The 141,504-nt window shown below is 47.3% G+C and overlaps 18 protein-coding genes across 40 annotated transcripts in view; 17 read left to right on the top strand and 1 right to left on the bottom strand.

The window, feature by feature from the left end:
• MAPK8IP3 (mitogen-activated protein kinase 8 interacting protein 3) overlaps positions 1-47,452 on the top strand; it is a 55,680-nt gene extending 8,228 nt beyond the window's left edge. Inside the window, exons 2-33 of one of the 23 annotated variants that reach the window (XM_069734389.1) lie at positions 8,845-8,965; positions 10,752-10,822; positions 11,929-12,020; positions 15,334-15,357; positions 18,713-18,764; positions 20,672-20,906; positions 20,989-21,091; positions 21,191-21,309; positions 21,639-21,650; positions 22,150-22,167; positions 22,713-22,770; positions 23,465-23,617; positions 23,699-23,753; positions 23,831-23,982; positions 24,990-25,046; positions 26,467-26,637; positions 29,842-29,968; positions 31,996-32,091; positions 32,173-32,334; positions 33,159-33,324; positions 33,409-33,594; positions 34,249-34,432; positions 35,480-35,599; positions 35,703-35,783; positions 36,241-36,308; positions 36,946-37,094; positions 37,174-37,345; positions 37,881-37,994; positions 40,205-40,243; positions 43,783-43,968; positions 44,558-44,701; positions 45,414-47,452. In XM_069734389.1, the coding sequence (XP_069590490.1) occupies positions 8,845-8,965; positions 10,752-10,822; positions 11,929-12,020; positions 15,334-15,357; positions 18,713-18,764; positions 20,672-20,906; positions 20,989-21,091; positions 21,191-21,309; positions 21,639-21,650; positions 22,150-22,167; positions 22,713-22,770; positions 23,465-23,617; positions 23,699-23,753; positions 23,831-23,982; positions 24,990-25,046; positions 26,467-26,637; positions 29,842-29,968; positions 31,996-32,091; positions 32,173-32,334; positions 33,159-33,324; positions 33,409-33,594; positions 34,249-34,432; positions 35,480-35,599; positions 35,703-35,783; positions 36,241-36,308; positions 36,946-37,094; positions 37,174-37,345; positions 37,881-37,994; positions 40,205-40,243; positions 43,783-43,968; positions 44,558-44,701; positions 45,414-45,538 (3,612 nt within the window). In that variant the 3' untranslated portion in view covers positions 45,539-47,452. Of the gene's footprint in view, positions 1-8,844; positions 8,966-10,751; positions 10,823-11,928; positions 12,021-15,333; positions 15,358-18,712; positions 18,858-20,671; positions 20,907-20,988; positions 21,092-21,190; positions 21,331-21,638; positions 21,651-22,149; positions 22,168-22,712; positions 22,771-23,464; positions 23,618-23,698; positions 23,754-23,830; positions 23,983-24,989; positions 25,047-26,466; positions 26,638-29,808; positions 29,969-31,995; positions 32,092-32,172; positions 32,335-33,158; positions 33,325-33,408; positions 33,595-34,248; positions 34,433-35,479; positions 35,600-35,702; positions 35,784-36,240; positions 36,309-36,945; positions 37,095-37,173; positions 37,346-37,880; positions 37,995-40,204; positions 40,244-43,782; positions 43,969-44,557; positions 44,702-45,413 lie in introns of all 23 variants that reach the window. The other 22 variants (XM_069734383.1, XM_069734381.1, XM_069734373.1 and 19 more) reach the window with 22 other exon arrangements.
• A 1,555-nt stretch (positions 47,453-49,007) lies between these two features.
• On the bottom strand, positions 49,008-55,104 carry NME3 (NME/NM23 nucleoside diphosphate kinase 3). The gene is made up of 5 exons (XM_069734367.1): positions 54,975-55,104; positions 54,509-54,639; positions 52,601-52,702; positions 52,412-52,524; positions 49,008-52,137 (listed from the first exon to the last, which is right to left on the bottom strand). The coding sequence occupies exons 1-5, from the start codon at positions 55,018-55,020 to the stop codon at positions 52,020-52,022; spliced, it is 510 nt and encodes a 169-aa protein (XP_069590468.1). The 5' UTR covers positions 55,021-55,104; the 3' UTR covers positions 49,008-52,019.
• Positions 55,105-63,437: 8,333 nt separating this feature from the next.
• On the top strand, positions 63,438-63,818 carry LOC138646028 (histone H2B 1.1). Its single transcript, XM_069735504.1, has one exon. It carries the CDS (start codon positions 63,438-63,440, stop codon positions 63,816-63,818), a length of 381 nt encoding a protein of 126 aa, XP_069591605.1.
• Positions 63,819-65,725: 1,907 nt separating this feature from the next.
• Positions 65,726-66,118, top strand: LOC138646174 (histone H2A type 1). The gene has a single exon (XM_069735639.1). It carries the CDS (start codon positions 65,726-65,728, stop codon positions 66,116-66,118), a length of 393 nt encoding a protein of 130 aa, XP_069591740.1.
• A 7,146-nt stretch (positions 66,119-73,264) lies between these two features.
• Positions 73,265-73,951, top strand: LOC138646027 (histone H1C-like). The gene has a single exon (XM_069735503.1). It carries the CDS (start codon positions 73,299-73,301, stop codon positions 73,935-73,937), a length of 639 nt encoding a protein of 212 aa, XP_069591604.1. The 5' UTR covers positions 73,265-73,298; the 3' UTR covers positions 73,938-73,951.
• Positions 73,952-74,997: 1,046 nt separating this feature from the next.
• Positions 74,998-75,408, top strand: LOC138646173 (histone H3). Its single transcript, XM_069735638.1, has one exon. The coding sequence runs from the start codon at positions 74,998-75,000 to the stop codon at positions 75,406-75,408; it is 411 nt and encodes a 136-aa protein (XP_069591739.1).
• Positions 75,409-83,035: 7,627 nt separating this feature from the next.
• On the top strand, positions 83,036-83,445 carry LOC138646026 (histone H2B 1.1). Its single transcript, XM_069735502.1, has one exon. It carries the CDS (start codon positions 83,065-83,067, stop codon positions 83,443-83,445), a length of 381 nt encoding a protein of 126 aa, XP_069591603.1. The 5' UTR covers positions 83,036-83,064.
• A 1,861-nt stretch (positions 83,446-85,306) lies between these two features.
• On the top strand, positions 85,307-85,699 carry LOC138646172 (histone H2A type 1). The gene has a single exon (XM_069735636.1). It carries the CDS (start codon positions 85,307-85,309, stop codon positions 85,697-85,699), a length of 393 nt encoding a protein of 130 aa, XP_069591737.1.
• A 9,255-nt stretch (positions 85,700-94,954) lies between these two features.
• LOC138646025 (histone H2B 1.1) lies at positions 94,955-95,364 on the top strand. Its single transcript, XM_069735501.1, has one exon. The coding sequence runs from the start codon at positions 94,984-94,986 to the stop codon at positions 95,362-95,364; it is 381 nt and encodes a 126-aa protein (XP_069591602.1). The 5' UTR covers positions 94,955-94,983.
• A 1,855-nt stretch (positions 95,365-97,219) lies between these two features.
• Positions 97,220-97,612, top strand: LOC138646171 (histone H2A type 1). The gene has a single exon (XM_069735635.1). The coding sequence runs from the start codon at positions 97,220-97,222 to the stop codon at positions 97,610-97,612; it is 393 nt and encodes a 130-aa protein (XP_069591736.1).
• A 7,047-nt stretch (positions 97,613-104,659) lies between these two features.
• LOC138646024 (histone H1C-like) lies at positions 104,660-105,351 on the top strand. The gene has a single exon (XM_069735499.1). The coding sequence runs from the start codon at positions 104,694-104,696 to the stop codon at positions 105,330-105,332; it is 639 nt and encodes a 212-aa protein (XP_069591600.1). The 5' UTR covers positions 104,660-104,693; the 3' UTR covers positions 105,333-105,351.
• A 1,228-nt stretch (positions 105,352-106,579) lies between these two features.
• LOC138646023 (histone H3) lies at positions 106,580-107,018 on the top strand. The gene has a single exon (XM_069735498.1). It carries the CDS (start codon positions 106,608-106,610, stop codon positions 107,016-107,018), a length of 411 nt encoding a protein of 136 aa, XP_069591599.1. The 5' UTR covers positions 106,580-106,607.
• A 7,838-nt stretch (positions 107,019-114,856) lies between these two features.
• LOC138646022 (histone H2B 1.1) lies at positions 114,857-115,237 on the top strand. Its single transcript, XM_069735497.1, has one exon. The coding sequence runs from the start codon at positions 114,857-114,859 to the stop codon at positions 115,235-115,237; it is 381 nt and encodes a 126-aa protein (XP_069591598.1).
• A 1,861-nt stretch (positions 115,238-117,098) lies between these two features.
• On the top strand, positions 117,099-117,491 carry LOC138646170 (histone H2A type 1). Its single transcript, XM_069735634.1, has one exon. The coding sequence runs from the start codon at positions 117,099-117,101 to the stop codon at positions 117,489-117,491; it is 393 nt and encodes a 130-aa protein (XP_069591735.1).
• A 7,170-nt stretch (positions 117,492-124,661) lies between these two features.
• On the top strand, positions 124,662-125,352 carry LOC138646169 (histone H1C-like). Its single transcript, XM_069735633.1, has one exon. The coding sequence runs from the start codon at positions 124,696-124,698 to the stop codon at positions 125,350-125,352; it is 657 nt and encodes a 218-aa protein (XP_069591734.1). The 5' UTR covers positions 124,662-124,695.
• A 1,946-nt stretch (positions 125,353-127,298) lies between these two features.
• Positions 127,299-127,786, top strand: LOC138646020 (histone H3). Its single transcript, XM_069735496.1, has one exon. It carries the CDS (start codon positions 127,327-127,329, stop codon positions 127,735-127,737), a length of 411 nt encoding a protein of 136 aa, XP_069591597.1. The 5' UTR covers positions 127,299-127,326; the 3' UTR covers positions 127,738-127,786.
• A 7,787-nt stretch (positions 127,787-135,573) lies between these two features.
• LOC138646019 (histone H2B 1.1) lies at positions 135,574-135,954 on the top strand. The gene has a single exon (XM_069735495.1). The coding sequence runs from the start codon at positions 135,574-135,576 to the stop codon at positions 135,952-135,954; it is 381 nt and encodes a 126-aa protein (XP_069591596.1).
• Positions 135,955-137,791: 1,837 nt separating this feature from the next.
• LOC138646168 (histone H2A type 1) lies at positions 137,792-138,184 on the top strand. The gene has a single exon (XM_069735632.1). The coding sequence runs from the start codon at positions 137,792-137,794 to the stop codon at positions 138,182-138,184; it is 393 nt and encodes a 130-aa protein (XP_069591733.1).
• The last annotated feature ends 3,320 nt before the right edge of the window (positions 138,185-141,504 follow it).

Genomic DNA, 141,504 nt, shown 5'->3' with positions numbered 1-141,504 from the left:
ATGGTGGGGGGTAAGTGAGGAGTGGGTCATCATTCCAGGACTTAAGGGGTTAATGTGGGCGATGAGGTAATAGTGCAGGAAGGTCGGTGGATCTGTCTCCAGAGACCCTATGGGCCTGGCCTGTTCTTTCTTATATTAGTAATCCTATTAGCTCATCAGATATCGAGACAGATGCATCTCAATCTGAAAGAGATTTAATAAAAGCTGATTTTTTTTGTTTTTTTTTTGCTATTTTTAATCATTTGGTATAATAAATAGAAAATGACTCGAGTCCTTGACTTGTCCTCATCTGTCAAAGGGTTGATCAGTTTCATCTCTTCATATCTAACAGTGTGTATTTCATCTCTCACTGGTGTCAATTGAGTGACAACACCTTTGAGAATAGTAATGGTAAGCATAGGAAGTTTTTTTTTTTTACAGAAGGGTGGATGGGTGTCATTAAAAGGGAATGTCCAAATAATTATCTGCCTAAATAGGTTTAAAATAAGCGTTCATTTATATTCTATCTTTATAGCGGTAAGACTTTTTTTCTGTTTTTTTTTTTTTATAGAGCAGGAAATCCCCTTCAAATGATAAAATTATGTCTTCCTGCAATCACCACTAGAGGGCGCTCACTGCATACAGTTTATATGTGAAACACACTAGTTACAGTAATGCAGCTCTTGGGCTCCCCCTAGTGGCACATGTAGTGGACAGAATAGAGGGAAGAAGGAGGTTGGGTCTTAAAGAAGACCTGTCACCAGTTCAGTGGTGAGTGTGGCCGCTGATGTGATGTCTACAGAAATCTTCTGGCTGACATGTATGCATGTAGCCTACTCATTAGACTCTTCCTGGGACCAGAAGGTCCAGCAGACTCCTAAGCCCTAATTTACATATGACGGGCGATGGGAGCCGTGACCAAGTATTGAGTGCATTTAGTGATCATACATTTCAGGAGGCCAACATTTCAGATTTTAAAATCATTTTCAAGCTGGTGTTATAAAGTATTCTAATTTACTGAGATAATGACTTTTGGGTTTTCATTGGCTGTAAGCCATAATCATCAACATTAACAGAAACAAACACATGAAATAGATCACTCTGTCTGTAATGATTCTATATAATATATGAGATTCACTTTTTGCATTGAAGAACTGAAATAAATTCACTTTTTGATGATATTCTAATTTAGTAAGAAGAACCTGTATTATCTATCTATTATCTATCTATCTACCGTATATACTCGAGTATTAGCCGAGTATTTCAGCCAATTTTTTTAGGCTGAAATTGCCCTTCTCGGCTTATACTCGAGTCATTCCAAGGGGTCGGCAGGGAAGGGGGAGCGGCAGCTGTCTAATAATACTCACCTGCTCCTGGTGCGGTCCCTGCACGTCCCTGGTTCTCCGGCGCCGGCAGCTTCTTCCTGTATTGAGCGGTCACATGGTACCGCTCATTACAGTAATGAATATGGACCCGGCTCCACTCCCATAGGGGTGGAGCCGCATATTCATTACTGTAATGAGCGGTACCATGTGACCGCTCAATACAGGAAGAAGCTGCCGGCGCCGGAGAACCAGGGACTGCACCGCGCCAGGAGCAGGTGAGTATAACGCAGTGCGCGATATTCCCCTGTTCCCCGTTCCGCCGCTGCGTCTTCTGCGTCCTCTGCAGTGACGCTCAGGTCAGAGGGCGCGGTGACGCGATTAGTGTGCACGCCGCCCTCTGCCTCAGCGTCAGTGCGGACGACGGGGAAGACACAGCGATGGCCATCGGTGGAACGCAGACTGGTGTATATAGCAAGTGCTGGGGGCCTGAGAGGTGAGTATGTCATTTTTTTTTTCTTCAAATTGCAGCAACATCATATGGGGCAAATATCTCTATGGAGCATCTTATGGGGCCATAATCAGCATTTGTGGAGCATGATATGGGGCATATTTTAATATGGAGCATCTTATGGGTCCCATCATGAACTTTATGGAGGATTATATGGGGCTCCTGATTCAATATGGATATTCAAAAACACTTAACCTGCTGATGTCTCAATTTATTTTACTTTTATTGGTATCTATTTTTATTTTTGACATTTACCGGTAGCTGCTGCATTTTCCACCCTAGGCTTATACTCGAGTGATTGTTTTCCCAGTTTTTTTTGGTGGCAAAATTAGGGGTCTCGGCTTATACTCTAGTATATACGGTATCTATCTATCTATCTATCTATCTATCTATCTATCTATCTATCTATCTATCTATCTATTTATTAATCAATCAATCAATTTATTATCTATCTATCATCTATCTATCTATTAATCAATCAATCTATTTATTATATATCTATTATCTATCATCTATCTGTTTATTATCTATCTATTTATTATCTGTTAATTAATCAATCTATTTATTATCTATCTATCTATCTATCTATCATCTATCTATCTATCTATCTATCTATCTATCTATCTCTCTATCATGCAGTAATACATAACATATTATATTGATTTTGACCATTGCACCCTTCATAGAAATGAGTGATGAGTTATAACGAGTAGGGCAATAAGGCAGGTTATGGCAGAGGTGAGGTTATTGGGGGCAGCGGGTGGCTGTGGATATGAGTGCAGCCGCTCCTCTGCTTTTCATAAAGTCTCTGGGGAAGCAGCTGTGATGCATGTTCTCATTATGAATTATTAATGGCAGGTAATATTATCCCTCACACAGGAATCGTATATTCCGCCTCCTCGTATATTCCGCCTCAGTTCTACGTGTTTGCAGTGGCGGTCCACTGGAGTCTGCCGGTGAGGAGGCTGCAGACATCGAGTTAGTGCAGACGACTGTATTTCCGGTCTGGGTGGATCTGACCGCACATTAGATTGCACTCGGTCCAATGTTAGTCTATGGGGTCGTGCACACGTCACATTATCTCCTTGGATACAGTGCCAAGGAACATTAGTCTTTAGAAATACCCTGGTTTAGGGAAAGAGGGGAAAAAAAAAAAAAAGAGACAAGTGCGGCGCTTCCTCTGAGCGTAATACGTTTTTACCAACAAGTTAAAAACATTTCTTTTATTTGTAGTTATGCTCACCTTCTATCGGTAAGAAATGCACGTTGAGATTCTCAAGGAATCAATTCTTTAGGCAACTCTTCTTCGTATGTTGTATAATCCAATAAGGTGTGCAGCTCACTTTGGAGAACTATGTGTTGATCCTGCTTCAGATCCACATAGGTGGCAATTTCAAAGAGAAAAAAAACAAAACAAAAAAAAAAACTCCAAGTAAATGTGGCGCTAAGCACCTACGGATTTTTTTAATTAATTCATCCACTTCAAGTGAAAAATGTTAAAAAATTCATTTATTTTCTCAAAATAAAATATATTTGTAAATTTTTTTAAAAAACAGTACAACGCGTTTCGGCTGCTATTTTTACAGTGCAGCCTTCATCAGGTAGTAAAAAAACAAAAAGAACAAACAATACAATAAGCACTATAAAATGATGTTACAACCTCCAAGTTCTCTTATTTATGAGGGTTCCTAGAAGGGATTAGCAGGGCGGGACCGGGGATCAGGTTCTCCTTTCCTGATGACTAACTACATGGTAGCCTCTAAAGAGACACATTTATCCTATATATATATAAAAGAGCAGTTTAGTACTTCTATTCTATCCAAAATGAGCTTTTAGATACATGGTATTACACTGTTACGAACAAACACAACATTAAAAATATAGGTATATACACAATCATAAATATGATTCATTCCAATACCTCATCAATATATTTAAAAAAAATATATAAAAAAAAAAAAAAAAAAAAAAAAAGGGAATTCTCCCTTTTTTTTTTTTCTTTTTTTTTCCCTTCCCCTCTCTTTTTTTTTTTTTTTTTTTTTTTTTTTTTCTTTTCTTTTTCTTTTCCCTTTTTTTTTTTTTTTTTTTTTTTTTCCTTCCCCCTTCCTTTTTGTGTTGTTGTATTGACACATGCGCGAACGACTGAGCTATTTATGACAAACCCTTACACATTCTCTACTACATCATTAAGTCCATTTGGATAAAGGCTTTGTAACCTATATATCCAATATGACTCCTTGCGGTTTAATAATTTGTTCCTGTTATTAGCCCCTTTTGGTATATGCTCCAGCGGTGTGACCGTAATGCAGAAGCATTTATTGTGCTTCAGCAGGAGATGACGGGACAGACTATGTTTAATCTGCCCGTTCTTTGCATTATAGCGGTGATTATTCATCCGGGCACTCAATTCCTGGGAAGTTCGTCCCACGTATTGGAGCCCGCATTTGCAAGTCACTACGTAGATGACAAAATCCGTTCTACATGTGAGTCTCTGCTTAATCTTAATTGTTTCCCCAGTAGTATTAGATTGAATACTCCGAGCTCCATGGTTAATGATCTTACAACATTTACATTTGTTTGAAGAGCATCTATATACTCCTGTGTTCATCTTCCCTCCATTCACATTGGTATTGTTTCCTATCATGTTTTTTATTTTTGGAACCTCTCTTAATTTACTCTGAGCTACAATATTTTTCACTGTCGCCCCTCTCCTAAAGGTTACTCCCGGTTCCCTTGGAAGCATTTTCCCAAGAATCACATCTTTTTTTAAAATATACCAATATTTTTTTAAAATTCTCCTTATCAATACATTCCCTTTATTATAAGTTGTTATAAAATTAAACTTCCAAAGATTTCTCTTATTCTCCTCATTGCTTGCTGGCCGTTCTTTCCCTCTAGTTTCCTCTGCATTACAATCTTTTCTCTTCCTACTTGGGAGACAATCCTCCTGTACTTTGTCCAAATTCTTTCTGTATGCTGCAGGGAATGTATTGATAAGGAGAATAGCTCAGAGTAAATTAAGAGAGGTTCCAAAAATAAAAAACATGATAGGAAACAATACCAATGTGAATGGAGGGAAGATGAACACAGGAGTATATAGATGCTCTTCAAACAAATGTAAATGTTGTAAGATCATTAACCATGGAGCTCGGAGTATTCAATCTAATACTACTGGGGAAACAATTAAGATTAAGCAGAGACTCACATGTAGAACGGATTTTGTCATCTACGTAGTGACTTGCAAATGCGGGCTCCAATACGTGGGACGAACTTCCCAGGAATTGAGTGCCCGGATGAATAATCACCGCTATAATGCAAAGAACGGGCAGATTAAACATAGTCTGTCCCGTCATCTCCTGCTGAAGCACAATAAATGCTTCTGCATTACGGTCACACCGCTGGAGCATATACCAAAAGGGGCTAATAACAGGAACAAATTATTAAACCGCAAGGAGTCATATTGGATATATAGGTTACAAAGCCTTTATCCAAATGGACTTAATGATGTAGTAGAGAATGTGTAAGGGTTTGTCATAAATAGCTCAGTCGTTCGCGCATGTGTCAATACAACAACACAAAAAGGAAGGGGGAAGGAAAAAAAAAAAAAAAAAAAAAAAAGGGAAAAGAAAAAGAAAAGAAAAAAAAAAAAAAAAAAAAAAAAAAAGAGAGGGGAAGGGAAAAAAAAGAAAAAAAAAAGGGAGAATTCCCTTTTTTTTTTTTTTTTTTTTTTTTTTTTATATATTTTTTTTAAATATATTGATGAGGTATTGGAATGAATCATATTTATGATTGTGTATATACCTATATTTTAAATGTTGTGTTTGTTCGTAACAGTGTAATACCATGTATCTAAAAGCTCATTTTGGATAGAATAGAAGTACTAAACTGCTCTTTTATATATATATAGTATAAATGTGTCTCTTTAGAGGCTACCATGTAGTTAGTCATCAGGAAAGGAGAACCTGATCCCCGGTCCCGCCCTGCTAATCCCTTCTAGGAACCCTCATAAATAAGAGAACTTGGAGGTTGTAACATCATTTTATAGTGCTTATTGTATTGTTTGTTCTTTTTGTTTTTTTACTACCTGATGAAGGCTGCACTGTAAAAATAGCAGCCGAAACGCGTTGTACTGTTTTTTAAAAAAATTTACAAATATATTTTATTTTGAGAAAATAAATGAATTTTTTAACATTTTTCACTTGAAGTGGATGAATTAATTAAAAAAATCCGTAGGTGCTTAGCACCACATTTACTTGGAGTTTTTTTTTTTTTTTTTTTTTTTTGTTTTGTTTTTTTTCTCAAGGAACATTAGTTGCAGCCTGCACGATTTACATCTGATATTCAAAACGAACTCGGCCATGCAATTCACTGAGGCCTCTTTCACATTTCCGTCTTTTGCCATCCATCGCAATCCGTCGTTTTGGGCAAAAAAACAGATCCTGCAAATGTGCCCGCAGGATGCGTTTTTTGCCCATAGACTTGTATTAGCGACGGATCGCGACGGATGGCCACACGTCGCATCCGTCGTGCGACGGATCCGTCGTGCGACGGATCCGTCGTGTTTTGGCGGACCGTCGGCACAAAAAAGTTCAATGTAAGTTTTTTTTGTCCATCGGATCCGCCATTTACTCCGCCCTCTCCTCCCCGGACTGCAGAATGGGCAGCGGATGCGTCGGAAAACTGCATCCGCTGCCCGCATCGTGCAAAAAAATCACAACGTCCGTCGGTACGTCGGGCCGATGCATGACGACGGTCCCGTACCGACGGAAATGTGAAAGAGGCCTAAGTCCGTGGGGATGACATCTGAGGTTGATCCGATTTTTCACGGACTGACTGAATGGAGAATCTTTTTCCATCTTCTTCTCATCCGATTAAATCAGATCACACTCCGATCAGAGTGTGATTAGCATAATTGGACCGACTCTCTCGGATCAGAAAAAATGCATTTGTGCGACCCTAATCTTAACATGATGATTTGAGGCCATTCTTAGGTACTGAAGCTCAGCTCCTATTCACTGCAATACCAGACATGACCTGTGGTCAGGTGCGGCGCTGTTCTTGTTTCATCTTCCACAACCTGCTAAGACTATTAAGAAGTGTAACGGAGCGGATGACATGGGAATGAAGGATTTATTCAGATGGAAATTCACAAACTGTTGGGGCGTATAGAACGGGCTTCAGAGTAAATCAATGTTTTTGTATTTTCTCCCCCCAAAAAATCAATAAATTCAGGTTAATAGGTAAAGCAGGAATGTGCCGTGATATTAGCGGAAATGCTGATCGACAGGCGATCAATGCGAAACTGGTTACTGCTAATTAGTGGTTTATGAGTGAAATTGCAATGTGAGGCACTGATCACGAGGCCGTGTATTGATATGTGTCCCCCAGACATTATGACACCGGAGCCACTAACAGATTGTATTAGCTGGACTTTATGTACATCTATGTGCTGTTTTTTTCTCCAATCCTTTATACACTGTCATTGTGAATGCCTTCTTATCTAGGTTCTAGCAGCATAATATCATTTCCCCATAACCCACTGGTGATAATAAGGTAATAACTTTTAGTTTTACTACAAGCAGTAAAGAAAGATGATGTGTTTTTTTTTAAAACCAGTTTTTACAATATCCTGTGCTGACCTCTAGTGGTCAAAAAGAAAACTGCAATTTTTAAATCATATTTTTAGTTGCATTCATACGAGTCAAATAATTAGCAAAAATGTAAGCAAAATATGCCGCTATCTATATTTGGGTTGGTCTGACTAACCAAATTATCAGGGTATTCATAGCTGGGGCCAAGTTCAGGCCAAAAGATGAGCCTCTAGGAAAGTGAGGCCTCAAAGCAGCATCTATTACATATTTTACAGTTATGGACACAGTTCATAATTTGTGCCACTATTCTTTTTTTTGTCTTGTGGTGTCTGTTGATGTTTTTGTGCCAAATTTTTGAAAATGGCATCCACAGTTCACAAATTGGGTGGAAAAGAAAAAAATGCTCTGTGGGCCCAATTTATTATTGTATTTATGTCTTTTTGTGTATTTTTCACTTGCGCCATATTTTTTTAATTTGCCTCTTTTTAAAGTCTATTTTATATGGTTTCATTGTTTTTTTGTTTTTTTTTTAGGTTCGTCATATGGGCAAAGGTTTTTGGCATTTCCAGATGTGTTCGGTTGATTCATCAGTTGCGACTTTTTAAAAATTAGCAAAACTTTTGCGCATTTATATCCCGGTCTCTCTTCCCTGAAGTGATTTTTATATACGCTTGAATGTTGTTTTGCCCAAATTTTCCAACGTTAGCAGAACATGTGCTAAAAAGTCAATAAAGTTTAAAAATAAAAAAAATATAGTGCTTTGAAATTCATGAACCACGTGGGCACTTTTTTTGCAAATAAAATCAACAAATTCCACAAGAGAAAACAAAAAAGAAAAGTGACCTAAAACAGAAAAGCAAATGATCAATCAGGCCCTTTTTTTTGTGTGTCTTTCTGGAGCAAAATCAGGTGTACGTAAAATCACTCCCGGGGAAAACTGGCGCAAAAATTGTGCAACTTTTTTAAAAGTCGCAATTGATGAATGAGCCGAAAAAAATCTGGAAAACAAAAATTCCACCCGCGATGGCGAACGTAACAAGACCAATGAACATATATAAAACAGACTTTTAAAAAAGGAGCAAATAAAAATAAAGAGCAAATGAAGAACAGGTGGAAAACAAAAAATTGCCAAAAAAAGAGCAAATGCAATAGATGAGGCCTTTTGTGTAGATGATTGTTCCATGTGTTGGGACAGTATACCATCCAAATCCACTACGCTTAGATGAAGGATCCCGCTCACGCTGTATGCTGTGAACATTTTGGTTGCCTCCTATATTAATACAATAGCCCCCTGTCAATTGAACGGTTTGGAAAAGAGCGTGGAGCGGCAGTAGACTGATCAGATCAACTATTCTCCATTTGGATTATATATAGGCAATGACTTATTTGATCAGAAAATATGGATTAATATTGTGTATTTATTTTGTTTTTTCACTTTCAGAAATTTATTGAATTTGAAGATGCGCTGGAGCAGGAGAAGAAAGATCTGCAGTACCAAGTAGAAAGCCTTGAATTCCAGGCTCGGCAGCAGGAGCTAAAGACCAAAAACTATGCCGACCAGAGTATGTATTACTATACCAGCATGAATAAATCCATGTATTAGTGAGCAGGTATAATAGTATCACGATAATATAATATGACTAAAACCAAACACTTTAGATGGATATTGGGGGGGGGACACCCATCCGGCTCAATTATTCCTCCTGACTGTCTTACTTAGCTGGGTCGATTTTACATGTGGTCTCAATGTTGACGGGGAATATCCGCTATCAGCCATCTATGGCAGCGTCATATTTCCCTGAGAGCACAAGGATCGTGCATGTTGAAATCCAACCTCCCAATCTCTCTATTTCTTGACATCAGCCATCAGGGAACAGTCAGGACCCTTCCCACCACCTATTAATTAGCAAAGATTGTGCCACAAATTTGTGCCGACGTCTTGGCACTTTTTTTTGAGCACAGTGGTGCAATAAGATACAAGTCATAAAAAACAGAATTGTGGCACATTTATGTTAATACATCATCCCCATACAAACTGCCACTAGAAGACAAGCAGCATCGGACAAGTTGGTCCACCGCCTCTATTAGGGCTCATTAAGACGTCCATTTTTTTTTAAAATTATGGATAGAAGTAGACTATGGGGATGATTCCACGTCCGTGTATTCTTGCAGCCCAAGTGGTCCGCATCACAAAGTCATGTCCGCTTTTATTCCGAGTTTCGGATGAATCTCGGCAATGCAAGTCCGTGGACAAGTCAAAAAATCGGAACTGCACTTGGATGCCGTCCATCTGCTTTCCGTTTTCACTAACTGTTTGCTAAGAGAAGCTGGAGAAACCTTCCTAAGTTTTTTTTTTTTTTTCCATAAGAAAAAATCTGATGAAACTCTTGATGGTAAAAACGTACACACGTAACAAACACTGATGAGTCTCGGGACCATTTTTTTTCATACATGAAAAATCACTGACGTCTGAATGAGTCCTAACGAAACCAAATGTGTCTTATAAGGGGCTGTCTATAGTGAAAAGCCCAAATAACCATTAGATAAAAGTTGTCCGACTTGCCGACCATCTGATGTGTATGGACGTCTCCCAACTTTATATTGGGGAGATAACGATTGTAAGATGAACTTTCATACACCCATTCCTTTTATTTATCTGGGTGATAAGCCACTGCCCAATCTCTCTGACAGTGATTTTCTCTTTTTTACCCCATTGAAAGCACTTAAAGGGTTTGTCCATCACTTTAATATTGATGGCCTATCATTAGGATAGGTCATCAGTGTCTGATCAGCATGGGTGCGACATCCAGCACCCCTTGTCGATTAGCTGTTCTCGGTATAGGTCCGAACTGACCAGTTACAGAGCTGCAGAGCGCTGCTCCGTCTACTGTATAGTTTTCGCTGCAGGGGGCGGATGTGCAGTACCCGGAAGTGTCAATTATATAGTAGATGTAGCAGCACTGTGCAGCTCCGTAACTGAGCAGTTCTGGCCATCGACACTAATAACAGCTAATCGGCAGGGTGCGGGGTGTCGCACCCACACCAATCAGACATTGATGACCTATCCTAAGCATAGGCCATCAATATTAAAGTAATGGACAACCCCTTTAAACTTATGAGGGAGTGGCAGAGAGATTTACAGTTAAGACAGACAGGTTCCTAATATTCCCAATTTTCATGAACCATACTTAGATGACCGTAGCGACAGCCACCCCCCCCCCCCCCCCCCCACCGTGTGTAGACTGTAGTGATAACCCACGTGTCCTTGTACATGTATTTCTGTATATATATGTATAATCCTCATATAGGTAACATTCCTCAATCATTGTGCTGACAACTGTATTTCAGTTTCCAGGCTAGAAGAGCGAGAGTCAGAAATGAAAAAAGAATACAATGCCTTGCACCAGAGACACACTGAGGTAACACTGGGGAAAATGTTTTAATGTTTTTACCTTAAAAATGCCCTGTATCTTGCTCAAAAATGGTTTGTAGAAATCCTTCAACTCCCTTGATTCTGCCTCTCTTTTCCATTTTATACTGTGTCGTTCCATTACAGAGATATTCACATTTATTGCTTTTTGAGCACACTGTGAGAAATCTCTGCCTGTAGTGCAACTGAGCATATTATCAGAGTCTTCTCTGGAGGTGTGCACTTTTACCCCTCCCTGTCAGACATTGCCAACTGTGATTGGCAGCGTCTGGGTGGGAGGATTGTGGGTTCACACGCCCAGAGAAGACTCTGAAAAAAATGCCCAGTTGCACTACAGGCAGAGATTTCTCATACTGTGCTCCAAAAGCAACAAATGTGAATATCTCTGCAATGGAGCGACGCAGCACAAAACAGAAAAGAGCGTCTTAATCAGGGGATCTCAAGAAGCTTTTTTTTTTAACCAGATATTTAGCTTAACTAATTTGAGTAAGTGACAGGTCCTTCTTAAGGTTACAGCTACGCAGGATGGAAATTGATCATGACAGATTTTGTTTCAGGTTTGCCATGCTATGCATTGTAAATGGTTAGAGTCTAGAGCATTTCAATTTATGCTTGGATTCTTCGTATGTAATAAATACGGTACTCATTTACTTTGCTGGTATTGTAATCTGCTACAGATTTTCCACCCAGTAAATCTAAAGTGTATACACAACTTTGTGAACATATCATAAAGAATATGTCTAACATTTTACAGTGACGTTCATTGACATTGTCAAACCTCTAGTTACATGATATACTCCAGAGCTGCATTCACAATTCTTCTTGGTTACGGGAAACCGTACCCAAGTCCTAACAGCTTAGCAATAGAACCAATATTTGTATTTATTTTTTTATTTCCAGACTAAAATGAAAATCAACAATGCCTTGTGAAGATATTAAAGTTGTCAAGGAATGCTTAGAGATTTCAGCTCTGAGGCCTACAGAATTGTTAATGCAGCTCTGGCTATAACTTCAGTTTAGCATAAGATAAGTAATGTAGTTCAAGTACAGGAGCGTCTTGCAAAACCTCAAGCAAACGTTTTGTATATCTTGCAGATGATCCAGACATATATGGAACACATTGAACGATCCAAACTACAGCAAGTCGCTGGCAACAGCCAATCAGATGGTGGCGTCACGGGCCGAAGGTGCGAGTTTCCTGAAATGAGAAACCAAAACTTTTTTAAAACAATTTTTTTTTTCATTGTTGTAATTTTGTATTTTTTTTTTGCAATTTATAATCCAGAAATTCCCCTTCCACAAATATACACAGAGGAAGAAAACAGGGTGTCTAGTGCCACCTAACAGATGGAAGTCAGTATTGACCCATCAAAGCGCCTTGCCGCGTGACTTAACATATAAAGCCAAACCAGAATGTTTTTTAGGAAAAAAATCTCCTCTTGCAGACGGCTGTTTTGGGCTTCTTGGCCCTAGTCAGTGCAATGGAAAAGCCTGGTTGGCTGGGTGTGAGGCCGACCTTCTACTTAAGGTGTAAGGATAAAGTTTCTACTTAAAGGAGTTGTCTCAACTTCTTATATTGGTAAAATTGCAAAGTGCTTGTAAAATGAAGCAACTTTTCAATTTACTCCTTATTAAAACTGCTCAAGTTTTCAAAAAAGGAGGGATTTTTAACCCCTTCATGACCTTGCCCTTTTCCTTTTTTGCGTTCTCGTTTTTTGCTCCCCTCCTTCCCAGAGCCATAACTTTTTTTATTTTTCCGTCAATATGGCCATGTGAGGGCTTGTTTTTTGCGGGACAAGTTGCACTTTTCAACGACATAATTGGTTTTAGCATGTTGTGTACTAGAAAATGGGAAAAAATTCCAAGTGTGGTGAAATTGCAAAAAAAGTGCAATCCCACACTTGTTTTTTGTTTGGCTTTTTTGCTAGGTTCACTAAATGCTAAAACTGACCTGCCATTTGGATTCTCCAGGTCATTACGAGTTCATAGACACCAAATATGTCTAGGTTACGTTTTATCTAAGTGGTAAAAAAATATTCCAAACTTTGCTTTTTTTTTTTTAAAAAAAGCACCATTTTCCGATACCTGTAGCGTCTCCATTTTTCGTGATCTGGGGTTGGGTCAGGGCTTATTTTGTGTGTGCCGGGCTGGCGATTTTAATGATACCATTTTGTTGCAGATACGTTCTTTTGATCGCTCGTTATTACATTTTAATGCAATGTCGCGGCGACCAAAAAAAAGTAATTCTGGCGTTTCAAATTTTTTTCTCGCTACGCTGTTTAGTGATCAGGTTAATCCTTTTTTTTTTAATTGATAGATCGGCCGATTCTGAACACGGCGATACCAAATATGTGTATGTTTGATTTTTTTTTTATTATTGTTTTATTTTGAATTGGGCGATAGGGGGGTGATTTAAACTTTTATATTTTTTTATTTTTTTTCATATTTTTTAAAACATTTTTTTTTCTTTTGCCATGCTTCAATAGCCTCCATGGGAGGCTAGAAGCTGGCACAACTCGATGGGCTCAGCTACATAGCAGCGATCATCAGATCGCTGCTATGTAGCTGAAATGCAGGCTTGCTATGAGCCCCGACCACAGGGTGGCGCTCACAGCAGGCCGGCATCAGTAACCAATGCCATAGAGGTCTCAAGGACCTCTATGGTTACCATCCTGACACATCGCCGACACCGACGGGGGTCGGCGATGCGATAATTTCCGGCCGCGCGTCCGGAAGCGCCAGTTAAATGCCGCTGTCAGCGTTTGACAACGGCATTTAACTGGTTAATAGCGGCGGGTGAATCGTGATTTCACCCGCCGCTATTGCGGGCACATGTCAGCTGTTCTAAACAGCTGACATGTCCTGGCTTTTAGGTGGGCTGACCGCTGGAGTTATTTAATTAGTTTTTTTTTTTTTTTTTAAATATTAATTAATTTAATTAATTAAAATTTGTAAAGGTTTTTTAATTAGTTATTTACTTAATTAGTTTACTGCTAATTGTCTAAGTTACCGGCCATCTCCGCAGCCTGTCAGCGGTGGCTGGTTTCCTAGACAAAGAGCACAGTGCTTACAATCTGTTTGCTACACCGTTTGAAAGCGCGGCGCTGAAGTTGCACGTGTTACCAGATCCCTCCAGCTTCAGTGCCCCTTGTACTTCTCCAGTGCTGCAGAAGCAAAGCTGCCTCTACTTCACACAGTTCAGACCAGTGGTGCAACCTCGCTACTGGTCCAAACTGTCAATCATCAGGAGCGTAACCGCCCACTGGCTAGCAGGAAGTCGGGAGGTCAACTAACGGTCCTTTCCTTAGGATAGAAGATTAGACAAACCCTGGAATAGGGAGGAATATAGGTGATGCAATAAGATTGGTAGAGAGTGTCAGTTCTTTGGGTCCATGTGTATGGCATTGCCCAATGTACAGACTCTGGAAAGTGGCACACAGTCTTTATTGTTCTGTATTATCCACCCTCTGTCGAATGCCGATGTAATGATGCATACTACATAGCTTGCACTCTGTCATGGCATTAGTGATGAGTGAAAGTGCCGAGATAAAGTGTTATCTGAGCATGCTCAGGTGATAACCGAGTGAGAGAGCTCAAAGAACATGTTTGAGTCCCCGCGCCTGCATGTTTCGCGGCAGTTCGACAGCCGTAACACATGCAGGGATTGATTGTTTTTTAGGCAATGCATGTGTTGCGGCTGTCGAATAGCCGCGAAATATGCAGGTGCGGGGACTCAAACATGTTTTTTGAGCATGCTGAAGACCCTTGGTTAGCACCCAAGCATGCTCAGATAACATCTCATCCCAGCACGTTCGCTCATCACTACATGGCATCTGATGAATATGGGCTCAGAAGTTTATGGATGCAGTAATCTGGATCTGTACAATGAACAATACACCTTTGGATGGCCATACACACGAGACCACATTTAACCAAATGCATCCTTTTTGGCAGACTGACCCCCAAATAGGGTGGAGTCCCGTTTCTTACTTTGCTCCCTCCGTATTTGCCCAGTCTAATTTTCAGTATTTTATTTCTTTATCTGCACACATTGTTTTTCCTGTATGGACTGATGGCTGTTTGTAATACTGCGCTCAGTGTGCATGTTTGTCATTTGGGGGCGCTGTTTGTATAAAGTTAATTTTGTAGGAAAAGCTGCATCATGTGTCACAGAATACAATGTTGTAACACAGGATATTGTATTTTGTGTCTCGGACTACTATACTGTGCTTATAATACAAAGTTGTGTCTCCTGACAGTCGCCCTTAATCTCAGGATTGTACTGAATACAATCAGCGTCCTATAGTGGGCTGCGCTCAGCTCCTGATTACCGACACGCCGCCATGTCTGTGTGCCATACCGCCCTCGCGCTTGCCCATTCGATTCACTTTTTTTTCATATTTTTCTGCATGGACTGGGCATCTAACCGCTGTTTTCTTGTCTTGCTTCTCGTGCTGTGGCCGCTGTGTTTTGGGTGTTTTGTCTGTGAATTCACTGCAGTCACCGCCAGTCATGGAGGAAGAGGTAAATGTCACTGTAATTAGGACAAAGTGGTTACTTGCTTCCCGACGCAGCGTCGGGAAACGCTGCGGCGACCCATGCGTCATGCGCCCCTATATTTAACATGGGGGACGCATGGACATGCGTTGTGCTGCGTTGCGCGACGCATGCGTTTTTTTTGCCGCAAGCGTCGGGCGCAGAAAACGCAACAAGTTGCATTTTTCTTGCGTCCAAATTTCGGCAAAAAACGACGCATGCGTCGGAAAACGCAGCGTTTTTGCGTGCGTTTTGGTGCGTTTTTATATGCGTTGTACGTTGCGTCGCCGACGCAGCGGCGCACAACGCAAATGTGAACGTAGCCTTAATTGTCTTAGGTCGTGTTCCCTCGTGCTTTTTCTGCAGGTGTCTGCCACAAAATATGCAATAGGAATTTGCTGTGATCATTGCATTTTTGCCGCTTTTTTATTATTGCAATTTCACAATTTTTTAAAACTATTTTTGATGCAGATTTTATGCAGCATTTTTAAAATACTTTTTTTGTGCATAAAAGATTGGGGTTACATTAATTGTTTACTGTTGGCCTAAAAACTAACAGGCTGGTAGTTGCTAATTACCTGCCTGTTGTGCCCAGCGCCGATCTCTTCTAACACAGAGCGGTCAGAGACCGCTCCTGCCAGCGATTCTGCAGTTTACGCTGCCATTACGTTGACAGCCAACAGCTTCTCTTTGCTCTGTTGATAGGGCATGACTGCAGATGTCATGCTGATTGACAGCCAGCTCCCCGCTGCTTAACTGCAGGGAGCCGGATATCAATCAGCATGATGTTGGAGGTCACTTCCTGTTGAAAGAGCAGCTTGGAAGAAGAAGAGGTGCTCTGTTGATGTGGAGCATCAGAAACGCCGACAAGAGCAGACGGTGACCGCTCTGACCTGGCACCAGATAGAACAGGCAAGTAGTTTCTAACAGCCTCTTAGTTTTTTTTGGCTCATAGTAGAATGATAATTTACCTCTGGATAACCCTTTTAATTAAATTGCATTGTTTTTACATTTTTTTCTGGCTCCCCATAGAAGCCTATAGCGAATTTGTGCTCCAGAAAAGCACGTTTCCACCACATATACACACAATTTCATGCAAACTCCCCCCCCCCCCCCAAAAAAAAAAAGAACCGCAGTGAAAATGTAGTCAATAAGTTCAAGCAATGTGGATTTGATTTCATGAACACCCACACCGACTGGGAGTTTGCATACGCTGTGCAAATGTGCGCATTTTGGTGCATTTTTTTTCATAGGTCTCTTTCACACGTCCTGATATTTCCGGTACTGGAAAAGCCAGTACCGTTTACATACATGTGGCATCTATGTGCTCCATCAGTCTGACACACACCGGTGCCTGGGAAAAGCAGTACAGTTAGCGCTGTTCCCAGGCACCGGGTGCTGAATGCAGCTCTCATCATTGTCGTGTAGTCTCACTGCGGTCAGCGAGACCAGGCAACACCGAGGAGAGCTGCACTCTGCACCGCCATCTGTGAATCGCTCGTCTATACTAAATAATTAAATAACAAAAACACCATGGGGTCCCCTTCATTTTCCTAACCAGTGGAGGGTAAGCCGATGGTTGGGGGCTGATGTTAATATGCTGGGAAGGCGCCAATACCCATAAAGGTTCCCAGGCTATTAATATCAGCTCACGGCTGTTTGCTTAGCCTTTGCTGGCTATTAGAGGAGAAATTCCCTAAAAAAGGGTCCCCCTATATTTACTAACCAGCAAAGGCTAAACAGACAGCTGCAAGCTGATATTAATAGACTAGGAAGGGGCCATGAATACTGACCCCCTCCCAGACTAAGAACATCAGCCCTCAGTCGCCCCACAAATGGCGCATCCATTAGATGTGCCAATTCTGGCGCTTAGCCTCTGCTCTTTCCCCTTGTGCACCAGGGCAAGTGGGAAGAGTGGATGCTAATGGATGAGCCATTTCTTGGGTGGCTGAGGGCGGATGTTCTTAGTCTGGGAGGGGGCCAATATCCATGACTGGTTCTACGTGTGAAGTGTCTCAAGTATGTGTGAAAACTGTTACCACACGTACTGGACTCACTGACATGTGAAGGGGGCCTTATAGATATTTTTGAGGAAATTGAAAAAAAATGCATTTAAAAAATGCTGTTGCATTTCTTAGTGCAAAATCCCAGCGTTTCTGCGCTAAAAAAAACGTGAAAAAAAATCTTCAAATCTCAAGCAAAAACATTCAAAAAAGGGAAAATGCACAAAAAGAACACATCAAAATCGCATCAAAGGTCATTGCTATTGTATGTTTTGGTGCTGACTCCTGTAGGAAAAATACAGCTTTAACGCTACGTGGGAACATGGTCTTACACTCCTGAGCAGAGGTTATAGTGAATGTCATAGCTGTTGTCCTTAGCTCCATTTTCATGTTTCTTTTTATTGTTTCAATGCATCTACAGTGAAAAATAAAGCAAATAGTCAATTAAAAATCTCCTATCGCTTTGTGACTACAGCTCTGATGCAGTCCTGTGTGTATCTATGGCAACAGACTACCAACAAGCCCTGTGTAATATGGTCCTGCCAGCCCGTACTTTTGTCCTTTTCATCTTTCTAACATAAGTTCAGGAGGTCACTATAATGTACGGGGTGGGAAGAAGGAAGCATGATTGTAAAATCAGACGACGCAGGGTTTGTTTGTAGTCTGTTGCCATAGGAACACAAAATAACCATTCCAATATTTAATATTTTAAAGGGAATCTGTTGCTAGGTTTTTTGCTACGCCAACTGAAATCAGCATGATATAGGGGCAGAGACCTAGATTCTAGCGATGTGTCACTTTGTTTACCGGGTGCAGCAGTTGGGATAGAATCAGTTTTCTCTGCTGCAGATCTAAAAGAGCTCTGAATGCTGAGCTCAGTATAACCCCGCCCACACCTCTGATTGGCTGCTTACTTTGCATAAGCAGAAAGCTGCCAATCAGTGATGGTGGGGAGGAGTTACACAGAGCAGTTGACCAGGAGACTCCAACACCTTGTCCAGTAGTGATAATCTCCTGCTGATAAAACATTGATTTTGTTGAAATAACAGCACACAGCCTAGTAAGTGACATCATTGGAATCAGGGTCTCTGTCCCTACATCTTGCTGCTCTCTGATTACATAGCAAAGAGCTGCTGATAGATTACCATGAAGTCTTGACTCCATTCTACTCGGAATAACCTCCAGCATCCAGCTTCCGCAGAGGTGGAATAGGGTCCACATCAATTTTTTCTTGCGCACAAACCTAATCTCGCCTTGCTTAGATATAAATCTTTGCTCTACAAGATGTTCTACTTTCCTCATCTTCTAACATGTACCGTATTTTCTTCTCTATCCTTCAGCCGAAAGGAGCGCCCAAATTCTCTCAACGTCTTTTCACTGGCGGACGGAATGGTACGTGGGCAGGTGGGTGGCAAGATCACCCCGAGCTCGGACCACTGGCACCTGAGTGACCTCAGCCAGCTAAAGTCCAGCTTCATTTACAAGGTTGGCTCAGATATTCATGGGAACAACGTTTCCGTGTGTCTTCATCACCATCTCATCCATCGTTGCAATGGATATTGATAGCAGGGCATGTGGCTGTTTGATGTGAATCGCTTAGAGGGGGGATTTTGGGGTCCTGGGTCCTTGATCGGATTTGATTTCGTAGAAATTAGACCATGCCCAAATTTCGAAACCTCTCCCAAACCCAGAGTCCTTTATATTACGTCGCCTCCGCATGGTCATCCTGTTCACCGCATGTTTGTTCAGTGTTAGCCCACCTTTTGCTCATTGTGTATCTGCGGGTACATGACATCTATCGATCACTGGTGACGAGAGGGGCGGGATGAATTGGGGGTATCCTACGAATATAGCAGAGTCTGCTGCAATAGCTGATGACCTGTCACTATATTGTGCCTAAAACTGCGCAGCAAAGCGATGACAGATCCACCTTCAAATACAGCAGGAACAGGGACTCCTGGTGAGTTTTTAATTCTACGCCGTTTTTGGCCAAACCTCTTGACAATCTAATGTTTCTAGGAACCTATCACCCTCAAGCATATTAAATAGGTTGTCTCATCTTCTTAAATGGGTAAAACTGCAAAGTTCTTGTAAAAAAACAGCAAATTACAAATTAGAGAGGATTTTTAATTTAGTAGTTTTCTGCTCAATGCATAGGTGATTGGTCTCCTCTGCAGTGTATAATATGTCTACTAGGCAGGGAGCACAGCACTTGCAAGCTCTTTGCTATAGAGCTTGTAAGCGCTGTTCTGAAGTTGGCAAGAACTGGCTCCAGTGCCGCTGCGCTCCTCCAATGCTGCCGACACAAAACAGCTTTTGCTTGTAGCATCGGAGAGCGCACAGTTTATGCCAGCAGCACAGCCATGTTGCTGGTCCAAACTGTCAATCATCAGGGGATCACCACCCCCTGGCAAGTAGGAAGTCGGACACAGGGGAGCAGTGTTGTCCTAAAGATAGACGATGCGACAACACCTTTGATGGGAATGTATAATAATTTTTAATTTTTGGCTTTCACACTGGCCACCAAGGAGTCCAGCTGTGCCATTTACACTGGGACAATGTCAGCAGAGTCATCTCCTTTAGAAGACAGTGGATTGAGGCCACTGTCGGAGGTCTAGATAAGTTTAAAGTTGGGTTTGCAAAGGAAGATATATACGGTACCCCTTATGAGTATCGATCAAAGATATAGCATGTCTGTCAGCACCTGCTCAAGGCCCTTTATCAAGGGGCAAAGCAAACTGGATAGGAATGAACGATGTGATCGATCATTCCCCATACAGTTTGCTTTTTATCAGCACTCCCTCTTTACATGGGTAGATATGCTGATAATAACAATGATCTTTACGACACATAAAATATTCCATCGGTCGGAGAGCGGGCATTTTGGTCGTTTATTGGCTGATTGCAGCCATGTTTACATGGGCTACTGACTTTTACGAATGCTTGTTTGGCCATTTTTCTGTGGCTGACGAAAGAGGACCTTAGGGTTATACTAATCTAAAAGGCGATCAGTGCAGCTCCCCTGTCACTTCTTGGTCACGGGAGGTGGCTGTACATCATCACTTCCCAAGACCGGATTAATAAACTGATGCTTTTCTGTCCATATACTCCCATACATTGCAACTGTGTAGGCAATAAAGGAAGAGTGTGCCTCTAATATGACTACCTGCAGGGAAACTAAATGCATGAGACATTCCCTTTAAGAAGTAGCGTCCTTGCTTTCACCTATTCTACAGATATTACTATACATAATGAATTTCTGGAAAGCCTTGCTTAATACCTGTATAACCTTCTGCCAGGATGAAATGTCAGAATCTGGCCAGTCATCAGTGGCCGCCACCCCAAGCACCACTGGTACCAAATCTAACACCCCCACCTCATCCGTCCCGTCGGCAGCCGTAACGCCTCTACATGAGAGTCTCGGGCCCCTCCAGGACTATGGCATGACTAGCAAAAGTAAAAGGTCACGGGAAAAGCGGAACAGCCACAACATGGAGGTGCAAGTGACCCAAGAAATGAGAAACGTTAGCATAGGTAAGAACAATATAGTCAATTTATGTCCTACCCTACAAAATGCTTTATGGGCTGTATTGCAAATAATGAGGGCGTCACACAGGCATGGGAAGCAGCGATGAATGGTCTGACGTCCAGGACATCATCGACTCAACCCCAGAGTTGGACATGTGTCAGGACCCCCGCTTAGAGCGTTCAGGGACCAGGTATGAACTGTGATGTTCTATATTATAACCTACTTATTAACTCCTATTATTAACTCCTAACCCTAATGAGTAATATGTCCAATATAATTATTCCATCAGTCCCACTCAAGGCATTGTGAACAAAGCCTTCGGAATCAACACCGATTCTTTGTACCACGAGCTGTCCACGGCTGGGTCGGAAGTCATCGGGGACGTTGACGAAGGAGCCGATCTACTTGGTAAGGGTAGACGGAGCTGTGGTGTTCTGCATAGATTCTATTGCGGCGTCCATTAGGAGTCATTGATGGTCAATCGAAATCCAGACGGCTTGCATTGGCCAAGTGATAGTTTCTCGATACAGCATAAATTAACCAGTGTTTAGTCTCCATTTCCCATCCTGGGGATAGTTGTCGTTATGTTGTGGAAGTAACGTCCCCTTGCATGCTCTACTGTTACTAGGATTGTTCTCTTACCATGTTGGTTGTAGCTAGTCATTGACTGACCCGGTCTTTCCCTCTATTTCCCTTCTCACCCCCCCACTCATGTCACCGCTGGACGGTCTTCATAGGAGAATTCTCAGGTGTGTACTCTTTCTCGTCACCTATATGTTAATTCCTCAACTTTTCCCACATCTCCCATCTAACCCCTGAATGACTGGCGTTTTCTATTTTCTGGCTGGTATTTCTCCAATGGATTTGACTACTTAAATTGCAGGACTATAAATAAAGACAGGACGGGCGGATATTTTGTGGGATTTGTATTAGGATTGTTTAGAGGGTATTTATGTCTAAAAATACCGTGCATATTGTCATCTAATTCCCCATGTGACATTGCAAATCCTCGGATATGGTACCTATGTGCGCCTGGAGCACTGGGACACACTCTGGGCGTTGGGGCTCTGCATGGCTGGCGGTATAGTGCACCCGTCTAGAGCGCACGGGTGGCGAGTGCCCGCTGTAGGGCAGTGCATGGCGACAATCGCTGTATGGGCCCGTCTGCAATCACTTCTTAACTGCTGCTCTGTTTTTTTCTACCCTCTTTGCTTCCTCCCTCTTCCTCCCATGTGGCTGCGCTCCTAGTGAGGGATGATTTCTTTGGTAAGGCTGAGGTCTGCGCTCTCCTGTCAGTCCAGGCCTCACGATTGTTTGTGTCTTTTTTTTTTTTTTTTGCTGCACTAAAAGTTGTTTTTTTTTTGGTTGTTTGTTTCTTTTCTTTTTTAACTTGCAGGAAAATTAATTCTGGAGCAAAGGGGCCCTTAAATGCTAAATCTGTATCAGGGCTCCTATGTGCCGTTTATAATACTGGTGTCCTCAAATGGGACAGATGGGACTTTTAGTGTTCTTTAGATTCGGGGCCTGGGTGCGATTGTTACCTGTGCACTCCTATAGTTCATAAATCCTAGTGCCTATTGGGCTGGGGCAACACGGCAAACAGCACACTCAGTGCTGCCCTCTCCTGGAAGCAATCAGTAAAATCACACTTAAAATGCTATTTCTGGGGAAATCTTATTTTGTGCTTCTTTACTGTCTGTGTTATGTCCAATAAGAGGGAAACATAGCAGAATAATGAGACTGTATGGGGGGAAAGGGATCGGGGGCTTATCTATCATTGCACGGTGACTAATTTTCTGCTGTTCTTACAGGGATGGGCAAAGAAGTGGGCAATCTCCTGTTAGAAAACTCACAACTTCTCGAAACCAAGTAAGATGCTTGTTTATTTTCTTTAACCTAAGTAAACTGTTCTATAGTCATGTAAAATGTGACTCCTGTGTACATCTTTCTGATATTTGTTACACATATATTAGATGATAACACTGGAATCATTGACTAACATCAACTATTACCTATCCATTTATCTATTATCTATCTATCTATCTATCCATCTATTATCTATCTATCCATCTATTATCTATCCTATCTATCTATCTATCTATCTATCTATCTATCTATCTATCTATCTATCTATCTATCTATCCATTTATCTATTATCTATCTATCCATCTATTATCTATCTATCTATCTATCTATCTATCTATCTATCTATCTATCTATCTATCTATCTATCTATCTATCTATCTATCTATCTATCTATTATCCTATCTATCTATCTATCTATCTATCTATCTATCTATCTATCTATCTATCTATCTATCTATCTATCTATCTATCTATCTATCTATCCATCTATTATCTATCCTATCTATCTATCTATCTATCTATCTATCTATCTATCTATCTATCTATCTATCCATTTATCTATTATCTATCTATCCATCTATTATCTATCCTATCTATCTATCTATCCATCTATTATCTATCTATCTATCTATCTATCTATCTATCTATCTATCTATCATCTACCTATCCATGCTCTTACTATTATGTCATTTTTCAGGAATGCATTAAACATTGTTAAGAATGACTTGATAGCGAAGGTGGATCAGCTGTCAGGAGAGCAGGAGGTACTGAAGGGCGAACTAGAGGCCACTAAACAGGCCAAAAGCAAAATGGAGACCCGCGTGAAAGAGCTGGAAGACGAACTTAAAAGGTAACGAATAACAATGTTATATATCTATATAAATTCCTTGATTTATACTTTTCATAAATTACTTTTTTTTTCAACTTTAAGGGTGAGATCTGAAGCCATTGTCGCTATGCAAGAGCCTAAGGAGGAGGTGGATGAGGTAAGTGACCCTGATATTCTGTAATGGACACATGAATTACATTTATCTGATCCTATGTGGAATCTGTTATTTGTTAGCAGAGCTCCTCTCCCTTACAAGATAACATCCCGATTGCACAACGCAGGAGATTTACACGTGTGGAGATGGCTCGTGTCCTTATGGAGAGGAACCAGTACAAGGAGAGGCTTATGGAGCTACAGGAGGCAGTGAGGTGGACGGAGATGATCAGGTGATTGCGCTATTCCCAAATCGCAATATTGGTGTCATGAAGCTGCAGTGCAATACAGCGCAACCTTCACCAGGGGGAGTTTAATAGGGACGCAAGACTGCACACACTGAGCAGCTGAACAGATGCCACCTAGTGGCGAGAGAGTAGTCAGAAAAAGCCGAGTCAGGGCACAAGATAACACGTCAGTGCAAAAATTATTAAAACAGAAAGGATAGTCAGGACGTAGCAAGAGATCAGTAAACCAGGGAGAGCAAAATACGGTACAATAGGGACAAATCAAGACAGAGTCAATAGCCAAGCCAGGAGATCAGAATCAGAGAATCAATCAGAACAGACAAACGCAGGGAAAGGGCAGACAGAGGGGGATAACAGACACAGGACAAGTCAGGGTTCACAGCAGGACAAACCAAAGGTTTCCAGAGTCAGGTTCACAAGCTGAAGACAGAAGTATAACTGACACTGCCAGCAAGATTTATGGGAGCTAAATAGCAAACCCGAACCCAGAATCAGGCAGAGCAAAGTTAACCCTTGATCTGATCCGTCCAAAAAAGGGCAGACACTAATAAACCCTGGAACGGATCATGACAATTGGAGAAAGACCGCACTGAAAGGAAATTTTCATTTTTGTAGCTTTAACACATACACTATATCTATGGATGCACGTACACTAATGCTCTATTGAGCATCTATGGGACTGACAGAGACAAGACAGTCCTTAAATATCTGTCAGTCCCACAGACAATTAGTGGAGCAGTAGTGCGCTTGTGCGATATTCCTGCATTTAAGTTGGGGACATGGCATCTCCATTTTGGTGACTGGTGAGTCCAGTAGAGATCATACATTTATCATCTATCCTGTGGATGTATAATAAACCTCTGGTTTCTTGTTATGCATCATTGTTGGAGAATTATAGTACAACAAAACCAACCAACACAACAGACATATAATGAGAAGACTAACATTGAATATCTCCACCATGATACGTATTGCTGCTTATTTGATTGCAGGGCCTCGCGGGAACATCCGTCCGTCCAGGAGAAAAAGAAATCCACAATCTGGCAGTTGTAAGTATTAGTATGTGTCGTCCATGACTGTGTGAGGTTTCTGCACGGACAGAATCAAAGGAAAAAAGTATTTTGGCTGGAATAGTGAAACATGGCTGATATAACAAGGGCTTTGGTATGCTTCTATTTCCTAATATATGTCCTACTTCTTCTATATGAACATTATGGGCATCTGACACCTGTGGTCAGACCCGCCGCCGTAGATCCAAGTATATATATATATATATATATATATATATATATATATATATATATATATATATATATATATGTGTATATATATATATATATATACATATATATATACACATATATATACATGCCCCTATATACGTCAATATATACTGTATGCTACAATACATTCCCATCATTGTTGTCTACGATGAGTCTAAAAATTCTATTTCCTTGTTTTAGACAGAGGCACCCCCCCCCACCGATCAGCTGTTCCCCAAATCCCATGCAGTTCTAAAGTAGTGCAAAAATCCCACTATGTCCCACATCATCTCAAGTGTATGGAGCGCCGTGAAGACGCTCCATAGGCTGCTGCAGTCGCCACAGCCAAGCACGCTGCTCCGCGAGACTGGTGGCTATGAATTGATGTAACCTCAGCGGTCATCAGTGAGGTTACATCCGTTCACAACCGCCTGGGTCTCATGTTGCCCCATGACTGGCAGTCCGCGTGACCTGGTGGAATCACTGGAGTATGTTGGACTGCCGGTCTGCGCTGCCGCCGTATCACGTGGACGCCGAAAGTTGGGTGGGGAAGCAGTGAATATTCATTTTATCCTCGGCCTTCAGAGGTCAGTGGATCGAGCACCGGGTCCCTGTGTCTTAGATAGACCCGATGATGCTATGCGGCCGGCCAGTCACAGTAATGCCAGTAGCCAACATGGCTACTGTATTACTGTGTACGGCAGGCAATCCCCACATGTTGATTGGCTGTCTAACAGCCGCGAAACATGCTGAACAGGGACTCGAGCATTGCACTCCAGCACGCCAGATACTCTGCTAAGTAACGAGCTTGTGTGCATGAGTGCCCATTCGGATAAAGAGCAATGGTGAGCGCTCATCACTAACTGAGGCCACAGATACCCATAGTAGGGCTCATACTCACTTGCACGAAACTCGGATGAGTCTTGCAGTACCCGGCACTGCACCTGGCACAGAGGAGCGGAGCATGCGCCTGCATGTATTCCTATGCGGCCGCACGCTCCGATCTGAGTGCCGGCAGCAGCGGGTATTGCCGTGCGAGACTCATCCGAGTTTCGCGCAAGTGAGCATGAGCCGATAGACTGAGACTTTTGGTAGGTTTCCAGAGACTAATCTCACCCGTACAGCTCTTCAATGACTAGACAAACAATTTATGTGATCCTGCAATTTACTCCAAGTAACCACATTATCTGTCTGCTTCATATTCCAGCTTCAGCAGGCTGTTCAGCTCTTCCTCCAGCCCACCTCCTGCAAAGAGGAATTACCCCCCAGTCAACATCCACTACAAGTCACCCACTCCAGCTGGGTTCAGCCAGCGCCGCAGTCACACCATGTGTCAGATATCCACCGGGGGGCGCACAATCGAATTCTTCCCTGATGAGTAAGTCAAGCTATCGCATGGTCTGTACTATATCTGGATCTGTACAGGGCCCCCTTCCTACTGTGTGTGTAATCCTGCTGTACAATTGTGGGGTAGAGAGGCCTTTAGGACCCCTCATGCATCAGGTCCAGGGGTGAAAGCTACCTTAGTGCCTCTATAGCTCTGCGCCTCTTTCCTCTCATTCACTTTACTAGATATGGGGAAAAAAATTCTCCTTGGCTCCAGTCCCTGAGAGAGGATAGTATACTGACAACAATGTACATGGGTCTCTCAATAACTCCCCTTTAGGGCACCGAGACATATCACAGTAAATGGTGGCCGGTCATTGTCTCCCTGCAGGAAGTGGGGACAGATCTTATTATCCCTACAGGAAGTGGGGGTGGGTCGTATCGCTACAGGCAGTGGGGGTGGGTCTTATTATCTCTACAGGAAGTGGGGGCGGGTCTTATCTCTACAGGCAGTGGGGGTGGGTCTTATTATCTCTACAGGAAGTGCGGGCGGGTCTTATCTCTACAGGAAGTGGGGGCGGGTCTTATTATCTCTACAGGAAGTGGGGGCGGGTCTTATCTCTACAGGAAGTGGGGGCGAGTCTTATTATCTCTACAGGAAGTAGGGGAGGGTCTTATCTCTACAGGAAGTGGGGGTGGGTCTTATTATCTCTACAGGAAGTGGGGGCGGGTCTTATTATCTCTACAGGAAGTGGGGGTGGGTCTTATTATCTCTACAGGAAGTGGGGGTGGGTCTTATCTCTACAGGAAGTGGGGGTGGGTCTTATTATCTCTACAGGAAGTGGAGGCGGGTCTTATTATCTCTACAGGAAGTGGGGGCGGGTCTTATCTCTACAGGAAGTGGGGGCGGGTCTTATTATCTCTACAGGAAGTGGGGGCGGGTCTTATCTCTACAGGAAGTGGGGGCGGGTCTTATTATCTCTACAGGAAGTGGGGGAGGGTCTTATCTCTACAGGAAGTGGGGGTGGGTCTTATTATCTCTACAGGAAGTGGGGGCGGGTCTTATTATCTCTACAGGAAGTGGGGGTGGGTCTTATTATCTCTACAGGAAGTGGGGGTGGGTCTTATCTCTACAGGAAGTGGGACAGGTCTTATTATCTCTACAGGAAGTGGGGGAGGGTCTTATCGCTACAGGAAGTGGGGGTGGGTCTTATTATCTCTACAGGAAGTGGGGGCGGGTCTTATTATCTCTACAGGAAGTGGGTGAGGGTCTTATCTCTACAGGAAGTGGGGGAGGGTCTTATCTCTACAGGAAGTGGGGGTGGGTCTTATTATCTCTACAGGAAGTGGGGGCGGGTCTTATTATCTCTACAGGAAGTGGGGGCAGGTCTTATTATCTCTACAGGAAGTGGGTGAGGGTCTTATCTCTACAGGAAGTGGGGGCGGGTCTTATCTCTACAGGAAGTGGGGGCAGGTCTTATTATCTCTACAGGAAGTGGGGGAGGGTCTTATCTCTACAGGAAGTGGAGCAGGTCTTTGTCTCTCCAAAGGAGGTGGAGTTGGATTTTGTATCTCTTCAAAAAGTGGAGGCAGATCTTTGTCTTTCTGCTTCTGCTCTCCTGTCTTGTCAAATTTTATACAGACCTAACAGAGAGGCGAGCTTTCAGTTCAGGACAAACAGGTCATTTAAGAAAGGATGCGCAATGCATGCTCGGGATTTATAGAATGGCAGCTTTAGTACCAATAGTGCTGGCAGAATGTTGATGAAGAGGATCCATCCACTCAAAAATAAGTGGATGGCATGCTCCAGAGCAGGAGAACCATTAGACTGGTACGTGCACCAAAAGCAGTTTTACCTTGTTGTGGCAGATGAGGGCAGGAGGACCATGCTTTTACTCTTAGCTGGAAGAGCATGTGGTTAATAAATCATGTTTTACTGAATAATGTGTTTTCTTTTTCTAATGCTTTGTTGGTTAATATTAAAATCTTACTTCTGGGCCCTAATACGCTAATATAATATGCTGATTTGATTTCTTGACCTTTACTAACAACTAACTAACACAACTACATTTGAGGTTCCATCAAGTTTTTCAAAAGTGCCCGTTTATGTTTCTGAGGATGACTGTCCCCTGTAGAAAAGTTCATCTACGGCTATGTTATGTCTAGGACCACTATATACATGGACTTGGCTATTTAAGCACAGTCACGTCCCCGAGATCTAAAACAGAATTTGTATTACATATACATATCAATGTTAGATTTCTTAAAGGAACACTAAATCTAGAAATAAATGATAAGATTTAACAAGTCATAATCTTTCCTGAAATACTTCTCATTCTGCAGTATTTTCTGCATGTTCCTGAAATCTTCTAGAAAATAAATGTTGCAGAGAAAATAGTAGACATTTTCCTGCTGATCTCTTCCATTTTCGGCACAGGGTTAGGCTTAGCCAACAGCGCGGCTTAATGATCTTTGTGTCCTGCTGCGACTTTCATATTTGTCAACAGTCCTGATTTTGGTAGGAAAAAAAACGCAAGTCAATCATCAAGTCAATCATTGATCAAAAGTAGGCAGTTTTGTTGTTTTTGGAAGATACTTCTTCTGGGAATGTTCTGATTTTGCTTATAATAATGTTGGTAAATATGCAGACAGGACCGAGGGGGGAGGCTCCTGCTGCAGTCAGTTGTTTCATGGCCAGTCACAAGAAAGTGAGGAGAAAAGGTACACGATTGAGCTCTTAAAAAGAGAAATGATTACTCATGAAATAGTGAGAATGAGTCGTCTGTTTCCATTCTGAATCTTTCGGAATGCTGGGCAAACTGGACTGGTGATAGTAGGATGCTATGGCCTCCACATTTGCTTCCCATTGCTTGCCTATTGCTCATACATTCTGCTCCTTCTGAGTTAAGATATCTGGAAAAACAATCAGCCTGAATCAGATGGTTATATTTTGCATTATAGGCTGTACACACAGTCTTTTTGATGCGTTTTTTGTAGAAGAAAAAAAAGTTTTTGAGGATTTTCCAGATTTGGAGGAGGAATTTGAGAGCTTTGTCTCAGTTTCTGCTCAAAAACCTCTGTGTGCACAAAGCCTCTTTATTTCCAGATTGCTTTGCCCGGACGTGCGGTAATCTTACTAATACATTGCGGTTAACCCTCGCTGCTTTGCTTTCTGCTCTCCCCTGACGCCGGGCACCCTCTCTCCCTTTCTCTCTCCCTCTAGATTGAGAAGTAACACTGTGGCTTCTCTCCTCAGTGACTGCACCTCCACAGCTCGTCGCGAGCAGAAACGTGAGCAGTACCGCCAAGTGCGGGAACACGTGCGTAACGATGACGGTCGCCTACAAGCTTGTGGCTGGAGCCTGCCTGCTAAGTACAAGCAGGTTGGTGACTTTGGACGGGATACTAAGCCTTTGATTTCTGTGGACTCATTGCCTACACACAGTGGTAGATCCAATTTTATGATCCGAGCTATGTACAGTGGGGCAAAAAAGTATTTAGTCAGTCAGCAATAGTGCAAGTTCCACCACTTAAAAAGATGAGAGGCGTCTGTAATTTACATCATAGGTAGACCTCAACTATGGGAGACAAACTGAGAAAAAAAAATCCAGAAAATCACAGTCTATTTTTTTAACATTATATTTGCATATTATGGTGGAAAATAAGTATTTGGTCAGAAACAAAATTTCATCTCAATACTTTGTAATATATCCTTTGTTGGCAATGACAGAGGTCAAACGTTTTCTGTAAGTCTTCACAAGGTGGCCACACACTGTTGTTGGTATGTTGGCCCATTCCTCCATGCAGATCTCCTCTAGAGCAGTGATGTTTTTGGCTTTTCGCTTGGCAACACGGACTTTCAACTCCCTCCAAAGGTTTTCTATAGGGTTGAGATCTGGAGACTGGCTAGGCCACTCCAGGACCTTGAAATGCTTCTTACGAAGCCACTCCTTCGTTGCCCTGGCGGTGTGCTTTGGATCATTGTCATGTTGAAAGACCCATCCACGTTTCATCTTCAATGCCCTTGCTGATGGAAGGAGGTTTGCACTCAAAATCTCACGATACATGGCCCCATTCATTCTTTCATGTACCCGGATCAGTCGTCCTGGCCCCTTTGCAGAGAAACAGCCCCAAAGCATGATGTTTCCACCACCATGCTTTACAGTAGGTATGGTGTTTGATGGATGCAACTCAGTATTCTTTTTCCTCCAAACACGACAAGTTGTGTTTCTACCAAACAGTTCCAGTTTGGTTTCATCAGACCATAGGACATTCTCCCAAAACTCCTCTGGATCATCCAAATGCTCTCTAGCAAACTTCAGACGGGCCCGGACATGTACTGGCTTAAGCAGTGGGACACGTCTGGCACTGCAGGATCTGAGTCCATGGTGGCGTAGTGTGTTACTTATGGTAGGCCTTGTTACATTGGTCCCAGCTCTCTGCAGTTCATTCACTAGGTCCCCCCGCGTGGTTCTGGGATTTTTGCTCACCGTTCTTGTGATCATTCTGACCCCACGGGGTGGGATTTTGCGTGGAGCGCCAGATCGAGGGAGATTATCAGTGGTCTTGTATGTCTTCCATTTTCTAATTATTGCTCTCACTGTTGATTTCTTCACTCCAAGCTGGTTGGCTATTGCAGATTCAGTCTTCCCAGCCTGGTGCAGAGCTACAATTTTGTTTCTGGTGTCCTTTGACAGCTCTTTGGTCTTCACCATAGTGGAGTTTGGAGTCAGACTGTTTGAGGGTGTGCACAGGTGTCTTTTTATACTGATAACAAGTTTAAACAGGTGCCATTATTACAGGTAATGAGTGGAGGAAAGAGGAGACTCTTAAAGAAGAAGTTACAGGTCTGTGAGAGCCAGAAATCTTGATTGTTTGTTTCTGACCAAATACTTATTTTCCACCATAATATGCAAAAAAAATGTTAAAAAAACAGACATTGTGATTTTCTGGATTTTTTTTTCTCAGTTTGTCTCCCATAGTTGAGGTCTACCTATGATGTAAATTACAGACGCCTCTCATCTTTTTAAGTGGTGGAACTTGCACTATTGCTGACTGACTAAATACTTTTTTGCCCCACTGTATATAGCAGATAGTAGTAAACTGATGGATTATTCATCCCAGAATTTGGCGTCCATATTATCCAAAATTTACTATACTATATTCCCCAGGAGCAGCGCCGCACCTGTCAGTAGGTTATGTCTGGTATTGCACCCCATGATCATTCAACTGCAATTTCTGTTAATGTCCCAAAATAGATCAGCATTATTTTTGGGCATAAGGACAAGGAATTTTCTGAATAATTTACCCAGGTGGGACCTTAGGTTGCAGGCAATGGGGGAAGCCGATACCTTTATCCTTTCCATAAGTAATTGGTTTTGACAGAACCATTTTGTGTGTGTTTAATAAGCTAAGTCCAAATGGAGGTCAGGAGGACAACCGCATGAAGAATGTGCCAGTGCCCGTGTACTGCAGACCTCTCGTAGAGAAAGACCCCACTATGAAGGTACTGTCATACCGTTACCTATGACTCTATTATCCCCTATAGTGAAATGATCACTAAATGATCCTGCGCCCTTCTTCACAGTTGTGGTGCGCCGCCGGTGTGGATTTAACAGGCTGGAAGCCATTTGAGGAGGACATTATCACTGGGGTCAAAGCAACTACTGGTCGGGATCCATTAACGGCTGACCGTGAAGTGGAAGGAGAGAGCAAGAGCACCCACAACTCACCGGAGAAGAAGAAGAAGGTGAGGACACTGAGGCTGGCACCGGGGTCCCTGCTGCTCTGATCTTTGGCGATCAACTGATAGCTAAGCAAAAGTAACTAATTATCCTGCAGCGCCACCAATGGTGAAATGAAGTATTACATAGTTCTTAATGAAATCTGTGGTATGTCTGTGTAAGAAGTGGATGTGTTGGGTCAACCGGACTGAGAGACGCGCTTTCTAGCTATTCTCAACATCTCTCCAATAAAGGGGCCAAATTGGAGACCTCTTTACATTATTTACAAAAATACCCAATAACGGTAGCCATGTTGATCATCATCTAGTAATGGCGGAACAGAATTTTTAACAATTTTGGGATTAGTTGCAATTTTTTTTTATTATAACTTTTTGTTCCCCATGTCATCAATTTTGGTTTTCAATTTAAAGAGTAACTAATTATTATTATTATTATTATTATTATTATTATTATTTTTTAATATTGTATATAGTGGAGGTCCAGGTTCCGAGACCCTCACTGATCGCTCAACAGACAGCTGAGAAGTGTGGCGTCTATGACTATCTATTGAATCCGTACTCCTTCCAAGCTGCACATTTTAACGGCACATTTCTCAGCAAACTTTTGGGTAATGAGTAATAAGTTAGGGTCTCAGGAACTGTACCCCCACTTATTTATAGGCATTTAAAGTACAGACAAAACCAAACGTTTAGTTACTCTAAGCACCCAGGTACTCATATAGAGATTAATGATTTCTATGAACTGGCCGAGCCCATGTGTAATGCCAGTGGTGCCCAAATACAGCACATAAATCTGTATAAAGGGCGTTCATCTTCCTCCCTGTCTGCAGACCAAGGACATCTATGAGGCAGATGCCACCTCCAGTCGTGTATGGATATTAACCAGCACTCTATCAACTAGCAAGGTTGTGATTATAGATGCCAACCAACCTGGCACCCTGGTGGACCAGTTTACAGTTTGCAATGCCCATGTGCTCTGTATCTCCAGCATCCCAGGTAGGACAATGACCCATGGGTACCTATTGCCTTACTTTGATATTCCTCATCACCGGACTGTGTGTATTTCTCTGTCTCATGTAGCTGCCAGCGATAGCGATTACCCACCAGGGGAGATATTCTTAGAGGGAGAGGCTAATACAGAGGATGCAAGTGATACCGACGGAGTCCTAGCAGGAATCACCATTGTGGGATGTGCCACAAGGTGCAATGTGCCGCGCAGCAACTGCTCCTCCCGGGGCGATACCCCAGTACTGGACAAAAGCCAAGGTTTGTGTTACTACTGAATGCTATGTATACACTGCCCCAGTAACAACACAGTATATATTGAGCTCCAGAGCTCCCTCTAGTGGTGGCTGCAGGCAGTAGGCATATTGTCTTTTAAGTCTATGCAGAGTATTTGGAGCTCTGTTCTGGAAATACTGAAAGTTTCTCAATATCTGTATCCCCATCTAAAGGAAAGCTGTCAGCACTTCATCTTCGCTGAACCACGGACAGCATCAAATAATGACAGTCTCCCTCATAAGAGAATGCTATGTTATACTCTAAAACAGGGAAGCATTTCATAAAAGACATAAATGAGCCAGGCACTAGGAAGAGAACTCCAGGCAGAGGAAGAAGAGTCTGCTGGGCGGCGCACCTTTATCCAAAGCAGGTCTCTTCCTATTTATGAATAGGGCGCAATCTGTCATTCAAGCCTCGCTGGGCGGGAAATAACTGGGGGAGCCGCCCACTGGACTCTTCCCCCCCCTCTTTCTGGACTACTCTTCCTGTATTTAGCCATGATTCCCCTTTAGGGAGATTAAGCCCCATCTTAAGTATTGTGATTACAACTCCCAGAAATGCCCACTTTAAGGGCACCATTTTAAAATGGGTAAAATGCAGTATGGCTAATATGGGGATGTTTTTGATTTTTCCTACCAGGGGAGGTTTCTTCCGTAAGTAACGGAAAACTTACCCAGCATCAGTCGGCGGAGGAAGCCACAGAAGCATTGGAGGTACCAGAATCGTCAATCAGTGAGACAGAACCAGCACCGGTTCGACCAGGACCCCTAACAGAACATGTATTCACGGACCCTGCCCCTGTGGCGAATGGCCGGCTGTGCAGGTATCTGAGGCTGTGCAAATGGCGGTGCAGTAATACATTCCATCCAAATGGTTTTTAAGATTAGGAAAAAAAAACCTCACAAGACATTGAGAAAATGAATGCTTCAAAAAGAGCACTACCATAGTCAGGGTGTTAGTTTTCTTTTTTGGTAGCTAGAGCCCAGCAGGTACCACTGCTCATGCAGATCGTGTGTGTGATGGAGGGCAGATTGTGAGCCCCCAATGAGCACCAGGACTGATGTGAATACTGACGAGCCCTGTAGAGTTTATTACCATAGTCCTAATATATCAGAGGCTTGAGTCACTTCCACAACGTATAAACATATTTCACATGGTAGGTACCAATAGAAAGAATGAAGTGAAGAAGATAATAATGATAAAACAATGCATTTATTGAAGAATAATCTAAAAGTGTGTCATACAAATAAAATTAGACATGAAGTGGGGGAACGGAAAACCTCCAAATACCAGGGAGGCACACCACAGTACTAAAGAATATAAACAGAGATCCCAAGAAAGCTGCTATTTCAATATATCATATGCGTATTAACAGATTATAGCATCTATTATTATTATGTGTATCAATTGACACAGCTGCTTGGGAGATATCTTGATAACAATAATAACAATATAGTGCCCAGCGCACAGAAAGGTATACAGGGTACTAGTATATGGGGGAGCCCAGAAAGTTTTAGCGAAAAAGCTATATGTTGATTCTGGGGAGCGATGGATATTGTTGCTATATGCCCAAATAAGTACTCATAACAGCACCTAAATAAGTACTGAAGCTAAAGTGTTAATATATGGTCACCTAAGATATATGGTTACCTGTAATATGTCCAAATCTGTGCGCACGGGTAAGGTGGAGGATGAAGTGCTGTGGAGGCCCCCCCGCGCCCAACAAGCGCCGTTTCGCTGGATCGCTTCTTCAAAATGGGGCGTGGCCTGTAGAGTTGCAGGGGATAAATAACCATGCATAACCTAATGTAAGATGACATTTTTCAACTCTCAGCCTAATATTGTTGTAATGTTTTATTCTCAATACAAGTGAAAACGGGCACCTAAAGCCTGAAGGGAACACAGCGCAGCAAGAGATGGAGCCGAACCCCGAGATCCCCTCCGACACTAGTGCTGCACCGACGATGTGGCTGGGAGCACAGAACGGCTGGTACGTGACTGAACCCCACAGCTGGTGCCAGCGGTGTATGCCATAACAATGACACCCATAACCCTTGCCCACGTGGCGATCATCTCTGCTTACTTCTCCTTAGGATGTACGTTCATTCTGCCGTCTCCAACTGGAAAAAGTGTCTGCACTCCATAAAGCTGAAGGACTCGGTGCTCAGCATCGTGTACGTATAAAACCACCGCATGGGTCGTATCATCAGGGCTGGAGAATGGGTAAAAGGGCCCAGGACATCTGCCATCTTGTCCTGCTTTACAAATTGACATCTTAGTGCTGACTGTGGCTTGGCAAAGTTTACTATACTCTTATTAGGGCAATGTATGAATCAAACATTCCCCCTTATACATATTAGTTGGTTGGCTGGCCCCTCCAAAATTGCTCAGTTACCCACATTATGAGTGCATGTATTACTGCTGTATTTGGGCACTGTATTGCAGCATTATTAAGGCACTGCGTTACATTATCATTTTATTACTTATATGACACTCTTACTTTGCCTTTCCCTAAATAAAAAAAATCCCCCTCCCACAAAAAAGGGACTTCTCAAGCCGGGATTTCTACCCATAAACCATAGTTTTGTACCAGCCTCTAGTGTAAATGACGCATCATCCTGTATCTCCCAGGCATGTGAAAGGACGGGTTCTTGTGGCCCTTGCAGATGGGACGTTGGCCATCTTCCACCGAGGAGAAGGTATGACATTGTATATCTTTCTATTTCCTGGAATAAGTACATCAGTAGTTATTATTACAGTGGCTTGTTTTATAGGGTCTCACAAGTGCTAAAAAGCCACATATATTAGCATAGCTGGAGAAGGATGTGGGCAGCAGCACTGCCTGCAGGGAAATCATCAAGTCCACCAGAGAGCAGGGCTTTCATCTTTTGTTAACAGAGGGGTCATAATGTCCATATATCCTAAATATGAGATATTGTGCTGTTGGGACAATCTCTTTAAATGGTTTTTTTCAGCTGCATTTTTTTTTTTTTTAAGTTTAGAATTGCCACCAAAACATCTCTTCTATTAAATCCGACACCGATCCTCTTTCACACTCTCCCTGGGTCTCCACTAGTCTCTATTTCCAGATCCGTCTCAAGCCCTAGGAAGGACTACTGAAGCCAAATGGTGTCCACTTCAGTTATTTTAGATTTATTTAAGATGGATTTTGGAACGGACCTGCCTGAAAAAGGCATCATGTTCATACACCCTGAACCTGATTTAATTACTGCTAGCATTTTGTACCTATAGTTTCCGTGAATTGGAATAAGCATTGGGTAATAAAGAGTGTAAGAACTGATCATTGCTAATATATTATATATTCCTCTTCCTAAGACAAACAGTGGGACCTCAGTAACTATCACTTGATGGACCTCGGGCACACTCATCACTCAATTCGCTGTATGGCAGTCGTTTATGACAGAGTATGGTGCGGCTACAAGAACAAAATATACGTAATTCAGCCTAAAACCATGCAAATACCGGTAAGTGGGCTCTCTATCTATTTATTACAAGTAAAGCTATGTCCTGTGATTCTATGATTTCTCCTTGTACCACCTTCAGAAATCATTTGATGCCCACCCTCGACGGGAAAGCCAAGTGCGACAGCTGGCATGGATTGGAGATGGGGTTTGGGTCTCAATCCGGTTGGACTCCACGCTGCGGTTATATCATGCCCACACCCACCAGCATCTCCAGGATGTGGATATTGAGCCTTATGTCAGTAAAATGTTAGGTGGGTGACTCTACCTCCTCAGTCCTTTATGGGAGAGAAGATAGCAGTCTTTACATTTAGGGAGGATAGACACTAGAGTATTCATGGCTGTGTATAGAGGATGATCTGAGATGTCCTAATTAGTGATGAACGAACGTGCTAGGATAAGGTTTTATCTGAGCATGCTCAGGTGCTAACCGAGTGTATTCGGCGTGCTCGAATAATATGATCAAGTCCCTGCGCCTGCATGTCTCGCGACTCTTAGACAGGCGCAACACATGCATAGATTGCCTAACAAACAGGTAATCCGTACAAGTGTTGCCGCTGTCGAACAGCCACGAGTCGTGCAGCCACGGGGATTCAAACTTATTTTTTGAGCATGCCGAAGACACTCGGTTAGCACCCGAGCATGCTCAGATAACACCTTACCCCAGCACCTTCGCTCATCACTAATAGTAATCTGACACGTGATATACTGTAGATATATTATGTACCATCATTTTGTGAATGTTATTTTTCTCAATAACTTATTATCTTCTCTTTTCATCATCGGCAGGTACTGGAAAATTGGGATTTTCATTTGTAAGAATAACAGCGTTGCTAATCGCTGGCAATAGACTATGGGTAGGAACTGGAAACGGAGTGGTCATCTCAATACCCCTCACGGAAAGTAAGTAATGATGATCAAATACCTTTCTTAAGGGGGTCATTTTCACACTTAAAGCCTTGTCTACATTATATAATGACATATAGATTTGCAAGCAATGGAAATATTGGAGCAGTATTCATAAAAACCTGCTGTAAAAAAAATAAAACTAGCACATTCAGATTGATTGGTACATACTACACCCGCCTGTTTACACTGAGCCAAATTATTTAGGAGTCATTTCTAAGAGGGCTGAAGTGTAGTCCTAGTATTCTGCTGCCTGAAATCAAAGAAGGAAATCATATCCTGACTCCTCACGTTATATGGAGAAGTATGGCACAGTGCTCATATAAAAATAGCAACTATAGAGATAATTAAAAGTACCAGCTACACTACCCATAATAAATAGTAGTGACTGACATTCCCATATTCAATTCTGGGCATATCAGGCACAAGAGACTAATCAAGCCAAGCATTTTATTATGACTCAAACATGTTATACATTTACTGTACTTTACCATGAAGAAAATTAATTTCTTTACGATTTTCAAGGTCTTTGCTTGCTGGTCATACATTATTGATTGCACGACAACCTATACAGACCATATATCTTCAACAGCTTAAAACAGAGTCGTAAAGCAGGGATCACAACATGGTTCAGCCACGTATTTGTGGCTCTGTTTAAGAGTTTGTATGGAATCCCCAAGAAACTAGATTGAAGTGTGCTCACTACAGGGCCATGGACAATTATCAAATGGAAACAGTAGTGTAGTCTATTGCCCTATTTTTTTCTAACTTCAAAGATGGATATGGACAAAAAAGTTAAAATGAAGGCCAAAGTTTCATGTTTTGATCTCTGTTTGATAATTAAAGACTATGGCACCGTCATGGGCACAACATCAATCCCATTTCTCAGGGTTTCAGATGGAATCCCCAGTGGAGTAATAAATTTGTTGTCGAAATGTAATGTGAATTCAACCTTAATGCATCAGCAGCATAGATGCCACTACTGCCCTAGTAAAGAGGATTGCATACACTGGATATATTGCAGCACTCTGTCAGCCACGAGGTTCATTAGATCTGTATGAGTTTTCAGCCTCTGAATATCGATATGAAAAAGTTCCATAATTGTTGATTGATATATCTGATATTATTTATTTATGTAAATCTTGAAAACCCTTAAAAATAGCAATTTCCCCAGTAAACATGTAAAATTGAGTTGCAAAGTCACTGTAAATCAAATGGCAATAAAAGGCTTGTCATCAGGGGCTTCCATAGCACTCGGTGGTCAACAGCTATCGTTGGGGATGCAACTTCTGACCTTGCAGTTGCAGAATAAATGTAGCATTACATACACAGCATGGACAATCTGGGTCTGCCAGACCAAGAATCGCTATTATTGAGTAGCTCTCCATTATGCCTAATAAAAGAAATAAGGGTCCAAAGTAGAAGAACTCGATTAAGATCTTCAGAATAGGAAATATGTCCCCCCTTAATTCTAATTTCTATTGACTGACTACAGGCTGCAATAATAATAATAATAATAATCTTTATTTTTATATAGCGCTAACATATTCCGCAGCGCTTTACATTTTTGCACACATTATCATCACTGTCCCCAATGGGGCTCACAATCTAAATTCCCTATCAGTATGTCTTTGGAATGTGGGAGGAAACCGGAGTGCCCGGAGGAAACCCACGCAAACACGGAGAGAACATACAAACTCTTTGCAGATGTTGTCCTTGGTGGGGTTTGAACCCAGGACTCCAGCGCTGCAAGGCTACAGTGCTAACCACTGCGCCACCGTGCCGCCCAATAAACAGCAACCAATAATCTGCTGATATTACACAGGGCGATTATATAAAATCTGCAGCGGCTGCAGCGAACATTAGAAAGTGTATGTAATACCTGTACAATATATACTGTAAATTATTCAAAATAATACAAATAATCAATTCAATTAAATAATATTCTATATAAGTGTCATGTCAATAAGAGTCGGACTGTGGATCTACAAAGGGCTTTTATTATCTAGTCGTAGTCTGGTACTGTTGTATATTTCGTTTTGTATTACTTGATGTATTGCACATCCCAATATACAGGTTTTCCACCTCAAATCCTGCCAATAATTTATTCTTTGTGTTCTTCATGCTTTATCCCTTTCCTACCTCCCCATCCTTTTTCCTGTCCTCCTCTGGCCTATGAATACTCCCAACCCTTCCACCTCCGCTAGCGGTAGTCCTACACCGGGGCCAGCTGCTGGGGCTGAGGGGTAAGTGCTGGACCTGACTCTATGTTGCCTCATCCCATCTTTCCAACATGTCCTGTCTCCATCCTCATTTTTTCATCATTCTGTGATATTCACAAAGGTGGCAGAACGTTTTGATGTGTTTTCGGATACTGGTATAAACTTTTATAGAAAATTTCCTCAAAATGTGGACGACACAATCAAATATACAGTAGGTTTGAGAAAGCTCAGTGACAACCTGGCTGCCATGATGCTCAGTTCTCCCATAATTGTGAATGTAAAACTTCCATATTTCGAGAGACTGAGATGCATGAATGAATAAAGTAGGAAGATTTGTGGGTCCCCAGTGACACCAGGAACATGGTAAAGTCCCTAACTCTGCGCCCCAATAATAGGATTGGCATCAGCTTCCTGCATGTGTACCACATGTATCCCCTCTTGAGTTGGTCCGATCAGCTTTCACACGTCAGTGGCTCCGGTACGTGAGGTGACAGTTTCCTCACGTACCAGAGACACTGACTCAAGTAGACACATTAAAATCAATGTGTCTCTGCACATGTCAGCGTGTTTTCACGGACCGTGTGTCCGTTTGGAAAACACGGAGTCATGTCAGTGTTAGTGGGAGCGCACGGATCACATGGACCCATTAAAGTCAATGGGTCCGTGTAAAACACATACAGTAAGCGCTGTCCCCCCGCGTGTGGTGCTGAAGCCCCATTCATTTCTTCTCTCCAGCAGCGTTTGCTGGAAATAAGGAATGAATAATCTTTTTTTTATTTATTTTTGTTTTTAAAATAAAGTTGCCGGTAATCTGCCCCCTCCCTCGGTGCGCCCCTCCCCCCCCCGCTGGCATTAAAATACTTACCCAGCTCCCTCGGCGCTTACATCCTCTCAGCGTCGCTGCTTGTCCTGTATGAGCGGTCACGTGGTGTCGCACATTACAGTGATGAATATGCGGCTCCACCTCCCATAGGGGTGGAACCACATATTCATTACTGTAATAAGCGGTACCACGTGACCGCTCATACAGGAAGAGCTGCGACGCTGAGAGGATGTAAGGGCCAAGAGAGCTGGGTAAGTATTTTAATGCCAGCGGGAAGGGGGGGGGGGGGTAAAGCACAGGGGGTGGGAGGGGGCAGATTACCGGCAGCTTTATTTAAAAAAAAAAAAAAAAAAGATTTTTCATTCCTTCTTTCCAGCGAACGCTGCTGGGAAGATGGGATGAATACCGGCTTCAGCACCGCACACAGGGGACAGTGCTTAACTCTAGCGCTGTCTCCTGCACGGTCCGTGTGGTCCTCAGTCAGCACATGGGTGGCACACGGCTGCCGCACGTGTGCCAAACTGATGTTCAACGTAAGCACACGGACACGGATAATTCCGGTACCGATTTTTCCGCTACCGGAATTATCTGGACGTGTGAGACTGGCCTTAGTGAAGATCCGGTGGGCGCCTTCTATGAACTCTGAGCTTTAGTTCCTTCCATTCATTGGATTCAGGTCCGGTGACGGCTCGGCCATTCCAGCAGCTTTATTTTTGAGAGTTTCCTTGGCTGTGTATTCGGGATCATTGTCTTGCTGGAATGTCCAGCCTCATATTTAATCAAGAATATCTCGGTACATTCATCCTTCCTTCAGCACAGTTGCAAAGTAATGATGAGACAATCGCTCACAACCTACAGATTCATGGAGGGGGCGATTGCTTAGTATGAAAACTGCACACAAAAAAGGCTGGCATAGGGCGCAGGTCACACACATGTACTGCACAGTGTCTGACTTACAGTCTATTAGTGACACCCATACTAGTAGATTAGGCCGGCTGCCCAGCACTATACAGGTGCACCCCATGAGGACAGGCACCCTAGTTTACAAGGTCAACATTGGTGGACTTGACCGGACCCTGAATACTGCAGTTCCCGAACAGTGTATGGGATTTATATAAATCTCATGCCCAATTTTTATTTTACTTATTCTAGACTGACTTGCAGTGTGAATTTAATATTTGCAACATGTCAATTGATCTTGCGGTAAATATGCATTTTATTTGTGGATTTTCCCTATAGAGTTGAATGAGATGTGGTAAAATCTGCAGCAGAAAAGTAGTAAAACGCATAATAACCCACCCGTATGTGATCTGTTCTTTTTACGTTCCCATTGACTTATGGGTGATTCTGATCCAGAATATGGATCATAGTGCGTCCTGCGATTCCTTACACGCAGACCCCCAGTCCGTGTGTAAAAACGTTCATGTGAGCTACCATATTGACTTGCATTGGTCAGTGTGCTGTCAGTTTTTGGTACAGATATCAAATGGATGTTTAATACGTTCATCTCACCTGAATGAACCCTAACAGTGCCCGGTACACAGCTAACTACTGGGCCACCGGCTTCCCACAATCTTTACTGGGTGTATGTTAAAAGGTTTCCATGCTATTCTATGGGAAACGAATGATACTGACTGATATTTTACTTTATTTTTTAAGGACGATCTACAATGCTGAAAATGATTTTCTCTAAATCTCAGCTTCTATAATGTATAAGAACCTAAGAAATACTATCATGGGATCCCTACAGTAGACAGTGGCCACAATATATTTCTATAAGACACGTCCAGGTTAATGAAAACTGTGTGATCCTCCATTTCCCAAAGGGAAATCGAACCCTTACTGGCAGATTTTTCACGGATCTGATCTCTGGGGGTCCCAGGAGCCACTCCTGCAGTCGCACTTTCATCCATTTGTCTCTGGCTTTCTGCTAGTATATATTTCGTAGTTTAGCCAAAAATAAAGGACAGATTGGAGCGAACATCACTGCCGGATCAGACTGCGCAGTCTGTTGGCTATTACCAGGTGCGCACCCTGCGTCGGATCTATAGAAACTATACAGTAGGACATTTTTTTATTAAAATCTATTGCTTAAGGTTTCATTTATATGCAGAGAATTAATAAAAGCAGTTCAGCACAGGCTTCCCACTTAGGTGTTTTGCATCTCTCTATCCTCCTTCTTTCTTGATTGACAGCTGACTTTACAGTAGCCAGAGGTAAGTGCACTGAGAAAGGTGCACGGTACTGCTCGACCACCCCAGCTGTGCACTGAGCACCTGTGCTTGGTTTGAACAGTCATTTTGTGCTGCTGACAGACTTCCTTTCAGTTGAAGAGATGTGTCAGGATCATTCATTACTGATTACATATGCCATGCCCTGCAGTCCTGGTAGGATGGCGCCTCTCACGCCAGGAATGGTGTGTTCCCCAGTTATTCCCTAATCAGTCCTAATACAAAGATGGCTACAGATGAATGGGCCAAGCATCTCTTCTCATGTGATGCACCCTTCAAGTCTTCTATTTGACACCAACACCAGGCTTTAGCAAACGTTGGTCCAGTAGGAACCTGGTTAGAGAAATCTCGAGCAGCAAATACTATGATATGTCCTACTAGACAAAGGTAGTTTGATGATAAGAAAGGCTTCACATTTGGGTTGTGTCTACATGGGTCGGTCCAGTAAGAGCGCCAGCTGCCCTTGTAAGAGGCCACATCATATCACTTACCCTTTTATGTGTTTTCAGCCAACAAGACGTCTCCTACATCATCTGGAGAAGTAGCCCGGGCCGGTGGTGGAGTCATCCACGTGTACAGCGATGAGAACAGTGAAAAGTCTGCAGGCAGCTTCATACCATACTGCTCTATGGCTCAGGCCCAGCTCTGCTTCCACGGCCATCGTGATGCCGTCAAGTTCTTTGTGTCTGTACCAGGTAACATCTACATATCTTTTTAGTTTTGATTACTACAAATTAGGGTTCTCCAAACTCTTATCTTGACATCCACACTCCCCCTACACATTAGACTAATGTTAGCTGAACATGCCGATATCGATGGGTTCAGCAGATGGGTCTAATATTTATGGGGGCGCCGGCCGACTTATGGTCAGGAGAGACGTCGATTGCACGTGTCCAATTTTGGACTGCCGATTGCATGGAGATAAGCCACCGATGTGTCATTGGGCAGGTTTTTCATAAGGCACACAGCCTAGTATGGGAGTGTCCTAATGAGTATGGGCAGCCTTAGATATGATTGCGAGCCAAATCCATAGTTTCCCCACATTAGAAACTCAATATATGGTCACTGAATGTCATTATTGTTTATCTCCACATACAGTAATGTAATAAATGTGTGATACAATATCTATAATAACAATATAGACTGGGGCTGTCTATCATGCCACCTTTAGCTTCGTCAGCTGCTACGCCTGTGACAGTATAGGTAACAGACTCCCAGGCCCTATTAGGTCGTTCCCAGGCTTTTCCATCATGTCCATCGCCTAACCATTGTGTGTATTGTCAGGTAACGTGCTGGCCACACTTAATGGCAGCGTGCTGGACAGTCCCTCTGAGAACCCAGGCACACCATCTGCAGAGACGGAGGAACAAAAATTGAAGAATGTGCTAGTGCTGAGCGGAGGAGAGGGATACATTGACTTCCGAATTGGTGAGTTAACGGTTTAATCTCTTTGTATCAGAACTCATTTCACACGTAGCTCATCTGTTGTGTCACTATGACTCCAAGCGTGTCCTGACGGTGCAAGTGTCCTGACAGGCTGGAAATCACGGTTGGGGGGCTCAGGTTGACCGACACATTATAATGAAGCAAAGCAAGAATGTGCAAAATAAATGGCCTCAAAGCAGTGGCCTTTGTAACTATTGTGCCGCTACCATCCTCGGCATACTGTGAGTGGCAGTTTTACTAGAGCTTGGAGACCATTACTTTTTTACATAAATCATCAAATGAGGATCAAGTCTTTGGCCAAGTGGGGGGGATAAAGGTGGCCACAGACTTAAAAAATTGGCCAGTGGAGATGAGCGATTTGGTTTGCGTTGCCCTGGTCCGACATCGTCTATGGCAGCTAGTCATGTTGGGCGACATTGTATGAGGCTTTTTCCCCAGGCTTCAGGTCACTTGGGGACGTGAGGACATCACAGGGCCCAATAAGCACCAAGGATAAGATAGGCCACCACGGAGGATTGCAGTGGATGTTGGACCAAATCGAATTGCTTATACAGTATATACTGGTCAGCCATCTGCCTACATTTTGGCATTATTGGCAGATGAGGGGAAAGCGTAGGGAAGAAAAGGATCAGAAATGTAAAATACAAAGATCTGATGGATCAAAGGAATAATGTCTTCTTTTTTTTTTTTTCAGGGGATGGAGAAGATGATGAGACAGAAGAACACTCTGGAGATGACGGGAATCAGACCAAACCAGTACTCTCTAAGGCAGAGCGAAGCCATATTATCGTATGGCAAGTCTCCTACGTCCCTGAATGAATGCAACCTTAGCCTTCTCCCCAGAATGCCAAGACGCCTCCTGCTTCCCTGCACCCGCTGGAAATACCAAACTGGAACAGTGACACAATCCTGCGCAATTTCTCAGCCCGTGTCTTGCTGGTCTTATCTCATTTTATTCACCTTCTGACGTGCCCAATATCTAGAAAACTCCAGGACATGGCAGCATATCCACAAACTCCTGGAGACTCACACTCAAAACTAATTCTCATGTTTCTTCTTCAAAAGTCTAAGTATGATGAACCTGTTAATTAAATATCACCTCTGCCCGGCTGGCATCAAGGTCCGATCATCCAGTCTGGCGCTGAAATGTTTGGCGGGTTACATTACAGATCGCAGGGGACTGAATTTAAGCTGACAAGCTCGGGCTAGGCTGCATCTGAGGATCGAGTTTGTTTTTCTTTCTTTTTCTTCTTATGCCAAATCGTTCTGATATTATAACAAGTTAATTAGATAATTAGCACCTACTTCATGCAAAGGCTGGACACATCTATCAGTATTGGTGCATTGCATTATTTTTATTTCTATCTATGGTAAGTAATCAAAATCAAAATTTTCTAAATTGCACTGAAAAAAACTAAAACGCAGGACCTGATTGGTTGCCTGTGAGCAATAAGACTTACCTGCATCACCATTAGGGTAGATTACATCGCCAATCCTGCAGTTCCAAAGCTGGAAATGAGAGGGTCTAGATTATAGGTAGTGGAGGTAATGTGGCCGCGAGTTGACACCCCCCAAAAAAATGTAGATATATATTAAAATATTTGCTTGACTGAGCTGCACCAACACATACAGCCTGTAGATAAGGATGGCGCTGTTCTAGGAAGAGAGCAACCGTACTTTCTTTTATCTCATGCAAAAATGTAATTACATCTATGATTTAAAGGGTTTGTCCAGAGCCGCTCACTTCTTCATTTTAGACAGGCAGTACTGGATAACCCCTTTAAGGTGGCTAAGTGCTTGTTTAGTTGAAAACTATTCCTCCTTACACATGAATGTTGGACTTGGACGAGTGTTTTCCAAATGGAGAGCGGAGTAAGCTCCGGATAGAAACCTCTGCTGGAGGACTTGAATTCAGCATGGCTAATCCTTCTCTCCTATGCCAGACAACCCCTTTAAATTTAAAGAGTAGGGGTAAAACTGCCAACCTCTTTTAGGATCCCTTCGGTTAACAGATACAGCTTCTTATATACAGGTTTAAGGAGGAAGTGTAGCACTGATAGCTCTGCTAGGACTGCCAATATTTGGGGAAAGGGGTACAGAGACAGCACCAGGAGGTAGGCCTTATATTTTCACTATGGTGCCTGGTCCACTTGGACTGATGTATGTAGAACTTACCATATTGACCTGCTAGCCTCGTCGGCATTAACAATGGGGCAAATGGACCCGCTCAGCACTAACCTGTATTCTAAGTTACTCCATACATATCCATAATTCAATGACCAGTGGTAATCATCCCGGGCCTGATCAAACCAATCTAACAATCGCTATGTCCCCAGACGACCTCCCTGCATGTGCGCCCGTCGCTCCCGCACTGCCTCCAATACCCAGTGTTGCAGGATTTTCTGGGAGTTCAGGGGTTAAACCAGAAAAAAAAAAAAGAAGCACATTACTAACCAGCCAGCAAGGTATAAAGTGCTCGGCTCTATCAGCTCCTTCTACCTACAGCGACGACATGTGTAAAGAAAGTGTCACAAGGGGGCTCTGACGTGTCTGTTCCAAAAAAAACGAAAAAATGCTTGTAAACTCCGCAGTGTGTCCGGTCCGTCCTCTGGTCTAATCGGTGGCATTATGTAAAGACTGCTGTACGAATACCGCTCTGCTTCCTCTCTCTCCCCCTTGTGACATGATCAACATGTAATTGTTATGTATGTAATAAATGTATTACAAAATGAATGCAAGACGCCGGTGTTGTGTGGTGGTGACAGCCCCCGTGGGACAGGACATGGACCAAAATGTGTGCAGAACTTATAGACAGGGCATCACAGCAGAATCTGTAGGATCTGACAGAGAACATCCAAGGGTTAATTCAGATTACAGTCAAGTCAGGGCCGACTAAGTCTGGTAACTCGAGCTAACGGGGGTCAAGTTACAACTTTTGCTCCCAAAAATCCCAAACCTGCTCAGTTTTTGTTTGGATGTCACATATGTTCAATTTGCATGCAATCTTTTTGATTATTATTATTTTTTTTTTTTTAACAGCTAAAAAGGTTAATCCCATCTCCAAGATCCTATCCCACTATATAGTAGGTGTAAGAATATTAGCAAATATCTCCAATTAGAAATGTAGTATAGTCCTTCTGATTTGCGATGTCTCTTTCCTCATGTGCAGGGTCTTGCAGTAACTTAGATTTCCATGGTTACGACTAGGGTTGAGCAAAACGGATCGTTCATTTTGAAAAGTCGCCAACTTTTGTCAAAGTCAGGTTTCATGAAACCCGACCCGATCCCTGTGTGGGGTCGGCCATGAAGGAGTGTGGGCAGAGTGATGACATAGGTCTTAGGGGCGTGGACGCCTATCGCCATCTTGTCGCTTGTGCGCTGTAGCGATTTGAAATGTGTAACACCAGCTTTGAGAGAGAGAGAGAGAGAGAGAAGGTTCGGGCGGATGAGAGAAGGATCGGGCGGGTGAGAGGAGGATCGGGCGGATGAGAGAAGGATCGGGCGGATGAGAGGAGGATCGGGCGGATGAGAGGAGGATCGGGCGGATGAGAGGAGGATCGGGCGGATGAGAGAAGGATCGGGCGGATGAGAGGATCGGGCGGGTGAGAGGAGGATCGGGCGGGTGAGAGGAGGATCGGGCGGGTGAGAGGAGGATCGGGCGGGTGAGAGGAGGATCGGGCGGGTGAGAGGAGGATCGGGCGGGTGAGAGGAGGATCGGGCGGGTGAGAGGAGGATCGGGCGGGTGAGAGGAGGATCGGGCACGTGAGAGGAGGATCGGGCACATGAGAGGAGGATCAGGCGGATGAAAATCAATCATAGTAACATAGTTAGTAAGGCCGAAAAAAGACATTTGTCCATCCAGTTCAGCCTATATTCCATCATAATAAATACCCAGATCTACGTCCTTCTACAGAACCTAATAATTGTATGATACAATATTGTTCTGCTCCAGGAAGACATCCAGGCCTCTCTTGAACCCCTCGACTATAGTAACATAGTTATAATCGCATGACCCTTTTGTTCTCCAGGAGAAAGCCTCTGCCAGACGTTAATGGCAGCAGCTTTCCTCGCTCCCATTGAAAACACATGAGCACTCGACCGATCTGAACGTTCATGTGTACAGGGGAGTCGGAAGAGACAGCTGTCAGCTATCGCATGTGTGTGGTCAGTCCATAGGGTCAGTATTGTTTCAAAAACTATAATCCAACAGTAAAACGAACAAACCTGCAGTAAGAAGTGAATTTATGGACTTTTTCAGACCAGATACTAGTAAGAGAAAAAACAAAAACACAATTTCCCCTATTTTATTTGTTTTTTATTACAAAGAACAAGAAGCAGTACAAAACATTGATTCATCCTCATCCTGTAAACAGATTATCCACTTACTCTTGACCCATTGTGCCCAATAATTTTTCAACTGGACATGAACAAAAATGTAAACTTCAGGCTTGTGTCTGTTAGGGCACGTTCCCACACAGCAAAAGTGCCGCGTAGTCTGAGATTTTAAGAAGTCTTACTGTGAAAAATATCTAGAGTAAATCAAGAAGAACAAAGCTTTTAGATTCGCAGCACATTGATTTATGGCTACTGAAGCAAAAGGCGAAATGTGCAGCGCCCCCCACACGTTCTTCACATCCTCTATGGATATCACTTTGAATACGTTCTGTGGAAATGTACCCTAAAAGAGCCTGACCCCGAAGTGTGAACTCCTGACCCTTCCCACAGTGTAATGTCACAGACAAGATCGCCCCGGCAGCATGGACTGCAAAAATGGCACAAAAGTGAACATTCAAGACGACTTTTAGACAGCGCATGTCCTCAAGTGTTGGGCGCAAACACGACATTCAGAAAACAGAGCATTCACTTTCTGGACCACAATTGTCCGTCTAAAATGTCCTTTCCAGCTGAATGCCAGGTTCGGTGAATAGGCCTCAAGTTTTGGTGCTTAAACATTTCCTGGTTTAACATTTATAGCGTCATATATAAAGTCTCCTTCATTTTAAACATAATTTGTTGACTCCCACACACTGATCATGGGAGATATGTAAAGATGGGTGTGAATGAGAAAGACGTGATCGGGTCCTGATAAATCAAGAACCAATGTGGTGTCTGCAGGCCGCTCGACAGGTTTCATGCACGGCCGCAGGTTTCTATCAATTAGAATAGGAAATGTGCATGAGACCTGCAGATACCTGGCACGTGGCCGATGGGCCCCACGTCATTAGCCCCTTTACCTTCCCATGCTAAAGTGAGTTGCGGAAGGGGCCATTCTAAGGCAGAACTTTGCATTTTTTTGGACATAAGGCTCAATTGCAGTAATTGATTGACAATTATGCATCTCAATCAAACAGGCAGTACTGAACTTTCCACAAAAATCAATGATTTTGAGAGTGATTTATAACCTATGGATCTGCAGCAGCTGCCAGTCACCTGCAGTAGAATATGGCGCACGATCCTGCTCAGCGTTAGAAGTGCTGGGTAGGGTTAGACGCCCATGCAATATCTCAGGGTATTTCAAGAGTTAAAAGAAGCCTTTCGTCTCCAGCAGACATGGGCAGTGGTACATGGATGATGAAGCTGTGTATTTCTCATCAGGCTTGAGCTGCATGCCAACTTTGGACTTGAACCCATAAATCGCAGTATTGGGGATATGCAAAATAACGAAAGCAAATATTGTTGTGAACTGCAAGTTGGCACAAATCAAAATCTGCATCGCAATACTGGGATCTCTGGAGGCGCAACATGTGTCTAAAGTTGGTGTACAGCCCCAGCCTAAAGATACCTTAATGGTGAAGTCCAGGATTGGGGCTAACATCTGCAGTTACTCTATGTGACCACAGACTTCTAATTCTCACAGCGCGCACAGTGCACACTGTCAGGATTTTCCGGTGCCAGGAGAAGGCGGTAATGTGACCACAAGTAGGTCATTTGCATACTTCTGGCCACATTCCGACCTCGATCAATTCACTTGTACAGAGCAAGGCCAGACGTGTCTAATCTGCATGTATGCAAATCAGATAATTGCGGCCACGCTCCCCCAACTGCATTCGGGACTGGAGAATCCCAACAGCACACACTGCACGCCACACTGTGAGGATTCACAAGTGTGCAGTCACAGAGAGCGAGTGCAGACTTGAACACCGAGCCTCGACAACCCAACTTCTTCCTTTTGACTGTGTAGAAATCCTTTACTACATGATGTACAGAAGTGATCACCCAAGTAATAGGTCATCATATGTCAGGAGTGTACTAGTGATGAGCGAATATGCTCGGATAGCGTCTTATCCAGGCATACTCGGGTGTTATCCAAGTATCTTGGGCGCGCTCGTATATTGTGTTCGAGTCCCTGCGGCTGCATGATTTGTGACTGTTAGACAGCCTGAACACATGTGAGGATTGCCTGTTTGTTAGAGAATCCCCACATATTCAGGCTGTCTAACAGTCACAAATCATGCAGCTGCAGGGACTGGAACATAATATACGAGCATGCACAAGATACACAATAACACCCGAGTATGCCTGGATAAGACGCCATCCGAGCATATTCGCTCATCACTAGTGTGTACACCTTCCACATTCAGAAAGCAATAGTGTTCCCAGTTTATATTTTATATCCTGAATTTAACCCTCGAGACGCGGCAAGGTTATACCGAACATACAGCATCATAGTGATAGTTCTGCAAATTCAGCCCAACCTCACAGAATCCCAGTGCTACATGCAAAATACGGTCTGATAGCCCTGAGAACAATTCGCCCATCTGATTGATGCTGCGCATACACACCTATAAACACACCCTGTACATACTTTCTCTAGGAGACTGAAGGATCAGGTTACATCCTATCAGGACTCAATGCTATTTGTGCGGGGGGAGGAACACACCAGGAATGATATAAGCGTAGTTTGGATGGAATTTGGAGTTAATGCCTTGGGCTCAATATGACTTACAAATAAAAGTTCAGCAAAAAGTTCAGGTCCTGCAACAACCCCGATCCGTCTTCTGATTTGTAGGTTGCAGGCACATCATGCGAGTGTCACACAGAAACATAATGGACACCATGGCAACCTGCTAATCAAAAGAGGTATCGGGGATGGTGCAGGTAATAGGAAGTGCTTTGGTTTGGTAGCCACAGACTACCGATGCGGACACCTGACCAGGGTGCTGCAAATTAAATTTTTTTTTGTCACTCAACTCTACAGGAATCCATTTGGCTTCATGTTTCACTCCCCATCTTTTGTTGATAGTTGGAAAAAAAAAGGCCCTGTGATGTGTGTAACAGCTCCACGTCTTTCCTACACCTTTCACTCGTAGATCCAGCGCTCAGCATGGTCCTGCCAACAGACAATCTCATCTGGTCTGAACCAGAGAGAAATCTCACGCTGGGCGCTCTCTCTGGAGTCGCTTCCGTGGATCACATTCCTGAACAAAAAAAAAAGAAGAAAAGTAAATCATGTAGTCGGAAAGCTGAGATATCAACCGTAAAGTAAGCTCCATCAACAAGGAACGGTCACTGACAACACAGGAAGGAACGTGCGCTGCGCAACCTCGGAGGAATGACTGACCCGCCACCCTCACCGTCGGGGTGCACGCCCTGCGATCACGCCACCTAGATCTGTTAGGAAGTGACTGTGCCGTGGCAGTGGACTAGTCCTCTGTGAATGTGAACCATAAAGCTCATTGCTTTGGATTTTACCTGCTGACATCCACACCGAAATCTCCACGAATAGTGCCCGGTAAGGAGTCCACGGGGTTGGTCTCACCGAGCATTAGGCGGGCTGTCTTCACTACGTCCAGGCCCTGCCAGACCTGCAGAAATCAGCACGTTACAACCAACGATAATCACCAGAAGTCCCAGAAGGGGTAATCTAATGCCGGCACTCACCATGGCTACCACAGGTCCGGAACCCATATACTTCACCAGGCGATTATAGAACGGGCGGTCCCGCAGAGCAATGTAGTGGTCCTTTAAGAGGGTCTCTGATGCCTGTGATGAGACGAAACAGCCAAACTGAGAAACACAAGGCATGCGTGGTCTCTGGCGGCCATGTCTCTTTAGCGCGGGATTCATATAACCGCTGCAGGCATGTTTATCAGGGGGGGGAGAGGAGCCTAATCGCTGAGACCCCAAGGTATTAATCGCCTCGACTTTCTCTGAAAACATTAAATAGGAATCCAGTAGCAAAATGCAACAATCACGGCAGGATGATTTACAAAGAGAGCAATCGTCAATGGCAAAATCTGTCTAATGCCGGGGTTACACGACTGATTATCTCTCATCCAAGACAATCAGTCCGACTATGCTGATCAGACTCCTCTACATGCTGGGCGTGGGGGAAAACCAGTCCGACTATGCTGATCAGACTCCTCTACATGCAGGGTGTGGGGGGAAAATCAGTCCGACTGTGCTGATCAGACTCCTCTACATGCTGGGCGTGGGGGAAAACCAGTCCGACTATGCTGATCAGACTCCTCTACATGCAGGGTGTGGGGGGAAAACCAGTCCGACTATGCTGATCAGACTCCTCTACATGCAGGGTGTGGGGGGAAAATCAGTCCGACTGTGCTGATCAGACTCCTCTACATGCTGGGCGTGGGGGAAAACCAGTCCGACTATGCTGATCAGACTCCTCTACATGCAGGGTGTGGGGGGAAAATCAGTCCGACTGTGCTGATCAGACTCCTCTACATGCTGGGCGTGGGGGAAAACCAGTCCGACTATGCTGATCAGACTCCTCTACATGTAGGGTGTGGGGGGAAAACCAGTCCGACTATGCTGATCAGACTCCTCTACATGCAGGGTGTGGGGGGGAAAATCAGTCCGACTGTGCTGATCAGACTCCTCTACATGCTGGGCGTGGGGGAAAACCAGTCCGACTATGCTAATCAGACTCCTCTACATGCAGGGTGTGGAGGAAAACCAGTCCGACTATGCTGATCAGACTCCTCTACATGCAGGGTGTGGAGGAAAACCAGTCCGACTATGCTGATCAGACTCCTCTACATGCAGGGTGTGTGTGAAAATCAGTCGGACTATGCTGATCATACTCCTCTACATGCACGGTGTGTGTGAAAATCAGTCCGACTATGCTGATCAGACTCCTCTACATGCAGGGTGTGAGGGAAAACCAGTCTATGCTGATCAGACTCCTTTACATGCAGAGTGTGAGGGGAAAACCAGTCCGACTATGCTGACCAGACTCCTCTACATGCTGAGCGTGGGGGGAAATCAGTCCGACTGTGCTGATCAGACTCCTCTACATGCTGAGCGTGGGGGGAAATCAGTCCGACTGTGCTGATCAGACTCCTCTACATGCTGGTCGTGGGGGAAAATCAGTTTGACTATGCTGATCAGACTCCCCTACATGCAGGGCGTGGGGTAAAATCAGTCCGACTGTGCTGATCAGACTCCTCTATATGCAGGGTGTGGGGGAAAACCAGTCCGACAGTGCGTGATCAGACTCCTCTACATTCTGAGCGTGGGGGAAAATCAGTCCGACTATGCTGATCAAACTCCTCTACATTCTGGGTGTGGGGGAAAATCAGTCCGACTGTGCTGATCAGACTCCTCTACATTCTGGGCGTGGGGGAAAATCAGTCCGACTGTGCTGATCAGACTCCTCTGCATGCAGGGTGTGTGTGAAATTAGGACCGCTTTTGAGAAGCCCACCGCACGGGATTACCATCCTATCAACGTGGGCAAAAAAATCTGCACGACAACATTAGAGCGATTTTCCGGCAGACTGGCGCAGGCGGACCCCACATACAGGGGCACAGCTTGTACGTCGCCCACCTGCATTAATTTCATTGCGACCAGTCGGAAGCCCTTTCTCTCGAATCGTCTGATGATCTCGCCCACCAGGCGCCGCTGACACCCGTCAGGCTTCACCGCTAGGAAGGTGCGTTCATTCACCCCCGACCAGGCTGTAAAAGACAGAAAGTCAATGGGGAGGAGCATAGAAAGTGTGACAAGCTGCAGGGTCAGGACTGGCTGCCACCGAGGACAGCTCCACATCTGCACAAGACCCCAACTGTGCCCACTAAGTGCCAGGCCTCACATGGCAGGAAGCCCACCGAGACCACTAATGCACAGTCCTATGTGTCCAGCCAGACCTCAGCGTGCACTGCATGGAGAACTACAACTCCCAACACGTCCTGACACAACACACAGCGCGCCACAGTCCTGCATGACCAAAGCGCGGCCTCCTCCACGTCCACACACTGCACACCCGGCACTCCCCGACACTGACGCTTCATACCGGAGGGGAAAATGTGCGCGAAGATTGTCAGCACCAGACAGATCATGGCGAGAGCAGGAGAGCGAGCCGGTGCCGCGCACGTCACCAAGGCCGGCAAAGCCGGGGCCGCGCACGTCACCAAGGCAGACAACGCAGGGCCGCGCACGTCACCAAGGCAGACAACCCCAGGATCGCGCACGTCACCAAGGACGGCAAAGCCGGGGCCGCGCACGTTACCAAGGACGGCAAAGCCGGGGCCGCGCACGTTACCAAGGCAGACAACGCAGGGCCGCGCACGTCACCAAGGCAGACAACGCAGGGCCGCGCACGTCACCAAGGCCGACAACCCCAGGACCGCGCACGTCACCAAGGACGGCAAAGCCGGGGCCGCGCACGTTACCAAGGCCGGCAACCCCAGGACCGCGCACGCTGCAGCTACTGTCAGTCAGGGACAAGGAGATCATAATATTAATAATAATAATCTTTTATTTTTATATAGCGCTAACATATTCCGCAGCGCTTTACAGTTTGCACACATTATCATCGCTGTCTCCGATAGGGCTCACAATCTAAATTCCCTATCAGTATGTCTTTGGAATGTGGGAGGAAACCGGAGAACCCGGAGGAAACCCACACAAACACAGAGAGAACATACAAACTGCTTGCAGATGTTGTCCTTGGTGGCGGTTGAACCCAGAACTCCAGCGCTGCAAGGCTGCTGTGCTAACCACTGAGCCACCGTGACAGGAGATGCATAGACAACTGCTCTATGTATTATACACCCTGCTATATAATGTACAGCCTGTTCTATATACTGTACACTCTGCTGTATATACTATACACTGCTCTATATATTGTATACACTGCTCTATATACTGTACACTGCTCTATATACTGTACACTGCTCTATATATTGTATACACTGCTCTATATACTGTACACTGCTCTATATATTGTATACACTGCTCTATATACTGTACACACTGCTCTATATACTGTACACACTGCTCTATATACTGTACACTGCTCTATATACTGTACACACTGCTCTATATACTGTACACTGCTCTATATACTGTACACACTGCTCTATATACTGTACACTGCTCTATATACTGTACACTGCTCTATATATTGTACACACTGCTCTATATACTGTACACTGCTCTATATACTGTACACTGCTCTATATATTGTATACACTGCTCTATATACTGTGCACACTGCTCTATTTACTGTACACGCTGCTCTATATACTGTACACACTGCTCTATATACTGTACACACTGCTCTATATACTGTACACTGCTCTATATACTGTACACTGCTCTATATATTGTATACACTGCTCTATATACTGTGCACTGCTCTATATACTGTACACACTGCTCTATATACTGTACACACTGCTCTATATACTGTACACGCTGCTCTATATACTGTACACTGCTCTATATACTGTACACACTGCTCTATATATTGTATACACTGCTCTATATACTGTACACACTGCTCTATATATTGTATACACTGCTCTATATATTGTATACACTGCTCTATTTACTGTACACGCTGCTCTATATACTGTACACACTGCTCTATATACTGTACACGCTGCTCTATATACTGTACACTGCTCTATATACTGTACACACTGCTCTATATATTGTATACACTGCTCTATATACTGTACACACTGCTCTATATATTGTATACACTGCTCTATATACTGTACACACTGCTCTATATATTGTATACACTGCTCTATATACTATACACGCTGCTCTATATATTGTATACACTGCTCTATATACTGTACACACTGCTCTATATATTGTACACACTGCTGTATATACTGTACACGCTGCTCTATATATTGTATACACTGCTCTATATACTGTACACACTGCTCTATATATTGTATACACTGCTCTATATACTGTACAAACTGCTCTATATACTGTACACTGCTCTATATACTGTACACACTGCTCTATATACTGTACACTGCTCTATATACTGTACACACTGCTCTATATATTGTATACACTGCTCTATATACTGTACACGCTGCTCTATATACTGTACACACTGCTCTATATACTGTACACACTGCTCTATATACTGTACACTGCTCTATATACTGTACACTGCTCTATATATTGTATACACTGCTCTATATACTGTACACACTGCTCTATATATTGTATACACTGCTCTATATACTGTACACGCTGCTCTATATATTGTATACACTGCTCTATATACTGTACACACTGCTCTATATATTGTATACACTGCTGTATATACTGTACACACTGCTCTATATATTGTATACACTGCTCTATATACTGTACACACTGCTCTATATATTGTATACACTGCTCTATATACTGTACAAACTGCTCTATATACTGTACACTGCTATATATACTGTACACACTGCTCTATATACTGTACACACTGCTCTATATACTGTACACACTGCTCTATATATTGTATACACTGCTCTATATACTGTACACTGCTCTATATACTGTACACACTGCTCTATATATTGTATACACTGCTTTATATACAGTGCACACTGCTCTATATACTGTACACACTGCTCTATATATTGTATACACTGCTCTATATACTGTACACTGCTCTATATATTGTATACACTGCTCTATATACTGTACACTGCTCTATATACTGTACACTCTGCTCTATATACTGTACACACGGCACTATGCTATACACTGCTCTATATACTGTACACTCTGGTCTATAAACTGGACACTGCTGTATATACTGTGCACACTGCTCTATATAATGTGTACTCTCCTGTATATACTGTACACTGCTGTATATACTGTACACACTACTTTATATACTGTACACACTGTTGTATATACTGTACACTCTGCTCTATATACTGTGTACTCTGCTGTATATACTGTGTACTCTGCTGTATATACTGTACACTCTGCTGTATATACTGTACCCTCTCCTCTATTATCTGTGACACTTATTACACTGCTGATCTGGGCTGTGCAGATGTGATGTTGTGCACTATATATACTATATACAGCTGTGTTCTCTGTGTAGACGCTGGATTTTGTGTCTCCGCTTTTCTCCCAATATTCCCCTTTTACACAATAGTGGGGGTCACATAAATCCATTAATATTTCAGTTTTCTCCCCGGAGATGTTCATGTGTTTGGTTGGGGAGTCGCAGTGTGCAGCTGTCGCCTCATCAGAGCTCTTCGCACCATGACAGGCCGCAGCGGTCACAGCTTCACACTGGGTCTGCACATCACTGTGTATCCGGGGAGATAAATCTGCTGCGGGAGCTCGTTCCTCCTATTCCCGGCTCTTGTCACCATCACAGGGATCTTTACTCCAGTGTCTATCGCACAGGAAGCTGATTGTACGATGTGGGGACGAGCTGGAGCTGCTGAGAACCCAGAAGGGTAACACAGGCGACGGCCTCCGCTGACTGCCACCTCCCTGACCTGTGATATCACTCTACCCCGTATGTGCAGAGGATTGGGGGGACACGTGTTCCACATCAGTAGATGATCCATATCACCTGCCTGATATCGTGTCTTACCCAGAGGCGTAGCTAGAGCTTTTGCCGCCCGGGGCTGTTCCCGAGTTTGGCGCCCCCCCCCCCCATCCCACCCCCCCTCCAGCTCAATACACACAAAGGTTACCAAAAATGGTTTTCCTGTTTTGTAGAACTTAAACTGGGCCTAATGGTGTCACCCCCACATGCCACACCTGTGACTTAATACCACCACACCATGACCAGGCCACATAGTGACCGAATAATACTACATACAAGGGACAAATACCACCGCACCATTTCCAGACCACATATTACCACCACATAGTGACTGAATACTACAATACTGATCAGTAATAAAAAAAAAAACCACAATACTATCACCATAAGTGCCAGTATTCACAGGAGATCTGTACTTAGTATGCAGTGTCTGTGTAGAGGTAATACAGAGATCACTGGTGACATTATACACAGGACCTCTATATAGTATACAGTGTATAGTGTCAGTGTATAGGTAACACTGACTCACCAGTGACGTCTCTAGGTGAAGTCCTTCATCTTTTATCCAGCACAGACCGCCATCATTCCTTCCAGCCAGGACTCGTTTCTGCAGGAAATAACACAGTTATCTCGAGCTCCGCTTGCAGAACACATTACTTAATTTTTCACAACTTCTACATTACACCACATGAAGAAAAAAAGGTGATATAGTGTCACTCTGCACAGTAACAGGACAGCCCCCCCATTTAAAACAGTATACTCAAAAAATAAAATAAATACATCACTGCAGTAACAATATCCCTTAATTATCCCCTATGGTAATAATATTCCCCACCCTGGCCCCGTTTATCTCATTCCTGGCTCCAGCCATATGTTGTCGTATCCTGCCCTCATGAGTATCCATTCTACCCCATATGATCTCCCCATCCTGCCCCACCAGCCTCCATCGTATCCGTCCTGCCCCATGATCCAATCCTGCCCCGTGTCTCCAATCATGCCCCGTATCTACATTCTGCCCATGCCTCAAGTCCTGCCCCCAGTGTGTCCAGCATATTACCCCCATGTTGTCCAGCAATCTGCCCCAGTGTGTCCAGCATATTACCCCCATGTTGTCCAGCAATCTGCCCCAGTGTGTCCAGCATATTACCCCCAGTGTGTCCAGCAATCTGCCCCAGTATGTCCAGCATATTACCCCCAGTGTGTCCAGCAATCTGCCCTCAGTGTGTCCAGCAATCTGCCCCAGTGTCCAGCCTTTCCCCAGTGTGTCCAGCAGTCTGCCCCAGTGTCCAGCATTGCCCCAGTGTGTCCAGTATATTACCCCCAGTGTGTCCAGCAATCTGCCCCAGTGTCCAGCATTGCCCCAGTGTGTCCAGAAGTCTGCCCCAGGGTCTCCAGCATTGCCTCAATGTGTCCAGAAATCTGCCCCAGGGTCTCCAGTATTGCCCCAGTGTGTCCAGCATTCTGCCCCATAGTCTCCTGTATTGCCCCAGTGTGTCCAGCATTCTGCCCCATAGTCTCCTGTACTGCCCCAGTGTGTCCAGCAATCTGCCCCATGGTCTCCTGTATTGCCCCAGTGTGTCCAGCAATCTGCCCCATGGTCTCCAGTATTGCCCCAGTGTGTCCAGCAATCTGCCCCAGGGTCTCCAGTATTGCCCCAGTGTGTCCAGCATTCTGCCCCATAGTCTCCTGTACTGCCCCAGTGTGTCCAGCAATCTGCCCCATGGTCTCCTGTATTGCCCCAGTGTGTCCAGCATTCTGCCCCATGGTCTCCAGTATTGCCCCGGTGTGTCCAGCAATCTGCCCCATGGTCTCCAGTATTGCCCCAGTATGTCCAGAAGTCTGCCCCAGGGTCTCCAGCATTGCCTCAATGTGTCCTGAGATCTGCCCCATGGTCTCCAGTATTCAGAGTGTCCAGCATTCTGCCCCATAGTCTCCTGTACTGCCCCAGTGTGTCCAGCATTCTGCCCCATGGTCTCCAGTATTGCCCCAGTGTGTCCAGCATTCTGCCCCATGGTCTCCAGTATTGCCCCAGTGTGTCCAGCAATCTGCCCCATGGTGTCCTGTATTGCCCCAGTGTGTCCAGCAATCTGCCCCATGGTCTCCTGTATTGCCCCAGTGTGTCCAGCAATCTGCCCCATAGTCTCCTGTATTGCCCCAGTGTGTCCAGCAATCTGCCCCATGGTCTCCTGTATTGCCCCAGTGTGTCCAGCAATCTGCCCCATGGTCTCCTGTATTGCCCCAGTGTGTCCAGCAATCTGCCCCATGGTCTCCAGTATTGCCCCAGTGTGTCCAGCAATCTGCCCCATGGTCTCCTGTATTGCCCCAGTGTGTCCAGCATTCTGCCCCATGGTCTCCAGCATTGCCCCAGCCCCAGACAGTCAGAAATAAAGAAAAAAAAAAAAAAGTAAAATCCTCACCTCTCCCGTTCCCAGCGCAGGTCCGGTGCAGTCAGCGTCTCTCCGGCTCTGCGACGCTCAGGACAGAGAGGCAGAGCGGCGCGCACAGTAGTGACGTCATCGCGCCCTCTGCTCTGAGACGTCGCAGAGTCAGAGGAGGCTGCAGCTGCCGGCGCCGCAGGAACCAGGAGAGGTGAGTATAGAGCGGGGGCGGGGGCGGGGGCGGGGGCGGGACCCGGGGGTGGGGGGAGCTGGCCCTGGTCGTGGCGGCGGACGGCGCCGCCCGAAGATTTAAAGGGGCGTCTTTTTTTTTTTTTTTTTTTTTATCTTCTTCTGCAGCGCCGGCCGCCCCCAGCATTGTGCCGCCCGGGGCGGACCGCCCCCCCCCCGCACCCCCCTTCCTACGCCACTGGTCTTACCCAGTGTGAAGCTGTGACCGCTGCGGCCTGTAATGGAGGGAAGAGCTCTGATGAGGCGACAGCTGCACAGCGCGACTCCCCAACCAAACACATGAACATCTCGGGAGAAAACTGAAATATTCATGCATGTATGTGACCCCCACTATTGTGCAAAAGGGGAATATTGGGAGAAAAGCGGAGACACAAAATCCAGCGTCTACACAGAGAACACAGCTGTATATAGTATATATAGTGCACAGCATCACATCTGCACAGCCCAGATCAGCAGTGTAATAAGTGTCACAGATAATAGAGGAGAGTCTACAGTATATACAACAGTGTGTACAGTATATAAAGCAGAGTACAGTATATACAGCAGTGTCCAGTTTATAGACCAGAGTGTACAGTATATAGAGCAGTGTATAGCATAGTGCCGTGTGTACAGTATATAGAGCAGAGTATGCAGTATATACAGCAGTGTATACAGACTGTGCAACAGATTGTACAGTATATACAGCAATATATACAGTATATATACAGTACATATACAGCAATATATACAGTATATATACAGTATATACAGTATATAGAGCAGTGTGTACAGTATTTAGAGCAGTGTACAGTATATAGAGCAGTGTGAACAGTATATACAGCAGTGTACAGTATTATAGACCAGAGCGTACAGTATATAGAGCAGTGTGTACAGTATATACAGCAGAGTACACAGTATATAGACCAGAGTGTACAGTAGCAGTGTGTACAGTATATACAGGAGAGGGTACAGTATGTAAATCAGTGTACAGTATATAGAGCAGTATACAATATATAGAGCAGTGTGTACAGTATATAGAGCAGTGTACAATATCTAGAGCAGTGTGTACAGTATATAGAGCAAGGTATTCAGAAAAAAAATAGCCCACACTCATGAATTATTCCTCTACACACTATGAAAATTTGAAGTCGATAGCCCCAATCTGTGCTGAGCAGTTACCCCCCAAAGCTGCCCTGCCCATGGAAGCCTATCGCGCGCAGGGTCACTGCTCAGCCTAGTTTGTGCCCATCGACCCCAAATGTTCAGGGTGTGTAGAGGAACAATTCAAGAGTGTCGGGTAATTTGTTCAGAAGTTTGGGGGTGGGGAGGGGCATATGTTTTGGGTCATCTCAAAATGCCCCCTAAATTTTTACAGCACTGGTCCACTAGAGCTACACACCCTGAACATTTGGGGTTGATGATAGCCACAAACTGGGCTGAGCAGAGACTCCCCAAAGTGACCCTGCCCATTGAAGTCTGTGGTGCGCAAGGTCACTGCTAAGCCCGGTTTGGGTCTGTCGACCACAAATTCTCAGGGTGTGTAGAGGAACACTATAAGAGTGTGTGGTAATTTTTTTCAGAATGTTTTGGGTCAACCGGGACATTTTTTGGTGGGGCACAACGTTTGGGTTGCCCTCAAAATGCCCCCCAAATTTTTACACCACTCCTTCTTTGCTACATATCGAAGTATTGGCAATGCTGATGAGTATACTGGACCCCGCGATCACTTGGCTGGATGTGGGAATGTGCAGAGGAAAAATGAGGATAATGAACGGGATTACAGCAGCACCCCACATGCGGATGGTGGTGCCGAGAAAATCTAGTACATCCCCAGACTCCCCAGCAGATAAGCCTCGCTGGCCTCCTGCAGGGCCATGACGGCCGAGCTCTGGAAGTGGCACAGTCATTTGTCAGTAAGTTGCAGTATATGGGGGCACTCTGCACTATACAGATGAATAGCAGCACTATATTGGAGTATACTGCAGCACATGAAGGGTAAACAGAGCTACATTAACACATAGAGCACTATATGAGGGTGCACTGCGGTATATGGCGCTTCACAGCACTATTTAGATGTATTCAGCATTATACGTGTTTTACAGCGCTATATGGAGGGTGCTGAAAAGCGAAATATCAGTTGGAGAACCACCAATCAGCTGCAGTGGGCGGAGCGTCTGACGTTCCCGTTGGTCACATGACATCATCACCCAATAGCACGGCGGTCTGACAGCAGCGCTCATCTGCATGGCCGGGCTATAAATTCCTCCGCTCTTGGAGGAGCAGGATCATTATTCTGCTCACTTGTGCTGAGACCGGTGTTATCATGCCTGAACCCGCCAAGTCTGCGCCTGCGCCCAAGAAGGGCTCCAAGAAAGCCGTGACTAAGACTCAGAAGAAGGACGGCAAGAAGCGGAGGAAGAGCAGGAAGGAGAGCTACGCCATCTACGTGTACAAGGTGCTGAAGCAGGTCCACCCCGACACCGGCATCTCCTCCAAGGCCATGGGCATCATGAACTCCTTCGTCAACGACATCTTCGAGCGCATCGCAGGGGAAGCCTCCCGCCTGGCTCACTACAACAAGCGCTCCACCATCACCTCCCGGGAGATCCAGACCGCCGTGCGCCTGCTGCTGCCCGGAGAGCTGGCCAAGCACGCCGTGTCCGAGGGCACCAAGGCCGTCACCAAGTACACCAGCGCCAAGTGATCGGCTCCGTGCTCCGCTCCTCACCCCAAAGGCTCTTCTAAGAGCCACCCACACCCTCACTACAAGAGCCACCCTCACTACAAGAGCCACCCTCACTACAAGAGCCACCCTCACTACAAGAGCCACCTACACCCTCACTATAAGAGCCACCCACACTGCTCCGGTGTCCTCTCCCGTCTCCCCGAGGTGTCTGCTCGCACCGCCCGGGGCTCTGCGTCTGATGACGAGGGAGATGGTGAGAAAACCTCAGGAATAATCTGGGCATTGCTCAGTGAGTTGATGTGTATTCAGGGACTTATTTAACCCCTTGCTGCACAGATCTCGGCATTCTGGGGTCTCGTTCATTACTCTCCTTTCTCCGTTAACAGGAGCCATTTGTGGTGGTCGGTGGAGTTGATCTAGAGCCTAATTGAATTCTTTTTACAGTGTAAATGACGTCATTACATTTAGAAGCGGCGGGAAATTCAAACCCCCCTAACCGTCCTGTGTTCAGCCAATCAGCAGAGGGAGGAGCTAATGTTTCCAATGGTAAAAAGTTTAAAGTTCCCGCTTTTTTCCGTCCTTTGTCTTCATATGACACGTGCTCCCAGGACCGATATCGGGAAATCTGCTTGTTGAGCGATCATTGCTCTCTTACATCCCACACAGGAGTCTGCAGATTTCCAGGTTAGCGGTGCAGTATTCGCTCCTGTTTCCACTCATGGATATAGAGACTGATTCGTGTTCTCCACATGCTGTGATGTGCCCGTGTGCCTGACCTGGAGACGATCAGATCGTCCCTTTCCCGTCACAATCAGTACTGTGCAGACGATATACTGGTCAGGGACGTATCCTACAAGAGACATTTCAGGGAAGACCAATTCTGCCCTTCCCAGCAGATCCCTCTGTGATGGGAAATGTACGATCATGTGTAGAAGATTGCGGAGTGTCCCTGCTCAGAACATTACCACTATCTGGGTATTGAGAACTACAATTCTATTGAGAACTACAATACCCAGATAGATTAGCGAAATTAGGATTATTTAGTCTAGAAAAAGACGACTGAGGGGCGATCTAATAACCATGTATAAGTATATAAGGGGACAATAGAAATATCTCGCTGAGGATCTGTTTATACCAAGGTTTATACCAAGGCCACGGGCACAAGGGGGCATTCTTTGCGTCTGGAAGAGAGAAGGTTTTTCCACCAACATAGAAGAGGATTCTTTACTGTTAGGGCGGTGAGAATCTGGAATTGCTTGCCTGAGGAGGTGGTGATGGCGAACTCAGTCGAGGGGTTCAAGAGAGGCCTGGATGTCTTCCTGGAGCAGAACAATATTGTATCATACAATACAGAAGCGGCGACTTCCCCCACCCGGGACCCGGCAGCGTCACATCAGGCTCCGGGCAGAACATAGGAGACTTGTCTCAGTCAGGCTGTGATAGGATCAGCGCGGACACCACAGGGAATCTGCACAGGGTAATAAGCGGGTGAGTGAGGAGCCGCCTCCTGTGCAGATGGAGCGGAGGAGAAGCACTGACAGGGATTAACCCCTCACCCACCAGACTGTCAGTGCAATTTATGGCTGATAGTAGACACAAATTCAACAAGTGCAAACTACAAATCAACAGAATATTTCTGCACTTCCTTCTGCTCCAAGACAAATATCTGTTTTCACCCCTTATCTATTCGGTCCAAAGCGAACGTTTTCTATTGGGTGAGAAACTAATTTGAGCAAGGAGCAATAATAAGCTCCGCCCTCGGCAGCTCATTGGCGGTTCCTCAAGACTCTTCCCCATTGGCCAGCTTCAGAGTCATCCAATGACAGGAGAGGAGGGCGGAGCAGCAGACTATATAAGGCCACACAGCACAGTCTCTTCTCCACACGATTTTCGGTCTTTATTTGTTATCTGACGTTATCGCTATCATGTCTGGACGCGGCAAACAAGGAGGAAAGGTTCGAGCTAAGGCCAAGACCCGCTCATCCCGGGCAGGACTGCAGTTCCCAGTCGGCCGTGTGCACAGGCTTCTCCGCAAGGGCAACTACGCTGAGAGAGTCGGCGCCGGCGCTCCGGTCTATCTGGCCGCTGTGCTGGAGTATCTGACCGCTGAGATCCTGGAATTGGCCGGCAATGCTGCCCGGGACAACAAGAAGACCCGCATCATCCCCCGTCACCTGCAGCTGGCGGTGCGCAATGACGAGGAGCTGAACAGGCTGCTGGGTGGTGTGACTATTGCCCAGGGGGGCGTCCTGCCCAACATCCAGGCCGTGCTGCTGCCCAAGAAGACCGAGAGCAGCAAGGCGAGCAAGAGCAAGTGAGCGCTGCCGCCAATCTCTACAAAACCAAAGGCTCTTCTAAGAGCCACCCACACCGTCACCACAAGAGCCGGCGCCGCCTATCTCGGGGTCCTCACATGAGGCTGATGGTACATACACCATTGCCGCCATTGTTGGTGCACATATCCACAGAATAATAGGAGATGAATGGGTCAATCCCACATGAAGTCTCAGACCCCTCAGGTGGGAGTGTCGTCTGCCAAGCTCGCAGGAAATGTCCCCTCATTAGTGTCTGATACTCCGCGCTGAGGTCTACATGTAGTTAGCAGGTCCCGGAGTATCGGGACCGGGCGGGTGATTCTCCTCCACATCAGTGACGGCGCCTTCTCTCGGAGGACGATCCCGTGTGCGGCGGCTCTGGAGGACAGGACTCCGCGCTGTTCCGGGTGTGACCGGATTGTGATCTCCGCTATCGGCAGTGACCGGTAATAATCCTCCAGAGATTATGAGCGGGAAACTCAAATCCCCCAAAGGATCATGTGATAAGACAATGAGCGGGCAGCCTTGGGAAAGCTCAGCCTTGAAAATAGGACGTTAAATGGAGGAGAGACATCTACGTACATCAGGTACACAGACGTGTCTCCTCCATTTAACTTCTTATTTTCCGTGTTCCAGCTGATCTCTCATCAGAGTATCCAAAGATGCGGCACCTTCACCCCAGGCCCCGGTAGCGCTGTGTTCCCTATACACCGCAAACAATGTATACACTGTAAATATATATATACGGGGCAGAACCAACACCTGTGTTCCCCCGTACACTGCACTAACTGGATATATATCTACGTGACAGGACCTCGAATCACTCCGCCGCGGCTGCTGGACCTCGAAGCACATCTACCCGGCTGTCGGACATCGAAATACTCTTCGTTGGCTGTCGGATCTTGAAACGCACCTCCACAGCTGTTGGATCTCGAAATGCGCTGCCCTGCTGCCAGACCTCCAAACGCACCTGCTCGGCTGTCGGACTTCGAAACAAACCGTGACTTTGGTAAAGGTGTTTACTGTTTGGCTAAGGATTCCTATATGTGTATATGTCACAAATATTGGAGATGGGGCCGTCCCTAACGTGCCCTTACACTATAGGGCTGCCATCTAGCAGAAGCTCAGGTTCCATCTCCGACGCTCTGGTTACATGTGAAAGAGTCGGGCTTTTTCCGGCCTTATTGACTTGTCTGTGTGACTGTGACCGGCCAGTGGCATTAAAGGCTTGTGAAATCCTTCTCGCTGTGTAGCCCAAACTGCAATGGGGACACTGATCCCTCCGAACAGCATGGAAGAGACTGGCTGGAGCACACGATAAAAGAAACGCAAATGGCAGACGGGGACGTTGTTGGGGCCGGCAGGAGCGCCCACCAGAATGGGCCACTGGGGTCATAAAGAAAATTGATTTGGATAACATGGAATGTTCCTTGCCGAAAAACAGCGATTATCTTCGCTAGACTCCCCTGTCACTGCTGCAGGACGTCAAAACCACTTTATGGGGGGATGCACGATGCATATTGCTACTGGTGTGGATGTTGAAGGGACTTTTCTTACTCAGATTTCACTGCCAAAAATGGCTTTGTGCTGTAATTGGCAGTGGATCCGACCTGGTATTTCATACAGTGCCCTACTGGGACCCAGGAGCCATCATACAGCTACTCAGTAACTGACCTGCAGCATTTAATGGGTTCACTGCCCTAACGCCTAAGAAGTAAGTCCTGGTTGTAAGAGAGTAAATGCCTCTGGCACTATAGAGGGCAATGTAGTAGGGATCATTTTTCTGTTACACTGGTTTTTTAACCCTTTTGCTGCCAGTACAGTTTTCACATTAAGACAAACAATGAAAAAGAAGCAAAAAAAACCCTAATAATTTGTACTTTACAATTAAAGGCCCAGTCATGTGATTTTGCATTACTAAAGCATAACATGATATATAAAAAACTGCATAAAAATGTGTCTCTCTGGTTTGTGATTTGTACATGAGGTAATGGCAAAAATGAACATTTAATCACCAGATGTTGATCTGATGAAATATCTCTTCTAATTTCTCTTGCTTCTTTCACCCTTCCAAATCTCCATTAATGGAAGACTTTCACCATAACATGAACAATTGTTAATCATTACATTACACTGAGGATGGGTCGCTCTGGGGGTATCACATTGTATAGGGTGTAACTGTGGGTGCATCATATTTCCTGTGTGTGTGTGTGTTGGGGGGGGGGGGGGGGGGTAACTTAGGGCATCATACTGTTTTCGGAGTAACTGGGGATATCATACCCTTAAACAGTAACTGTGGGGGCATCCTACTGTGTGGTTATCTTGCTGTGTAGGGGGCATCATACTATGTGGAGGATAACTTTGGGGGCAGCATACTGTGTGCGGGATAAGTGGGGGCATCATACATTGTGGATGGTATGAACCACGATGATCTGGAACGGTGATGAAAATATGTGGGATATCTTTAGTCACAAGGGAAAGAAATTGCATAAAATACAAGCTGGGAAGATAATTGCAGAATATGACCAATGAGCGGGAAACTCAAACGTCCCAACAGTTCTGTGGTCAGCCAATCAGCAGAGGAAGGGAGGGGCAAATGTAGATTCTGGAAGACCCGTCCCGGAAGTGCGTCATCTCTGCAGTTCTCTCTCTGGTCCATTCTTCCTCCATATAAAGGAGCAGTCCGTGCTGTCCAGGAATCAGTTTTTGCTCACTGACTGCAGAAGATGTCTGGTCGCGGCAAAGGAGGAAAAGGTCTCGGCAAGGGCGGCGCCAAGCGGCACAGGAAGGTGCTCCGTGATAACATCCAGGGCATCACCAAGCCTGCCATCCGCCGTCTAGCTCGCAGAGGAGGCGTCAAGCGCATCTCTGGCCTCATCTATGAGGAGACTCGCGGTGTCCTGAAAGTCTTCCTGGAGAACGTGATCCGTGACGCCGTCACCTACACCGAGCACGCCAAGAGGAAGACCGTCACCGCCATGGACGTGGTGTACGCGCTCAAGCGCCAGGGCCGCACTCTCTACGGCTTCGGAGGTTAATTGTGTTCTCTTCTGTCCTCACAACCCAAAGGCTCTTTTCAGAGCCACCCACATCTCAGTGAGAGGCTGCACCTTCCTATTCCTGCGCTCTGGTTCCTGGTGGTTATAAAGTTAATATATCGTTTAGAACCTTTACTGAGCCACTAATGCTGTGGGTTCCCGGTCGAAGGAATGAAGCCGCATTATCCAGATTCTGGGATGTGCCCGCAGTGTGTGATCTGGGACTAGGGTCTTTTCCAATATTTTGACCTAGAAAGACTAACCTGGTTTTTCCAAGGAGATCCCTCTACAGCTCTAATAACGGAGCAACTCCCGGCGTTTTCTAAATCTGTTAAGATGTTGTCCTAAGATCCTGCTTTTATTGGGCGCTGATTAGTATCGGGCGCAGCGTCTCTGCAGGGCACAATATCCCCCGTGCGGCTGCCTGTAGTATCGGTCACAGCCTGGGACGTGTCTTCTATACTCTCCCCTCTTATTTTCCTCCCCGTCTTTCCATACTAGAGCCGGCACCGCAAACTTCGGGTGATGCGGTTTCTTCTTATTGATCTCAAACCTCACAGATTTATGGGGGATATATCCGCACACTGCCTCCCGGAGGCCCCTCTATGCACACAGTACAAACCCCGGAGTGATGCGGTTACTACAGTCCTGCCGTGAGATGAATGTGTTGATTCTGCTACTTGATGTTATACTGAACAGGGGGCAGCGAATATTCACAGGGAATGTGGCTGTCTGAGGCAGCTGGATAGACGGACGCCCTGTGTACCGGGTACGGAGACTCCTATGTGATGACCACGTCCTGGACACTAATGTTTCGGATGGAAGGCGCCTCTGAAGACTATTATAACCTCCCCAGAATATTAATGGCAACCGATAAGCAAACCGATCCCCGTGTTTGGGGGCAGACAGCTGGGAGGACAGGACCCGGTATTATCGGCGATCGCCGCTCCAGCAGAGGGGCCGGTAATAATCCGACGGACAAAGAACAGATATTGAGCGGGAAATTCAAAACCATCAACGGATCTGTAATCAGCCAATGAGCGAGAGACATCCGCAGGCGCCGACCAATCCCAGATACAGGAATATCCGCCTCCATTTAACTCCTTAGTCGCCGTGTGTGTGCTGACCCCCACTACACACTCGCTTTACAGAACCGGCGACTTCCCCCACCCGAGACCCGGTAGCGTCACATCAGGCTTTCTCTCTCTCTTTCTTTCTCGCTCTCTCTCACGGAGAGCTGATCAATCCTTCATGTCAGCACCTCTCCAGAATGAGGCTGATGTACTAGATTTTCTCGGCACCACCATCCGCATGTGGGGTGCTGCTGTAATCCCGTTCATTATCCTCATTTTTCCTCTGCACATTCCCACATCCAGCCAAGTGATCGCGGGGTCCAGTATACTCATCAGCATTGCCAATACTTCGATATGTAGCAAAGGAGGTGTGGTGTAAAACTTTGGGGGGCTTTTGAGGGCAACCCAAACGTTGTGCCCCACCAAAAAATGCCCCGGTTGACCCAAAACATTCTGAAAAAAATTACCACACACTCTTAAAGTGTTCCTCTACACACCCTGAGAATTTGTGGTCGACAGACCCAAATCGGGCTGAGCAGTGACCTTGCGCACCATAGACTTCAATGGGCAGGGTCACTTTGGGGAGTCTCTGCTCAGCCCTGTTTGTGGCTATCAACCACACATTTTCAGGGTGTGTAGCGTACCCATAGCTCTAGTGGACCAGTGCTGCAAAAATGTGGGGGGCATTTTGAGATCACCCCAAAAATATGCCCCCCTTCCCGACGCCCAAACTTCTGAACAAATTACCCGACACTCTTGAATTGTTCCTCTACACACCCTGAAAATGTGGGGTCGGTAGGCACAAACCAGGCTGGGCAGTGACCCTGCGCGCGATAGGCTTCAATGGGCAGGGCAGCTTTGGGGGGTAACTGCTCAGCCCAGATTGGGGCTATCGACGTCAAATTTTCATAGTGTGTAGAGGAACAATTCATTAGTTGGGCTATTTTTTTTTTCAGAATTTTTAGGTTAATGGGAGGGGGGCATTTTTTTTTTTTTTGGGGGGGGGCATTAGTTTTGGGGTGCCCTCAAAGTGCCACCCTCAATTTTTTACACTATTGGTTCGCTAGGGGTACTCTACACACCCTGAAAATTTGGGGTTGATAGCCCAAAACCGGGTTGAGCTGAGACCCCCCAAATTGACCTTGCCCACAAGTTATGCCCCTCAAAAAAATGCCCCCCCGGGCCGTTAACCCCCCCCCCCCCCCCCCCGATTTCTGAAATAAGTACCCCACACTCTTGAATTGTTCCTCTACACTTTGGGAGGTCACCGCTCATGTACAGCACCATGGAATCAATGGTGCTATATAAAAAAATAATAATAGTATACTGTATACACTGCTCTATATACACCGCACTATACTGCACACTGCTCTATATACTGAACGCTTTGCTCTATATAATGCACACAATGATCTATATACTGTACACACTGCTGTACATACTCTACACTCTCCTCTACATACTGTACACACTGCTGTATATACTGTGTACAGTGCTCTATATACTGTACACACTGCTCTATGTACTGTACCCTCTCCTGTATATACTGTACACACAGCTCTTTATACTGTGCACTCTGCTCTATATACTGTACTCTGCTGTATATACTGTATACTCTGCTCTATATACTGCACACACCGCACTACTGTACACTGCTCTATATACTGTACACTCTGGTCTATTTACTGTACATTGCTGTAAATACTGTACACTGCTGTATATACTGTACACTGCTCTATATACTGTGTACTCTGCTGCATATACTGCACACACTGCTCTGTATACTGTACACTCTGGTCTATATACTGTGTACTCTGCTGTATATACTGTACACTCTGGTCTACATACAGTGTACTCTGCTGTATATACTGCACACACCGCTCTATATACTGTACACACCGCACTATACTATACTATACACTGCTCTATATACTGTACACTGCTGTATATACTATACACTGCTCTATATACTGTACACTCTGCTGTATATACTGCACACACTGCTCTGTATACTGTACACTCTGGTCTATATACTGTACACTCTGCTCTATATACTGTGTACTCTGCTCTATATACTGTACACTCTGCTGTATATACTGTACCCTCTCCTCTATTATCAGTGGCACTTATTACACTGCTGATCTGGGCTGTGCAGATGTGATGCTGTGCACTATATATACTATATACAGCTGTGTTCTCTGTGTAGACGCTGGATTTTGTGTCTCCGCTCTTCTCCCAATATTCCCCTTTTGCATAATAGTGGGGGTCATATACATCCGTTAATATTTCAGTTTTCTCCCCTGAGATGTTCATGTGTTTGGTTGGGGAGTCGCACTGTGCAGCTGTCGCCTCATCAGAGCTCTTTCCCACCACTAAGACAAGATATCAGGCAGGTGATTGCACTCAGCCACCGATGTGGATCATCTACTGATGTGGAACACGTGTCCCCCCAATCCTCTGCACATACGGGGTACAGTGACACCACAGGTCAGGGAGGTGGCAGTCAGCGGAGGCCGTCGCCTGTGTTACCCTTCTGGGTTCTCAGCAGCTCCAGCTCGTCCCCACATCGTACAATCAGCTCCCTGTACGATAGACATTGGAGTAAAGATCCCTGTGATGGTGACAAGAGCCGGGAATAGGAGGAACGAGCTCCCGCAGCAGATTTATCTCCCCGGTACACAGTGAGGTGCAGATCGGGAGGACGGCGGCGATGATCCCGGGATTTGTTCTCCGCTCTTTCCCGGCATCTCTGCTAGTGACGGCTACAAATGGCCGGTGGAGATGTTGGAGAAGGAGAGGCGATGGAGGAAGCGCGCTCTGCTGTCCGGTGTTAGCCGGTAAAGGGCTTTTATCCCGGGCAGGGAAGCACAAGGAGAGAGCGGTGCTTCACCCGGACTCAGCTGGGAGGAGGCGGGGTTTATGTCCAGTGTCAGCCAATAGAAGCTCAGAACGGTGCAGCTCAGCAGCCAATCAGTGCGCAGTAAGCCTGTACATATAACAGGCGCCTCCAGCTCCGGCCTCAGTGTTTTCCTTCCTATCAGGAAATATTTTCATTTTGTTTTTCCGCAGCACATGATGGCAGAGACCGCGCCAGCCGCCGCTCCCCCTCCCGCAGAACCGGCCGCCAAATCCAAGAAGCAGCCGAAGAAATCTGCTGCCAAGAAGAGCAATAAACCCTCCGGCCCCAGCGTCTCCGAGCTGATCGTGAAAGCCGTGTCCGCCTCCAAGGAGCGCAGCGGGGTGTCTCTGGCCGCCCTGAAGAAGGCTCTGTCTGCCGGAGGATACGATGTAGAGAAGAACAACAGCCGCCTGAAGCTGGCCGTCAAGTCTCTGGTCACCAAGGGCGCCCTCCTCCAGGTGAAGGGCAGCGGCGCCTCCGGGTCCTTCAAGCTGAACAAGAAGCAGGAGACGAAGGACAAAGTGGCCAAGACGAAGCCAGCAGCTGCGGCCAAACCTAAGAAACCCGCTGCTGCCAAGAAAGCCGCCAAATCTCCGAAGAAGCCCAAGAAGGCTCCGACCGCGGCCAAGAAGAGCCCGAAAAAGGCCAAGAAGCCCGCAGCTGCCAAGAAAGCGGCCAAGAGCCCCAAAAAGCCGAAAGCCGCTCCCAAGCCCAAGAAGGTGACGAAGAGTCCGGCTAAGAAGGCGGCCAAACCCGCCAAGAGTCCGGCTAAGAAGGCTGCGAAAGCCAAGAAGCCCGCGGCTAAGAAATAAGCTGCAGCCCCTGTTCTGATACCACAAAGGCTCTTATAAGAGCCACCACCTCCTCCCCGCAGAGCTGTATGATCAGTGCCAACACCTCCTCCCAGCAGAGCTGTATGATCAGTGCCATCACCCACTCCCCGCAGAACTGTATGATCAGTGCCACCACCTCCTCCCCGCAGAGCTGTATGATCAGTGCCACTACCTCCTCCCCACAGGGCTGTATGATCAGTGCCACCACCTCCTCCCCGCAGAGCTGTATGATCAGAGCAACCACCTTCTCCCCACAGAGCTGTATGATCAGAGCCACCACCTCCTCCCCAGCAGAGCTGTATGATCAGAGCCATCACATTCTCCCCGCAGAGCTGTATGATCAGAGCCACTACCTCCTCCCCGCAGAGCTGTATGATCAGTGCCACTACCTCCTCCCCGCAGAGCTGTATGATCAGAGCAACCACCTCCTCCCCAGCAGAGCTGTATGATCAGTGCCACCACCTCTCCCCACAGAGCTGTATGATCAGAGCCACCACCTCCTCCCCAGCAGAGCTGTTTGATCAGTGCCACCACCTTCTCCCCACAGAGCTGTATGATCAGAGCCACCACCTCCTCCCCGCAGAGCTGTATGATCAGTGCCACCGCCTCCTCCCCGCAGAGCTGTATGATTAGTTCTCGGACTTCTAATGTTTGTAATATAACTGATGCTGGGCGCAGTCTCAGGATGGGGGGTTGGTGTGATCTGTCGATATTGCGGGAGCTGCACTGTACAGCGCTATACACGGGGACATTTGAACGCAAATACATCAGCTGCTCCAGCAAGCGGCAAATGAGTGATCTGAGGACAGACGCATCACGGAAGAGGCGGGGACTTCAGGGGCGGGATTAGTGGGCGGGAATAATAACAATGACTGGTCAAACAAATCAACCCTTATTGGCCACTTTATTTCATGAAAGAGCCAGTGGAGCGCAGGGGGCGTGTTTCCCAGAGACCAATGAGGACGCGCCCCGGAGCATAAATACCCTGCTCCCGCCGCTCCTCTTATCACATCTGTGCACGACACGTCTATACGGAGCCATGGCAAGAACAAAGCAGACCGCTCGTAAATCCACCGGAGGGAAAGCTCCCCGCAAGCAGCTGGCCACTAAAGCCGCCAGGAAGAGCGCTCCCGCCACTGGTGGAGTGAAGAAGCCGCATCGTTACCGGCCGGGAACAGTCGCTCTCCGTGAGATCCGCCGCTATCAGAAATCCACCGAGCTGCTGATCCGTAAGCTTCCCTTCCAGCGCCTGGTGAGGGAGATCGCCCAGGACTTCAAGACCGATCTGCGTTTCCAGAGTTCGGCCGTCATGGCCCTGCAGGAGGCCAGCGAGGCTTATCTGGTGGGGTTGTTCGAGGACACCAACCTGTGCGCCATCCACGCCAAGAGGGTCACCATCATGCCCAAAGACATCCAGCTGGCCCGCCGGATCCGTGGGGAGAGAGCTTAGATCTGCCCCGGCTGCGACCACAACACAAAGGCTCTTTTCAGAGCCACCAAAGTCTCTCCCAAATGAGCCGATTCCTGAGCAGTCCCTTTTCTGCGCGTATTCTCCGTGTACGAAGCGCAGGCACGGTCGATCAGTTAATGGACGGAGGCTGCTGCTTCCGATATTGCAGGTGATCAGCGATATTGGTTATCGCTCTGCACGTTCTCTTTTGTTCGGATCGGAGATCTCTGCGCTTAGTTTCTGTTAATAACCTCATTTGTCCCTCAGATCGGTGATGACGCCTTTATGTGATCTATTCTGCCTGACACTGGTCTGAGCAGATCCCTCCCCCGTGTGCTGCGATGGTCGCATTTGTGGTGGGTGGGTCGTTAAGCAATTCTCGTATATTTGACTTTTCCCATCTTCTCCAGGGCTGGAGCCGCAGGGTGACTGGTTACATGCAGCTCCCTGCTCTGAGGGACCGGTAATGGCCGCCAGTCCGGCACCACGTGTAATGATGAGTGACTGCCGGGGATCACGAGTTTTCTGTAGATTATTGTCCCTAGAATATATTTTTTATTCTACTAGCTAACATTTGGCAGAAGCTGGAAACTAGCAACATAAATAACAATGAAAAAAAATCGAAATAACCAACAGATCTAGCAGCGGCGCCGAGATGAGAAGAATAGAGAAGCGGGGAAATAAGAGCACAATAAGCGGGAAATTCAAAATTAGCAACTGTTCTGTGCTCAACCAATCAGAGACTAAAGGGAGGGGCTAACTGCAAATTCAGTACCAGAAATCTCGCCCCGGAAACGCGTCATCTGTACAGTTCTCGCTCCGGTCCGCTCACTCTCTATATAAAGGAAGGACTCTGCGCTGATCAGTCATCGTGTTTGGCTGACTACGTGGAAGATGTCTGGTCGCGGCAAAGGAGGAAAAGGTCTCGGGAAGGGCGGCGCCAAGCGGCACAGGAAGGTGCTCCGTGATAACATCCAGGGCATCACCAAGCCTGCCATCCGCCGTCTAGCTCGCAGAGGAGGCGTCAAGCGCATCTCTGGCCTCATCTATGAGGAGACTCGCGGTGTCCTGAAAGTCTTCCTGGAGAACGTGATCCGTGACGCCGTCACCTACACCGAGCACGCCAAGAGGAAGACCGTCACCGCCATGGACGTGGTGTACGCGCTCAAGCGCCAGGGCCGCACTCTCTACGGCTTCGGAGGTTAATTGTGTTCTCTTCTGTCCTCACAACCCAAAGGCTCTTTTCAGAGCCACCCACATCTCAGTGAGAGGCTGCACCTTCCTATTCCTGCGCTCTTGTTCCTGGTGGTTTTAAAGTTAATATATCGTTTAGAACCTTTACTGAGCCACTAATGCTGTGGGTTCCCGGTCGAAGGAATGAAGCCGCATTATCCAGATTCTGGGATGTGCCCGCAGTGTGTGATCTGGGACCAGAGTCTTTTCCAATATTTTGACCTAGAAAGACAAACCTGGTTTTCCCAAGCCCGCCGGATCCGTGGGGAGAGAGCTTAGATCTGCCCCGGCACCGACCACAACACAAAGGCTCTTTTCAGAGCCACCAAATCCTCCCTCAAGACGAGCTCATTCCTCACATATAATTATGCCCGGAGGGATCACTTGTGCTCGGTAACATCTGGTCTCTGGGTCACTCGCGGCTCAGTCTGCAGTGTGTGGGGGAGTAAATACATATATGCGGAAATGTAATAATCTCATCCCCCCTTCCCTGTGCGCCCTGATCAGGACCAATACTAGAATAATCCGCAAAGATATTGATGTGTGATGGGACTGGATGCGGCAAGAATGCTCATATGTGACCATACAGGGCGCCCATCTACTCTGCGATATTTCCTGTTATTCTTCTCACTGCAGGAGTTTACAGTTCTATAGTAGGTTTCCCTAGATAACATTAATCAGCATTTTAGACTCCCCACCCCAATTTTAAGATTGTTTCTAATCTGCATGACCTCGTTTCTGTATATTCCCTGCACTGAATATTGCTGGTCTGATGGAGTCACTATAGTCGCAAAGTTCTGCACCTTCTATTATAGAAAGCGGATACTTCTCCCTTGATCCTGGAAATATATAAACTCCTGTATGGGACACAAGTGACCATTGATCGCTCCACACAAACACTTTTCGGACATCTGATCGTCCTGAAACTACAGAAAGACAAAAAACGGAAAATTCATCAGCCACTCAGCGGGAACTCCACGTTCCTAAACGGTTAACGTTAGCCCCTCCCCTTCCTCTGCAGATTGGCTGCACACAGGGCGGGTAGGAATTTTGAATTTCCCGCTTGTTGTAGTTTCCGCAGCTTCTTGTGATGTGATATAAAGTCCACCAACAGCAATCTCCTGTAATCACCTTCCAAATCACCGTGGAGTCATTTAATAAATAAATGTTTTCTTTGGAGAAACAAAGTGAGAATCATAAACTTCAATTAATACGAGACCACAAAGTATCGGACGATCCATGGAGCAAGAGCTGGAATAAAAAGCCACTGAACTCAGAGCGATTTGTAGTTTTTTTTGTTTTTTAAAGTATAATCAATACACACAAACAGTTTTATATCAGACATAAATAAAAGAGGGACGGTAAATATAAATTTTAATAGGGTAAGAAAAAGGATCAAATATGATAAAAGTGTAGGAAAAGACAACAGTCCAAGCAGGTCAGAGTTACAGGAGAAATGTAATATGGTAACTAAAATTGAATAGCCTAAATAAGGGAAAAGAAAAACATGTTAGTAAAATACAAGATATGAGGTTACTCAGGAGCATTTAGCGTCTTTTTTTGCCTCCAAAAGCAGATAAGTGTTTAACAATTAATTTCCTAGCGGCTTACAGATAGGAGATGGTTGTACACAGCTGTTCTTAATTGTCAGCTTCTTCAGACTACTGCTGCTTCTCTGCAAGTCAGTGCACACCTCAGTCTGCCTCATTGTTGCATTGTTACTATTAGTCCTGACATATGTCTCCTGCTGGATATCACTATTCCAATGATTCAGCTATTACAATGAAGAGATGATCCTCTAAAATCTGTGCAGCCCATCATTCTACAGCTCCAGCAACTGAGGAATGACAGGTTTTGGAATTCTTTCTCTGTGTTCTTTCTCCATTGCTTATGGTTTTATCCATCTAAGCTGTTGTCATTATCTTCTACGGGAAGATAATAAATGTTCTGTGAATGTAAATCTTCATATGAAGAAACAGGTTATATCTAAGTTTTATGATCTCTGTCATTTGCAATACAAGTGTTATTAAAATAAAGTAAACCGTCAATTCGTATAACAAGAAAATCACAGTGGGGGCAAGTTATTCTCATTGTTATAATGCTGCTCCCCATTGAGGACAGTACTCGGCGGCCTCGCTGCCTGCGGCTCATTAATGTCACCTGAATGCGTCTGGTAAGTGATAATGAGCTTCCCCCAATAATTAGATGCAGCGCTACAGATCATCCCCTTACACCCCATGGCAGGTGATGTCCCCGTCTCCTGAGCCCGGAACTTCCTGCCCCCCTCTGTGTACCGGAGCTCGCAGCGAGGAGAGTCCCGGCTGCTGCGTGTTCTGCCTGTCCTTTCTCCGCTGTCAGGGTGTCACTGGCACATTCCTTGTTAGGGGGGATTCCTCCTTCAGCTGCAGGCTGCTCTGAGTGCGGGTGACACCGGTCACTAGTCCCCAGCCCGCTCTGCTGTTCTGCAGCGTGAGGAGAGGGAACTCCCGGTACCGGTCTCTGGCTATGAGTGTCCTCTGCTGGGCATAGATGGGTCCTCAGGGAGCGTCTGCTGCTCTCGGGAATCATTACTGGACATTGCATACAAGGACCATTATCTCCATATAACTAGAACAGACAATGAAGGGGAGAAGGTGGTGGCACTGATCATACAGCTCTGTGGGGAGAAGGTGGTGGCACTGATCATATAGCTCTGCTGGGGAGGAAGTGGTTGCTCTGATCATACAGCTCTGCGGGGAGGAGGTAGTGGCACTGATCATACAGCTCTGCGGGGAGGAGGAGGTGGTGGCACTGATCATACAGCTCTGCAGGGAGGAGGAGGTGGTGGCACTGATCATACAGCTCTGCAGGGAGGAGGAGGTGGTGGCACTGATCATACAGCTCTGCGGGGAGGAGGCGGTGGCACTGATCATACAGTTCCGTGGGGAGGAGGTGGTGGCACTGATCATACAGCTCTGCGAGGAGGTGGTGGCACTGATCATACAGCTCTGCGGGGAGTGGGTGATGGCACTGATCATACAGCTCTGTGGGGAGAAGGTGGTTGCTCTGATCATACAGCTCTGCGGGGAGGAGGTGGTGGCACTGATCATACAGCTCTGCGAGGAGGAGGTGGTGGCACTGATCATACAGCTCTGCGGGGAGGAGGCGGTGGCACTGATCATACAGTTCCGTGGGGAGGAGGTGGTGGCACTGATCATACAGCTCTGCGAGGAGGTGGTGGCACTGATCATACAGCTCTGCGGGGAGTGGGTGATGGCACTGATCATACAGCTCTGTGGGGAGAAGGTGGTTGCTCTGATCATACAGCTCTGCGGGGAGGAGGTGGTGGCACTGATCATACAGCTCTGCGAGGAGGAGGTGGTGGCACTGATCATACAGCTCTGTTGGGAGAAGGTGGTGGCACTGATCATACAGCTCTGCGGGGAGGAGGTGGTGGCTCATTGAATGAGATTAAATGGCTGCGGAAGTGCAGAGCTCCTATCTGACTAACATTAAGTCTCCCGAGTCCTGACATATACTGGTGTTTGCCCCCATCTTATTGTGCTGCCCCCTGTTTGCATTATGGAGCTGGAACCGCTGATGCTGTTCATTGTTACGGTACTATTTGGTAAATGATACAAGGGTGTATGGGGTATGTACATACACATATATACATGCACATACTGACACCTCTGCACAATCGATAACCCGCTGAGCTGCTTTTATAAGACATGAAATCTATAACTCCCCGCAGCCTCCGCCAATATTGGTTACATGAGCGGATTACACAGAATAGAATCTGATCACTTCGGCATAAGGGCTGGCAGGTAGTGAAGCTCCGCTCTCCCCTTGTGCTTCCCTGCCCGGGATAAAAACCCTTTACCGGCTAACACCGGACAGCAGAGCGCGATTCCTCCGTCGCTTCTCCTTCTCCATCATCTCCACCGACCGTTTGTAGCCGTCACTAGTGGAAACGCCTAGAAATTGCGGAGATTATCGCCGCCGTCCTCCCGATCTGCACATCACTGTGTGTCCGGGTAGATAAATCTGCTGCGGGAGCTCGTTCCTCCTATTCCCGGCTCTTGTCACCATCACAGGGATCTTTACTCCAGTGTCTATCGCACAGGAAGCTGATTGTACGATGTGGGGACCAGCTGGAGCTGCTGAGAACCCAGAAGGGTAACACAGGCGACGGCCTCCGCTGACTGCCACCTCCCTGACCTGTGATATCACTCTACCCTGTATGTGCAGAGTATTGGGGGGACACGTGTTCCACATCAGTAGATGATCCATATCGGGGGCTGATTGCAATCACCTGCCTGATATCGTGTCTTACCCAGTGTGAAGCTGTGACCGCTGCGGCCTGTAATGGAGGGAAGAGCTCTGATGAGGCGACAGCTGCACAGCGCGACTCCCCAACCAAACACATGAACATCTCGGGAGAAAACGGAAATATTCATGCATGTATGTGACCCCCACTGTTGTGCAAAAGGGGAATATTGGGAGAAAAGCGGAGACACAAAATCCAGCGTCTACACAGAGAACACAGCTGTATATAGTATATATAGTGCACAACATCACATCTGCACAGCCCAGATCAGCAGTGTAATAAGTGTCACAGATAATAGAGGAGAGTCTACAGTATATACAACAGTGTGTACAGTATATAAAGCAGAGTACAGTATATACAGCAGTGTCCAGTTTATAGACCAGAGTGTACAGTATATAGAGCAGTGTATAGCATAGTGCCGTGTGTACAGTATATAGAGCAGAGTATGCAGTATATACAGCAGTGTATACAGACTGTGCAACAGGTTGTACAGTATATACAGCAATATATACAGTATATATACAGTATATATACAGCAATATATACAGTATATATACAGTATATACAGTATATAGAGCAGTGTGTACAGTATTTAGAGCAGTGTACAGTATATAGAGCAGTGTGAACAGTATATACAGCAGTGTACAGTATTATAGACCAGAGCGTACAGTATATAGAGCAGTGTGTACAGTATATACAGCAGAGTACACAGTATATAGACCAGAGTGTACAGTAGCAGTGTGTACAGTATATACAGGAGAGGGTACAGTATGTAAATCAGTGTACAGTATATAGAGCAGTATACAATATATAGAGCAGTGTGTACAGTATATAGAGCAGTGTACAATATCTAGAGCAGTGTGTACAGTATATAGAGCAAGGTATTCAGAAAAAAAATAGCCCACACTCATGAATTATTCCTCTACACACTATGAAAATTTGAAGTCGATAGCCCCAATCTGTGCTGAGCAGTTACCCCCCAAAGCTGCCCTGCCCATGGAAGCCTATCGCGCGCAGGGTCACTGCTCAGCCTAGTTTGTGCCCATCGACCCCAAATGTTCAGGGTGTGTAGAGGAACAATTCAAGAGTGTCGGGTAATTTGTTCAGAAGTTTGGGGGTGGGGAGGGGCATATGTTTTGGGTCATCTCAAAATGCCCCCTAAATTTTTACAGCACTGGTCCACTAGAGCTACACACCCTGAACATTTGGGGTTGATGATAGCCACAAACTGGGCTGAGCAGAGACTCCCCAAAGTGACCCTGCCCATTGAAGTCTGTGGTGCGCAAGGTCACTGCTAAGCCCGGTTTGGGTCTGTCGACCACAAATTCTCAGGGTGTGTAGAGGAACACTATAAGAGTGTGTGGTAATTTTTTTCAGAATGTTTTGGGTCAACCGGGACATTTTTTGGTGGGGCACAACGTTTGGGTTGCCCTCAAAATGCCCCCCAAATTTTTACACCACTCCTTCTTTGCTACATATCGAAGTATTGGCAATGCTGATGAGTATACTGGACCCCGCGATCACTTGGCTGGATGTGGGAATGTGCAGAGGAAAAATGAGGATAATGAACGGGATTACAGCAGCACCCCACATGCGGATGGTGGTGCCGAGAAAATCTAGTACATCCCCAGACTCCCCAGCAGATAAGCCTCGCTGGCCTCCTGCAGGGCCATGACGGCCGAGCTCTGGAAGTGGCACAGTCATTTGTCAGTAAGTTGCAGTATATGGGGGCACTCTGCACTATACAGATGAATAGCAGCACTATATTGGAGTATACTGCAGCACATGAAGGGTAAACAGAGCTACATTAACACATAGAGCACTATATGAGGGTGCACTGCGGTATATGGCGCTTCACAGCACTATTTAGATGTATTCAGCATTATACGTGTTTTACAGCGCTATATGGAGGGTGCTGAAAAGCGAAATATCAGTTGGAGAACCACCAATCAGCTGCAGTTCCCGTTCCCGTTCCCGTTGGTCACATGACTTCATCACCCAATAGCACGGCGGTCTGACAGCAGCGCTCATCTGCATGGCCGGGCTATAAATTCCTCCGCTCTTGGAGGAGCAGGATCATTATTCTGCTCACTTGTGCTGAGACCGGTGTTATCATGCCTGAACCTGCCAAGTCTGCGCCTGCGCCCAAGAAGGGCTCCAAGAAAGCCGTGACCAAGACTCAGAAGAAGGACGGCAAGAAGCGGAGGAAGAGCAGGAAGGAGAGCTACGCCATCTACGTGTACAAGGTGCTGAAGCAGGTCCACCCCGACACCGGCATCTCCTCCAAGGCCATGGGCATCATGAACTCCTTCGTCAACGACATCTTCGAGCGCATCGCAGGGGAAGCCTCCCGCCTGGCTCACTACAACAAGCGCTCCACCATCACCTCCCGGGAGATCCAGACCGCCGTGCGCCTGCTGCTGCCCGGAGAGCTGGCCAAGCACGCCGTGTCCGAGGGCACCAAGGCCGTCACCAAGTACACCAGCGCCAAGTGATCGGCTCCGTGCTCCGCTCCTCACCCCAAAGGCTCTTCTAAGAGCCACCCACACTCTCCCTATAAGAGCCACCTACACCCTCCCTATAAGAGCCACCTACACCCTCACTATAAGAGCCACCCACACTGCTCCGGTGTCCTCTCCCGTCTCCCCGAGGTGTCTGCTCGCACCGCCCGGGGCTCTGCGTCTGATGACGAGGGAGATGGTGAGAAAACCTCAGGAATAATCTGGGCATTGCTCAGTGAGTTGATGTGTATTCAGGGACTTATTTAACCCCTTGCTGCACAGATCTCGGCATTCTGGGGTCTCGTTCATTACTCTCCTTTCTCCGTTAACAGGAGCCATTTGTGGTGGTCGGTGGAGTTGATCTAGAGCCTAATTGAATTCTTTTTACAGTGTAAATGACGTCATTACATTTAGAAGCGGCGGGAAATTCAAACCCCCCTAACCGTCCTGTGTTCAGCCAATCAGCAGAGGGAGGAGCTAATGTTTCCAATGGTAAAAAGTTTAAAGTTCCCGCTTTTTTCCGTCCTTTGTCTTCATATGACACGTGCTCCCAGGACCGATATCGGGAAATCTGCTTGTGTTGAGCGATCATTGCTCTCTTACATCCCACACAGGAGTCTGCAGATTTCCAGGTTAGCGGTGCAGTATTCGCTCCTGTTTCCACTCATAGATATAGAGACTGATTCGTGTTCTCCACATGCTGTGATGTGCCCGTGTGCCTGACCTGGAGACGATCAGATCGTCCCTTTCCCGTCACAATCAGTACTGTGCAGACGATATACTGGTCAGGGACGTATCCTACAAGAGACATTTCAGGGAAGACCAATTCTGCCCTTCCCAGCAGATCCCTCTGTGATGGGAAATGTACGATCATGTGTAGAAGATTGCGGAGTGTCCCTGCTCAGAACATTACCACTATCTGGGTATTGAGAACTACAATACCCAGATAGATTAGCGAAATTAGGATTATTTAGTCTAGAAAAAGACGACTGAGGGGCGATCTAATAACCATGTATAAGTATATAAGGGGACAATAGAAATATCTCGCTGAGGATCTGTTTATACCAAGGTTTATACCAAGGCCACGGGCACAAGGGGGCATTCTTTGCGTCTGGAGGAGAGAAGGTTTTTCCACCAACATAGAAGAGGATTCTTTACTGTTAGGGCGGTGAGAATCTGGAATTGCTTGCCTGAGGAGGTGGTGATGGCGAACTCAGTCGAGGGGTTCAAGAGAGGCCTGGATGTCTTCCTGGAGCAGAACAATATTGTATCATACAATACAGAAGCGGCGACTTCCCCCACCCGGGACCCGGCAGCGTCACATCAGGCTCCGGGCAGAACATAGGAGACTTGTCTCAGTCAGGCTGTGATAGGATCAGCGCGGACACCACAGGGAATCTGCACAGGGTAATAAGCGGGTGAGTGAGGAGCCGCCTCCTGTGCAGATGGAGCGGAGGAGAAGCACTGACAGGGATTAACCCCTCACCCACCAGACTGTCAGTGCAATTTATGGCTGATAGTAGACACAAATTCAACAAGTGCAAACTACAAATCAACAGAATATTTCTGCACTTCCTTCTGCTCCAAGACAAATATCTGTTTTCACCCCTTATCTATTCGGTCCAAAGCGAACGTTTTCTATTGGGTGAGAAACTAATTTGAGCAAGGAGCAATAATAAGCTCCGCCCTCGGCAGCTCATTGGCGGTTCCTCAAGACTCTTCCCCATTGGCCAGCTTCAGAGTCATCCAATGACAGGAGAGGAGGGCGGAGCAGCAGACTATATAAGGCCACACAGCACAGTCTCTTCTCCACACGATTTTCTGTCTTTAGTTGTTATCTGACGTTATCGCTATCATGTCTGGACGCGGCAAACAAGGAGGAAAGGTCCGAGCTAAGGCCAAGACCCGCTCATCCCGGGCAGGACTGCAGTTCCCAGTCGGCCGTGTGCACAGGCTTCTCCGCAAGGGCAACTACGCTGAGAGAGTCGGCGCCGGCGCTCCGGTCTATCTGGCCGCTGTGCTGGAGTATCTGACCGCTGAGATCCTGGAATTGGCCGGCAATGCTGCCCGGGACAACAAGAAGACCCGCATCATCCCCCGTCACCTGCAGCTGGCGGTGCGCAATGACGAGGAGCTGAACAGGCTGCTGGGTGGTGTGACCATTGCCCAGGGGGGCGTCCTGCCCAACATCCAGGCCGTGCTGCTGCCCAAGAAGACCGAGAGCAGCAAGGCGAGCAAGAGCAAGTGAGCGCTGCCGCCAATGTCTACAAAACCAAAGGCTCTTCTAAGAGCCACCCACACCGTCACCACAAGAGCCGGCGCCGCCTATCTCGGGGTCCTCACATGAGGCTGATGGTACATACACCATTGCCGCCATTGTTGGTGCACATATCCACAGAATAATAGGAGATGAATGGGTCAATCCCACATGAAGTCTCAGACCCCTCAGGTGGGAGTGTCGTCTGCCAAGCTCGCAGGAAATGTCCCCTCATTAGTGTCTGATACTCCGCGCTGAGGTCTACATGTAGTTAGCAGGTCCCGCAGTAAGGGGACCGGGCGGGTGATTCTCCTCCACATCAGTGACGGCGCCTTCTCTCGGAGGACGATCCCGTGTGCGGCGGCTCTGGAGGACAGGACTCCGCGCTGTTCCGGGTGTGACCGGATTGTGATCTCCGCTATCGGCAGTGACCGGTAATAATCCTCCAGAGATTATGAGCGGGAAACTCAAATCCCCCAAAGGATCATGTGATAAGACAATGAGCGGGCAGCCTTGGGAAAGCTCAGCCTTGAAAATAGGACGTTAAATGGAGGAGAGACATCTACGTACATCAGGTACACAGACGTGTCTCCTCCATTTAACTTCTTATTTTCCGTGTTCCAGCTGATCTCTCATCAGAGTATCCAAAGATGCGGCACCTTCACCCCAGGCCCCGGTAGCGCTGTGTTCCCTATACACCGCAAACAATGTATACACTGTAAATATATATATACGGGGCAGAACCAACACCTGTGTTCCCCCGTACACTGCACTAACTGGATATATATCTACGTGACAGGACCTCGAATCACTCCGCCGCGGCTGCTGGACCTCGAAGCACATCTACCCGGCTGTCGGACATCGAAATACTCTTCGTTGGCTGTCGGATCTTGAAACGCACCTCCACAGCTGTTGGATCTCGAAATGCGCTGCCCTGCTGCCAGACCTCCAAACGCACCTGCTCGGCTGTCGGACTTCTAAACAAACCGTGACTTTGGTAAAGGTGTTTACTGTTTGGCTAAGGATTCCTATATGTGTATATGTCACAAATATTGGAGATGGGGCCGTCCCTAACGTGCCCTTACACTATAGGGCTGCCATCTAGCAGAAGCTCAGGTTCCATCTCCGACGCTCTGGTTACATGTGAAAGAGTCGGGCTTTTTCCGGCCTTATTGACTTGTCTGTGTGACTGTGACCGGCCAGTGGCATTAAAGGCTTGTGAAATCCTTCTCGCTGTGTAGCCCAAACTGCAATGGTGACACTGATCCCTCCGAACAGCATGGAAGAGACTGGCTGGAGCACACGATAAAAGAAACGCAAATGGCAGGCGGGGACGTTGTTGGGGCCGGCAGGAGCGCCCACCAGAATGGGCCACTGGGGTCATAAAGAAAATTGATTTGGATAACATGGAATGTTCCTTGCCGAAAAACAGCGATTATCTTCGCTAGACTCCCCTGTCACTGCTGCAGGACGTCAAAACCACTTTATGGGGGGATGCACGATGCATATTGCTACTGGTGTGGATGTTGAAGGGACTTTTCTTAATCAGATTTCACTGCCAAAAATGGCTTTGTGCTGTAATTGGCAGTGGATCCGACCTGGTATTTCATACAGTGCCCTACTGGGACCCAGGAGCCATCATACAGCTACTCAGTAACTGACCTGCAGCATTTAATGGGTTCACTGCCCTAACGCCTAAGAAGTAAGTCCTGGTTGTAAGAGAGTAAATGCCTCTGGCACTATAGAGGGCAATGTAGTAGGGATCATTTTTCTGTTACACTGGTTTTTTAACCCTTTTGCTGCCAGTACAGTTTTCACATTAAGACAAACAATGAAAAAGAAGCAAAAAAACCCCTAATAATTTGTACTTTACAATTAAAGGCCCAGTCATGTGATTTTGCATTACTAAAGCATAACATGATATATAAAAAACTGCATAAAAATGTGTCTCTCTGGTTTGTGATTTGTACATGAGGTAATGGCAAAAATGAACATTTAATCACCAGATGTTGATCTGATGAAATATCTCTTCTAATTTCTCTTGCTTCTTTCACCCTTCCAAATCTCCATTAATGGAAGACTTTCACCATAACATGAACAATTGTTAATCATTACATTACACTGAGGATGGGTCGCTCTGGGGGTATCACAGCATACTGTGTGCGGGATAAGTGGGGGCATCATACATTGTGGATGGTATGAACCACGATGATCTGGAACGGTGATGAAAATATGTGGGATATCTTTAGTCACAAGGGAAAGAAATTGCATAAAATACAAGCTGGGAAGATAATTGCAGAATATGACCAATGAGCGGGAAACTCAAACGTCCCAACAGTTCTGTGGTCAGCCAATCAGCAGAGGAAGGGAGGGGCAAATGTAGATTCTGGAAGACCCGTCCCGGAAGTGCGTCATCTCTGCAGTTCTCTCTCTGGTCCATTCTTCCTCCATATAAAGGAGCAGTCCGTGCTGTCCAGGAATCAGTTTTTGCTCACTGACTGCAGAAGATGTCTGGTCGCGGCAAAGGAGGAAAAGGTCTCGGGAAGGGCGGCGCCAAGCGGCACAGGAAGGTGCTCCGTGATAACATCCAGGGCATCACCAAGCCTGCCATCCGCCGTCTAGCTCGCAGAGGAGGCGTCAAGCGCATCTCTGGCCTCATCTATGAGGAGACTCGCGGTGTCCTGAAAGTCTTCCTGGAGAACGTGATCCGTGACGCCGTCACCTACACCGAGCACGCCAAGAGGAAGACCGTCACCGCCATGGACGTGGTGTACGCGCTCAAGCGCCAGGGCCGCACTCTCTACGGCTTCGGAGGTTAATTGTGTTCTCTTCTGTCCTCACAACCCAAAGGCTCTTTTCAGAGCCACCCACATCTCAGTGAGAGGCTGCACCTTCCTATTCCTGCGCTCTTGTTCCTGGTGGTTTTAAAGTTAATATATCGTTTAGAACCTTTACTGAGCCACTAATGCTGTGGGTTCCCGGTCGAAGGAATGAAGCCGCATTATCCAGATTCTGGGATGTGCCCGCAGTGTGTGATCTGGGACCAGAGTCTTTTCCAATATTTTGACCTAGAAAGACAAACCTGGTTTTCCCAAGCCCGCCGGATCCGTGGGGAGAGAGCTTAGATCTGCCCCGGCACCGACCACAACACAAAGGCTCTTTTCAGAGCCACTAAATCCTCCCTCAAGACGAGCTCATTCCTCACATATAATTATGCCCGGAGGGATCACTTGTGCTCGGTAACATCTGGTCTCTGGGTCACTCGCGGCTCAGTCTGCAGTGTGTGGGGGAGTAAATACATATATGCGGAAATGTAATAATCTCATCCCCTCTTCCCTGTGCGCCCTGATCAGGACCAATACTAGAATAATCCGCAAAGATATTGATGTGTGATGGGACTGGATGCGGCAAGAATGCTCATATGTGACCATACAGGGCGCCCATCTACTCTGCGATATTTCCTGTTATTCTTCTCACTGCAGGAGTTTACAGTTCTATAGTAGGTTTCCCTAGATAACATTAATCAGCATTTTAGACTCCCCACCCCAATTTTAAGATTGTTTCTAATCTGCATGACCTCGTTTCTGTATATTCCCTGCACTGAATATTGCTGGTCTGATGGAGTCACTATAGTCGCAAAGTTCTGCACCTTCTATTATAGAAAGCGGATACTTCTCCCTTGATCCTGGAAATATATAAACTCCTGTATGGGACACAAGTGACCATTGATCGCTCCACACAAACACTTTTCGGACATCTGATCGTCCTGAAACTACAGAAAGACAAAAAACGGAAAATTCATCAGCCACTCAGCGGGAACTCCACGTTCCTAAACGGTTAACGTTAGCCCCTCCCCTTCCTCTGCAGATTGGCTGCACACAGGGCGGGTAGGAATTTTGAATTTCCCGCTTGTTGTAGTTTCCGCAGCTTCTTGTGATGTGATATAAAGTCCACCAACAGCAATCTCCTGTAATCACCTTCCAAATCACCGTGGAGTCATTTAATAAATAAATGTTTTCTTTGGAGAAACAAAGTGAGAATCATAAACTTCAATTAATACGAGACCACAAAGTATCGGACGATCCATGGAGCAAGAGCTGGAATAAAAAGCCACTGAACTCAGAGCGATTTGTAGTTTTTTTTGTTTTTTAAAGTATAATCAATACACACAAACAGTTTTATATCAGACATAAATAAAAGAGGGACGGTAAATATAAATTTTAATAGGGTAAGAAAAAGGATCAAATATGATAAAAGTGTAGGAAAAGACAACAGTCCAAGCAGGTCAGAGTTACAGGAGAAATGTAATATGGTAACTAAAATTGAATAGCCTAAATAAGGGAAAAGAAAAACATGTTAGTAAAATACAAGATATGAGGTTACTCAGGAGCATTTAGCGTCTTTTTTTGCCTCCAAAAGCAGATAAGTGTTTAACAATTAATTTCCTAGCGGCTTACAGATAGGAGATGGTTGTACACAGCTGTTCTTAATTGTCAGCTTCTTCAGACTACTGCTGCTTCTCTGCAAGTCAGTGCACACCTCAGTCTGCCTCATTGTTGCATTGTTACTATTAGTCCTGACATATGTCTCCTGCTGGATATCACTATTCCAATGATTCAGCTATTACAATGAAGAGATGATCCTCTAAAATCTGTGCAGCCCATCATTCTACAGCTCCAGCAACTGAGGAATGACAGGTTTTGGAATTCTTTCTCTGTGTTCTTTCTCCATTGCTTATGGTTTTATCCATCTAAGCTGTTGTCATTATCTTCTACGGGAAGATAATAAATGTTCTGTGAATGTAAATCTTCATATGAAGAAACAGGTTATATCTAAGTTTTATGATCTCTGTCATTTGCAATACAAGTGTTATTAAAATAAAGTAAACCGTCAATTCGTATAACAAGAAAATCACAGTGGGGGCAAGTTATTCTCATTGTTATAATGCTGCTCCCCATTGAGGACAGTACTCGGCGGCCTCGCTGCCTGCGGCTCATTAATGTCACCTGAATGCGTCTGGTAAGTGATAATGAGCTTCCCCCAATAATTAGATGCAGCGCTACAGATCATCCCCTTACACCCCATGGCAGGTGATGTCCCCGTCTCCTGAGCCCGGAACTTCCTGCCCCCCTCTGTGTACCGGAGCTCGCAGCGAGGAGAGTCCCGGCTGCTGCGTGTTCTGCCTGTCCTTTCTCCGCTGTCAGGGTGTCACTGGCACATTCCTTGTTAGGGGGGATTCCTCCTTCAGCTGCAGGCTGCTCTGAGTGCGGGTGACACCGGTCACTAGTCCCCAGCCCGCTCTGCTGTTCTGCAGCGTGAGGAGAGGGAACTCCCGGTACCGGTCTCTGGCTATGAGTGTCCTCTGCTGGGCATAGATGGGTCCTCAGGGAGCGTCTGCTGCTCTCGGGAATCATTACTGGACATTGCATACAAGGACCATTATCTCCATATAACTAGAACAGACAATGAAGGGGAGAAGGTGGTGGCACTGATCATACAGCTCTGTGGGGAGAAGGTGGTGGCACTGATCATATAGCTCTGCTGGGGAGGAAGTGGTTGCTCTGATCATACAGCTCTGCGGGGAGGAGGTAGTGGCACTGATCATACAGCTCTGCGGGGAGGAGGAGGTGGTGGCACTGATCATACAGCTCTGCAGGGAGGAGGAGGTGGTGGCACTGATCATACAGCTCTGCAGGGAGGAGGAGGTGGTGGCACTGATCATACAGCTCTGCGGGGAGGAGGCGGTGGCACTGATCATACAGTTCCGTGGGGAGGAGGTGGTGGCACTGATCATACAGCTCTGCGAGGAGGTGGTGGCACTGATCATACAGCTCTGCGGGGAGTGGGTGATGGCACTGATCATACAGCTCTGTGGGGAGAAGGTGGTTGCTCTGATCATACAGCTCTGCGGGGAGGAGGTGGTGGCACTGATCATACAGCTCTGCGAGGAGGAGGTGGTGGCACTGATCATACAGCTCTGCGGGGAGGAGGCGGTGGCACTGATCATACAGTTCCGTGGGGAGGAGGTGGTGGCACTGATCATACAGCTCTGCGAGGAGGTGGTGGCACTGATCATACAGCTCTGCGGGGAGTGGGTGATGGCACTGATCATACAGCTCTGTGGGGAGAAGGTGGTTGCTCTGATCATACAGCTCTGCGGGGAGGAGGTGGTGGCACTGATCATACAGCTCTGCGAGGAGGAGGTGGTGGCACTGATCATACAGCTCTGTTGGGAGAAGGTGGTGGCACTGATCATACAGCTCTGCGGGGAGGAGGTGGTGGCTCATTGAATGAGATTAAATGGCTGCGGAAGTGCAGAGCTCCTATCTGACTAACATTAAGTCTCCCGAGTCCTGACATATACTGGTGTTTGCCCCCATCTTATTGTGCTGCCCCCTGTTTGCATTATGGAGCTGGAACCGCTGATGCTGTTCATTGTTACGGTACTATTTGGTAAATGATACAAGGGTGTATGGGGTATGTACATACACATATATACATGCACATACTGACACCTCTGCACAATCGATAACCCGCTGAGCTGCTTTTATAAGACATGAAATCTATAACTCCCCGCAGCCTCCGCCAATATTGGTTACATGAGCGGATTACACAGAATAGAATCTGATCACTTCGGCATAAGGGCTGGCAGGTAGTGAAGCTCCGCTCTCCCCTTGTGCTTCCCTGCCCGGGATAAAAACCCTTTACCGGCTAACACCGGACAGCAGAGCGCGATTCCTCCGTCGCTTCTCCTTCTCCATCATCTCCACCGACCGTTTGTAGCCGTCACTAGTGGAAACGCCTAGAAATTGCGGAGATTATCGCCGCCGTCCTCCCGATCTGCACATCACTGTGTGTCCGGGTAGATAAATCTGCTGCGGGAGCTCGTTCCTCCTATTCCCGGCTCTTGTCACCATCACAGGGATCTTTACTCCAGTGTCTATCGCACAGGAAGCTGATTGTACGATGTGGGGACCAGCTGGAGCTGCTGAGAACCCAGAAGGGTAACACAGGCGACGGCCTCCGCTGACTGCCACCTCCCTGACCTGTGATATCACTCTACCCCGTATGTGCAGAGTATTGGGGGGACACGTGTTCCACATCAGTAGATGATCCATATCGGGGGCTGATTGCAATCACCTGCCTGATATCGTGTCTTACCCAGTGTGAAGCTGTGACCGCTGCGGCCTGTAATGGAGGGAAGAGCTCTGATGAGGCGACAGCTGCACAGCGCGACTCCCCAACCAAACACATGAACATCTCGGGAGAAAACGGAAATATTCATGCATGTATGTGACCCCCACTGTTGTGCAAAAGGGGAATATTGGGAGAAAAGCGGAGACACAAAATCCAGCGTCTACACAGAGAACACAGCTGTATATAGTATATATAGTGCACAACATCACATCTGCACAGCCCAGATCAGCAGTGTAATAAGTGTCACAGATAATAGAGGAGAGTCTACAGTATATACAACAGTGTGTACAGTATATAAAGCAGAGTACAGTATATACAGCAGTGTCCAGTTTATAGACCAGAGTGTACAGTATATAGAGCAGTGTATAGCATAGTGCCGTGTGTACAGTATATAGAGCAGAGTATGCAGTATATACAGCAGTGTATACAGACTGTGCAACAGATTGTACAGTATATACAGCAATATATACAGTATATATACAGTATATATACAGCAATATATACAGTATATATACAGTATATACAGTATATAGAGCAGTGTGTACAGTATTTAGAGCAGTGTACAGTATATAGAGCAGTGTGAACAGTATATACAGCAGTGTACAGTATTATAGACCAGAGCGTACAGTATATAGAGCAGTGTGTACAGTATATACAGCAGAGTACACAGTATATAGACCAGAGTGTACAGTAGCAGTGTGTACAGTATATACAGGAGAGGGTACAGTATGTAAATCAGTGTACAGTATATAGAGCAGTATACAATATATAGAGCAGTGTGTACAGTATATAGAGCAGTGTACAATATCTAGAGCAGTGTGTACAGTATATAGAGCAAGGTATTCAGAAAAAAAATAGCCCACACTCATGAATTATTCCTCTACACACTATGAAAATTTGAAGTCGATAGCCCCAATCTGTGCTGAGCAGTTACCCCCCAAAGCTGCCCTGCCCATGGAAGCCTATCGCGCGCAGGGTCACTGCTCAGCCTAGTTTGTGCCCATCGACCCCAAATGTTCAGGGTGTGTAGAGGAACAATTCAAGAGTGTCGGGTAATTTGTTCAGAAGTTTGGGGGTGGGGAGGGGCATATGTTTTGGGTCATCTCAAAATGCCCCCTAAATTTTTACAGCACTGGTCCACTAGAGCTACACACCCTGAACATTTGGGGTTGATGATAGCCACAAACTGGGCTGAGCAGAGACTCCCCAAAGTGACCCTGCCCATTGAAGTCTGTGGTGCGCAAGGTCACTGCTAAGCCCGGTTTGGGTCTGTCGACCACAAATTCTCAGGGTGTGTAGAGGAACACTATAAGAGTGTGTGGTAATTTTTTTCAGAATGTTTTGGGTCAACCGGGACATTTTTTGGTGGGGCACAACGTTTGGGTTGCCCTCAAAATGCCCCCCAAATTTTTACACCACTCCTTCTTTGCTACATATCGAAGTATTGGCAATGCTGATGAGTATACTGGACCCCGCGATCACTTGGCTGGATGTGGGAATGTGCAGAGGAAAAATGAGGATAATGAACGGGATTACAGCAGCACCCCACATGCGGATGGTGGTGCCGAGAAAATCTAGTACATCCCCAGACTCCCCAGCAGATAAGCCTCGCTGGCCTCCTGCAGGGCCATGACGGCCGAGCTCTGGAAGTGGCACAGTCATTTGTCAGTAAGTTGCAGTATATGGGGGCACTCTGCACTATACAGATGAATAGCAGCACTATATTGGAGTATACTGCAGCACATGAAGGGTAAACAGAGCTACATTAACACATAGAGCACTATATGAGGGTGCACTGCGGTATATGGCGCTTCACAGCACTATTTAGATGTATTCAGCATTATACGTGTTTTACAGCGCTATATGGAGGGTGCTGAAAAGCGAAATATCAGTTGGAGAACCACCAATCAGCTGCAGTGGGCGGAGCGTCTGACGTTCCCGTTGGTCACATGACTTCATCACCCAATAGCACGGCGGTCTGACAGCAGCGCTCATCTGCATGGCCGGGCTATAAATTCCTCCGCTCTTGGAGGAGCAGGATCATTATTCTGCTCACTTGTGCTGAGACCGGTGTTATCATGCCTGAACCTGCCAAGTCTGCGCCTGCGCCCAAGAAGGGCTCCAAGAAAGCCGTGACCAAGACTCAGAAGAAGGACGGCAAGAAGCGGAGGAAGAGCAGGAAGGAGAGCTACGCCATCTACGTGTACAAGGTGCTGAAGCAGGTCCACCCCGACACCGGCATCTCCTCCAAGGCCATGGGCATCATGAACTCCTTCGTCAACGACATCTTCGAGCGCATCGCAGGGGAAGCCTCCCGCCTGGCTCACTACAACAAGCGCTCCACCATCACCTCCCGGGAGATCCAGACCGCCGTGCGCCTGCTGCTGCCCGGAGAGCTGGCCAAGCACGCCGTGTCCGAGGGCACCAAGGCCGTCACCAAGTACACCAGCGCCAAGTGATCGGCTCCGTGCTCCGCTCCTCACCCCAAAGGCTCTTCTAAGAGCCACCCACACCCTCCCTATAAGAGCCACCTACACCCTCACTATAAGAGCCACCCACACTGCTCCGGTGTCCTCTCCCGTCTCCCCGAGGTGTCTGCTCGCACCGCCCGGGGCTCTGCGTCTGATGACGAGGGAGATAGTGAGAAAACCTCAGGAATAATCTGGGCATTGCTCAGTGAGTTGATGTGTATTCAGGGACTTATTTAACCCCTTGCTGCACAGATCTCGGCATTCTGGGGTCTCGTTCATTACTCTCCTTTCTCCGTTAACAGGAGCCATTTGTGGTGGTCGGTGGAGTTGATCTAGAGCCTAATTGAATTCTTTTTACAGTGTAAATGACGTCATTACATTTAGAAGCGGCGGGAAATTCAAACCCCCCTAACCGTCCTGTGTTCAGCCAATCAGCAGAGGGAGGAGCTAATGTTTCCAATGGTAAAAAGTTTAAAGTTCCCGCTTTTTTCCGTCCTTTGTCTTCATATGACACGTGCTCCCAGGACCGATATCGGGAAATCTGCTTGTGTTGAGCGATCATTGCTCTCTTACATCCCACACAGGAGTCTGCAGATTTCCAGGTTAGCGGTGCAGTATTCGCTCCTGTTTCCACTCATAGATATAGAGACTGATTCGTGTTCTCCACATGCTGTGATGTGCCCGTGTGCCTGACCTGGAGACGATCAGATCGTCCCTTTCCCGTCACAATCAGTACTGTGCAGACGATATACTGGTCAGGGACGTATCCTACAAGAGACATTTCAGGGAAGACCAATTCTGCCCTTCCCAGCAGATCCCTCTGTGATGGGAAATGTACGATCATGTGTAGAAGATTGCGGAGTGTCCCTGCTCAGAACATTACCACTATCTGGGTATTGAGAACTACAATTCTATTGAGAACTACAATACCCAGATAGATTAGCGAAATTAGGATTATTTAGTCTAGAAAAAGACGACTGAGGGGCGATCTAATAACCATGTATAAGTATATAAGGGGACAATAGAAATATCTCGCTGAGGATCTGTTTATACCAAGGTTTATACCAAGGCCACGGGCACAAGGGGGCATTCTTTGCGTCTGGAGGAGAGAAGGTTTTTCCACCAACATAGAAGAGGATTCTTTACTGTTAGGGCGGTGAGAATCTGGAATTGCTTGCCTGAGGAGGTGGTGATGGCGAACTCAGTCGAGGGGTTCAAGAGAGGCCTGGATGTCTTCCTGGAGCAGAACAATATTGTATCATACAATACAGAAGCGGCGACTTCCCCCACCCGGGACCCGGCAGCGTCACATCAGGCTCCGGGCAGAACATAGGAGACTTGTCTCAGTCAGGCTGTGATAGGATCAGCGCGGACACCACAGGGAATCTGCACAGGGTAATAAGCGGGTGAGTGAGGAGCCGCCTCCTGTGCAGATGGAGCGGAGGAGAAGCACTGACAGGGATTAACCCCTCACCCACCAGACTGTCAGTGCAATTTATGGCTGATAGTAGACACAAATTCAACAAGTGCAAACTACAAATCAACAGAATATTTCTGCACTTCCTTCTGCTCCAAGACAAATATCTGTTTTCACCCCTTATCTATTCGGTCCAAAGCGAACGTTTTCTATTGGGTGAGAAACTAATTTGAGCAAGGAGCAATAATAAGCTCCGCCCTCGGCAGCTCATTGGCGGTTCCTCAAGACTCTTCCCCATTGGCCAGCTTCAGAGTCATCCAATGACAGGAGAGGAGGGCGGAGCAGCAGACTATATAAGGCCACACAGCACAGTCTCTTCTCCACACGATTTTCTGTCTTTAGTTGTTATCTGACGTTATCGCTATCATGTCTGGACGCGGCAAACAAGGAGGAAAGGTCCGAGCTAAGGCCAAGACCCGCTCATCCCGGGCAGGACTGCAGTTCCCAGTCGGCCGTGTGCACAGGCTTCTCCGCAAGGGCAACTACGCTGAGAGAGTCGGCGCCGGCGCTCCGGTCTATCTGGCCGCTGTGCTGGAGTATCTGACCGCTGAGATCCTGGAATTGGCCGGCAATGCTGCCCGGGACAACAAGAAGACCCGCATCATCCCCCGTCACCTGCAGCTGGCGGTGCGCAATGACGAGGAGCTGAACAGGCTGCTGGGTGGTGTGACCATTGCCCAGGGGGGCGTCCTGCCCAACATCCAGGCCGTGCTGCTGCCCAAGAAGACCGAGAGCAGCAAGGCGAGCAAGAGCAAGTGAGCGCTGCCGCCAATCTCTACAAAACCAAAGGCTCTTCTAAGAGCCACCCACACCGTCACCACAAGAGCCGGCGCCGCCTATCTCGGGGTCCTCACATGAGGCTGATGGTACATACACCATTGCCGCCATTGTTGGTGCACATATCCACAGAATAATAGGAGATGAATGGGTCAATCCCACATGAAGTCTCAGACCCCTCAGGTGGGAGTGTCGTCTGCCAAGCTCGCAGGAAATGTCCCCTCATTAGTGTCTGATACTCCGCGCTGAGGTCTACATGTAGTTAGCAGGTCCCGCAGTAAGGGGACCGGGCGGGTGATTCTCCTCCACATCAGTGACGGCGCCTTCTCTCGGAGGACGATCCCGTGTGCGGCGGCTCTGGAGGACAGGACTCCGCGCTGTTCCGGGTGTGACCGGATTGTGATCTCCGCTATCGGCAGTGACCGGTAATAATCCTCCAGAGATTATGAGCGGGAAACTCAAATCCCCCAAAGGATCATGTGATAAGACAATGAGCGGGCAGCCTTGGGAAAGCTCAGCCTTGAAAATAGGACGTTAAATGGAGGAGAGACATCTACGTACATCAGGTACACAGACGTGTCTCCTCCATTTAACTTCTTATTTTCCGTGTTCCAGCTGATCTCTCATCAGAGTATCCAAAGATGCGGCACCTTCACCCCAGGCCCCGGTAGCGCTGTGTTCCCTATACACCGCAAACAATGTATACACTGTAAATATATATATACGGGGCAGAACCAACACCTGTGTTCCCCCGTACACTGCACTAACTGGATATATATCTACGTGACAGGACCTCGAATCACTCCGCCGCGGCTGCTGGACCTCGAAGCACATCTACCCGGCTGTCGGACATCGAAATACTCTTCGTTGGCTGTCGGATCTTGAAACGCACCTCCACAGCTGTTGGATCTCGAAATGCGCTGCCCTGCTGCCAGACCTCCAAACGCACCTGCTCGGCTGTCGGACTTCTAAACAAACCGTGACTTTGGTAAAGGTGTTTACTGTTTGGCTAAGGATTCCTATATGTGTATATGTCACAAATATTGGAGATGGGGCCGTCCCTAACGTGCCCTTACACTATAGGGCTGCCATCTAGCAGAAGCTCAGGTTCCATCTCCGACGCTCTGGTTACATGTGAAAGAGTCGGGCTTTTTCCGGCCTTATTGACTTGTCTGTGTGACTGTGACCGGCCAGTGGCATTAAAGGCTTGTGAAATCCTTCTCGCTGTGTAGCCCAAACTGCAATGGGGACACTGATCCCTCCGAACAGCATGGAAGAGACTGGCTGGAGCACACGATAAAAGAAACGCAAATGGCAGGCGGGGACGTTGTTGGGGCCGGCAGGAGCGCCCACCAGAATGGGCCACTGGGGTCATAAAGAAAATTGATTTGGATAACATGGAATGTTCCTTGCCGAAAAACAGCGATTATCTTCGCTAGACTCCCCTGTCACTGCTGCAGGACGTCAAAACCACTTTATGGGGGGATGCACGATGCATATTGCTACTGGTGTGGATGTTGAAGGGACTTTTCTTAATCAGATTTCACTGCCAAAAATGGCTTTGTGCTGTAATTGGCAGTGGATCCGACCTGGTATTTCATACAGTGCCCTACTGGGACCCAGGAGCCATCATACAGCTACTCAGTAACTGACCTGCAGCATTTAATGGGTTCACTGCCCTAACGCCTAAGAAGTAAGTCCTGGTTGTAAGAGAGTAAATGCCTCTGGCACTATAGAGGGCAATGTAGTAGGGATCATTTTTCTGTTACACTGGTTTTTTAACCCTTTTGCTGCCAGTACAGTTTTCACATTAAGACAAACAATGAAAAAGAAGCAAAAAAAACCCTAATAATTTGTACTTTACAATTAAAGGCCCAGTCATGTGATTTTGCATTACTAAAGCATAACATGATATATAAAAAACTGCATAAAAATGTGTCTCTCTGGTTTGTGATTTGTACATGAGGTAATGGCAAAAATGAACATTTAATCACCAGATGTTGATCTGATGAAATATCTCTTCTAATTTCTCTTGCTTCTTTCACCCTTCCAAATCTCCATTAATGGAAGACTTTCACCATAACATGAACAATTGTTAATCATTACATTACACTGAGGATGGGTCGCTCTGGGGGTATCACATTGTATAGGGTGTAACTGTGGGTGCATCATATTTCCTGTGTGTGTGTTGGGGGGGGGGGGGGGGTAACTTAGGGCATCATACTGTTTTCGGAGTAACTGGGGATATCATACCCTTAAACAGTAACTGTGGGGGCATCCTACTGTGTGGTTATCTTGCTGTGTAGGGGGCATCATACTATGTGGAGGATAACTTTGGGGGCAGCATACTGTGTGCGGGATAAGTGGGGGCATCATACATTGTGGATGGTATGAACCACGATGATCTGGAACGGTGATGAAAATATGTGGGATATCTTTAGTCACAAGGGAAAGAAATTGCATAAAATACAAGCTGGGAAGATAATTGCAGAATATGACCAATGAGCGGGAAACTCAAACGTCCCAACAGTTCTGTGGTCAGCCAATCAGCAGAGGAAGGGAGGGGCAAATGTAGATTCTGGAAGACCCGTCCCGGAAGTGCGTCATCTCTGCAGTTCTCTCTCTGGTCCATTCTTCCTCCATATAAAGGAGCAGTCCGTGCTGTCCAGGAATCAGTTTTTGCTCACTGACTGCAGAAGATGTCTGGTCGCGGCAAAGGAGGAAAAGGTCTCGGGAAGGGCGGCGCCAAGCGGCACAGGAAGGTGCTCCGTGATAACATCCAGGGCATCACCAAGCCTGCCATCCGCCGTCTAGCTCGCAGAGGAGGCGTCAAGCGCATCTCTGGCCTCATCTATGAGGAGACTCGCGGTGTCCTGAAAGTCTTCCTGGAGAACGTGATCCGTGACGCCGTCACCTACACCGAGCACGCCAAGAGGAAGACCGTCACCGCCATGGACGTGGTGTACGCGCTCAAGCGCCAGGGCCGCACTCTCTACGGCTTCGGAGGTTAATTGTGTTCTCTTCTGTCTTCACAACCCAAAGGCTCTTTTCAGAGCCACCCACATCTCAGTGAGAGGCTGCACCTTCCTATTCCTGCGCTCTGGTTCCTGGTGGTTATAAAGTTAATATATCGTTTAGAACCTTTACTGAGCCACTAATGCTGTGGGTTCCCGGTCGAAGGAATGAAACCGCATTATCCAGATTCTGGGATGTGCCCGCAGTGTGTGATCTGGGACTAGGGTCTTTTCCAATATTTTGACCTAGAAAGACTAACCTGGTTTTCCCAAGCAGATCCCTCTACAGCTCTAATAACGGAGCAACTCCCGGCGTTTTCTAAATCTGTTAAGATGTTGTCCTAAGATCCTGCTTTTATTGGGCGCTGATTAGTATCGGGCGCAGCGTCTCTGCAGGGCACAATATCCCCCGTGCGGCTGCCTGTAGTATCGGTCACAGCCTGGGACGTGTCTTCTATACTCTCCCCTCTTATTTTCCTCCCCGTCTTTCCATACTAGAGCCGGCACCGCAAACTTCGGGTGATGCGGTTTCTTCTTATTGATCTCAAACCTCACAGATTTATGGGGGATATATCCGCACACTGCCTCCCGGAGGCCCCTCTATGCACACAGTACAAACCCCGGAGTGATGCGGTTACTACAGTCCTGCCGTGAGATGAATGTGTTGATTCTGCTACTTGATGTTATACTGAACAGGGGGCAGCGAATATTCACAGGGAATGTGGCTGTCTGAGGCAGCTGGATAGACGGACGCCCTGTGTACCGGGTACGGAGACTCCTATGTGATGACCACGTCCTGGACACTAATGTTTCGGATGGAAGGCGCCTCTGAAGACTATTATAACCTCCCCAGAATATTAATGGCAACCGATAAGCAAACCGATCCCCGTGTTTGGGGGCAGACAGCTGGGAGGACAGGACCCGGTATTATCGGCGATCGCCGCTCCAGCAGAGGGGCCGGTAATAATCCGACGGACAAAGAACAGATATTGAGCGGGAAATTCAAAACCATCAACGGATCTGTAATCAGCCAATGAGCGAGAGACATCCGCAGGCGCCGACCAATCCCAGATACAGGAATATCCGCCTCCATTTAACTCCTTAGTCGCCGTGTGTGTGCTGACCCCCACTACACACTCGCTTTACAGAACCGGCGACTTCCCCCACCCGAGACCCGGTAGCGTCACATCAGGCTTTCTCTCTCTCTTTCTTTCTCGCTCTCTCTCACGGAGAGCTGATCAATCCTTCATGTCAGCACCTCTCCAGAATGAGGCTGATGTACTAGATTTTCTCGGCACCACCATCCGCATGTGGGGTGCTGCTGTAATCCCGTTCATTATCCTCATTTTTCCTCTGCACATTCCCACATCCAGCCAAGTGATCGCGGGGTCCAGTATACTCATCAGCATTGCCAATACTTCGATATGTAGCAAAGGAGGTGTGGTGTAAAACTTTGGGGGGCTTTTGAGGGCAACCCAAACGTTGTGCCCCACCAAAAAATGCCCCGGTTGACCCAAAACATTCTGAAAAAAATTACCACACACTCTTAAAGTGTTCCTCTACACACCCTGAGAATTTGTGGTCGACAGACCCAAATCGGGCTGAGCAGTGACCTTGCGCACCATAGACTTCAATGGGCAGGGTCACTTTGGGGAGTCTCTGCTCAGCCCTGTTTGTGGCTATCAACCACACATTTTCAGGGTGTGTAGCGTACCCATAGCTCTAGTGGACCAGTGCTGCAAAAATGTGGGGGGCATTTTGAGATCACCCCAAAAATATGCCCCCCTTCCCGACCCCCAAACTTCTGAACAAATTACCCGACACTCTTGAATTGTTCCTCTACACACCCTGAAAATGTGGGGTCGGTAGGCACAAACCAGGCTGGGCAGTGACCCTGCGCGCGATAGGCTTCAATGGGCAGGGCAGCTTTGGGGGGTAACTGCTCAGCCCAGATTGGGGCTATCGACGTCAAATTTTCATAGTGTGTAGAGGAACAATTCATTAGTTGGGCTATTTTTTTTTTCAGAATTTTTAGGTTAATGGGAGGGGGGCATTTTTTTTTTTTTTTTTTTTTTTTGGGGGTGGGGGGGCATTAGTTTTGGGGTGCCCTCAAAGTGCCACCCTCAATTTTTTACACTATTGGTTCGCTAGGGGTACTCTACACACCCTGAAAATTTGGGGTTGATAGCCCAAAACCGGGTTGAGCTGTGACCCCCCAAATTGACCTTGCCCACAAGTAATGCCCCTCAAAAAAATGCCCCCCCCCCCGGGCCGTTAACCCCCCCCCCCCCCCCCCGAATTCTGAAATAAGTACCCCACACTCTTGAATTGTTCCTCTACACTTTGGGAGGTCACCGCTCATGTACAGCACCATGGAATCAATGGTGCTATATAAAAAAATAATAATAGTATACTGTATACACTGCTCTATATACACCGCACTATACTGCACACTGCTCTATATACTGAACGCTTTGCTCTATATAATGCACACAATGATCTATATACTGTACACACTGCTGTACATACTCTACACTCTCCTCTACATACTGTACACACTGCTGTATATACTGTGTACAGTGCTCTATATACTGTACACACTGCTCTATGTACTGTACCCTCTCCTGTATATACTGTACACACAGCTCTTTATACTGTGCACTCTGCTCTATATACTGTACTCTGCTGTATATACTGTATACTCTGCTCTATATACTGCACACACCGCACTACTGTACACTGCTCTATATACTGTACACTCTGGTCTATTTACTGTACATTGCTGTAAATACTGTACACTGCTGTATATACTGTACACTGCTCTATATACTGTGTACTCTGCTGCATATACTGCACACACTGCTCTGTATACTGTACACTCTGGTCTATATACTGTGTACTCTGCTGTATATACTGTACACTCTGGTCTACATACAGTGTACTCTGCTGTATATACTGCACACACCGCTCTATATACTGTACACACCGCACTATACTATACACTGCTCTATATACTGTACACTGCTGTATATACTATACACTGCTCTATATACTGTACACTCTGCTGTATATACTGTACCCTCTCCTCTATTATCAGTGGCACTTATTACACTGCTGATCTGGGCTGTGCAGATGTGATGCTGTGCACTATATATACTATATACAGCTGTGTTCTCTGTGTAGACGCTGGATTTTGTGTCTCCGCTCTTCTCCCAATATTCCCCTTTTGCATAATAGTGGGGGTCATATACATCCGTTAATATTTCAGTTTTCTCCCCTGAGATGTTCATGTGTTTGGTTGGGGAGTCGCACTGTGCAGCTGTCGCCTCATCAGAGCTCTTTCCCACCACTAAGACAAGATATCAGGCAGGTGATTGCACTCAGCCACCGATGTGGATCATCTACTGATGTGGAACACGTGTCCCCCCAATCCTCTGCACATACGGGGTACAGTGACACCACAGGTCAGGGAGGTGGCAGTCAGCGGAGGCCGTCGCCTGTGTTACCCTTCTGGGTTCTCAGCAGCTCCAGCTCGTCCCCACATCGTACAATCAGCTCCCTGTACGATAGACATTGGAGTAAAGATCCCTGTGATGGTGACAAGAGCCGGGAATAGGAGGAACGAGCTCCCGCAGCAGATTTATCTCCCCGGTACACAGTGAGGTGCAGATCGGGAGGACGGCGGCGATGATCCCGGGATTTGTTCTCCGCTCTTTCCCGGCATCTCTGCTAGTGACGGCTACAAATGGCCGGTGGAGATGTTGGAGAAGGAGAGGCGATGGAGGAAGCGCGCTCTGCTGTCCGGTGTTAGCCGGTAAAGGGCTTTTATCCCGGGCAGGGAAGCACAAGGAGAGAGCGGTGCTTCACCCGGACTCAGCTGGGAGGAGGCGGGGTTTATGTCCAGTGTCAGCCAATAGAAGCTCAGAACGGTGCAGCTCAGCAGCCAATCAGTGCGCAGTAAGCCTGTACATATAACAGGCGCCTCCAGCTCCGGCCTCAGTGTTTTCCTTCCTATCAGGAAATATTTTCATTTTGTTTTTCCGCAGCACATGATGGCAGAGACCGCGCCAGCCGCCGCTCCCCCTCCCGCAGAACCGGCCGCCAAATCCAAGAAGCAGCCGAAGAAATCTGCTGCCAAGAAGAGCAATAAACCCTCCGGCCCCAGCGTCTCCGAGCTGATCGTGAAAGCCGTGTCCGCCTCCAAGGAGCGCAGCGGGGTGTCTCTGGCCGCCCTGAAGAAGGCTCTGTCTGCCGGAGGATACGATGTAGAGAAGAACAACAGCCGCCTGAAGCTGGCCGTCAGGTCTCTGGTCACCAAGGGCGCCCTCCTCCAGGTGAAGGGCAGCGGCGCCTCCGGGTCCTTCAAGCTGAACAAGAAGCAGGAGACGAAGGACAAAGTGGCCAAGAAGAAGCCAGCAGCTGCGGCCAAACCTAAGAAACCCGCTGCTGCCAAGAAAGCCGCCAAATCTCCGAAGAAGCCCAAGAAGGCTCCGACCGCGGCCAAGAAGAGCCCGAAAAAGGCCAAGAAGCCCGCAGCTGCCAAGAAAGCGGCCAAGAGCCCCAAAAAGCCGAAAGCCGCTCCCAAGCCCAAGAAGGTGACGAAGAGTCCGGCTAAGAAGGCGGCCAAACCCGCCAAGAGTCCGGCTAAGAAGGCTGCGAAAGCCAAGAAGCCCGCGGCTAAGAAATAAGCTGCAGCCCCTGTTCTGATACCACAAAGGCTCTTATAAGAGCCACCACCTCCTCCCCGCAGAGCTGTATGATCAGTGCCAACACCTCCTCCCAGCAGAGCTGTATGATCAGTGCCATCACCCACTCCCCGCAGAGCTGTATGATCAGTGCCACCACCTCCTCCCCGCAGAGCTGTATGATCAGTGCCACTACCTCCTCCCCACAGGGCTGTATGATCAGTGCCACCACCTCCTCCCCGCAGAGCTGTATTATCAGTGCCACTACCTCCTCCCCGCAGAGCTGTATGATCAGAGCAACCACCTTCTCCCCACAGAGCTGTATGATCAGAGCCACCACCTCCTCCCCAGCAGAGCTGTATGATCAGAGCCATCACATTCTCCCCGCAGAGCTGTATGATCAGAGCCACTACCTCCTCCCCGCAGAGCTGTATGATCAGTGCCACTACCTCCTCCCCGCAGAGCTGTATGATCAGAGCAACCACCTCCTCCCCAGCAGAGCTGTATGATCAGTGCCACCACCTCTCCCCACAGAGCTGTATGATCAGAGCCACCACCTCCTCCCCGCAGAGCTGTATGATCAGTGCCACCACCTCCTCCCCGCAGAGCTGTATGATCAGTGCCATCACCTCCTCCTCGCAGAGCTGTATGATCAGAGCAACCACCTTCTCCCCACAGAGCTGTATGATCAGTGCCACTACCTCCTCCCCGCAGAGCTGTATTATCAGTGCCACTACCTCCTCCCCGCAGAGCTGTATGATCAGAGCAACCACCTTCTCCCCACAGAGCTGTATGATCAGAGCCACCACCTCCTCCCCACAGAGCTGTATGATCAGTGCCACCGCCTCCTCCCCGCAGAGCTGTATGATTAGTTCTCGGACTTCTAATGTTTGTAATATAACTGATGCTGGGCGCAGTCTCAGGATGGGGGGTTTGTGTGATCTGTCGATATTGCGGGAGCTGCACTGTACAGCGCTATACACGGGGACATTTGAACGCAAATACATCAGCTGCTCCAGCAAGCGGCAAATGAGTGATCTGAGGACAGACGCATCACGGAAGAGGCGGGGACTTCAGGGGCGGGATTAGTGGGCGGGAATAATAACAATGACTGGTCAAACAAATCAACCCTTATTGGCCACTTTATTTCATGAAAGAGCCAGTGGAGCGCAGGGGGCGTGTTTCCCAGAGACCAATGAGGACGCGCCCCGGAGCATAAATACCCTGCTCCCGCCGCTCCTCTTATCACATCTGTGCCCGACACGTCTATACGGAGCCATGGCAAGAACAAAGCAGACCGCTCGTAAATCCACCGGAGGGAAAGCTCCCCGCAAGCAGCTGGCCACTAAAGCCGCCAGGAAGAGCGCTCCCGCCACTGGTGGAGTGAAGAAGCCGCATCGTTACCGGCCGGGAACAGTCGCTCTCCGTGAGATCCGCCGCTATCAGAAATCCACCGAGCTGCTGATCCGTAAGCTTCCCTTCCAGCGCCTGGTGAGGGAGATCGCCCAGGACTTCAAGACCGATCTGCGTTTCCAGAGTTCGGCCGTCATGGCCCTGCAGGAGGCCAGCGAGGCTTATCTGGTGGGGTTGTTCGAGGACACCAACCTGTGCGCCATCCACGCCAAGAGGGTCACCATCATGCCCAAAGACATCCAGCTGGCCCGCCGGATCCGTGGGGAGAGAGCTTAGATCTGCCCCGGCTGCGACCACAACACAAAGGCTCTTTTCAGAGCCACCAAAGTCTCTCCCAAATGAGCCGATTCCTGAGCAGTCCCTTTTCTGCGCGTATTCTCCGTGTACGAAGCGCAGGCACGGTCGATCAGTTAAATGGACGGAGGCTGCTGCTTCCGATATTGCAGGTGATCAGCGATATTGGTTATCGCTCTGCACATTCTCTATTCTCGCCCAGTCCAAAAGTGTCCGACATCTATAACAAAACCGACGTGTTATAAGGACCGCGTAAAGTGTGTACAGTGCACAACCGGGTTTGCGGTGGTGGATGTGCGGTTCCTATACAGTGCAGACGTAAATGGGGTGGATCTGCAGGAACGCGGTCACTATTGAGTTAATGGAGTAAAAGTAATCGGTGATTGGTCGGTTCCTGAGAACGGTTCTTTATGCTGATGTTTTGTGGTCATTTACCGATCCGCTGGTGGATTTGAAATTCCCGCTCATTTGCTGCTCGCGCTCCTGAGGATCATAACCGATCACAATCTGCTGTCTCACGCGCTGGGTCCTAGTGCCGCCTCCTCAGTCTTGCGGCTTTAGGTTGTTCTCTTTTGTTCGGATCGGAGATCTCTGCGCTTAGTTTCTGTTAATAACCTCATTTGTCCCTCAGATCGGTGATGACGCCTTTATGTGATCTATTCTGCCTGACACTGGTCTGAGCAGATCCCTCCCCCGTGTGCTGCGATGGTCGCATTTGTGGTGGGTGGGTCGTTAAGCAATTCTCGTATATTTGACTTTTCCCATCTTCTCCAGGGCTGGAGCCGCAGGGTGACTGGTTACATGCAGCTCCCTGCTCTGAGGGACCGGTAATGGCCGCCAGTCCGGCACCACGTGTAATGATGAGTGACTGCCGGGGATCACGAGTTTTCTGTAGATTATTGTCCCTAGAATATATTTTTTATTCTACTAGCTAACATTTGGCAGAAGCTGGAAACTAGCAACATAAATAACAATGAAAAAAAATCGAAATAACCAACAGATCTAGCAGCGGCGCCGAGATGAGAAGAATAGAGAAGCGGGGAAATAAGAGCACAATAAGCGGGAAATTCAAAATTAGCAACTGTTCTGTGCTCAACCAATCAGAGACTAAAGGGAGGGGCTAACTGCAAATTCAGTACCAGAAATCTCGCCCCGGAAACGCGTCATCTGTACAGTTCTCGCTCCGGTCCGCTCACTCTCTATATAAAGGAAGGACTCTGCGCTGATCAGTCATCGTGTTTGGCTGACTACGTGGAAGATGTCTGGTCGCGGCAAAGGAGGAAAAGGTCTCGGGAAGGGCGGCGCCAAGCGGCACAGGAAGGTGCTCCGTGATAACATCCAGGGCATCACCAAGCCTGCCATCCGCCGTCTAGCTCGCAGAGGAGGCGTCAAGCGCATCTCTGGCCTCATCTATGAGGAGACTCGCGGTGTCCTGAAAGTCTTCCTGGAGAACGTGATCCGTGACGCCGTCACCTACACCGAGCACGCCAAGAGGAAGACCGTCACCGCCATGGACGTGGTGTACGCGCTCAAGCGCCAGGGCCGCACTCTCTACGGCTTCGGAGGTTAATTGTGTTCTCTTCTGTCCTCACAACCCAAAGGCTCTTTTCAGAGCCACCCACATCTCAGTGAGAGGCTGCACCTTCCTATTCCTGCGCTCTTGTTCCTGGTGGTTTTAAAGTTAATATATCGTTTAGAACCTTTACTGAGCCACTAATGCTTTGGGTTCCCGGTCGAAGGAATGAAGCCGCATTATCCAGATTCTGGGATGTGCCCGCAGTGTGTGATCTGGGACCAGAGTCTTTTCCAATATTTTGACCTAGAAAGACAAACCTGGTTTTCCCAAGCCCGCCGGATCCGTGGGGAGAGAGCTTAGATCTGCCCCGGCACCGACCACAACACAAAGGCTCTTTTCAGAGCCACTAAATCCTCCCTCAAGACGAGCTCATTCCTCACATATAATTATGCCCGGAGGGATCACTTGTGCTCGGTAACATCTGGTCTCTGGGTCACTCGCGGCTCAGTCTGCAGTGTGTGGGGGAGTAAATACATATATGCGGAAATGTAATAATCTCATCCCCTCTTCCCTGTGCGCCCTGATCAGGACCAATACTAGAATAATCCGCAAAGATATTGATGTGTGATGGGACTGGATGCGGCAAGAATGCTCATATGTGACCATACAGGGCGCCCATCTACTCTGCGATATTTCCTGTTATTCTTCTCACTGCAGGAGTTTACAGTTCTATAGTAGGTTTCCCTAGATAACATTAATCAGCATTTTAGACTCCCCACCCCAATTTTAAGATTGTTTCTAATCTGCATGACCTCGTTTCTGTATATTCCCTGCACTGAATATTGCTGGTCTGATGGAGTCACTATAGTCGCAAAGTTCTGCACCTTCTATTATAGAAAGCGGATACTTCTCCCTTGATCCTGGAAATATATAAACTCCTGTATGGGACACAAGTGACCATTGATCGCTCCACACAAACACTTTTCGGACATCTGATCGTCCTGAAACTACAGAAAGACAAAAAACGGAAAATTCATCAGCCACTCAGCGGGAACTCCACGTTCCTAAACGGTTAACGTTAGCCCCTCCCCTTCCTCTGCAGATTGGCTGCACACAGGGCGGGTAGGAATTTTGAATTTCCCGCTTGTTGTAGTTTCCGCAGCTTCTTGTGATGTGATATAAAGTCCACCAACAGCAATCTCCTGTAATCACCTTCCAAATCACCGTGGAGTCATTTAATAAATAAATGTTTTCTTTGGAGAAACAAAGTGAGAATCATAAACTTCAATTAATACGAGACCACAAAGTATCGGACGATCCATGGAGCAAGAGCTGGAATAAAAAGCCACTGAACTCAGAGCGATTTGTAGTTTTTTTTGTTTTTTAAAGTATAATCAATACACACAAACAGTTTTATATCAGACATAAATAAAAGAGGGACGGTAAATATAAATTTTAATAGGGTAAGAAAAAGGATCAAATATGATAAAAGTGTAGGAAAAGACAACAGTCCAAGCAGGTCAGAGTTACAGGAGAAATGTAATATGGTAACTAAAATTGAATAGCCTAAATAAGGGAAAAGAAAAACATGTTAGTAAAATACAAGATATGAGGTTACTCAGGAGCATTTAGCGTCTTCTTTTGCCTCCAAAAGCAGATAAGTGTTTAACAATTAATTTCCTAGCGGCTTACAGATAGGAGATGGTTGTACACAGCTGTTCTTAATTGTCAGCTTCTTCAGACTACTGCTGCTTCTCTGCAAGTCAGTGCACACCTCAGTCTGCCTCATTGTTGCATTGTTACTATTAGTCCTGACATATGTCTCCTGCTGGATATCACTATTCCAATGATTCAGCTATTACAATGAAGAGATGATCCTCTAAAATCTGTGCAGCCCATCATTCTACAGCTCCAGCAACTGAGGAATGACAGGTTTTGGAATTCTTTCTCTGTGTTCTTTCTCCATTGCTTATGGTTTTATCCATCTAAGCTGTTGTCATTATCTTCTACGGGAAGATAATAAATGTTCTGTGAATGTAAATCTTCATATGAAGAAACAGGTTATATCTAAGTTTTATGATCTCTGTCATTTGCAATACAAGTGTTATTAAAATAAAGTAAACCGTCAATTCGTATAACAAGAAAATCACAGTGGGGGCAAGTTATTCTCATTGTTATAATGCTGCTCCCCATTGAGGACAGTACTCGGCGGCCTCGCTGCCTGCGGCTCATTAATGTCACCTGAATGCGTCTGGTAAGTGATAATGAGCTTCCCCCAATAATTAGATGCAGCGCTACAGATCATCCCCTTACACCCCATGGCAGGTGATGTCCCCGTCTCCTGAGCCCGGAACTTCCTGCCCCCCTCTGTGTACCGGAGCTCGCAGCGAGGAGAGTCCCGGCTGCTGCGTGTTCTGCCTGTCCTTTCTCCGCTGTCAGGGTGTCACTGGCACATTCCTTGTTAGGGGGGATTCCTCCTTCAGCTGCAGGCTGCTCTGAGTGCGGGTGACACCGGTCACTAGTCCCCAGCCCGCTCTGCTGTTCTGCAGCGTGAGGAGAGGGAACTCCCGGTACCGGTCTCTGGCTATGAGTGTCCTCTGCTGGGCATAGATGGGTCCTCAGGGAGCGTCTGCTGCTCTCGGGAATCATTACTGGACATTGCATACAAGGACCATTATCTCCATATAACTAGAACAGACAATGAAGGGGAGAAGGTGGTGGCACTGATCATACAGCTCTGTGGGGAGAAGGTGGTGGCACTGATCATATAGCTCTGCTGGGGAGGAAGTGGTTGCTCTGATCATACAGCTCTGCGGGGAGGAGGTAGTGGCACTGATCATACAGCTCTGCGGGGAGGAGGAGGTGGTGGCACTGATCATACAGCTCTGCGGGGAGGAGGAGGTGGTGGCACTGATCATACAGCTCTGCAGGGAGGAGGAGGTGGTGGCACTGATCATACAGCTCTGCGGGGAGGAGGTGGTGGCACTGATCATACAGCTCTGCGGGGAGGAGGCGGTGGCACTGATCATACAGTTCCGTGGGGAGGAGGTGGTGGCACTGATCATACAGCTCTGCGAGGAGGTGGTGGCACTGATCATACAGCTCTGCGGGGAGTGGGTGATGGCACTGATCATACAGCTCTGTGGGGAGAAGGTGGTTGCTCTGATCATACAGCTCTGCGGGGAGGAGGTGGTGGCACTGATCATACAGCTCTGCGAGGAGGAGGTGGTGGCACTGATCATACAGCTCTGTTGGGAGAAGGTGGTGGCACTGATCATACAGCTCTGCGGGGAGGAGGTGGTGGCTCATTGAATGAGATTAAATGGCTGCGGAAGTGCAGAGCTCCTATCTGACTAACATTAAGTCTCCCGAGTCCTGACATATACTGGTGTTTGCCCCCATCTTATTGTGCTGCCCCCTGTTTGCATTATGGAGCTGGAACCGCTGATGCTGTTCATTGTTACGGTACTATTTGGTAAATGATACAAGGGTGTATGGGGTATGTACATACACATATATACATGCACATACTGACACCTCTGCACAATCGATAACCCGCTGAGCTGCTTTTATAAGACATGAAATCTATAACTCCCCGCAGCCTCCGCCAATATTGGTTACATGAGCGGATTACACAGAATAGAATCTGATCACTTCGGCATAAGGGCTGGCAGGTAGTGAAGCTCCGCTCTCCCCTTGTGCTTCCCTGCCCGGGATAAAAACCCTTTACCGGCTAACACCGGACAGCAGAGCGCGATTCCTCCGTCGCTTCTCCTTCTCCATCATCTCCACCGACCGTTTGTAGCCGTCACTAGTGGAAACGCCTAGAAATTGCGGAGATTATCGCCGCCGTCCTCCCGATCTGCACATCACTGTGTGTCCGGGTAGATAAATCTGCTGCGGGAGCTCGTTCCTCCTATTCCCGGCTCTTGTCACCATCACAGGGATCTTTACTCCAGTGTCTATCGCACAGGAAGCTGATTGTACGATGTGGGGACCAGCTGGAGCTGCTGAGAACCCAGAAGGGTAACACAGGCGACGGCCTCCGCTGACTGCCACCTCCCTGACCTGTGATATCACTCTACCCCGTATGTGCAGAGTATTGGGGGGACACGTGTTCCACATCAGTAGATGATCCATATCGGGGGCTGATTGCAATCACCTGCCTGATATCGTGTCTTACCCAGTGTGAAGCTGTGACCGCTGCGGCCTGTAATGGAGGGAAGAGCTCTGATGAGGCGACAGCTGCACAGCGCGACTCCCCAACCAAACACATGAACATCTCGGGAGAAAACTGAAATATTCATGCATGTATGTGACCCCCACTGTTGTGCAAAAGGGGAATATTGGGAGAAAAGCGGAGACACAAAATCCAGCGTCTACACAGAGAACACAGCTGTATATAGTATATATAGTGCACAACATCACATCTGCACAGCCCAGATCAGCAGTGTAATAAGTGTCACAGATAATAGAGGAGAGTCTACAGTATATACAACAGTGTGTACAGTATATAAAGCAGAGTACAGTATATACAGCAGTGTCCAGTTTATAGACCAGAGTGTACAGTATATAGAGCAGTGTATAGCATAGTGCCGTGTGTACAGTATATAGAGCAGAGTATGCAGTATATACAGCAGTGTATACAGACTGTGCAACAGATTGTACAGTATATACAGCAATATATACAGTATATATACAGTATATATACAGCAATATATACAGTATATATACAGTATATACAGTATATAGAGCAGTGTGTACAGTATTTAGAGCAGTGTACAGTATATAGAGCAGTGTGAACAGTATATACAGCAGTGTACAGTATTATAGACCAGAGCGTACAGTATATAGAGCAGTGTGTACAGTATATACAGCAGAGTACACAGTATATAGACCAGAGTGTACAGTAGCAGTGTGTACAGTATATACAGGAGAGGGTACAGTATGTAAATCAGTGTACAGTATATAGAGCAGTATACAATATATAGAGCAGTGTGTACAGTATATAGAGCAGTGTACAATATCTAGAGCAGTGTGTACAGTATATAGAGCAAGGTATTCAGAAAAAAAATAGCCCACACTCATGAATTATTCCTCTACACACTATGAAAATTTGAAGTCGATAGCCCCAATCTGTGCTGACTGCTGAGCAGTTACCCCCCAAAGCTGCCCTGCCCATGGAAGCCTATCGCGCGCAGGGTCACTGCTCAGCCTAGTTTGTGCCCATCGACCCCAAATGTTCAGGGTGTGTAGAGGAACAATTCAAGAGTGTCGGGTAATTTGTTCAGAAGTTTGGGGGTGGGGAGGGGCATATGTTTTGGGTCATCTCAAAATGCCCCCTAAATTTTTACAGCACTGGTCCACTAGAGCTACACACCCTGAACATTTGGGGTTGATGATAGCCACAAACTGGGCTGAGCAGAGACTCCCCAAAGTGACCCTGCCCATTGAAGTCTGTGTTGCGCAAGGTCACTGCTAAGCCCGGTTTGGGTCTGTCGACCACAAATTCTCAGGGTGTGTAGAGGAACACTATAAGAGTGTGTGGTAATTTTTTTCAGAATGTTTTGGGTCAACCGGGACATTTTTTGGTGGGGCACAACGTTTGGGTTGCCCTCAAAATGCCCCCCAAATTTTTACACCACTCCTTCTTTGCTACATATCGAAGTATTGGCAATGCTGATGAGTATACTGGACCCCGCGATCACTTGGCTGGATGTGGGAATGTGCAGAGGAAAAATGAGGATAATGAACGGGATTACAGCAGCACCCCACATGCGGATGGTGGTGCCGAGAAAATCTAGTACATCCCCAGACTCCCCAGCAGATAAGCCTCGCTGGCCTCCTGCAGGGCCATGACGGCCGAGCTCTGGAAGTGGCACAGTCATTTGTCAGTAAGTTGCAGTATATGGGGGCACTCTGCACTATACAGATGAATAGCAGCACTATATTGGAGTATACTGCAGCACATGAAGGGTAAACAGAGCTACATTAACACATAGAGCACTATATGAGGGTGCACTGCGGTATATGGCGCTTCACAGCACTATTTAGATGTATTCAGCATTATACGTGTTTTACAGCGCTATATGGAGGGTGCTGAAAAGCGAAATATCAGTTGGAGAACCACCAATCAGCTGCAGTGGGCGGAGCGTCTGACGTTCCCGTTGGTCACATGACATCATCACCCAATAGCACGGCGGTCTGACAGCAGCGCTCATCTGCATGGCCGGGCTATAAATTCCTCCGCTCTTGGAGGAGCAGGATCATTATTCTGCTCACTTGTGCTGAGACCGGTGTTATCATGCCTGAACCCGCCAAGTCTGCGCCTGCGCCCAAGAAGGGCTCCAAGAAAGCCGTGACCAAGACTCAGAAGAAGGACGGCAAGAAGCGGAGGAAGAGCAGGAAGGAGAGCTACGCCATCTACGTGTACAAGGTGCTGAAGCAGGTCCACCCCGACACCGGCATCTCCTCCAAGGCCATGGGCATCATGAACTCCTTCGTCAACGACATCTTCGAGCGCATCGCAGGGGAAGCCTCCCGCCTGGCTCACTACAACAAGCGCTCCACCATCACCTCCCGGGAGATCCAGACCGCCGTGCGCCTGCTGCTGCCCGGAGAGCTGGCCAAGCACGCCGTGTCCGAGGGCACCAAGGCCGTCACCAAGTACACCAGCGCCAAGTGATCGGCTCCGTGCTCCGCTCCTCACCCCAAAGGCTCTTCTAAGAGCCACCCACACCCTCCCTATAAGAGCCACCCACACCCTCCCTATAAGAGCCACCTACACCCTCACTATAAGAGCCACCCACACTGCTCCGGTGTCCTCTCCCGTCTCCCCGAGGTGTCTGCTCGCACCGCCCGGGGCTCTGCGTCTGATGACGAGGGAGATGGTGAGAAAACCTCAGGAATAATCTGGGCATTGCTCAGTGAGTTGATGTGTATTCAGGGACTTATTTAACCCCTTGCTGCACAGATCTCGGCATTCTGGGGTCTCGTTCATTACTCTCCTTTCTCCGTTAACAGGAGCCATTTGTGGTGGTCGGTGGAGTTGATCTAGAGCCTAATTGAATTCTTTTTACAGTGTAAATGACGTCATTACATTTAGAAGCGGCGGGAAATTCAAACCCCCCTAACCGTCCTGTGTTCAGCCAATCAGCAGAGGGAGGAGCTAATGTTTCCAATGGTAAAAAGTTTAAAGTTCCCGCTTTTTTCCGTCCTTTGTCTTCATATGACACGTGCTCCCAGGACCGATATCGGGAAATCTGCTTGTGTTGAGCGATCATTGCTCTCTTACATCCCACACAGGAGTCTGCAGATTTCCAGGTTAGCGGTGCAGTATTCGCTCCTGTTTCCACTCATAGATATAGAGACTGATTCGTGTTCTCCACATGCTGTGATGTGCCCGTGTGCCTGACCTGGAGACGATCAGATCGTCCCTTTCCCGTCACAATCAGTACTGTGCAGACGATATACTGGTCAGGGACATATCCTACAAGAGACATTTCAGGGAAGACCAATTCTGCCCTTCCCAGCAGATCCCTCTGTGATGGGAAATGTACGATCATGTGTAGAAGATTGCGGAGTGTCCCTGCTCAGAACATTACCACTATCTGGGTATTGAGAACTACAATACCCAGATAGATTAGCGAAATTAGGATTATTTAGTCTAGAAAAAGACGACTGAGGGGCGATCTAATAACCATGTATAAGTATATAAGGGGACAATAGAAATATCTCGCTGAGGATCTGTTTATACCAAGGTTTATACCAAGGCCACGGGCACAAGGGGGCATTCTTTGCGTCTGGAGGAGAGAAGGTTTTTCCACCAACATAGAAGAGGATTCTTTACTGTTAGGGCGGTGAGAATCTGGAATTGCTTGCCTGAGGAGGTGGTGATGGCGAACTCAGTCGAGGGGTTCAAGAGAGGCCTGGATGTCTTCCTGGAGCAGAACAATATTGTATCATACAATACAGAAGCGGCGACTTCCCCCACCCGGGACCCGGCAGCGTCACATCAGGCTCCGGGCAGAACATAGGAGACTTGTCTCAGTCAGGCTGTGATAGGATCAGCGCGGACACCACAGGGAATCTACACAGGGTAATAAGCGGGTGAGTGAGGAGCCGCCTCCTGTGCAGATGGAGCGGAGGAGAAGCACTGACAGGGATTAACCCCTCACCCACCAGACTGTCAGTGCAATTTATGGCTGATAGTAGACACAAATTCAACAAGTGCAAACTACAAATCAACAGAATATTTCTGCACTTCCTTCTGCTCCAAGACAAATATCTGTTTTCACCCCTTATCTATTCGGTCCAAAGCGAACGTTTTCTATTGGGTGAGAAACTAATTTGAGCAAGGAGCAATAATAGGCTCCGCCCTCGGCAGCTCATTGGCGGTTCCTCAAGACTCTTCCCCATTGGCCAGCTTCAGAGTCATCCAATGACAGGAGAGGAGGGCGGAGCAGCAGACTATATAAGGCCACACAGCACAGTCTCTTCTCCACACGATTTTCGGTCTTTATTTGTTATCTGACGTTATCGCTATCATGTCTGGACGCGGCAAACAAGGAGGAAAGGTCCGAGCTAAGGCCAAGACCCGCTCATCCCGGGCAGGACTGCAGTTCCCAGTCGGCCGTGTGCACAGGCTTCTCCGCAAGGGCAACTACGCTGAGAGAGTCGGCGCCGGCGCTCCGGTCTATCTGGCCGCTGTGCTGGAGTATCTGACCGCTGAGATCCTGGAATTGGCCGGCAATGCTGCCCGGGACAACAAGAAGACCCGCATCATCCCCCGTCACCTGCAGCTGGCGGTGCGCAATGACGAGGAGCTGAACAGGCTGCTGGGTGGGGTGACCATTGCCCAGGGGGGCGTCCTGCCCAACATCCAGGCCGTGCTGCTGCCCAAGAAGACCGAGAGCAGCAAGGCGAGCAAGAGCAAGTGAGCGCTGCCGCCAATGTCTACAAAACCAAAGGCTCTTCTAAGAGCCACCCACACCGTCACCACAAGAGCCGGCGCCGCCTATCTCGGGGTCCTCACATGAGGCTGATGGTACATACACCATTGCCGCCATTGTTGGTGCACATATCCACAGAATAATAGGAGATGAATGGGTCAATCCCACATGAAGTCTCAGACCCCTCAGGTGGGAGTGTCGTCTGCCAAGCTCGCAGGAAATGTCCCCTCATTAGTGTCTGATACTCCGCGCTGAGGTCTACATGTAGTTAGCAGGTCCCGGAGTATCGGGACCGGGCGGGTGATTCTCCTCCACATCAGTGACGGCGCCTTCTCTCGGAGGACGATCCCGTGTGCGGCGGCTCTGGAGGACAGGACTCCGCGCTGTTCCGGGTGTGACCGGATTGTGATCTCCGCTATCGGCAGTGACCGGTAATAATCCTCCAGAGATTATGAGCGGGAAACTCAAATCCCCCAAAGGATCATGTGATAAGACAATGAGCGGGCAGCCTTGGGAAAGCTCAGCCTTGAAAATAGGACGTTAAATGGAGGAGAGACATCTACGTACATCAGGTACACAGACGTGTCTCCTCCATTTAACTTCTTATTTTCCGTGTTCCAGCTGATCTCTCATCAGAGTATCCAAAGATGCGGCACCTTCACCCCAGGCCCCGGTAGCGCTGTGTTCCCTATACACCGCAAACAATGTATACACTGTAAATATATATATACGGGGCAGAACCAACACCTGTGTTCCCCCGTACACTGCACTAACTGGATATATATCTACGTGACAGGACCTCGAATCACTCCGCCGCGGCTGCTGGACCTCGAAGCACATCTACCCGGCTGTCGGACATCGAAATACTCTTCGTTGGCTGTCGGATCTTGAAACGCACCTCCACAGCTGTTGGATCTCGAAATGCGCTGCCCTGCTGCCAGACCTCCAAACGCACCTGCTCGGCTGTCGGACTTCGAAACAAACCGTGACTTTGGTAAAGGTGTTTACTGTTTGGCTAAGGATTCCTATATGTGTATATGTCACAAATATTGGAGATGGGGCCGTCCCTAACGTGCCCTTACACTATAGGGCTGCCATCTAGCAGAAGCTCAGGTTCCATCTCCGACGCTCTGGTTACATGTGAAAGAGTCGGGCTTTTTCCGGCCTTATTGACTTGTCTGTGTGACTGTGACCGGCCAGTGGCATTAAAGGCTTGTGAAATCCTTCTCGCTGTGTAGCCCAAACTGCAATGGGGACACTGATCCCTCCGAACAGCATGGAAGAGACTGGCTGGAGCACACGATAAAAGAAACGCAAATGGCAGACGGGGACGTTGTTGGGGCCGGCAGGAGCGCCCACCAGAATGGGCCACTGGGGTCATAAAGAAAATTGATTTGGATAACATGGAATGTTCCTTGCCGAAAAACAGCGATTATCTTCGCTAGACTCCCCTGTCACTGCTGCAGGACGTCAAAACCACTTTATGGGGGGATGCACGATGCATATTGCTACTGGTGTGGATGTTGAAGGGACTTTTCTTACTCAGATTTCACTGCCAAAAATGGCTTTGTGCTGTAATTGGCAGTGGATCCGACCTGGTATTTCATACAGTGCCCTACTGGGACCCAGGAGCCATCATACAGCTACTCAGTAACTGACCTGCAGCATTTAATGGGTTCACTGCCCTAACGCCTAAGAAGTAAGTCCTGGTTGTAAGAGAGTAAATGCCTCTGGCACTATAGAGGGCAATGTAGTAGGGATCATTTTTCTGTTACACTGGTTTTTTAACCCTTTTGCTGCCAGTACAGTTTTCACATTAAGACAAACAATGAAAAAGAAGCAAAAAAACCCCTAATAATTTGTACTTTACAATTAAAGGCCCAGTCATGTGATTTTGCATTACTAAAGCATAACATGATATATAAAAAACTGCATAAAAATGTGTCTCTCTGGTTTGTGATTTGTACATGAGGTAATGGCAAAAATGAACATTTCATCACCAGATGTTGATCTGATGAAATATCTCTTCTAATTTCTCTTGCTTCTTTCACCCTTCCAAATCTCCATTAATGGAAGACTTTCACCATAACATGAACAATTGTTAATCATTACATTACACTGAGGATGGGTCGCTCTGGGGGTATCACATTGTATAGGGTGTAACTGTGGGTGCAGCATATTTCCTGTGTGTGTGTGTGTGTGTGTGTGTGTTGGGGGGGGGGGGGGGGGGGGTAACTTAGGGCATCATACTGTTTTCGGAGTAACTGGGGATATCATACCCTTAAACAGTAACTGTGGGGGCATCCTACTGTGTGGTTATCTTGCTGTGTAGGGGGCATCATACTATGTGGAGGATAACTTTGGGGGCAGCATACTGTGTGCGGGATAAGTGGGGGCATCATACATTGTGGATGGTATGAACCACGATGATCTGGAACGGTGATGAAAATATGTGGGATATCTTTAGTCACAAGGGAAAGAAATTGCATAAAATACAAGCTGGGAAGATAATTGCAGAATATGACCAATGAGCGGGAAACTCAAACGTCCCAACAGTTCTGTGGTCAGCCAATCAGCAGAGGAAGGGAGGGGCAAATGTAGATTCTGGAAGACCCGTCCCGGAAGTGCGTCATCTCTGCAGTTCTCTCTCTGGTCCATTCTTCCTCCATATAAAGGAGCAGTCCGTGCTGTCCAGGAATCAGTTTTTGCTCACTGACTGCAGAAGATGTCTGGTCGCGGCAAAGGAGGAAAAGGTCTCGGGAAGGGCGGCGCCAAGCGGCACAGGAAGGTGCTCCGTGATAACATCCAGGGCATCACCAAGCCTGCCATCCGCCGTCTAGCTCGCAGAGGAGGCGTCAAGCGCATCTCTGGCCTCATCTATGAGGAGACTCGCGGTGTCCTGAAAGTCTTCCTGGAGAACGTGATCCGTGACGCCGTCACCTACACCGAGCACGCCAAGAGGAAGACCGTCACCGCCATGGACGTGGTGTACGCGCTCAAGCGCCAGGGCCGCACTCTCTACGGCTTCGGAGGTTAATTGTGTTCTCTTCTGTCTTCACAACCCAAAGGCTCTTTTCAGAGCCACCCACATCTCAGTGAGAGGCTGCACCTTCCTATTCCTGCGCTCTGGTTCCTGGTGGTTATAAAGTTAATATATCGTTTAGAACCTTTACTGAGCCACTAATGCTGTGGGTTCCCGGTCGAAGGAATGAAACCGCATTATCCAGATTCTGGGATGTGCCCGCAGTGTGTGATCTGGGACTAGGGTCTTTTCCAATATTTTGACCTAGAAAGACTAACCTGGTTTTCCCAAGCAGATCCCTCTACAGCTCTAATAACGGAGCAACTCCCGGCGTTTTCTAAATCTGTTAAGATGTTGTCCTAAGATCCTGCTTTTATTGGGCGCTGATTAGTATCGGGCGCAGCGTCTCTGCAGGGCACAATATCCCCCGTGCGGCTGCCTGTAGTATCGGTCACAGCCTGGGACGTGTCTTCTCTACTCTCCCCTCTTATTTTCCTCCCCGTCTTTCCATACTAGAGCCGGCACCGCAAACTTCGGGTGATGCGGTTTCTTCTTATTGATCTCAAACCTCACAGATTTATGGGGGATATATCCGCACACTGCCTCCCGGAGGCCCCTCTATGCACACAGTACAAACCCCGGAGTGATGCGGTTACTACAGTCCTGCCGTGAGATGAATGTGTTGATTCTGCTACTTGATGTTATACTGAACAGGGGGCAGCGAATATTCACAGGGAATGTGGCTGTCTGAGGCAGCTGGATAGACGGACGCCCTGTGTACCGGGTACGGAGACTCCTATGTGATGACCACGTCCTGGACACTAATGTTTCGGATGGAAGGCGCCTCTGAAGACTATTATAACCTCCCCAGAATATTAATGGCAACCGATAAGCAAACCGATCCCCGTGTTTGGGGGCAGACAGCTGGGAGGACAGGACCCGGTATTATCGGCGATCGCCGCTCCAGCAGAGGGGCCGGTAATAATCCGACGGACAAAGAACAGATATTGAGCGGGAAATTCAAAACCATCAACGGATCTGTAATCAGCCAATGAGCGAGAGACATCCGCAGGCGCCGACCAATCCCAGATACAGGAATATCCGCCTCCATTTAACTCCTTAGTCGCCGTGTGTGTGCTGACCCCCACTACACACTCGCTTTACAGAACCGGCGACTTCCCCCACCCGAGACCCGGTAGCGTCACATCAGGCTTTCTCTCTCTCTTTCTTTCTCGCTCTCTCTCACGGAGAGCTGATCAATCCTTCATGTCAGCACCTCTCCAGAATGAGGCTGATGTACTAGATTTTCTCGGCACCACCATCCGCATGTGGGGTGCTGCTGTAATCCCGTTCATTATCCTCATTTTTCCTCTGCACATTCCCACATCCAGCCAAGTGATCGCGGGGTCCAGTATACTCATCAGCATTGCCAATACTTCGATATGTAGCAAAGGAGGTGTGGTGTAAAACTTTGGGGGGCTTTTGAGGGCAACCCAAACGTTGTGCCCCACCAAAAAATGCCCCGGTTGACCCAAAACATTCTGAAAAAAATTACCACACACTCTTAAAGTGTTCCTCTACACACCCTGAGAATTTGTGGTCGACAGACCCAAATCGGGCTGAGCAGTGACCTTGCGCACCATAGACTTCAATGGGCAGGGTCACTTTGGGGAGTCTCTGCTCAGCCCTGTTTGTGGCTATCAACCACACATTTTCAGGGTGTGTAGCGTACCCATAGCTCTAGTGGACCAGTGCTGCAAAAATGTGGGGGGCATTTTGAGATCACCCCAAAAATATGCCCCCCTTCCCGACCCCCAAACTTCTGAACAAATTACCCGACACTCTTGAATTGTTCCTCTACACACCCTGAAAATGTGGGGTCGGTAGGCACAAACCAGGCTGGGCAGTGACCCTGCGCGCGATAGGCTTCAATGGGCAGGGCAGCTTTGGGGGGTAACTGCTCAGCCCAGATTGGGGCTATCGACGTCAAATTTTCATAGTGTGTAGAGGAACAATTCATTAGTTGGGCTATTTTTTTTTCAGAATTTTTAGGTTAATGGGAGGGGGGCATTTTTTTTTTTTTTTTTTTTTGGGGGTGGGGGGGCATTAGTTTTGGGGTGCCCTCAAAGTGCCACCCTCAATTTTTTACACTATTGGTTCGCTAGGGGTACTCTACACACCCTGAAAATTTGGGGTTGATAGCCCAAAACCGGGTTGAGCTGTGACCCCCCAAATTGACCTTGCCCACAAGTAATGCCCCTCAAAAAAATGCCCCCCCCCCGGGCCGTTAACCCCCCCCCCCCCCCCGAATTCTGAAATAAGTACCCCACACTCTTGAATTGTTCCTCTACACTTTGGGAGGTCACCGCTCATGTACAGCACCATGGAATCAATGGTGCTATATAAAAAAATAATAATAGTATACTGTATACACTGCTCTATATACACCGCACTATACTGCACACTGCTCTATATACTGAACGCTTTGCTCTATATAATGCACACAATGATCTATATACTGTACACACTGCTGTACATACTCTACACTCTCCTCTACATACTGTACACACTGCTGTATATACTGTGTACAGTGCTCTATATACTGTACACACTGCTCTATGTACTGTACCCTCTCCTGTATATACTGTACACACAGCTCTTTATACTGTGCACTCTGCTCTATATACTGTACTCTGCTGTATATACTGTATACTCTGCTCTATATACTGCACACACCGCACTACTGTACACTGCTCTATATACTGTACACTCTGGTCTATTTACTGTACATTGCTGTAAATACTGTACACTGCTGTATATACTGTACACTGCTCTATATACTGTGTACTCTGCTGCATATACTGCACACACTGCTCTGTATACTGTACACTCTGGTCTATATACTGTGTACTCTGCTGTATATACTGTACACTCTGGTCTACATACAGTGTACTCTGCTGTATATACTGCACACACCGCTCTATATACTGTACACACCGCACTATACTATACTATACACTGCTCTATATACTGTACACTGCTGTATATACTATACACTGCTCTATATACTGTACACTCTGCTGTATATACTGCACACACTGCTCTGTATACTGTACACTCTGGTCTATATACTGTACACTCTGCTCTATATACTGTGTACTCTGCTCTATATACTGTACACTCTGCTGTATATACTGTACCCTCTCCTCTATTATCAGTGGCACTTATTACACTGCTGATCTGGGCTGTGCAGATGTGATGCTGTGCACTATATATACTATATACAGCTGTGTTCTCTGTGTAGACGCTGGATTTTGTGTCTCCGCTCTTCTCCCAATATTCCCCTTTTGCATAATAGTGGGGGTCATATACATCCGTTAATATTTCAGTTTTCTCCCCTGAGATGTTCATGTGTTTGGTTGGGGAGTCGCACTGTGCAGCTGTCGCCTCATCAGAGCTCTTTCCCACCACTAAGACAAGATATCAGGCAGGTGATTGCACTCAGCCACCGATGTGGATCATCTACTGATGTGGAACACGTGTCCCCCCAATCCTCTGCACATACGGGGTACAGTGATATCACAGGTCAGGGAGGGGGCAGTCAGCGGAGGCCGTCGCCTGTGTTACCCTTCTGGGTTCTCAGCAGCTCCAGCTCGTCCCCACATCGTACAATCAGCTCCCTGTACGATAGACATTGGAGTAAAGATCCCTGTGATGGTGACAAGAGCCGGGAATAGGAGGAACGAGCTCCCGCAGCAGATTTATCTCCCCGGTACACAGTGAGGTGCAGATCGGGAGGACGGCGGCGATGATCCCGGGATTTGTTCTCCGCTCTTTCCCGGCATCTCTGCTAGTGACGGCTACAAATGGCCGGTGGAGATGTTGGAGAAGGAGAGGCGATGGAGGAAGCGCGCTCTGCTGTCCGGTGTTAGCCGGTAAAGGGCTTTTATCCCGGGCAGGGAAGCACAAGGAGAGAGCGGTGCTTCACCCGGACTCAGCTGGGAGGAGGCGGGGTTTATGTCCAGTGTCAGCCAATAGAAGCTCAGAACGGTGCAGCTCAGCAGCCAATCAGTGCGCAGTAAGCCTGTACATATAACAGGCGCCTCCAGCTCCGGCCTCAGTGTTTTCCTTCCTATCAGGAAATATTTTCATTTTGTTTTTCCGCAGCACATGATGGCAGAGACCGCGCCAGCCGCCGCTCCCCCTCCCGCAGAACCGGCCGCCAAATCCAAGAAGCAGCCGAAGAAATCTGCTGCCAAGAAGAGCAATAAACCCTCCGGCCCCAGCGTCTCCGAGCTGATCGTGAAAGCCGTGTCCGCCTCCAAGGAGCGCAGCGGGGTGTCTCTGGCCGCCCTGAAGAAGGCTCTGTCTGCCGGAGGATACGATGTAGAGAAGAACAACAGCCGCCTGAAGCTGGCCGTCAAGTCTCTGGTCACCAAGGGCGCCCTCCTCCAGGTGAAGGGCAGCGGCGCCTCCGGGTCCTTCAAGCTGAACAAGAAGCAGGAGACGAAGGACAAAGTGGCCAAGAAGAAGCCAGCAGCTGCGGCCAAACCTAAGAAACCCGCTGCTGCCAAGAAAGCCGCCAAATCTCCGAAGAAGCCCAAGAAGGCTCCGACCGCGGCCAAGAAGAGCCCGAAAAAGGCCAAGAAGCCCGCAGCTGCCAAGAAAGCGGCCAAGAGCCCCAAAAAGCCGAAAGCCGCTCCCAAGCCCAAGAAGGTGACGAAGAGTCCGGCTAAGAAGGCGGCCAAACCCGCCAAGAGTCGGTTAAGAAGGCTGCGAAAGCCAAGAAGCCCGCGGCTAAGAAATAAGCTGCAGCCCCTGTTCTGATACCACAAAGGCTCTTATAAGAGCCACCACCTCCTCCCCGCAGAGCTGTATGATCAGTGCCAACACCTCCTCCCAGCAGAGCTGTATGATCAGTGCCACTACCTCCTCCCCACAGGGCTGTATGATCAGTGCCACCACCTCCCCGCAGAGCTGTATGATCAGTGCCACCACCTCCTCCCCGCAGAGCTGTATGATCAGTGCCATCACCCACTCCCCGCAGAGCTGTATGATCAGTGCCACCACCTCCTCCTCGCAGAGCTGTATGATCAGTGCCACCACCTCCTCCCCGCAGAGCTGTATGATCAGAGCAACCACCTTCTCCCCACAGAGCTGTATGATCAGTGCCACCACCTCCTCCCCGCAGAGCTGTATGATCAGTGCCACTACCTCCTCCCCGCAGAGCTGTATTATCAGTGCCACTACCTCCTCCCCGCAGAGCTGTATGATCAGAGCAACCACCTTCTCCCCACAGAGCTGTATGATCAGAGCCACCACCTCCTCCCCAGCAGAGCTGTATGATCAGAGCCATCACATTCTCCCCGCAGAGCTGTATGATCAGAGCCACTACCTCCTCCCCGCAGAGCTGTATGATCAGTGCCACCACCTCCTCCCCGCAGAGCTGTATGATCAGTGCCACCACCTCCTCCCCGCAGAGCTGTATGATCAGTGCCATCACCCACTCCCCGCAGAGCTGTATGATCAGTGCCACCACCTCCTCCTCGCAGAGCTGTATGATCAGTGCCACCACCTCCTCCCCGCAGAGCTGTATGATCAGAGCAACCACCTTCTCCCCACAGAGCTGTATGATCAGTGCCACCACCTCCTCCCCGCAGAGCTGTATGATCAGTGCCATCACCTCCTCCTCGCAGAGCTGTATGATCAGAGCAACCACCTTCTCCCCACAGAGCTGTATGATCAGTGCCACTACCTCCTCCCCGCAGAGCTGTATTATCAGTGCCACTACCTCCTCCCCGCAGAGCTGTATGATCAGAGCAACCACCTTCTCCCCACAGAGCTGTATGATCAGAGCCACCACCTCCTCCCCAGCAGAGCTGTATGATCAGAGCCATCACATTCTCCCCGCAGAGCTGTATGATCAGAGCCACTACCTCCTCCCCGCAGAGCTGTATGATCAGTGCCACTACCTCCTCCCCGCAGAGCTGTATGATCAGAGCAACCACCTCCTCCCCAGCAGAGCTGTATGATCAGTGCCACCACCTCTCCCCACAGAGCTGTATGATCAGAGCCACCACCTCCTCCCCGCAGAGCTGTATGATCAGTGCCACCACCTCCTCCCCGCAGAGCTGTATGATCAGTGCCATCACCTCCTCCTCGCAGAGCTGTATGATCAGAGCAACCACCTTCTCCCCACAGAGCTGTATGATCAGTGCCACTACCTCCTCCCCGCAGAGCTGTATTATCAGTGCCACTACCTCCTCCCCGCAGAGCTGTATGATCAGAGCAACCACCTTCTCCCCACAGAGCTGTATGATCAGAGCCACCACCTCCTCCCCACAGAGCTGTATGATCAGTGCCACCGCCTCCTCCCCGCAGAGCTGTATGATTAGTTCTCGGACTTCTAATGTTTGTAATATAACTGATGCTGGGCGCAGTCTCAGGATGGGGGGTTTGTGTGATCTGTCGATATTGCGGGAGCTGCACTGTACAGCGCTATACACGGGGACATTTGAACGCAAATACATCAGCTGCTCCAGCAAGCGGCAAATGAGTGATCTGAGGACAGACGCATCACGGAAGAGGCGGGGACTTCAGGGGCGGGATTAGTGGGCGGGAATAATAACAATGACTGGTCAAACAAATCAACCCTTATTGGCCACTTTATTTCATGAAAGAGCCAGTGGAGCGCAGGGGGCGTGTTTCCCAGAAACCAATGAGGACGCGCCCCGGAGCATAAATACCCTGCTCCCGCCGCTCCTCTTATCACATCTGTGCCCGACACGTCTATACGGAGCCATGGCAAGAACAAAGCAGACCGCTCGTAAATCCACCGGAGGGAAAGCTCCCCGCAAGCAGCTGGCCACTAAAGCCGCCAGGAAGAGCGCTCCCGCCACTGGTGGAGTGAAGAAGCCGCATCGTTACCGGCCGGGAACAGTCGCTCTCCGTGAGATCCGCCGCTATCAGAAATCCACCGAGCTGCTGATCCGTAAGCTTCCCTTCCAGCGCCTGGTGAGGGAGATCGCCCAGGACTTCAAGACCGATCTGCGTTTCCAGAGTTCGGCCGTCATGGCCCTGCAGGAGGCCAGCGAGGCTTATCTGGTGGGGTTGTTCGAGGACACCAACCTGTGCGCCATCCACGCCAAGAGGGTCACCATCATGCCCAAAGACATCCAGCTGGCCCGCCGGATCCGTGGGGAGAGAGCTTAGATCTGCCCCGGCTGCGACCACAACACAAAGGCTCTTTTCAGAGCCACCAAAGTCTCTCCCAAATGAGCCGATTCCTGAGCAGTCCCTTTTCTGCGCGTATTCTCAGTGTACGAAGCGCAGGCACGGTCGATCAGTTAAATGGACGGAGGCTGCTGCTTCCGATATTGCAGGTGATCAGCGATATTGGTTATCGCTCTGCACATTCTCTATTCTCGCCCAGTCCAAAAGTGTCCGACATCTATAACAAAACCGACGTGTTATAAGGACCGCGTAAAGTGTGTACAGTGCACAACCGGGTTTGCGGTGGTGGATGTGCGGTTCCTATACAGTGCAGACGTAAATGGGGTGGATCTGCAGGAACGCGGTCACTATTGAGTTAATGGAGTAAAAGTAATCGGTGATTGGTCGGTTCCTGAGAACGGTTCTTTATGCTGATGTTTTGTGGTCATTTACCGATCCGCTGGTGGATTTGAAATTCCCGCTCATTTGCTGCTCGCGCTCCTGAGGATCATAACCGATCACAATCTGCTGTCTCACGCGCTGGGTCCTAGTGCCGCCTCCTCAGTCTTGCGGCTTTAGGTTGTTCTCTTTTGTTCGGATCGGAGATCTCTGCGCTTAGTTTCTGTTAATAACCTCATTTGTCCCTCAGATCGGTGATGACGCCTTTATGTGATCTATTCTGCCTGACACTGGTCTGAGCAGATCCCTCCCCCGTGTGCTGCGATGGTCGCATTTGTGGTGGGTGGGTCGTTAAGCAATTCTCGTATATTTGACTTTTCCCATCTTCTCCAGGGCTGGAGCCGCAGGGTGACTGGTTACATGCAGCTCCCTGCTCTGAGGGACCGGTAATGGCCGCCAGTCCGGCACCACGTGTAATGATGAGTGACTGCCGGGGATCACGAGTTTTCTGTAGATTATTGTCCCTAGAATATATTTTTTATTCTACTAGCTAACATTTGGCAGAAGCTGGAAACTAGCAACATAAATAACAATGAAAAAAAATCGAAATAACCAACAGATCTAGCAGCGGCGCCGAGATGAGAAGAATAGAGAAGCGGGGAAATAAGAGCACAATAAGCGGGAAATTCAAAATTAGCAACTGTTCTGTGCTCAACCAATCAGAGACTAAAGGGAGGGGCTAACTGCAAATTCAGTACCAGAAATCTCGCCCCGGAAACGCGTCATCTGTACAGTTCTCGCTCCGGTCCGCTCACTCTCTATATAAAGGAAGGACTCTGCGCTGATCAGTCATCGTGTTTGGCTGACTACGTGGAAGATGTCTGGTCGCGGCAAAGGAGGAAAAGGTCTCGGGAAGGGCGGCGCCAAGCGGCACAGGAAGGTGCTCCGTGATAACATCCAGGGCATCACCAAGCCTGCCATCCGCCGTCTAGCTCGCAGAGGAGGCGTCAAGCGCATCTCTGGCCTCATCTATGAGGAGACTCGCGGTGTCCTGAAAGTCTTCCTGGAGAACGTGATCCGTGACGCCGTCACCTACACCGAGCACGCCAAGAGGAAGACCGTCACCGCCATGGACGTGGTGTACGCGCTCAAGCGCCAGGGCCGCACTCTCTACGGCTTCGGAGGTTAATTGTGTTCTCTTCTGTCCTCACAACCCAAAGGCTCTTTTCAGAGCCACCCACATCTCAGTGAGAGGCTGCACCTTCCTATTCCTGCGCTCTTGTTCCTGGTGGTTTTAAAGTTAATATATCGTTTAGAACCTTTACTGAGCCACTAATGCTTTGGGTTCCCGGTCGAAGGAATGAAGCCGCATTATCCAGATTCTGGGATGTGCCCGCAGTGTGTGATCTGGGACCAGAGTCTTTTCCAATATTTTGACCTAGAAAGACAAACCTGGTTTTCCCAAGCCCGCCGGATCCGTGGGGAGAGAGCTTAGATCTGCCCCGGCACCGACCACAACACAAAGGCTCTTTTCAGAGCCACTAAATCCTCCCTCAAGACGAGCTCATTCCTCACATATAATTATGCCCGGAGGGATCACTTGTGCTCGGTAACATCTGGTCTCTGGGTCACTCGCGGCTCAGTCTGCAGTGTGTGGGGGAGTAAATACATATATGCGGAAATGTAATAATCTCATCCCCTCTTCCCTGTGCGCCCTGATCAGGACCAATACTAGAATAATCCGCAAAGATATTGATGTGTGATGGGACTGGATGCGGCAAGAATGCTCATATGTGACCATACAGGGCGCCCATCTACTCTGCGATATTTCCTGTTATTCTTCTCACTGCAGGAGTTTACAGTTCTATAGTAGGTTTCCCTAGATAACATTAATCAGCATTTTAGACTCCCCACCCCAATTTTAAGATTGTTTCTAATCTGCATGACCTCGTTTCTGTATATTCCCTGCACTGAATATTGCTGGTCTGATGGAGTCACTATAGTCGCAAAGTTCTGCACCTTCTATTATAGAAAGCGGATACTTCTCCCTTGATCCTGGAAATATATAAACTCCTGTATGGGACACAAGTGACCATTGATCGCTCCACACAAACACTTTTCGGACATCTGATCGTCCTGAAACTACAGAAAGACAAAAAACGGAAAATTCATCAGCCACTCAGCGGGAACTCCACGTTCCTAAACGGTTAACGTTAGCCCCTCCCCTTCCTCTGCAGATTGGCTGCACACAGGGCGGGTAGGAATTTTGAATTTCCCGCTTGTTGTAGTTTCCGCAGCTTCTTGTGATGTGATATAAAGTCCACCAACAGCAATCTCCTGTAATCACCTTCCAAATCACCGTGGAGTCATTTAATAAATAAATGTTTTCTTTGGAGAAACAAAGTGAGAATCATAAACTTCAATTAATACGAGACCACAAAGTATCGGACGATCCATGGAGCAAGAGCTGGAATAAAAAGCCACTGAACTCAGAGCGATTTGTAGTTTTTTTTGTTTTTTAAAGTATAATCAATACACACAAACAGTTTTATATCAGACATAAATAAAAGAGGGACGGTAAATATAAATTTTAATAGGGTAAGAAAAAGGATCAAATATGATAAAAGTGTAGGAAAAGACAACAGTCCAAGCAGGTCAGAGTTACAGGAGAAATGTAATATGGTAACTAAAATTGAATAGCCTAAATAAGGGAAAAGAAAAACATGTTAGTAAAATACAAGATATGAGGTTACTCAGGAGCATTTAGCGTCTTCTTTTGCCTCCAAAAGCAGATAAGTGTTTAACAATTAATTTCCTAGCGGCTTACAGATAGGAGATGGTTGTACACAGCTGTTCTTAATTGTCAGCTTCTTCAGACTACTGCTGCTTCTCTGCAAGTCAGTGCACACCTCAGTCTGCCTCATTGTTGCATTGTTACTATTAGTCCTGACATATGTCTCCTGCTGGATATCACTATTCCAATGATTCAGCTATTACAATGAAGAGATGATCCTCTAAAATCTGTGCAGCCCATCATTCTACAGCTCCAGCAACTGAGGAATGACAGGTTTTGGAATTCTTTCTCTGTGTTCTTTCTCCATTGCTTATGGTTTTATCCATCTAAGCTGTTGTCATTATCTTCTACGGGAAGATAATAAATGTTCTGTGAATGTAAATCTTCATATGAAGAAACAGGTTATATCTAAGTTTTATGATCTCTGTCATTTGCAATACAAGTGTTATTAAAATAAAGTAAACCGTCAATTCGTATAACAAGAAAATCACAGTGGGGGCAAGTTATTCTCATTGTTATAATGCTGCTCCCCATTGAGGACAGTACTCGGCGGCCTCGCTGCCTGCGGCTCATTAATGTCACCTGAATGCGTCTGGTAAGTGATAATGAGCTTCCCCCAATAATTAGATGCAGCGCTACAGATCATCCCCTTACACCCCATGGCAGGTGATGTCCCCGTCTCCTGAGCCCGGAACTTCCTGCCCCCCTCTGTGTACCGGAGCTCGCAGCGAGGAGAGTCCCGGCTGCTGCGTGTTCTGCCTGTCCTTTCTCCGCTGTCAGGGTGTCACTGGCACATTCCTTGTTAGGGGGGATTCCTCCTTCAGCTGCAGGCTGCTCTGAGTGCGGGTGACACCGGTCACTAGTCCCCAGCCCGCTCTGCTGTTCTGCAGCGTGAGGAGAGGGAACTCCCGGTACCGGTCTCTGGCTATGAGTGTCCTCTGCTGGGCATAGATGGGTCCTCAGGGAGCGTCTGCTGCTCTCGGGAATCATTACTGGACATTGCATACAAGGACCATTATCTCCATATAACTAGAACAGACAATGAAGGGGAGAAGGTGGTGGCACTGATCATACAGCTCTGTGGGGAGAAGGTGGTGGCACTGATCATATAGCTCTGCTGGGGAGGAAGTGGTTGCTCTGATCATACAGCTCTGCGGGGAGGAGGTAGTGGCACTGATCATACAGCTCTGCGGGGAGGAGGAGGTGGTGGCACTGATCATACAGCTCTGCGGGGAGGAGGAGGTGGTGGCACTGATCATACAGCTCTGCAGGGAGGAGGAGGTGGTGGCACTGATCATACAGCTCTGCGGGGAGGAGGTGGTGGCACTGATCATACAGCTCTGCGGGGAGGAGGCGGTGGCACTGATCATACAGTTCCGTGGGGAGGAGGTGGTGGCACTGATCATACAGCTCTGCGAGGAGGTGGTGGCACTGATCATACAGCTCTGCGGGGAGTGGGTGATGGCACTGATCATACAGCTCTGTGGGGAGAAGGTGGTTGCTCTGATCATACAGCTCTGCGGGGAGGAGGTGGTGGCACTGATCATACAGCTCTGCGAGGAGGAGGTGGTGGCACTGATCATACAGCTCTGTTGGGAGAAGGTGGTGGCACTGATCATACAGCTCTGCGGGGAGGAGGTGGTGGCTCATTGAATGAGATTAAATGGCTGCGGAAGTGCAGAGCTCCTATCTGACTAACATTAAGTCTCCCGAGTCCTGACATATACTGGTGTTTGCCCCCATCTTATTGTGCTGCCCCCTGTTTGCATTATGGAGCTGGAACCGCTGATGCTGTTCATTGTTACGGTACTATTTGGTAAATGATACAAGGGTGTATGGGGTATGTACATACACATATATACATGCACATACTGACACCTCTGCACAATCGATAACCCGCTGAGCTGCTTTTATAAGACATGAAATCTATAACTCCCCGCAGCCTCCGCCAATATTGGTTACATGAGCGGATTACACAGAATAGAATCTGATCACTTCGGCATAAGGGCTGGCAGGTAGTGAAGCTCCGCTCTCCCCTTGTGCTTCCCTGCCCGGGATAAAAACCCTTTACCGGCTAACACCGGACAGCAGAGCGCGATTCCTCCGTCGCTTCTCCTTCTCCATCATCTCCACCGACCGTTTGTAGCCGTCACTAGTGGAAACGCCTAGAAATTGCGGAGATTATCGCCGCCGTCCTCCCGATCTGCACATCACTGTGTGTCCGGGTAGATAAATCTGCTGCGGGAGCTCGTTCCTCCTATTCCCGGCTCTTGTCACCATCACAGGGATCTTTACTCCAGTGTCTATCGCACAGGAAGCTGATTGTACGATGTGGGGACCAGCTGGAGCTGCTGAGAACCCAGAAGGGTAACACAGGCGACGGCCTCCGCTGACTGCCACCTCCCTGACCTGTGATATCACTCTACCCCGTATGTGCAGAGTATTGGGGGGACACGTGTTCCACATCAGTAGATGATCCATATCGGGGGCTGATTGCAATCACCTGCCTGATATCGTGTCTTACCCAGTGTGAAGCTGTGACCGCTGCGGCCTGTAATGGAGGGAAGAGCTCTGATGAGGCGACAGCTGCACAGCGCGACTCCCCAACCAAACACATGAACATCTCGGGAGAAAACTGAAATATTCATGCATGTATGTGACCCCCACTGTTGTGCAAAAGGGGAATATTGGGAGAAAAGCGGAGACACAAAATCCAGCGTCTACACAGAGAACACAGCTGTATATAGTATATATAGTGCACAACATCACATCTGCACAGCCCAGATCAGCAGTGTAATAAGTGTCACAGATAATAGAGGAGAGTCTACAGTATATACAACAGTGTGTACAGTATATAAAGCAGAGTACAGTATATACAGCAGTGTCCAGTTTATAGACCAGAGTGTACAGTATATAGAGCAGTGTATAGCATAGTGCCGTGTGTACAGTATATAGAGCAGAGTATGCAGTATATACAGCAGTGTATACAGACTGTGCAACAGATTGTACAGTATATACAGCAATATATACAGTATATATACAGTATATATACAGCAATATATACAGTATATATACAGTATATACAGTATATAGAGCAGTGTGTACAGTATTTAGAGCAGTGTACAGTATATAGAGCAGTGTGAACAGTATATACAGCAGTGTACAGTATTATAGACCAGAGCGTACAGTATATAGAGCAGTGTGTACAGTATATACAGCAGAGTACACAGTATATAGACCAGAGTGTACAGTAGCAGTGTGTACAGTATATACAGGAGAGGGTACAGTATGTAAATCAGTGTACAGTATATAGAGCAGTATACAATATATAGAGCAGTGTGTACAGTATATAGAGCAGTGTACAATATCTAGAGCAGTGTGTACAGTATATAGAGCAAGGTATTCAGAAAAAAAATAGCCCACACTCATGAATTATTCCTCTACACACTATGAAAATTTGAAGTCGATAGCCCCAATCTGTGCACTGCTGAGCAGTTACCCCCCAAAGCTGCCCTGCCCATGGAAGCCTATCGCGCGCAGGGTCACTGCTCAGCCTAGTTTGTGCCCATCGACCCCAAATGTTCAGGGTGTGTAGAGGAACAATTCAAGAGTGTCGGGTAATTTGTTCAGAAGTTTGGGGGTGGGGAGGGGCATATGTTTTGGGTCATCTCAAAATGCCCCCTAAATTTTTACAGCACTGGTCCACTAGAGCTACACACCCTGAACATTTGGGGTTGATGATAGCCACAAACTGGGCTGAGCAGAGACTCCCCAAAGTGACCCTGCCCATTGAAGTCTGTGTTGCGCAAGGTCACTGCTAAGCCCGGTTTGGGTCTGTCGACCACAAATTCTCAGGGTGTGTAGAGGAACACTATAAGAGTGTGTGGTAATTTTTTTCAGAATGTTTTGGGTCAACCGGGACATTTTTTGGTGGGGCACAACGTTTGGGTTGCCCTCAAAATGCCCCCCAAATTTTTACACCACTCCTTCTTTGCTACATATCGAAGTATTGGCAATGCTGATGAGTATACTGGACCCCGCGATCACTTGGCTGGATGTGGGAATGTGCAGAGGAAAAATGAGGATAATGAACGGGATTACAGCAGCACCCCACATGCGGATGGTGGTGCCGAGAAAATCTAGTACATCCCCAGACTCCCCAGCAGATAAGCCTCGCTGGCCTCCTGCAGGGCCATGACGGCCGAGCTCTGGAAGTGGCACAGTCATTTGTCAGTAAGTTGCAGTATATGGGGGCACTCTGCACTATACAGATGAATAGCAGCACTATATTGGAGTATACTGCAGCACATGAAGGGTAAACAGAGCTACATTAACACATAGAGCACTATATGAGGGTGCACTGCGGTATATGGCGCTTCACAGCACTATTTAGATGTATTCAGCATTATACGTGTTTTACAGCGCTATATGGAGGGTGCTGAAAAGCGAAATATCAGTTGGAGAACCACCAATCAGCTGCAGTGGGCGGAGCGTCTGACGTTCCCGTTGGTCACATGACATCATCACCCAATAGCACGGCGGTCTGACAGCAGCGCTCATCTGCATGGCCGGGCTATAAATTCCTCCGCTCTTGGAGGAGCAGGATCATTATTCTGCTCACTTGTGCTGAGACCGGTGTTATCATGCCTGAACCCGCCAAGTCTGCGCCTGCGCCCAAGAAGGGCTCCAAGAAAGCCGTGACCAAGACTCAGAAGAAGGACGGCAAGAAGCGGAGGAAGAGCAGGAAGGAGAGCTACGCCATCTACGTGTACAAGGTGCTGAAGCAGGTCCACCCCGACACCGGCATCTCCTCCAAGGCCATGGGCATCATGAACTCCTTCGTCAACGACATCTTCGAGCGCATCGCAGGGGAAGCCTCCCGCCTGGCTCACTACAACAAGCGCTCCACCATCACCTCCCGGGAGATCCAGACCGCCGTGCGCCTGCTGCTGCCCGGAGAGCTGGCCAAGCACGCCGTGTCCGAGGGCACCAAGGCCGTCACCAAGTACACCAGCGCCAAGTGATCGGCTCCGTGCTCCGCTCCTCACCCCAAAGGCTCTTCTAAGAGCCACCCACACCCTCCCTATAAGAGCCACCTACACCCTCACTATAAGAGCCACCCACACTGCTCCGGTGTCCTCTCCCGTCTCCCCGAGGTGTCTGCTCGCACCGCCCGGGGCTCTGCGTCTGATGACGAGGGAGATGGTGAGAAAACCTCAGGAATAATCTGGGCATTGCTCAGTGAGTTGATGTGTATTCAGGGACTTATTTAACCCCTTGCTGCACAGATCTCGGCATTCTGGGGTCTCGTTCATTACTCTCCTTTCTCCGTTAACAGGAGCCATTTGTGGTGGTCGGTGGAGTTGATCTAGAGCCTAATTGAATTCTTTTTACAGTGTAAATGACGTCATTACATTTAGAAGCGGCGGGAAATTCAAACCCCCCTAACCGTCCTGTGTTCAGCCAATCAGCAGAGGGAGGAGCTAATGTTTCCAATGGTAAAAAGTTTAAAGTTCCCGCTTTTTTCCGTCCTTTGTCTTCATATGACACGTGCTCCCAGGACCGATATCGGGAAATCTGCTTGTGTTGAGCGATCATTGCTCTCTTACATCCCACACAGGAGTCTGCAGATTTCCAGGTTAGCGGTGCAGTATTCGCTCCTGTTTCCACTCATAGATATAGAGACTGATTCGTGTTCTCCACATGCTGTGATGTGCCCGTGTGCCTGACCTGGAGACGATCAGATCGTCCCTTTCCCGTCACAATCAGTACTGTGCAGACGATATACTGGTCAGGGACATATCCTACAAGAGACATTTCAGGGAAGACCAATTCTGCCCTTCCCAGCAGATCCCTCTGTGATGGGAAATGTACGATCATGTGTAGAAGATTGCGGAGTGTCCCTGCTCAGAACATTACCACTATCTGGGTATTGAGAACTACAATACCCAGATAGATTAGCGAAATTAGGATTATTTAGTCTAGAAAAAGACGACTGAGGGGCGATCTAATAACCATGTATAAGTATATAAGGGGACAATAGAAATATCTCGCTGAGGATCTGTTTATACCAAGGTTTATACCAAGGCCACGGGCACAAGGGGGCATTCTTTGCGTCTGGAGGAGAGAAGGTTTTTCCACCAACATAGAAGAGGATTCTTTACTGTTAGGGCGGTGAGAATCTGGAATTGCTTGCCTGAGGAGGTGGTGATGGCGAACTCAGTCGAGGGGTTCAAGAGAGGCCTGGATGTCTTCCTGGAGCAGAACAATATTGTATCATACAATACAGAAGCGGCGACTTCCCCCACCCGGGACCCGGCAGCGTCACATCAGGCTCCGGGCAGAACATAGGAGACTTGTCTCAGTCAGGCTGTGATAGGATCAGCGCGGACACCACAGGGAATCTACACAGGGTAATAAGCGGGTGAGTGAGGAGCCGCCTCCTGTGCAGATGGAGCGGAGGAGAAGCACTGACAGGGATTAACCCCTCACCCACCAGACTGTCAGTGCAATTTATGGCTGATAGTAGACACAAATTCAACAAGTGCAAACTACAAATCAACAGAATATTTCTGCACTTCCTTCTGCTCCAAGACAAATATCTGTTTTCACCCCTTATCTATTCGGTCCAAAGCGAACGTTTTCTATTGGGTGAGAAACTAATTTGAGCAAGGAGCAATAATAGGCTCCGCCCTCGGCAGCTCATTGGCGGTTCCTCAAGACTCTTCCCCATTGGCCAGCTTCAGAGTCATCCAATGACAGGAGAGGAGGGCGGAGCAGCAGACTATATAAGGCCACACAGCACAGTCTCTTCTCCACACGATTTTCGGTCTTTATTTGTTATCTGACGTTATCGCTATCATGTCTGGACGCGGCAAACAAGGAGGAAAGGTCCGAGCTAAGGCCAAGACCCGCTCATCCCGGGCAGGACTGCAGTTCCCAGTCGGCCGTGTGCACAGGCTTCTCCGCAAGGGCAACTACGCTGAGAGAGTCGGCGCCGGCGCTCCGGTCTATCTGGCCGCTGTGCTGGAGTATCTGACCGCTGAGATCCTGGAATTGGCCGGCAATGCTGCCCGGGACAACAAGAAGACCCGCATCATCCCCCGTCACCTGCAGCTGGCGGTGCGCAATGACGAGGAGCTGAACAGGCTGCTGGGTGGGGTGACCATTGCCCAGGGGGGCGTCCTGCCCAACATCCAGGCCGTGCTGCTGCCCAAGAAGACCGAGAGCAGCAAGGCGAGCAAGAGCAAGTGAGCGCTGCCGCCAATGTCTACAAAACCAAAGGCTCTTCTAAGAGCCACCCACACCGTCACCACAAGAGCCGGCGCCGCCTATCTCGGGGTCCTCACATGAGGCTGATGGTACATACACCATTGCCGCCATTGTTGGTGCACATATCCACAGAATAATAGGAGATGAATGGGTCAATCCCACATGAAGTCTCAGACCCCTCAGGTGGGAGTGTCGTCTGCCAAGCTCGCAGGAAATGTCCCCTCATTAGTGTCTGATACTCCGCGCTGAGGTCTACATGTAGTTAGCAGGTCCCGGAGTATCGGGACCGGGCGGGTGATTCTCCTCCACATCAGTGACGGCGCCTTCTCTCGGAGGACGATCCCGTGTGCGGCGGCTCTGGAGGACAGGACTCCGCGCTGTTCCGGGTGTGACCGGATTGTGATCTCCGCTATCGGCAGTGACCGGTAATAATCCTCCAGAGATTATGAGCGGGAAACTCAAATCCCCCAAAGGATCATGTGATAAGACAATGAGCGGGCAGCCTTGGGAAAGCTCAGCCTTGAAAATAGGACGTTAAATGGAGGAGAGACATCTACGTACATCAGGTACACAGACGTGTCTCCTCCATTTAACTTCTTATTTTCCGTGTTCCAGCTGATCTCTCATCAGAGTATCCAAAGATGCGGCACCTTCACCCCAGGCCCCGGTAGCGCTGTGTTCCCTATACACCGCAAACAATGTATACACTGTAAATATATATATACGGGGCAGAACCAACACCTGTGTTCCCCCGTACACTGCACTAACTGGATATATATCTACGTGACAGGACCTCGAATCACTCCGCCGCGGCTGCTGGACCTCGAAGCACATCTACCCGGCTGTCGGACATCGAAATACTCTTCGTTGGCTGTCGGATCTTGAAACGCACCTCCACAGCTGTTGGATCTCGAAATGCGCTGCCCTGCTGCCAGACCTCCAAACGCACCTGCTCGGCTGTCGGACTTCGAAACAAACCGTGACTTTGGTAAAGGTGTTTACTGTTTGGCTAAGGATTCCTATATGTGTATATGTCACAAATATTGGAGATGGGGCCGTCCCTAACGTGCCCTTACACTATAGGGCTGCCATCTAGCAGAAGCTCAGGTTCCATCTCCGACGCTCTGGTTACATGTGAAAGAGTCGGGCTTTTTCCGGCCTTATTGACTTGTCTGTGTGACTGTGACCGGCCAGTGGCATTAAAGGCTTGTGAAATCCTTCTCGCTGTGTAGCCCAAACTGCAATGGGGACACTGATCCCTCCGAACAGCATGGAAGAGACTGGCTGGAGCACACGATAAAAGAAACGCAAATGGCAGACGGGGACGTTGTTGGGGCCGGCAGGAGCGCCCACCAGAATGGGCCACTGGGGTCATAAAGAAAATTGATTTGGATAACATGGAATGTTCCTTGCCGAAAAACAGCGATTATCTTCGCTAGACTCCCCTGTCACTGCTGCAGGACGTCAAAACCACTTTATGGGGGGATGCACGATGCATATTGCTACTGGTGTGGATGTTGAAGGGACTTTTCTTACTCAGATTTCACTGCCAAAAATGGCTTTGTGCTGTAATTGGCAGTGGATCCGACCTGGTATTTCATACAGTGCCCTACTGGGACCCAGGAGCCATCATACAGCTACCCAGTAACTGACCTGCAGCATTTAATGGGTTCACTGCCCTAACGCCTAAGAAGTAAGTCCTGGTTGTAAGAGAGTAAATGCCTCTGGCACTATAGAGGGCAATGTAGTAGGGATCATTTTTCTGTTACACTGGTTTTTTAACCCTTTTGCTGCCAGTACAGTTTTCACATTAAGACAAACAATGAAAAAGAAGCAAAAAAACCCCTAATAATTTGTACTTTACAATTAAAGGCCCAGTCATGTGATTTTGCATTACTAAAGCATAACATGATATATAAAAAACTGCATAAAAATGTGTCTCTCTGGTTTGTGATTTGTACATGAGGTAATGGCAAAAATGAACATTTCATCACCAGATGTTGATCTGATGAAATATCTCTTCTAATTTCTCTTGCTTCTTTCACCCTTCCAAATCTCCATTAATGGAAGACTTTCACCATAACATGAACAATTGTTAATCATTACATTACACTGAGGATGGGTCGCTCTGGGGGTATCACATTGTATAGGGTGTAACTGTGGGTGCAGCATATTTCCTGTGTGTGTGTGTGTGTGTGTGTGTGTTGGGGGGGGGGGGGGGGGGGGTAACTTAGGGCATCATACTGTTTTCGGAGTAACTGGGGATATCATACCCTTAAACAGTAACTGTGGGGGCATCCTACTGTGTGGTTATCTTGCTGTGTAGGGGGCATCATACTATGTGGAGGATAACTTTGGGGGCAGCATACTGTGTGCGGGATAAGTGGGGGCATCATACATTGTGGATGGTATGAACCACGATGATCTGGAACGGTGATGAAAATATGTGGGATATCTTTAGTCACAAGGGAAAGAAATTGCATAAAATACAAGCTGGGAAGATAATTGCAGAATATGACCAATGAGCGGGAAACTCAAACGTCCCAACAGTTCTGTGGTCAGCCAATCAGCAGAGGAAGGGAGGGGCAAATGTAGATTCTGGAAGACCCGTCCCGGAAGTGCGTCATCTCTGCAGTTCTCTCTCTGGTCCATTCTTCCTCCATATAAAGGAGCAGTCCGTGCTGTCCAGGAATCAGTTTTTGCTCACTGACTGCAGAAGATGTCTGGTCGCGGCAAAGGAGGAAAAGGTCTCGGGAAGGGCGGCGCCAAGCGGCACAGGAAGGTGCTCCGTGATAACATCCAGGGCATCACCAAGCCTGCCATCCGCCGTCTAGCTCGCAGAGGAGGCGTCAAGCGCATCTCTGGCCTCATCTATGAGGAGACTCGCGGTGTCCTGAAAGTCTTCCTGGAGAACGTGATCCGTGACGCCGTCACCTACACCGAGCACGCCAAGAGGAAGACCGTCACCGCCATGGACGTGGTGTACGCGCTCAAGCGCCAGGGCCGCACTCTCTACGGCTTCGGAGGTTAATTGTGTTCTCTTCTGTCTTCACAACCCAAAGGCTCTTTTCAGAGCCACCCACATCTCAGTGAGAGGCTGCACCTTCCTATTCCTGCGCTCTGGTTCCTGGTGGTTATAAAGTTAATATATCGTTTAGAACCTTTACTGAGCCACTAATGCTGTGGGTTCCCGGTCGAAGGAATGAAACCGCATTATCCAGATTCTGGGATGTGCCCGCAGTGTGTGATCTGGGACTAGGGTCTTTTCCAATATTTTGACCTAGAAAGACTAACCTGGTTTT

This window comes from Ranitomeya imitator, chromosome 7 (assembly GCF_032444005.1).
Source record: "Ranitomeya imitator isolate aRanImi1 chromosome 7, aRanImi1.pri, whole genome shotgun sequence".
In the NCBI taxonomy this organism is placed as follows: Eukaryota; Metazoa; Chordata; class Amphibia; order Anura; family Dendrobatidae; genus Ranitomeya; species Ranitomeya imitator.
The sequence above is the reverse complement of the archived record's forward strand: the minus strand, read 5'-3'. Positions and strand labels throughout refer to the sequence as shown.

Bases quoted from the DNA above. Each gene is read 5' to 3' on its own strand.
- LOC138646173 (XM_069735638.1), top strand. From the start codon at position 74,998: ATGGCAAGAACAAAGCAGACCGCTCGTAAATCCACCGGAGGGAAAGCT.
- LOC138646027 (XM_069735503.1), top strand. From the start codon at position 73,299: ATGATGGCAGAGACCGCGCCAGCCGCCGCTCCCCCTCCCGCAGAACCG.
- LOC138646168 (XM_069735632.1), top strand. From the start codon at position 137,792: ATGTCTGGACGCGGCAAACAAGGAGGAAAGGTCCGAGCTAAGGCCAAG.
- LOC138646023 (XM_069735498.1), top strand. From the start codon at position 106,608: ATGGCAAGAACAAAGCAGACCGCTCGTAAATCCACCGGAGGGAAAGCT.
- LOC138646174 (XM_069735639.1), top strand. From the start codon at position 65,726: ATGTCTGGACGCGGCAAACAAGGAGGAAAGGTTCGAGCTAAGGCCAAG.
- LOC138646019 (XM_069735495.1), top strand. From the start codon at position 135,574: ATGCCTGAACCCGCCAAGTCTGCGCCTGCGCCCAAGAAGGGCTCCAAG.
- LOC138646171 (XM_069735635.1), top strand. From the start codon at position 97,220: ATGTCTGGACGCGGCAAACAAGGAGGAAAGGTCCGAGCTAAGGCCAAG.
- LOC138646022 (XM_069735497.1), top strand. From the start codon at position 114,857: ATGCCTGAACCCGCCAAGTCTGCGCCTGCGCCCAAGAAGGGCTCCAAG.
- NME3 (XM_069734367.1), bottom strand. From the start codon at position 55,020: ATGATCTGTCTGGTGCTGACAATCTTCGCGCACATTTTCCCCTCCG. The intron at 54,640-54,974 runs GTATGAAGCGTC...TGTCTTTTACAG, and splicing joins CGCGCACATTTTCCCCTCCG to CCTGGTCGGGGGTGAATGAA. The intron at 52,703-54,508 runs GTGGGCGACGTA...GTCTCATCACAG, and splicing joins TCGCAATGAAATTAATGCAG to GCATCAGAGACCCTCTTAAA.
- LOC138646169 (XM_069735633.1), top strand. From the start codon at position 124,696: ATGATGGCAGAGACCGCGCCAGCCGCCGCTCCCCCTCCCGCAGAACCG.
- LOC138646026 (XM_069735502.1), top strand. From the start codon at position 83,065: ATGCCTGAACCTGCCAAGTCTGCGCCTGCGCCCAAGAAGGGCTCCAAG.
- LOC138646170 (XM_069735634.1), top strand. From the start codon at position 117,099: ATGTCTGGACGCGGCAAACAAGGAGGAAAGGTCCGAGCTAAGGCCAAG.
- LOC138646172 (XM_069735636.1), top strand. From the start codon at position 85,307: ATGTCTGGACGCGGCAAACAAGGAGGAAAGGTCCGAGCTAAGGCCAAG.
- LOC138646024 (XM_069735499.1), top strand. From the start codon at position 104,694: ATGATGGCAGAGACCGCGCCAGCCGCCGCTCCCCCTCCCGCAGAACCG.
- LOC138646020 (XM_069735496.1), top strand. From the start codon at position 127,327: ATGGCAAGAACAAAGCAGACCGCTCGTAAATCCACCGGAGGGAAAGCT.
- LOC138646025 (XM_069735501.1), top strand. From the start codon at position 94,984: ATGCCTGAACCTGCCAAGTCTGCGCCTGCGCCCAAGAAGGGCTCCAAG.
- LOC138646028 (XM_069735504.1), top strand. From the start codon at position 63,438: ATGCCTGAACCCGCCAAGTCTGCGCCTGCGCCCAAGAAGGGCTCCAAG.